This window comes from Pelecanus crispus, chromosome 3 (genome assembly GCF_030463565.1).
Source record: "Pelecanus crispus isolate bPelCri1 chromosome 3, bPelCri1.pri, whole genome shotgun sequence".
In the NCBI taxonomy this organism is placed as follows: Eukaryota; Metazoa; Chordata; class Aves; order Pelecaniformes; family Pelecanidae; genus Pelecanus; species Pelecanus crispus.
In genome coordinates this window covers 37,102,963-37,247,141 of record NC_134645.1, presented here as the reverse complement: position 1 = coordinate 37,247,141, position 144,179 = coordinate 37,102,963, and the positions used below count along the sequence as shown (strand labels likewise).

General features: G+C 40.6%; 3 protein-coding genes across 4 annotated transcripts; all 3 read right to left on the bottom strand.

Annotated features, from left to right (window-relative positions):
* Window positions 1-13,020: 13,020 nt before the first annotated feature.
* SLC30A1 (solute carrier family 30 member 1) lies at window positions 13,021-18,789 on the bottom strand. The gene is made up of 2 exons (XM_009490443.2): window positions 18,159-18,789; window positions 13,021-14,645 (listed from the first exon to the last, which is right to left on the bottom strand). Exons 1-2 carry the CDS (start codon window positions 18,787-18,789, stop codon window positions 13,735-13,737), a joined length of 1,542 nt encoding a protein of 513 aa, XP_009488718.2. The 3' UTR covers window positions 13,021-13,734.
* Window positions 18,790-39,805: 21,016 nt separating this feature from the next.
* NEK2 (NIMA related kinase 2) lies at window positions 39,806-47,862 on the bottom strand. 2 transcript variants are annotated; one of them, XM_075708138.1, is made up of 10 exons: window positions 47,767-47,862; window positions 47,337-47,554; window positions 45,964-46,201; window positions 45,174-45,256; window positions 44,814-44,940; window positions 43,791-44,010; window positions 42,743-42,797; window positions 42,591-42,661; window positions 41,627-41,677; window positions 39,806-40,032 (listed from the first exon to the last, which is right to left on the bottom strand). In XM_075708138.1, exons 1-10 carry the CDS (start codon window positions 47,860-47,862, stop codon window positions 39,806-39,808), a joined length of 1,386 nt encoding a protein of 461 aa, XP_075564253.1. The 2 variants fall into 2 exon arrangements, with proteins under 2 accessions (XP_075564253.1, XP_075564254.1); XM_075708139.1 differs by lacking the exon at window positions 41,627-41,677.
* A 30,428-nt stretch (window positions 47,863-78,290) lies between these two features.
* On the bottom strand, window positions 78,291-143,862 carry LPGAT1 (lysophosphatidylglycerol acyltransferase 1). Its single transcript, XM_009492289.2, has 7 exons — window positions 143,619-143,862; window positions 116,590-116,708; window positions 110,025-110,120; window positions 106,359-106,632; window positions 96,903-97,029; window positions 86,678-86,784; window positions 78,291-82,405 (listed from the first exon to the last, which is right to left on the bottom strand). The coding sequence occupies exons 1-7, from the start codon at window positions 143,854-143,856 to the stop codon at window positions 82,254-82,256; spliced, it is 1,113 nt and encodes a 370-aa protein (XP_009490564.2). The 5' UTR covers window positions 143,857-143,862; the 3' UTR covers window positions 78,291-82,253.
* Window positions 143,863-144,179: the final 317 nt, after the last annotated feature.

Below are 144,179 nucleotides of genomic sequence, written 5' to 3'. Positions count from 1 at the left end.
TAGAATCACAGAATCGTTTAGGTTGGAAAAGACCTTTAAGATCATCCAGTCCAACCATTAACCTAACACTACGAAGTCCACCACTAAACCAATTAAGGGTAGAGTAATAATTTCATGTTTCCTGGCTTGGTGGCGGGATTATTTTTTAATGAAAGTAAAAACTAGGAATCATTAAAGTTGGAAAGGATCTCTAAGATCATCAGTCCAACACCACCATGCCTACTAAACCATGTCCCAAAGTGTCACATCTACCCATTTTTTGAACACCTCCAGGGATGGTGACTCCACCACCTCTCTGGGCAGCCTGTTCCAATGCTTGACCACTCTTTCCGTGACGAAATTTTTCCTAATATCCAACTATGCACCACCAGAAATATAGCTTTGAAGAATAACAGCTAAAAATAGGACATTTTTGTTGTGCAGGCTTTCGGGGGGAAAAAAAGTTTAAAATCTGTTACAATTGGAGAAAGCTGGTTTCAAAGATTCGTAAGATTTTTTCTTATTCATAAGATTTTTTCCCCAAACAGAATAGTAGCATTTCCAAGGCAATCTCAATCCTGTTTAAAGCAAACGAACATGATTTAAGGAGCCTTAACACGCCAAACATGCATTAAGGAGCCTAAATTCTATGAAAAATCACTTGGGATCCAGGCTCTTGAAGTACACAGGAGCTTGGAAGCACTTGGGAGTGCAAACTGATGCCTCTGGGCTTTTCAGAAGCATCTAAGCAGCATGTGAACAAGGTGGTTTGTCCTTACGTCCTATGAGATATGTGGTCCACTGATACTTCTGTAGACTGACACCGGTCCTGGAGGCAGCTGTGAGCTGGACATGGTGCTTCCTCGCCCTGAGGGAGGACAACAAGGGAGGACAACGGAGTGCTCTGGGACAAGATGGCTATAGGTCTCTTCCAAAACCACAGCTCTTGCTTGCACCCACCGTGCTACGGACTTCTCCTGAGCACCAAGACAAGCTCTTTCCTTCAGCCCCTCTGGCCCTCCCGGCGTAAGAAACCGTGTACTGGGGGAGCGATGTTTGTTGTATCTTCGCAGCACTGGCTGTATACAGTTCATGGAGGGCTCTCATTTCACCACCTGACACATAAAAGCACAAAATAAAGAAGTCAGAAACATTATCACCATGGAACTGTTTTGGATGAACTGTGTCTGAGATTAAAACCAAACCAGGAGCATTTTCAGCATGGCAGGCATTTTCCTTAGCTTCCAGAAAAGAAAAATATGAGTCAACAGGCTAAAGAAATCACAGAAACAGGTGGTGAGAGACACTGTATGGAGTTCAGTATTTGTACAGTTGTTCTGGTCCTTACATAGGCCTGTTTTAAATGAACCAAAATACCACTGTGTGTTTGTGGTTGGTATACGTTTACTGCCTTAAAAGTAATGGACATCTACCGTAGTTTTGCTCCAGTGATGTTTATTTATTTAATAAGACAGTCTATTAAATCTCCTCTCTACAGCCTCTAAGAGAACCAAAGTATGGCCAAATCAAAATTAAAAAAAACCACCCAAACCCAACCAACCTCCCCCCCCCCCAAAAAAAAAAAAAACCACCCACATTATTTTGTTTTGGGTTTTTTTTTTTCTGGTTCTGCTGGACATCAAAGAGACAAAAATGAGGAAAATCCTTGAGCCTAACTGCTTCTGTATCCCTCCTAATTGACCTGCACAGGAGTCTGTCTCAATATCACTTTCAGGCTGCTTTAGCTAAATAGCTTCAGGATACAAGAGGTTAAAGCATCCTGCCGTGCAGAAAGCTTTTACTTGAAAGGTCTAACAGCCTTTCCCTTAATCTGCAGAGTGGAGCTGTGATCATACAACAGCTAAAGTCATGAGCTTGTTAATGCTAAAATGACAGATGTTATAACAACAGGATATTTATTAAGTTTCCCATTACCCTGCTGTGTTCTCAGACCCCAATTTCTTTCCAAGACTGCTCTTTGTTTTTTTAATAACCAAAAGTTAACAGAAGTCTGTTTCCAGCCTTCCAACAAGAAGTCACGCAAAGTGTGAAAGGAAAAAAACTAAATAGAAAACATTTATAAACTCTCCTTCTCCGTCTCAGCTTGAGTCCTATTAAAGAAGGAAACAGTACTAATTCTGTCTGTCTTTCTGCCTCCATGTTATGGTGCAGGTTTATTTTAAAGTATGGTTTTAACCTTTTACCTAAACACTCTATAGGATTGCATGAAAAGGCAGAGTCCATGTGACTCCAAAGTCCTGGAGACTTTAGTATTATTACTTATTTAGTGAAGCGCTGCAAACTTTCTCATGGTGGGTGTTTTCCCCCATTACCAGATTAGGAAGCATCCAGCAGCCCTGCCTGGAGGATGCCTACCCACGTGCTCAGTGCTACGCTGGGAGGGGACAACCCCTGCCCAAGCAGTGCCTAGAAGTCATTGTGGCCTAGAAAAGCCACCTGCACAAGGAAAGAAGAAGTAACCAGGTTTAAGCAGCCACTTCTGCATCAATTGAGTTTCGAGACTCATTCGTCAGATCTAAACTCAGCAGCAGCGTTAATCCCAGGAACAACTGGACTGGTAGCCCAGTATCAGAGTTGCTACATCACCGGCGGTGCCATTTCCACCAGCCCATTGCTCCCTTTACACCTGCGCCACACATGGCCTTGATTTGGAGGCCTTTCCTATACAAAGAATGAGCGTTTTCAACGTTGAGGGACAGCACTGTATGTTCATTTGTTGTTAGATGGGTGTTTTGTGACAGGAGTTGCTCAGAGCACAGGTTCGCTGGCCTGCACATGCCCCACCTCAGGGCAGGGATGCCCTTGCTTCTCCTGCGTGCTCTGACCCCAAAACGGGTGCAGTACAGCAGGGATTAACCAGCAGCAATCTGGGCTTCTCCCAGGAGGACTGCTGGTTTTCCATCCCTCAGGTTGGGTCTGCTTGGGGTGCAGTGGGAGGGAGGATGGCTTCTTTCTCTAGCATGGCTCTAGTCCCTCTGGATGCCCACGAGATTTCTACAAGCCGCCTCCCATCCCTGTTTCTGAGGTCATCCTTAAACTGAAATTTTAGCTTTTTGGCAAAACTGAAGTCCATATGGAGACAAATGAGACCACTCAGAGAACCACAGTTATTAACTAAGCGGTCACATTTTCTAGTCTCAGAGAGTACTTCCTATTTCTTTAAACACTATCTAGCGATGTTTGATGGATGAAAAGCATGACAGAGGTCAGAGCCCCATGTGCGCTATGAACAGAGAGTGCTTTTCACCTCTGTCAGAGTTCCCAACACTGTACCAGGGCAGGCTCTTGTATTCATAATCTACTTATCACAGATGCTAGGAGATGGAAAACGTGCTCTAAGGGGTTCTGTAACAACCATTACCATCCTACCCAATTTACTTAGTGAACAGCTTAGACCTACCAAAAAGCACCTCAGTGAAATTTCAGTGAACCTTAAGCTTTTCTTCCTCTTAAGTATGAGTGGCTCTGTTTGGGATTAATCACATTTACAGAAAAACTTTTCTTAACAAACTTTAACAACTTTTTCTTAAGAAAGACTAAAGGTGTTGAGAATTAATCTAGCCTCATCTTGAGCACATTCTCCCACATTTCCAGGTCTTTAATACTCTCCATCCAGTACCTGACTTTGTTCAGAGTCTTTCGTTCTTACTGAGCACAGGAAAATACAGTGTCACTGGCTCAGCCAGCCAGCACGTGGCACGTGCAGGCATTGTCGTGGCAAGGCACTCTGAAGCCAATTTGGTTAAGACATTCTCCTTCAAAAAGAACCTGTCACAACAAAGTTGTTTGAAAATGAGGATGATCAGATTGGGTAAAACCCTGAACACACTTTCACATTATTTAAAAGAAGGAATGCATGTACTCAAAGGAATAGCTGAGTGATGTACAGTCCAGAAACGCATCTATGAAGCTCTCCACTCTTCCGTACCATGCTTTCACTGCCTGGATAAACCATTGCCATAGGACAGGACCTAATTTGCTATTTCTGGAATAAAGTCATCATCACATAACCAGTGTCTTGAAGGGTTAGTTTTGCGGGATGCTATGTCTAATACAAGCAAAAATGCAATTTAGGAACAGATACCTTTTCTTACATATCACTGAAGCAGCTTCTTTGTGAAGCTCAAGCAAAGATTTTTCCACCCCATTTTATTGCTGTGGTCCCTGTTCTCACAACACGCTCTACAGCCACTCAGAGCTCTGCACAATGCTAAAGTACTTGTTAGTGGCAAGTGACCTGCTACCAAACTTGTGCAGTTAGCTCAGATTTTATGACTGAAACCTCCTTTCTTTCTGGCTGATATTTTAAAAATACCATGCCTGCAAAAATTGGGCAGGTTTTTGAAAATGAAGTTTATTTTTATGTTCTGTGAACTACTTGGATTAGAAACAAGGATACAGAATCAGTAAATAATTTTCTTGTTGATTATGAAACACTTTATTGGGATAACTAATTATTTAGTTTGAAAACATTTTTAGTAATATTAAAAAATACTTGCATTTGAACTTTAAAAGCGTAGAAATATTTCTGTTACCAAGAGGATCTTTCAAACCTTCATCATGATCAAAATAAATAAGACCTATTAAAATGTAGCTGGTTTCAGTAGCTGCAGATGCACTGCACTGTGTTAACCTCAGATTTGTAATTTAAGGTTAAGGTTTAGAGATAAAGGGGAAGGGAAAGATGGCAGCAGTCCACCCTTGTTTATCTTGTTTAAGCAATTTTTGTCCTAGCCCAGACCAATGACTTTTTCTCTCCAAACTGCTGTTTCAAAAGGAGAACTCCATATTGCATAAGGACTCCCTACATTTGACTTTACCTTAAGTCATTTGGAGAAACACTGCTCTATCAGGATTTTAACCATTGCCAGCAACAAAGCCTCTGTGCAAAGACATTACTTTTGCCAAGCTACAGTCTCTTAATATAGGCTACTTCTCATATGCTCAGCTGTGAAACAAAACTACTGTTACCTGATTTTCTACACCATTTTTATAGCAGTGTGCTAAGCTTGGTACTTTGCACTGTCCTTTCCTGACGTAACAGCTGAGCTACCTATGCTGGCTACCTTCTCAGTCTTGGAAAGATTAAGGTCTCAGTTTCAGCTGTGATCTGTTTAAGCATTTTTTTCCATCTCTTTCAGGAATTTTCATTTCCGCAGACATCACGTGTAGGTCTCACAGTAATAAGCTGTTAAGCGCAGCAGAGCTATAGAGGAACACCAAAGAACATCATTACCCTCACCAAAACAGCCGCAGGGGGAAAAAAAAAATATAACCAGTCCAAAAGCAAAACCCATACACACTCCATTGCTCATCTTTCTCCATTGATGCTGTAATTTCATTTGCTCTCTGCTAACCAGAGTGACCACCACAGGAGAAGCGATCTTCCTTCCTGATACTACTGGAGCTGAAAGAAGTTTTGGTAAAAATCTCGCAGTCTAATCTTCCATTCTTAAAAAAATCTGAAGAACTCCAGTGCCTGTCCCCTTCTTTTTCCGTGTCACATTAATTGTTGCAAAAGTCCCAAACATGCAGCAATAGCTAAGATAACTCTCTGGGCAGAGGCCAGCAATTAAGAGCACCACAGATGCTGGTCTTGCAATGCTTCTGTGATCAGGAGCGCTGCAAGCGAGCCAGCCAGCCTCTTCTTGACAGAAGGCTACTGCAGAAGCTGTACTCTTTAGTATCCAGCTTTCAGTAGAGAAACATTATTTTGACATCACCTCATTTTTGTAGATACTTTTAGAAAGGGCACACAAGGGCAGTGGCATTCAAACTCTGGGTTCAATGGCACATTTTCTTCCAGAGCAGCACACACTGTTGCAACGCAGGTGAGTTACGCACCACGGTCTAAAGCCTTCCAGCTCATCTTCTCAATTGGTAGTGAGATGTTTAAGTTGCGTGGCTAAACTTCTCCGGATATGTTAAGGAAAAAAAAAACCATGCAAATTTTCAGCAAATGTTACTGAGGTTTTGAATAACATACCCGGCTTAGGTGATGCTCTGAGCTTTTCACATACAGCTAGCGATGTCACGCTGCGATCGTGACGTCAGCACAGTCCTGACAAGGGAGCTCTGCCCACACAGCTTGACTCAATATTTAGTTCTGTAGTTTTCCTACTCCTTCAAAAAAAGATAACTGGGACATGATGGTGCCAAGTGTCATTCCACTTCCAAGCTGAAGCATATGTACCAAACACCTCCTTTTTAGCGATAGCTTGCTGACTAACTCATCGGTGTCTCTACTGTGCATCTACTATATGCAGGGAGATTTTCAGACAAGCTGGAAACACAGCTACCAAGGCTAGCTGATAATTCTTGTGATAATTAAACACAATTCTTCCTTTCTTTTTTTTTTTTAACAGCAATGTGAGAAAAGCAAATCCCTTCAAAATAGCATGACATAAAAGTCTAAGACCTCTGCCACTATGGGTATTTAGAAGATGAACTGCTTGAGCCTAGATTTTACCTGGTATTTTAACTCAACACCTCCTTACACTCAGCTGGAAGCATGCAGAATCAGCCCCATCCATTTGGGTCAGAACCTTCCCACATGGCCACAAAAATACAAGTGAAAATTATCACCCAAACTTTGTTAATTCACATAATCCCTATCTCAGGGAAAAATAAGCTTGTCTGCAACTGACTGGGGGAGAGTCCTAGAGCACCCCAGGACCAGAATGATGGGCTGCGTCTCCAGCCAACGCTGCCTAATGCAAAAATCTCGAGGGCATAGCAATATGCGCAGCATTTATCTGCGGGAGCGTTGCTCACTCCTAAACGGGGGTATGAGCACCGAGATCAGGTAAGCGCCAATGACCTAGTTACCTGCTGAGACTCCCCGTGCTTCACTGGCTGCACACACCTGCTCTGCCACACCCTCAGCTAGAAGGATGGCATGGTAACATCAAACCAACCAGCAAAGCTGAATCCAGGTCTGCAGCCCTCATCTGCCACTGCCTGCAGTGGGCCAGCAGCACCCGCTTACGCTCAGCAGCCGTCCTCTGAAGCAAGAAAGACTAGCAGCAAGCAGTACCTCACTCGGCTGAGGTTTTGCCTATACTGCAGAATGCAATTGCCTATACTGTAGAATGCAACTGAGACAAGCGTAAGCCAACCCACAGCAAACCTAATCTGACAATTAAACGTAACAAATTCACCGAGCGAGTCCAGCAGCGCTGGCAGGGAAGACGGAGGAGGACAGGCTTCAGCCCCGGCCAGCAACACAAACACAAACGCAGGAAACCCAGCAGGTTGCACATCCTGTTCCACAGCATCCCCACGGCTATTCTTAGCTGCACTAGCTGGTGTGAGGGAAATGCTGGGATGCCTACCAACGCTGCGACTAGAAACGGAGCTTGGGCGATAGGAGCGGGGATTACAATTTGGCCTGAGCACTACTTTAACGTTTGTGTTGATTGTCACAAAAAAAAAAGATAACACAGAATACATATATATAAAAAAATACTAACCAAAGTTATATATATATATATATTTTTATATATATATATATATAAAAATATGAATACTAACCAAAGTTTTGGTGGCAAGGGTTTCATGCCACATTGGGGATACTAGCACGGATCAGACTGAGCAGAAGGTTCCTGCTGAAAGTGCTCGCCTGCCTGGAGTCAGACACAGCTTCACTCCCATCCTGCCCTTCCCCAGTGGCAGCAGCCCCTCCGATGCAAAAGCAGCAAGGAGGAGTTGTTCTGGGGGCTGGATCTGGTCCTTGAGGTGGTCAGGCAGCCACCTGGGGAAGGAAGTCTAGGAATGGCATGCGTAAAGGTACGTGTAAAAGCAGAAGTAAGCTACAGACCTGACGCTTCCCTTCCCATCCTATTAATTAAAAATTCCTACGTTAGCATGTCTCGTACAGGATGTTCATATTAAGTTTAAATCACAGCTTTTCATGATGAGGTAGAAGTAGCTTTGGAAAACGGCAAAACTCAAGCTCATGTGCAATGCTTACACTACAACCAAACACACCCTCCTGCATATATAATTAATAATAAGGAATCACTTTTCCCTCTTGAAGGAGAAAAAAGCAGCTGCTGAAGCTGCACCGGTGAAGGGCTCCAAAATGAACTCATCCTTGCAAGCTCATGAACAGCTCAAGGCAGGTATTAATAACAATCCTGCCCTCCTCAGTGTTATTGCTGGCAGCTGTATCTTTTTCTGCAGTCAGTACTTTTCTCCCAACAAACTTTACAAACTGCAGTTTTCCTGAATTGAAACAAATGAAGCTGAAAAACACCAAAGTGTCTTCTGCTCTAAAGTAGCTGTCTTCCAAAGACATTAAATAAAATGGTACAAACTTCTATTAGGAAGCCTACCTTATTGACCCGCATGTTAGATACTTAACCACAGCCTATTAACAGGACAGGAAGATCTTTTTATTCTTTTCAAAGGCTGTTTTTCTTAGGAAAAAAAATGCAGGGAAAAAAAATGCATTTTGCATAATTAACTCCTCACATGATACTAAAACTGAGCAACTATTTTTTTAATTGCACCTGGAATCCAGACAGTTGGAGGCCATCACTTTGGAAGCCATTTATTAACCTCCTCTTCTACTTGTGCTTTTCGTACTTGTTTCTGAGTTTCAGGGAGATGGTAAAAGTGCATTTCTACTAGTCAAATTTCTTCCTAGGAACTGACCTGAGAAAGAAATCCCAACTGAAAGTATTTGAAATTCAACAGCTCCATTTACTTTCTGAGGGCTTTAATACTTAATTAAAAAAAAAAAAAACCACCCAACAAACCAACATCATTATTTATTTTAAAAGAAGACAAAACAAAATATCATCAATGAACACTAGCTACACCAATTATATTTTAACATTGCTCAGAAACAGAATCCAGGACATGGAAAAAAAAAGAAGCCAAATTAATCCCATGTGCTTTTTGGAGACATAGATAAAAGGTATTTTTCAGTATCGTGGTTTTACTCTTCAACTACTTAGATAACATGGTGAATGCAAAAAGATATAAATGTGAGCCTGCTAAAGCACGGTACGGTACTTCACAGGCAGCTAACCACACAAACCAAAGGTCATAAGGAATAATCAGACCTCCTGTTATCAGCAAAGCTACGTTTGATTTGGAAAATTGTCAAGACTGGCTTTAGCTCAGGCAAATGGAGCATCCACCTCTTTCCATCCAGCAGAGAAAGAAAAAACCAAAGTTACTACAGAGCTGAACAACTTAAATGCATACCTAAAAAGGGCGTAACTGATGCTATGCTATGAAACTAAAATAGTCAGAGCATATTTATACGCTTTTAAATATAGTTAGCAGTATTTCCCATTCCCTCCATGTGGAACTCGGAACATCTAGCTACAAAATTCACCCCCTCTGTCCCCCCTGGTCTCTCCATAGCTGAAGAGATTAGAAAGTGCAGTCAAGGCAGGAGGCAGGGGAAGGAGAATGGCAAGAATCTTTATCCCTCCTCCCCAAAATCCACTAGGCAGTGTTTAATAAATTCAGATGGCCCAATTTCAGAAGCAAACAGCAATGCCAGTTCAGCTAAACTTGTTAACAAGTCTTAGGATGCTCAGTGGGCTTTTTTCCCTTCTTTTTGGAGAATGGGGAAAAGTAATAAATCCTGGAATTATAACAAACTGATAAGATTTCTGCAGCAAATTTGGAAACACCACAGTACTCCTGATTTTAATACATCCATAAAATCTAGGTACTTTCAGTGATTCTTCAAAAGTCAGGCTGTACTGGCAGAAGTTTTGGACTCACTCCCACAAGTAATTCCTTGCATGCAAGTAACTACTCGTCAGCCTGATGAAACTCTTTGCGAATACAGAAATTTACAGGACTGAGCCCTTGCCATGACTTTTGGAGAGTCACAAGTTGGGGCGAGTTTTGTCTTTTACATAACTATGTGTATGTCCATACTGAATACCATGATGCAGCAATAACAGATATTACCAAAAGCCCAGAGCGGATGTTGAAAGTGATCGAGCTAAAATGGTAAGGGTTTCTACAGAAGCTTTGCTAAAAAGTAAAGCTTCACGGTACTGTGGCTAGCCCACTGAGTGTCTGAATTAGTTCTGCACTGCACCCTTAGGTGCAGATACAATCTAAGAAGTGATTCTAAAATAGCTTGTTTCTGGATGAGACATGTACTAAGTGTAGAGTATTTCACCCAGTGATGTTTGGTACATCTCTGACACACATAATCAGAAGCATAAACAGTCTAGACACTGAAATACAAATGTATTTTTCCTTAAAATCAGTGTTCCATTTTTTTTTTTTATTTTAAAAATTCAGGAATGTGATACACAATACAATCAGCTCCCCACCACTGCAGTGTTCACTTACATGAGATTCACTAGTTTCATGCTTTCTGGAAAAAAAAAAAAAAGAGACTGTGCAGTGTTTTTGAATGCTCCCAGTATTCTGGAACTGTGATCTTCAGAACAAACCGAGTCTGTGTAACCACAGACAGATCACGTTAAAACAAAAATCAAGCAATATCACAAGCAAGCAGGCTACAGTCGGGTCTCATACAGCCAGAACAAATACAAAAGTTGCGTTCCTGCTGCTGTACAACCGCCACCTTGACCTGACTATATGCTTTCAGGGAATTGACTATCGAGGGCTGAAGAGACTGAAGTGCCCCGTTAACACCAGCTGGTGCTGCACGTGCAACACGGCACATGAAAGAGGCCACACAACTCCCCCTTCTGCCCCCACCATCATCATCGTCACATCCGCACCCTGTCCTAGTAATAAAATAACGTGGGGGAGAGCTTTTTGTCTTTTAAGCTAGCCATTGCCTGCAATGGACACAGAAATAGAAAAATATGACTTCTGGCACACAAAAAAAAGATTAAATAGTTACAATGGAATTAGTGACTACAACTCCATCTATTCAGATGCATTTACTGAGACCGTTAACCAATGGTGGCAACTGTCAAGACTTAATAGTCGCTCTCTTTTTATAAGAGCAACAGGAGAGAAGTCAGGCTTCTCAGTGCTACTATGGTTTGTCTTGGTTTTTGTTTTGTTTTGTTTTGTTTTTTTTAAATAAACTGAAGAGCAGTAGTTCTAGGGTGCATTAGTGATATACAGCAGGACCTCAATAATTAATACTAATGACTGAGACCAATTTTAAACTAGCGAGCAAAATAATTAGTGAAAGTTTACCATAAAAAGCAAGGATACACATTTCCAAAAAAAATAGTACTTTGTTCATTTCAAAATTTACTTGGTTAATACTTTGTAGTATACTAGCAGTGATAGCATATTTTGCAAATGTAGTCTCATACAAGATCTCATTTAACAGTCAACTCTAGATCATATACAGGTAACAGGAGAAAGTTAAGATAATTCAGACAAAACAAAACCATACATAAATACTATATTAACATACTTAAGTTAGTTGATGAGACTATACAACAAGCATAAACACAGAAAAAGGTGAGCGATGCTGATGGCTGCGAAGCATCAACATCCCCAAGCTAGCGCAAAGCTGAACCTGCCCATCCGCACACCGCAGCTTCCTGCGGACACGTCTGAGCAGCCAAGAGGCAAAATAACCGCATGGTGCCGCGCTGCACCCAAGCTAACAAACCCTGTGGGAGTGGGCTCGTGCGCAGCTGGCCCGAGCTCCTTTACTTTTCCAACGCTTTGGTGCATAGCATTTGGCCAACGCATCGGCATGCGATACAGAGCTAGTCTGGCCCTGTAGACTGCACAGTTAGTATACAACACTGGTAATCCACCCATGGATAATCGAGAGTTGACTGCAGTGCTCTGCTGAGAAGTTGGGTAAGACCACTGACACGACCTGGGCCAATCCAGGTCCGATGAGCAGCAGACTATTTTGAACTACTTAAGAGCAATTATCATACGAGACACATACTAGAATGCAAACTAGCGAGGTGTTCTGGATCCAGAGGCAAAGCTACATTCCCTTCACTAACAAAACATTCTTTTTAAAAAAAAAAAAAAAAAAATCTACATTTAAATACTGTTAAAAACCTGAAAACCACAGCATCAAAGAATTTCCTAAGGCCAAAACTATCCTCAGTTCCCTCTGTTGTGCCTAGGTATTGCAACACATTTGTAGATGGAGTAAATACCATGTAATTTAGTATCTTATACTCCTTCCAGTGCCCTCCAGTAACAGATCTCGGAGCTCTCCACACAAGAGTTAAGCCTCACAACACCCCTGTGAGGTAGGTATTATCCCCATTCTAAGACAGGGAAACTGAGGCAGAGTGTTTGTCATGTCCAGAGTCATAGAGCAAACAATGGAAGATCTGAGTCGTTTTCCAGTTTTGAGCATAGGAGCAGTCAATTAAATCACCAGAAATTATTTCCCAGACATAACTTGAGGGTGGATTGAAAGGGTCAGAGTTTTAGATTAGATTTCTTGTATGTTTTATCTTCAACTCTCATCTAGTCTCTGCCAAATTCAGAGTCCATAGACCAGTTTCTCCTTTATTAAGGTGTAAGTTGGCAGCATACTGTAACAGCTTCTTTAGAGCCAGTTGTCAATTAACTGAGTTAACATTTTAAACCACAGACTCGGATACTTAGTAAGTGAAATTACGTGATACATAAACATCTCAAAGTGTGAAATACAGTGAATGAAATCCTACTCCCTGCCCCACTTCCTCAAAAGTCAGCAGAAGGTTCCTGAGGACACCACGGGGACCAGGACTGCAGTCAGCAAGTGCTTACAGACACACTCAACTACAAGCAAAATGTACCACTGAATTACTTGTTACGGAGACTACTGTCTGTGCTCAAAAGCATGAATTATACTGTCAGTGCTTGGCAGACCTTCCCCGACAGAGCACTTATTGACATAACTAATTCTTTTATCTTAGTAAACTGAGAATCAGTTAAAAATGAAGCTCCAGCTCTTCATTCATAGCACTGTGAGTCAAGGATTCTTTAAACTTCAAAGACTTTTACGACCAGACACTACTTGGAACAAGGAAAAACACCAGAAAATCCATCATAAATGAAAGTATCCGTTACTTTATCGGTCAGTATACAGTAGCTTGAACTTCTATTCTGATAGAAAAAAACCCTTTCATATCTGATATTTTCACAAGCAGTTGATTTTAATTACCTCGCTACCTTACCAGAAAAAGTGGGGACAGCTTCTAACAATCACGATGTTCTCTTTAAAATACGCTATATGATAAATTCAATAGAAAAGTCTTCACATTTATTATTATATAGATTTAAGAAAAATATGTGAAACTGCAAAGTGGTTTCCAGTTTTAAGTAGTTATATCTTTAAAAACGTTTTATGAACTTTGGTTTCCTTAGGGCTTCTAAATAAACAATATATTAAAATATCTACAACAAATCAAATATTAAATGAAAGAGTAGGTCCAAGATATATGTAACACAAATTGAGTTCCTACATGCTTATCCCTCAAATACCTTTTCACTGGAAAAAATATTTTAATGTGAAGCACAGCAATAAGTGTCTCCGCTGAAATGTTGAAACTGGTTTTCTGAAGTTGTTACAGCATTGGTGCACTTTCTGTCTCAGTACAAAGTCAACACAAACACATTGTATCATGATAGTGACATTATGTTCTTTAAAACAAGCATTCTAGATTTAGCAGTATGACAAGAACGAGGACTTCAGCAATTACACTACTTGGCAAAATTGCATCTCAAACATCTGTCTCTTCCTCTTGCAATATAGCTGTTGTCAAAGTCACCAAAACTCAGGTAGCACCATTCGGGGAGTTACAAAGATGATTCAAACTGCTCATTTTGATCGGTGTTTGCCTCTAGCTTAACTGAAGGGATGCTCTCCGACTTAGTCCTCCTAGTTTTCGGAAATTCAGTGACAACTTCTGAACAAGAAATACTAACTGACGAAGATTTTTCTGTCTTCTTTGCAGTACTATCTTCTCCTGTTCCGCAACACTGCTTCAAAGCACACTGAGTCCTGCAAGGAAACTCACATTTCCCTCTCCCCGATTCAGAGCCAACGCTGGCAAACTCAGGCTGAATGGTAGTTGCATGAATCCCTTCGTCATGAAAGATCTCTTTTATGCGCTTTGCCACCATCATGTATGTGGAAGGGTCAGGACACTTTATGTGAGCAGTGCCAATGATCCTACTGCCTGCTAGCTGCCAAATGTGTAATTCATGGACTGCTTCAACTCCTTCAAGGGTACGTAATTTTGAGTTCAAAGAATGAACATCTATTTGTTTGGGAACAGTCTGTAGAAGTATAAGGGCCGACTCCCTAAGTAACGGGTAAGTTGTGTAAAGGAGTATACAAACCATCATCAAACAAAGGATGGGATCTAAATATAGCAACCAGCATGGACCAGCCACTGTAATGCTCTCTTGCTCAGACCCGTTTGCTCTGCCAAGTGTTTGGGATAAAGTAGCATTTTCCATGCAATGATTACTGACGCATGGATTAAAGCAGGGCCCATCTTTGGGGCATGGATTCCACAACCCATAAAAGAGCAAGGCATTCACTACCACGATTACTGAACCTAAGGCATCTCCAAAAACATGCAGAAAAACTCCACGCATGTTAAGCTGTGCGCTAGAGTCTTCTTCAACCTCCTCCACATCCAGAGGATAATGACCAGCATTCCCATTCACTTGTAGGTCAGTCATGTCGTCTTTCATATCACCTGACAAGAAAACAGTAAAACTATTAGGCATATGCTATAAGACATTATATTACATTACTATAATTCCATATAAAATAATAACCAACACTAAACTTGCCACATTGCGTACGAAACTGAAAAGCAAGCAACTCTACCCATAACACTTAGCAACATTTTCTCTGGCTGAGAAATATTCAGTTGTCCCAATAATTGATCTAAATGGTCTAGAAGGCAATTGTTTCTACATGGAGCTTAAAGATGCAGAGTGGCAAAGTATGAAGATGACCGCATTTTAATTCACACCGTTTTCACGTTTTCCAGCTCTTTAACCATTTGACTACTCACTGTTCATTTCTTAAACAAAATGCAGAATTACAGAGCATATATAAAAAAGCTGGTTAAGTAGCTAAGTAACTTACATTTGTTCCCTCTTTTGAAAAGCCATGCGGCTAATCACATTGCTAAAATCTCTCTTAAACCATATGACTGTATTGCTATTTTATATTAAAATTTAGGCGGCCAGAAACTCAAAAGCTGTATGGATATTGCTTTACAGTAACTTCTTCTCAGGTTTAGTAGTACATTTCCAAAAGACTTCTGAATTCAAGGAAGAGGAAGTTTTTCTGAGATGGCGCATGGAGCCAGGAGAACTGTGAGATACAATGAGCTGACTTTTAGGTCTAAACCGCAGAATTTATCAGCAGTATTGACTACAGGACAGTGTAAGTTATCACTGAAGCTCTCAGAGGCTATGAACTAGTGTTATTTATATTTCAAAATACATTTAAAAAAAGTACTAAAAAAACATTTTTTAAGTGACATATAGCTGTTGATGCCCAAAGCCATATGGCATGGACTGTGTAATACATAAATGAACATTTTAGTGCCCTTCTTCATCAAAACTGTCTGCGATATTACCACTCCATCACACCTAACTAGCTATATAGGAATAAATGCACACATCATTACAAAGAAGAATGTTTTTTGAAAGAAAAACATCTGCCAGGGTTCAAAATTCAAAGTGTTTTACATGATTAACCTCCTACTTCTCTTCAAAAGTTCTTCTTTGGACAGAAGACTTCCAGTGTTAAAGAAATGTAACAAGCACTGGCCACTGGCCTGACAAACTGAAACAAGGAGCTCTTACTGCTTCTGTGGTTATTCAGTTCAGAGCTTTGTAAACATTAACACGTTAGTAAGACCTGCAGCTTCTGCCACTCTGCTCTCATGACTGTGATTCTGTAATCATAAAGTGTCTACAAGTTCTTTCCTCTCTGAAGAAGGGGCGGGCTCCTACAAAGGCAGCTCAGCGGGTGAGTTCCTAGCCCCAGGCTCACAAGCTCGTGCATCACACTTCTGTCCTAAAGTTCCAGCTACATTTTCCACACAACCTCTAGGAGTTACGGAATATGGGACCTGTAACTTTCAAGAGAAATCAATGAATTAGAGGAAAATATCTCAGGTTACAGAGTTCAGACCTCAGGGTCCATGACGAGAGCAAGGAAAGAGGAACACTCAGCTGCGTACCAAGTACTTGGAGCAAAGGAAATTTGAAAAGTCAGTAGACCTATCTGTAAGGGTGGATAACAGGAAACACGGTTCCAGAAAGCTCTTGAGATTTTTTTTAATGGCAAAAGGTTAAACCGTGTCCATTTGAACTACGCTCATTTAAATCCAACTATAAACTGATTACTTCACATAAAGTGTATGCATAAAGATACCTGTGCAGGACTATCTAAGCCTAAGGCTATCACTAGCTTTCCACTTCCACCTTAGGAAATTGGGGTCTACCCCTCTTTGTAATTTCCAACCAAGTTACAGTATCACTCTCAGTCATTTCCCTAGCCTTCACCTACACCTCTTACAGCTTCTCACAAGTCTCCAAGCACCTTTACCTGTAATATTTCCATGGGTAAACTATGAATAAGTCCATCCATTACATAATCATGACAGGGCATAGAAGGAAATACAAACTTATTTCAAAGTTTCACTGTGACCAAAATTATGCCCTATTACTACCTAAATACCCACAACAAATTATTTGTTATGGCCAGAAGGACATCCATGAGAAATTCCAGACAAGTTAGCTCAAAACAGCATATGTTTTAATCCATGCTATAAGTTAATCTTTTAGTCTAGAACTAGTCCAAAACTTGGCTAAAAGCACAACATAAGTTTCACCATGCAAGAACAATTCACAAGCCAAGATATCTATTAGATCAACGGTTAGGAGAATTTTACATTGTTTGAAACTAATTATTAGGATACCTTTGTTGGAACTAACCCAACATTAAGAGCTTATTATGCGGTCAAGCAAATGGTGTAATATATTCAGAGGAACTTTCCTATCCTCTTGCAAAACCTGTCTTTTCAAAACCAACATGGAGTCAAAACACTAAAGAAGAAGAAAAGAGAGAGAGAGAGAGAGAGAGAGAGACTGCTAAGTTTCTCAAATGTGTATTGGAACCTCTGACCACAGACAAACCGAAACTGTAGCAAAGTTCACTCTGCTCAACTAAAGCTCAGTTTAAGCTAAAACAGTGGTCTCCTGGTGTTGCCCTGAAAATGAAGGAGAGACATGGGTTCTGAAGACTGAAACCCCTTCCTCCTGGTAACGGGGATGCCATATGATTAGAGAAGTGGCAATTATGCACCTTTCACTCTGCTAGCACGCAGTACTTGGTTTTGACCAAGTGACTTCAAAATAAACTATCCAGGCTTCTGGATCCGTTAAAAAAAAAACCCAAGAAATTCCCTCCCACAAAACAGACACTTTGATCACAATCGGGAAGGGAAGATTTTAAATTTATCTCTTATGTGCAAGTGAGTGGGAAGGTGCATGCTTTAGAAAGGTAAAGAAAATTAATTCAAAGAACCACGCATGTACTCTGAAACCAGTGAGCTCCACATTCAGTGCCTATTGCATGACTTCCACAGTTCTGACTGGTAACTTCCAGGACTTCTTCCTATTAATACATATGTCACAAAGAAATACAACATTATGGCAACAGAATATACTTTAGTACGTTACGTTCAGATTGAGATTAGCTTCTCAGGTAGCTAATAACTGACCCAATGGAGAGATCCGGCTGTCAGGACCAAGGTGTTGAGCTGCGCTCTATTTGATGTGCAGCCAGTTCAGATGGCATTAGGGCAACGTCTTGTGACAGCTTGTGTCGCTAGGCAAAAAACACTTGTCATGTGCTTTCTCTACCAGCACCAACTTTTTCCAAGGCAAACTGCTTTACCCTAAGACTCTTTCACACTCTGACCTGTCTGCAAGACAAACACACAACCCAGGGCACTCCTTTTAGCACCTGAAGGAAAGGTGTGAGGTAGAGGTGTAACAGCTGTGTGCCCGAGAGCACCGCCAAGAAAGTTTCTTGCCTATTCCCCAGGAGGAAGGACAGGTGGTTCCCACGAAGCCCGCACCAGGTGGGACCAGGATGCCCACCACCCCGGTCAGGGAAGGGACCTCTCCCGCTCTCCTGGCACTTCCGTGCTGGGATGGGGCAGAGGCACTGCAGGGCTTACCTAGCTTCTCCTGGCTGACTCCGTTGGAGCTGCTGCAGTTCTCCACTAAGGTGCTGGTCTCCTCCCGGTGCAGCGCAGCCTCCCCGTCCCCGGGCGGCTGCTCGGCCTTGGGGCCACTGCGGGGGTGCTGCCTGCCACTGTGCGAGTGCCCGTGGCCGTGGGAATGGCCGTGGCCCCCAACACCGTGGTGGTTGAAGAGGCAGAGCCCCAGCAGGTTGATGATGAGTCCCGCCACCCCCACGCCGATGACCACCAGCGGCTGCTGGATCTCGTGGGGCTCCGTGAAGCGCTCGATGGCCTCCAGCAGGATGGTGAAGCAGAGGGCGGTGAGGAAGACGGCGTTGACGAGGGCGCCCATCACCTCGGCCCGCACCCACCCGAAGGTGTTCTTCTTGGTGGCACGGGTGCGCTGGGCGAAGCGCACAGCCACCAGCGCCACGACCAGGGCCATAACATCAGAAAGCATGTGGAAGGAGTCGGAGAGCATGGCCAGCGACGACGTGACCCGGCTCACCACCACCTCCAGCACAAAGAAGAGGAAGGTGAGCGCCAGCATGCACAGCAGCCGCGCCCGCCGGTTCTGCCACCACCGCGGCCCGCCCGGCCCCTTCGCCGCCATCCCCCCGCACATCGCGCCGGGGCAGCGGCTGCCGGCCCGGCCCGGCCCGGCTCGGCTCGGCTCGGCGGAGGCGCGAGGAGAGCGGCCAGCAGCCGGCGCAGCGAGCGGCCCGCGGGCGCGGCGGAGCCCCGAGGGCGAGCGCGGCCCCTTCCCCGCCGCCGCCGGCCCGGCACCGCCGCTCCCTCCGCAGGCGCTGGGCGAGCAAACTTTGCACCCGAGCCCCCTCACTCTTTCCACACGGAACCCGAGCCGGCAAGGCCACGCCCCCACGCCCGCGCCCCATTGGCCGCCGCTCCCCCGCCCGGCGGCGCCCGCCCGCCCCCGCCCCCCGCCTCGCTCGCCATTGGTCCGCGCGCCCTCGCGACAGGCGGCCCCGCCCCCCTTAGTACCGCCCCTTGCGGAGGCCGCCCCGCCCCGCCGGGCCCAGCCGGCGGAGAGGGGCGGGGTCGCCTGTGACGTGCCGGGAGCGCCGGCTCCGATTGGCTGAGCCCGTCGGCTTCCCCTCCGCCTCCCCCGGCCACCGCCCCCGCCCCGCGGCGAGCGGGACTCGTGCAAAAGGTGCGCTTCACACGGCCCCGGCCCGGCGCACGCTCGGGGGCGGGGCTCGCCCTGCGGGCCGGGCTGGGGCGGGAGAAGGGCGCGCTCCGCCGTCGGGGGCCGCGCGCGGGGCCCGCTGGGGGTCAGCACCGGTCGCCCCCTGGGCTAACGGCCGCGGCGCACGGGCCCGGCGGGAGCCGCGAGGGCCCAGCCGGCCGCCCCCCCCCCCGCCCCCCGCCTCCGGCCGGCGCGGCGGGAGGTGAGCCCAGCCCCGGGAGCTGGCCAGCGCCGGCGAGCTCGCCGCGGCGGTGCGCACCGCCGGCAGCCGCGGAGCCCGGGCTGGAGCGGGGGGGAAGGCCACGCCGGCACCGCGAAACCCGGGGGTCGGGGAGGTGCCTGCGGAGGGCCCGCGGCGGGGCCTGGCCGCTGGGCTCTCGCCCCCGGGCAGCCTTCCCCGGGCGCAGGCCGTCCGCCCCTCCGGCCTCTGTCCGGGCTGAAGCCCTGGCTGTGGCGGGCGGGCGTTCTGTGCCTGTTGGGTTGCGAACGCGAGCAGGAGCCGCGCCGGCCTCGCAGCTCCGGAGGCGGCAGAAATGGCCTTGCCCAGCCACGGGCCCGCCGCTCCTGCCCGCTTGCAGAGGGGGAACTCGGCAGCCATCCCCAGCTGTCAAATCGACGGGCCCGTGTTCCAGCTACCACACACGCTGCAGTACATCCCGACGGCTGTTTCCTAACGCCTTTCTAACTCCTAGTTTTGTCTGAGGTCTGGCCTTTTTGCAGGGGCATTTCTACTTAATTTTTCTCCTCTTTGTACCACTGAGGGCAGTAGGATGGGTGATGATGCAATAATAACTGATGAGCCGTTTAAAAAGTTTAGGAGGAGGAGGTAATTTTGCGTGACGAAGTTTTGAAAAGCTCTAATGTAACAAAAATGCATAAATGCTAAAAGGACACTCCCTAGATACTATTTATTTTATTAAACTTGTTGTAGTTAAAAAAGGAACGGGAAAGCAAATATTTTGAGACACCCAGAAAAAAATCACAAAAATGTAACTACAAAAAAAGTACTCACAAAAATTACAAAAAGGCAGAGCTGACCTCTTGCTTTGCCTGCTGTGTTCCAGGGAGCCAACAAACATGGCAGCAAGAGAGTGTTCAAGAATATTCCGTGAGTGGAAAATGGAAAGAGGAAACAAATAGCCATAGCTATTTGTAGCTATAGAGGTGTAGCTGCGTGTATGAATATATAGAGGCAGTAGGAAAACTGGTGCCCTGAAAAGGAAGATCTAGCAAGAATGTAAAAGCCTGTTGCTATACTTAGAGATTCCAAAGGGATCATGATTCAGGGTTCCTGACAGCTGGAGTTGGACAGCTAGTCTTGTTTCATTAGGAAAATGGCAGAAGGTGTTCACACTTCCACAAGAAAAGAGTTATCAACAAGCATAACTGAGACCAGTAGGTCAGGGCAGGCTTCCCCTAAGCTCAGCAGAATCACAGCGAGTCCACATCTGTCTACCACGTTGCTCTAATCTGTGCATGCCACCCCCTCTTCTTCACTTAGGCTGCAGTGTTACGCTCTTTACATTACAGACGTGGCTTGGGCACCACAGGCACTGCTGTACTGACCTGTGACCCTGAACCCTGTTTTCTGTGAGATTGTTTGTATGTCAAAATTGAGGTCTGCTATGTGTTTAGTGTAGCTGTAGGAACCCGTGTGGAATGCTTTAATGACCATCGTAACGAGTACTGTAAGAGAGTTGGTAATTGGATTGCTATAACATTCTTATCTACTTGGCTTCCCATATGCCATAATATCATTTAATAAGATGTTGTAAATAGTCAGGAAGCTGGCCAGCAATTATACTGAAACGGAACATGCCTATGTCCTCTCCTCCTCACCCCCACACAAGGCCATTAGTTAATAAGGAAGAATTACCCAAATTTAGGATATATAGGTCAAAGAAACTGGTTCAGCTCAAACGTTTTTTAATTCCTGCAGGTGGGGCGGGTTATCATTTCACAGGGATTGGTGTTAATCCAATGGAATTTTGCTAGGAAGGAAGGGAGGACAAGGAGTTTAATGTCTCATTGGCTGGACTTCAGGAATTACTGAAACTGAGTGTTAGTTGGTTGCCCCCATGATGTCATCATAGTTTTCTTGATTAGAACTACTCAGTCCCCTCCTGAGTGAAATAAACAGAATATCAATATCAGTACCACCCTTATGAATAAAACTTAATCAGCATTGAATATAAACTGTGTCAAGAGCTTTGACTGACTTACAGGAGGGAGTTTTGGCTTTTTTGGCTTCTTTCTTGGTATGTAAACAATGTCTAGATCAATTTGTGATCCTTTTAACATTTCTTCACCATGAGACCTCCTAATCTGCTCAAGGATACCATATAACTGGTCAGTTTGCTGCTGTCTTCCCCTTACAGGATGGCGTGTTCTTGATCCTGCCCTTGTCCAGGGATAGCTTTTCTTCCTACTATACCAGGCTGAATACTGAATTCCCCTTGGGGACAAAAGCCACAAGACCTGGACCATATGCCTCAGGAGAGTGGGAGGGCATGGTTTCTTCCCAGGCTGGAAGTAATACCGGCTCCTCAGGCTTTCTGCTGCCCGATGAATAGGGCTGGGCGTATAGTTTTGTCCTGCGGGACCCAGCAGCCACCGTTGTCTTCATTGGCTTCAAATACAGGAACTTTGACGAATAATCCCCTGTGGCAGCCCAGTCCTGCTGCGAGACATAGACTGGCAGCTGGACCACACAAGAGTTTGCGTCGCTAACTCTTCCCCAGATTCTTTCTCATGAACCAGTGTGCTCTACACTGCTCTTCCCAGACTTTCCTATTGTATTAGGATATATCAGCATCCAAGAGGAACAGAGATAGTTCCTAAATTTAGGGCTGTCCATCTGGCAGCATTATAAATTTTAAGATTAATGGGAAGGTGACTGATAAAAGTGTCTAATGAAGCCATAAATGATGTGTTAAGCAGAACATTTTGTTCCTGCTTATGCTTTTGAGGAGAATACTGTGCCTTCAAAGCAGGGAGGACTCCAGGTTTTTGTTTTTGGTTTGGTTTTTTTTTTAGGCTTCCAGGCATTGTTCGTGACTCACCGAATTCTTTCTCAGCTCAGCTTCCGGTCCGCACATGTGGAAGGACCCATCTCCAAATCTGTTTACTTACCGTAAATGCTGCGTGTTCTGAGGGGAGAAGTAACTGAATCTCCGGTATGCAGCTCTGTACCACCCCAGAACTGGGTGACAGGATAGGGAAAGGCTAAACAAAAAGCTGCTGCTTGCCACCTGTTGTGAGGTAAAATGTTTTGCACTGAAGGCTGCTGAGCTCTCTTAAGTCCCCTGAGCACTGCGGGGAGAAGAGGACTTTGGTTGGGAGATTCACTATTACTCAGCATGTTTGCCGAGTAAATAAAGTCACTGCTTTTTCCTTTGAATTTCTGTGCAAGTTTGCAAGCAGCGAGAGCTCAGCCACGGATGGCTCTTCATCACTCTGTGCCTTTCCACTTGGAAAAGGTGAAACCCTGTCTGTGAACGGCTAATGCAGTCCCATATTACAGAGCACACTGCCTCCTTTTAACACCTAACTTGTTCCCTTTCTGTGCAGTCATCAGACCTGTCTGCTTTTAATAAAGGCTTGTGGGACTCTGGCAAACATGACTCCATCTGTCTGTTCCACTTCAAGGCTGTCAGTGTTCATTTTGGGCTGTGTTTCTTGCAGGCAGTGTCTCTCTCTCTTAGCTGTCCTTACAAGGTTTCTTCAAATTAGATCCAGTCAGTAACACCAAAGCGAACAGAAGCAGTCACTGTCCAGTTACCTACATAAACAAGGTTGTTCCTTGTAACGAAAAACAATACAAATGAAAAGTGAGTATTACTGTTCACATAGCTCTACGTCAAATTCACTGTTACATCCTGATTCAGGAAAGCAGCTTTATCAAGGAAAGGACTTAAACATGTGTTTGCAGTTAATTAAAAGGCCTTCTTTGAACAGAGGCGAGTTAGGCATGTGGTTACATGCTTTTGCTTGTGACCTGTGAAGAAAGATTACAGCTGTAATTGGCATTAAGATTGGAAATGAAGAATGTCTTGCTCTAGAAAGAGAATTCTTCTTCTATCTGGTTACTGTGTCTGTGAAATCTGGACTTTTTGGAAGTCAGTGGCAGAACTCCAAACAAGTTGAGGGGATCAGTATATCATCTGCTATACTTCTTCTGAACCTTGCAAAGCAGATTAAAAAACCCAATTTTACCCTTCCAAAATCTTTTCCCTGTAATAAAGAAACAACTGTTTTAAAAGTATGCCTTTCTTCGATCTTTCCTTTCTAGGTTAGTTATTTTGCTTTCTTACTATCAAGCCATTCATTTGATCCAATGGCATTTGGCAGCCTGCAACTGCTTCATAACTTCTGGCACAATTAACTGCCCAGCCAACCTAGAACTGTTTTTAATGAACATGCATTTTTTTTTCAGTGGACTTAAGAGCATCTCCTGGCTGCTTTGGTTACCACTTTGTCTGCTTATGGTGCAACTAGTATTTTTCTTAAAATTCACAAGTAGGCAGGCAAAATAGTTGCTCTAATCAGCTGTGAAGTTACTACTATTAAGGTATTAGTTAGAGCTAATACCTTATTCAGCCAGTGCTCAAGTGGATCCTACTAGAAAAATCACCACCATATTAATCATTAAAGGAAAAAAGTCAGAAAAAAATGTGGTGTTATTCACTTTTGCACACAGTGTGGCTCTCTGCTGGAAAAATAGTAACAATGATTCAACAAGGATGGGAAAATTCTGTAAATATGGAATTCGCAGAATGAAGAAATGTCTTTGCAGCTGATTGGTTGGTAACATTTTCAACTTACTGAAATAAATTATCCCTCATACGGCATTTTTAATAAATCATATTGTTAAGCTCTGCCTTTTATTATCTTTAGAAAGAACATGAGATCGCTAGCTCTAATCTAAGCCAATCCTCTTGGACGTGTGGCAATGAGTATCAATGAATCGATGGGTTTTTGCTGAGGACAGACACTGAGAGAGATCTGTGCTATTTGCTGTGGTGCCTTCTCCACCTACCTACAATATCAGGCCCTGTCAGAGAACATGCAATATTTTCTGGTGTCAAAGTTGGTTATTTGGGGCTAGGGATGTCCGCTGTCACTGTAGGATGCTGGATTTCATTGGTGTACGATTTCTAAAGGTCTCTTGCTGGAAGAAGGTCACTCAGTTCCTTTGAGGTCAGTCCCTGGAAGTCCCTATAAAAACAGCTAATACTGTAGGGAAATCATAAACGTGCATGTTCGGGCATTTGAAAAGTCAGTTCAAAACTAGTTCAACAAGTGCAGCTGTGAATCATGCGAGGCTGCAAAACACCTCTCTGCAATGCTGCCAAAGAAGAAATGCCCTTTGGTGGCACGTTTTGCCCTGATAAATGGGGCCCCGCTGGTACACCTCCGTATCTCCTGGGAGCTCAGTGACATCAAGGGCACGCTGTGCGAAGATCTGATTTCAGTCCCGGGGACTGAACTAGGCAATGTGAGACCTCAGTAGAAGAACAGTATTGGCTCAGAAGATGAAGATCCCCAGGCAAATTGGAATGAAAGCCACCACGCTGGCTGTGCATATACAGAACTTACAGGGTGGTTCCTAGAACAGCTGTGAGCACAGGATACGGCACATGCTGTCGTTTCTGCTCTGCAAGATGGGCCTGCCTGCAGCATGGCAAACGGCTTGGTGGCACAGGACTAGCAGGGCATGCTCAGGCATGGGGGCCCCTGTGCCACACACGTCCACGGGCTCCCACTCTGACCCAGCACCAGCAGGTCTGATCTGGAGGGCAGCCTCGGGCTCATCCTCAGCAGGCAACCCAGGGACACCTGGTATTTCCAGCCAGCTCGTCTACCCACACATCTCTGCTGCTCTTGCTGCCACAACTCACACCAAGCAAGAACATCCATCTGTCTTGATGACGCAAAAGTCTTTTTCATGTAAAGTCCTTCCAGTAGCTCTAGCATGCTCATCATTTTATTTTACCATTTATATATTAGATATTAGTTGTATCAGCTTGAGATGGATGAATTTCCCTTTATTACACAAAGGGATATTTCTGTGTAAAAATGGTGTAAAAACACCATTTATTTTGCTGCTTGAAGTGTTTTTGTTAGAACCTGCTTAGGTCTGTAGGTGCTGTTAATAGCTGTTCATCAGCCATTAGCCAAGCTCATGACAAAGACTGCCCTTTCTAAGCCGCAGATACTTAGAAAGAAGCCATTCTAGCAAATGATGTCGTAAAATCAATGTCATCTACTAAAAGCAAGTTTGCACCCACTATAAACATTTTCTGCAGATAACCATTTTGAGACCTGTTTGAAAAGCATCTTTGCCCAGAGCAGAAGTAACATTTTTTCAGTCCTGATCATTTAACATCCTCTCTCCCTAGGGCTGATGCTGTGGTTTGGAACGTGCTGCGATCCCGACTCTGAGACCTGCTGGACTCTGCTCCTTTCCCCAGGCACCAAACATGGCCTTCACATAAGGATGGGAGACATGAAGGTCTGTGCTATGTCTCATCATCTCTTTTCTTTTCAAGGATCAATTGTATCTGATGTTTGTCAAATCATATCCCGCAACAGTAAGCATAAACATGTTAACTTTATGTTCTGTAACTAAATCTATTAATTTTCAGAACTGCCTTCCACAGAGACCATTTTGTGGTCAACTTAAGCTGGTCCAACTAAAAGCTGGTGCCAAAAAGGGCAGTCACATTTCCCCTTCAGAAATGACATTCCTGCCCCCAGCCAGGCCTCAGGTCTAGCAATTAGGGCAGCTGATGCCATGAGGGGCATCAGCTCTGCCTGCCAGTGCAACCAAAACCAAATTCTTTTTCTTCAGCATTAGTTTTCAGCCAGTTCAGCAAGTTAATCCTATTTATCTAGGGCTGCAGGATTGCTAGAGCTGACACATAGGACCATGTGATTAGGGCAGGGAAAAGTGTGTGACTGTATACTGGCCACAGCCCATAGTTGCTGATGCTGATCATGAAACCACAGTCTCAACTGGACAGTAAGGGAGGGATTCATGCCTGGGAATTGGTAGCCGACGCACAAAAATCTTCAGATCACGAGTCTCCCTTTAGAGTCAGTAGAGATCTAATCAGCTTTGTCAGTGGAGCCTGCAATGTGGTTTATCTCCTCTTACAGTAGTATGTACTTGATTAGATGAATCCCATCCTTGGAGTGCCCATTTCTGTCGTTGACTATAAAGAAAGACTGGTGTGGATAGCTCAGAGATTAGGTCAATGGCTAATGAGGTGACTCCTGCCGCCAAGTGTTAGTTCTGCCCATAAGACAAGGGTTTTTCTTATTTGTGCATTAAAGCATGAGTTAAGTGAGTTCTTTAGTGCCACAAACTGCATAATGTCAGAAGGAAGAGTAGAATCCAGTGGCCTGTCCTGCTAATACTAATGCTTATACCAGTGTGCTAGAAATGTGACGTTCAAAGCTGTGTCTCCAAGCTAAAATTCATAGGCATAGCGGAGGTGTTTTGATTTAATCAGTTCTGGGCAAGCCAACAGTTCCCTCAGAAGCAAATAGGAGTGGTGGCTGCTTTTGGAAAGCAGGCCATTTATGTAGGTGATTAAGCATGGAGGAGCCTCACTTCAGGCATGAGTTTGCAAAAAACCTTCATCTAAATCTTACAAGCTAATTCTACAGTTCATTATGAATGGCTATTCACATAGCGAAATAGCGACTGTGAACATTGCTTCTTGAAAGCTTTATTTGTGTTGACCTGCTTTATATCTAGCTAGATGTTTCTGTCTTAATGTTTGGGAAAACAAAAGTTCACATCAGCATGGGTGGATTAAATGATGTGCCACAGTAGCTGCAGAGCCAATGGAGGGAACCCATTTCTACCACTGCTAAGATGACAAAGCAAATATTAAATACAGCAGTTACTGTGGCTGTCCCAGGAAGGACTTGTCCATCAAGTTTCCAAGTAATCTGTTTGTGAAATAGGTGCTCCATCTCCCTTATTGACTAACAATGTGTATTATCTGGTTATTAACAGTGGGGATAAAGGTCTTTTTCCTGCTCTATGTCAAGCTCTTGTGCAAAAAGCTGCAGTCAAACTGTGTATAACCTTAGGGTCGTGAAGAGTCCTAAGTAGAGTTCTAGGAATATGCTTATTCAGTTTTTTATTAGCCACATGTAATAGATATACTTTGTGCCTTTGCTAATTAGATAAACCAGAGCCTATCTGTTTCTTGGAAATTTCCCTATAGGAAGATACTCTCCTTGTAAAAAAGGGAATATGTTAAACAAGCAAAATATGTGCTTATTTGATGAGCAGCATCACAGCACGCCGGTGGTGTTAATGCACTGGTATGTGCATTTTATATCACTGTAGTGATATAAAATCACTATAAGCACTATCAAAATACGTATATATAGACACTAACTGTTAAAAAAATCAATGTATTAGTAGATCTTTTTCAAGCTGGTCTTCAGAGCTTCTACGCTTGTTAATAATGATAGACAACACCTTTATGTCTAATCCTAAGTGGGAAAAATGTTTCCCACAAGGTATTTCGGGTTCATGGAAACTTGACTGCAGCCTGTAAGCGCACAGAAAGGCAGTCGATAGTGTTTGTGTGCTCACGTTTCCCTGAGGAGTCGTAACAGGCTGGGCTCACATAGTCCTCCGTGGGAGGCAACCATACCAGCAGATTGCCTTCCAGGACGCTCTGTGTGGGTGAACAAGGAATCGGGTGTGCACGTGTGTGGCCCCTCCTGAAATGTTCGGTATGGTGACGTGCAGGCAGTGCGTAAGCTGGGAAGTGTTGCGGGAGGGAAGGAGGAGCTGCTTGATCTCTGTCGTTATAATTCACCACGGTCCTATGCAATGCTTTCCCGGCATTGACTCTGGCCTGATCTAGCAGTCGGGGCAGCCTGGCAATGCCACATGGCCCAGCACTTCCCACGGGGGCATGTAGCAGGACTGAGTCTTCTCTTTATTCATAGAATCATAGAATCATAGAATCATAAAATCATTTAGGTTGGAAAAGACCTTTAAGATCATCCAGTCCAACCATTAACCTACACTACCAAGTCCACTCTAAACCAATCAAGGGTAGACTAGACTAAACCATGTCCCAAAGTGCCACATCTACCTGTTTTTTGAACACTTCCAGGGATGGTGACTCCACCACCTCTGTGGGCAGCCTGTTCCAATTCTTGACCACCCTTTCCGTAAAGAAATTTTTCCTAATTTCCAACCTAAACCTCCCCTGGCGCAGCTTAAGCCCAATTGATGTGATTCATCCTGGCCCCACATACCACAGTGTCCTGCTGACCTCCTTAGTGTCTCTCTCACCCCCTGTAACTGTGTCACACAGCCTGTTTGTGCTGGTCGGGATGATAACACAGGTCCCTGCACATGAACATGCCTCTCTGGCAGCCAAAACCCAATAGTTTGCATGCCACCTAATCCAGCCATGGGTAAAAAGTGAATGTTGATCCCGTATCACGTTCAGCCTCTGAAAAGCCTCCTTGGGGTTGCCCAAAAGGCAGGGCCATGGGCAGCGAAGGGGGCTGCAAGCAGTGCTGAGTCCTGGGCTGCAGGCGGGTGCTCAGCCTTCGATGCTCCCTGCCCCGGGCAGGGCGCAGCCGGTTACAGAGCTTGGAGCTCGGTGCCGTATCCTCTGACTGACGTGCCCCGGCGTAACCCCAAACTTGGAGGCAGCTCAGTTTCATGTTTCTATATTACCTGCTCCACCCAGCAAGGGAGCCCTGCATGGATCTGTCCCTCTGGGCTGCTGGGACAGCACGCGTGCTCGGGGACCCTCCCGCCCGCAGCAAGCTGACAGGAGCAGCAGTGCTGCAACCAGCTCCTCATACTCACTCCTGTACAGCTGTTTATCTGGGAGAGATGGAGCCTTTAGAGGGGAATGGTCACCTCCAGCTTTTCCTTTCAAGGAAGGCCTGTGCAGCCTTTGGGTGTGCCTGAGTGCCATGATCTGTGAAGTCTGCAAGCAGCCTGCTGAAGCCACCAAGGTGGCAAAGCAGCTAATAATTAAACCCGCTTTTTCAGTTTTACTGCTTCTGTAGCAAAGCACTAAGGAGAATACAATGCTCCTTTACATCAAAAGAACAACCAGATACCCAAGGTAAATACCAGCCTGCATTTAGCATGCTAATTTCTGTGCTGGTATCTACTTCCCCTGACAGTTTCAGTGAGATCAGTGAGTTCCTCAGCCCTCTTAAAAATTCTCAGGGCTGTTGCTTTTAAAGTGACAAAGGGAAATAGTTGCATTTCCAAGATGGTCTCAGTTTGGAAAATTTCAAATGACCGTAACTGTAGCATAAAATGTGCACAGGCATTTATTTGCGCACAGTCTTGGCAATTACAAATGTGGCATCTTCCCTCTAACCGAGTGGCTGTTAGAGGTATCAGTTTAGTGCACACATGTGCACACACACAGAATAGATGCAGTTCAGGAGGAAGGTTAAGAACAACGATCCCTGCTTTCCTAAGTCCTGGGAAGACACTGTTGGCTACCTGGTGCTGGAGGTCAAACAAACAGTGGCACAGTGGTACGGTGTACCCAGTGGTACAGTGGTCAGACAAACAGTGTAATATCCTGGGCTTTATTTGTTCCAGTAAAAAAAAAAACAAAAACAGTGTGACTGAAAAATACAAAGGAAATGGAACAGACAGACAAGATGGAGCAAAGACAGCAAGAAGGAGAAAAAAAATCAAAAGTGGAGTTAGGCAGAGTTAGTTATTTTTACTAAATCCAAAGTTCTTGATTCCTTCTGCCAGCCTCACTTGATTGTTGGACAGTGGGGGCAGTTTCTACAGGTTTCTCTTTAGCTAAAATGACTTATTAATAAGATGTATTATTTGTAATAGACATAAGGGAATCACTTTATAAAAACATTCTTCTCCAGGAAGTAATAAAACGCTTGCTCAGTTTAAAGTCTGTCCTCGAGTGTTTTTGCTGGATGGGTGTTATGTGGTTTTATTCCACTGAATCATCCCCAGGGAGAGTAGAAATGAGGGATAGTGGGGAAAGAGGTTTGGAAACAAACACACTAAATCAAAAAGACAGGACTTTGTATGCAACCCAGGCCACAATAGCATCAATGGCTCCCACAGGGCCAGGATTCCTCCGGCATTTACAATCGAAGGACAAAGCCTAATAATCTTGCCCTAGCTTTGCATACTTCAGCAACTTTCCTCAGTTGTTTGCAAACCTCTCAGTTCATCAGTGTCTGACGTATGGCAGATGTCTCCCAGAGCTGCTGAGCACCCACACTATCATCCTTCTGATGTCACCCAGGCCCGAAACATAAAAGACTTGTTAGCGGGGGAAATGCTCAACATTTGTCTGGGGCTTTTAGTAAGACAGTTCTTTTGGGGATATACTTTGCCAAAAAGGACAGGTTTCTTTGGGAATCCCCTGTCCTTCACAGATGCTCTAAGGGAGATGGAAGAAAAATTTACTGATAATCTCAAGGACAAGTTCTTGAGTTGTTGCTCGAAGGTTGATCATTAGGGGCTGTAGCACTGATATGACTTCAAACGCTGACTTGGAGATTCTCACATCAAAGACTCCTGCCTAAACTGTGTAGTGTCTTCTTGAAACCTAGTCAGCAGTGATGGAAAGGTTTCAGGTCATGGGGAAGCCATCTCATTCCCCAATATCTTAGCCCCGCAGTCTGCCTATCCCCTGGCTGCCAGTGTCTTCCAGCAAGAGCAGCTACAATCACTCAGGTCCAGGCATTGGGAATGTTTCAGAAGTAGATAAATAAAACATTAATGAGGATCAATATGGGAGAAAATCTGGAAGTAATATGCTGCAAAAAGATTACCCTAAAACAACAGCTGAAGGGGTCACTGGACTTTTTATTATGCTATTTGGCCCAAATTTTGCAAAAAGTTTCCCCATAACGCACAGAGGAACAAGTGATTGTGAAATGGGTCCTAAATGAGAATTCTCATTTATAACATGTACCTTGCAAAAGCAATTACATGGAAATCCTTTGCTTCCAACAATGCTGAGTTGGGGTTAATGTTCCTACCATCCCAGACAAATGACAATGAAACCCCAAGTAGCTGTAAATAAACTCCTGTTGTTTAAACAGCCACTCTCACTCCTGTGCCAAAGGAGGATTAGCTCAGACAAAACAGAAAAAGGGGAAAAGATCCCAAATATTATCATTTGGTGCCTCCTCAGTAATCTATATAAAATTACCTAAAATTATTCTTCCTCTTTTCTGAAGAAGTAACCACTTCCTAAAACAAGTGAGCAAGAGTGACACTAATCTGAGCAACCTCGATGAGAAAGCAGAGCGCCAAGTGCATACAGAGACAGTCTCACCCTGGATTCAGGGTGAACTTCCTCTCCTGTGAAGGGAGGAAGCCAGGCTGTCAATCAGAAGGCCGATATTAAATTAAGTAATAAAATTAGAAGGGTAGATGTTGCCACGGAGAGACCTCCAGTTTACCTAGTGGTCTGCATTGGTGTGTTGTGAAGGACCCAATAGTTATGCAAAGACAATGTATCAGCATGGGTTTGTTTCTACTAGCTACATGCTTAAAACAAACCGAAAACCTCACTGCCAGGTAATGCAAGTCCTGAGTTTCCTTAGAATAACTCCCAGGTTGAGAAATGTCTAGTATTCTTTTAATGCATTTATTCTTATTTATTATTTACCAAGGGCAGGAAGGGACCTCACTGGTAATCGGGGGTCTTAAATGTGTTGCATGTGGTTAGGGGCATACGATGCTGAGACGGGGTACATAGCCTGTTTCTCAGCACTGCTGAGGCTGAAACAGGACAGAATGATTTACAGCATGATAAGCAGTTCCCCTGACATTAAAGAAGTGAGCAGCTACCATTCTTGCAGGCCAAGTCACCAGGGAGAATGAGCCTGTAAATGGGGGAAGAGGTTAATTGTTTTGCGTTTGGTGACTGAAGAGTAGAAGACAATTCTGTGTTTGTGTATGCTGAAGGCTGTCTTTACCATTGCAAAGATTTGATTTTATTCAGTGTTTTTCTTGTTGATGCTTCTGATTTTCTGTAGGAGAACAATTGGTGATTTTGCTGTAGGATCACTAAAAGATATTTGTTCACAGCCTGGTGCTGTGGGATACTGGATTAGGACTAAAGCTGACAGCGTCTTTGGTAGTACATGTTTGTATGATAATAACAATAATAAATCCATACAAAACATACAGTTTTTCTCCAAGTTTGTACCAATGCCAATTGGTTACATACAGTATATCTTTACATGTCCACTAATAGCTCCAAAGCTATGAAGAGTTAAATAGCATTATTCAGCATGTACAGATCTCAAAGTTCTTCACGACAGCACAGTAAGTTTTTCAATCTGAATTTATAAAGGTGATTGGTGGGTTTTTTTGTTTCTGGGTTTTTTTTTTTTGAGAAAGTTGGCAGTTTGCCCAAACTGAAGTTGTGGAGAAACAGCTTGGTAGGCAGTGCAGGGGCAGGACCTGGAGCAAGCCTTTAGAAACAACTCCCATTTTTGACCGGAAGTTTTGCATGCAACTGAGGCAATGCAGATGTGGCAGGCCACTAGCAAACACTGCAAATCATTGCAATAATGCTGAGCTTAGAATCAGCTTCTGTAGCAAGTGCTATTTCACTTCCAGAAAGTGGCTGTGAAGATGAATTCTAAACTGTAAAGAAACAGGATTAAAAAAGCAAGTGACCATTAAAGCATCTGGTCAATTTGAGCCAGGCTCTAGGATTTTATGTAAGAAGTTACTGCAGAGCCAGATTTGAAAACAAAACTCATGGTTACTGCCTGGCACAAACCCATGGCTGAGTTCCCTGGCTGGACTTTGCCATTCAGTTGAGCACATTCCCTGGAGCACAAGCAGAGGACCACGCTTCCAAGACCGTGATTAACTCACTGCTTCTTGCCAACACTCTTAACTATCTGGTTTGCACCCACAGCCATGCCAGCAGCAAGTGCAAATTAGCAGCAGTTGCAAGATGAGTCTGCCATGGATTCTTTTAGCCAGAACGTGAGATGGCAAAATGAAACAGGGAAAGAGGTTAAAAACACGCGCAAGTGAATACTGTGGTTGTTCATACACAACTTCCATTCCAAGCCTCTGAAACAAGGTTTCCAGGCCTCTCTGCCCAGAGAAATTCCCTGAGCTTAAGCAATGCAGGGTCTAGCTTTCATGTAGTTTCATGCCCTTTCCCCTTTTGATAACACATGGAGCTCTACTGAATGTGGCTTTGCACAGAGGTGAGGTCCCCCTGTAGCCTCCAGTTTCATCAAGCACTGAGGCAGGAATTTGGCTTTGAAGAAGAGTGGAAAATTTAGAGCAGGGAATTTTACTCATTGCATCTTACACAGAGATTTAGTGGCACATTCGTGTTTGCTCACCTGTATTCATCCCACTGCTGATCTGTGCCCATCACATTGCTGAAGTTGACTGAATTAAAATTGGTAAAAAACCATCTTACACCTGATGAGAGTGAGGCCTCAGCCTGCCCTACAGGCAGATGGATCCCTTTGAGTGCATCACACGGCAGCAGTTCTCTGTTTACACTTGTTCTCTAGAAACTGGCACAATGGTGAGAAGATTTTCCTAGCTTTCAGTTCACCTGGGGAGAAATATTTAAAATGTGCCCTAAAGGTAAGACTGTAACAATTCTTATAAAAATATGTTACTTTTCCAATCAACTGAATACTTCCTTGATGATATCGTTTTCTTTAATGCTAATGCTTCCTCCTGCTTTTAGCTGCAACCACAAAGTACTTATAATCCAGTACAAGCTAATTACGTGGATCATTGCCATAGGAGGTATTTGCTTCACCTCCCAGGAAATCATTATCTGTCATGATCTGCCATTTGCCCTGATGGCTTTGTTTATGTTATCATCCAGGTCTCAGAAAGTCCATATTATCTTTCCCTCGTGGCATCTAAAGATTGATTAGCAGTAGTCAGAAAAGACTTTACATGGCAATTAGCTCTCAAGTTGGTCAGTGACTTTAACACTTGCATTTGTCAGGAAGGATTTTCTAAACTTCCTGGATGACCTGAATAGCTGTCTAGCTCTGGGGTCACTGGAGTATTCCCTGATGGTCTAGGAAGAGCTGAGAGGTCAGGTGGATAATATTGCTTCTATTTGCAATTGAATGATAAAATGCATTATGAGCAGGAAAAAAACGCATTCACTGTTCCCTAATACTACATACAACTCCAGAGAGGTCTCTGCGATACCCAAGCTTGCCAGAGGGCTATTGATGCGAATTCTTGTCAAGGAAAGTCCGATTTGGTAGAAGCCAAGATTGGGAGCTTTACCTAAAGTGGCTTGTCTTCACTTCTGTTGAGGAAGATGGATCGTTTGTTCCTGCTGTGCCTTTGGCAATGCTCTTTCCCCCCAAATAGCAAACAAGTGTAAGTATTTACAAATATCTAGTATGTCTAATGCTAATGAAGTTGAAGTCCAGCCAAGGGTGCACTGAATCTGAAGGAAAGCTTGTCATTGGCTTTACTGGGCTTCTGTTGTGTCCTTGGGACTTCAACTGACACAAACATGTGCAAAAATTTGTATTATGCATAAGCTTGCTTCTGCTGTCCTTACAAGAGCAGGACCTGCTAAAAGAGCTGATTAAACAGTAAAAAAGTATTTAGCATCTATCTTTGCAAATAAAAAAGTTTTTCAGATTGGTATGAATAATGGGGGAAAAAATTAGTAGCTCTAGCCAAGTATTCAGGCACCTGCTAAGTAACTGCCATATTGCTTATAAACCTGCATGTTGCGATAATTTTACCACACACAAAAAAACCATACGAAAGTTGATAGCGGAAGCTGCATTATTGGTTATTACTTGCTGCATGTCAGGTGCAAGTCAGAGTTTCAGTTGCCAAGGAGGTAGACCTAATGCGTTAAGACCAATAATATATTCGCAGTAGAGAACAATGCAGTAATAACTGGGCGCATAAATTACCTCTGCTCGAACTAGGTAGCCCAGCAACAAGCATCATCTCATCCATCAGTCAAAAATTAAACCAGTCAAAAATGAAAGCTAATTAGCTAAAAGTTTTGGTAAATATGTTATGTTTTCTTACCCAGAAAGAACATACATTGAAAAATAAGACTATCTGGAGCTAGCTCATTCTAGGTATCTTTGTAGCCTTTCTTTTCCCTTTATATCATAAAACTCGGGCATGAGTCCATTTTGTAGAATGCAAAGGATTTTTTTCCCAACAAAGCTTCATACTTTCATGGCAGCTGAGCCTCAGAAGTGCACTTTGCCTTCAAAACAATATGTCAGATAAAGGTGCTCTTGCCTCTAGTATAGTAACTTCTCAGCATTGCTGATCTGGCTGAAAGCAAGATTAAATGGAAAAGCAGTATAACAATATGTGGCGTTATGCTATCAAGTCTGTGGAGATTTTTAAAGTTGTAAAGATTAATATTTAACTTTTAGCTAACTTTTAAGGTAAATATATAAATAAAACTCACTTCCAATACCTGATGTGGATTGTACTGTATGTAGCCTTAATTAGGCCAAAGTCTTCCATGGTGCTGAAATGCCTATTAAGCAGACTTCCAGGGCAGGCATCAGCTTCTATGCCCGATATACCAGCTTTACAGATACTAGGATTCCTCTGGCTTCACGCAAGTTACACAAGGGAAGAATAAGACAAAGACACGGCCCAAAGGCTGTCACTGCACCATTACTGGGTCCAACTGTATTTTGGACTATGAATGCTAGAAGCATTACTTACGGGGAAATGGACTTCACCTTTATCAGCACAGCAAGAAATACATACAGGGGCTAGGATGACGAGCAGCGTAAGGGAGGAATAATCTCTCTTTTTTGGGTGAAGACAAGAGTAATAGCAGGGAGCTTCTGCTCTGCCCTGGTTTTTGTGCCTGTGGAAAACTGCAGGAGATTGATTCTTGCAGTGAGTGCCTATCAACCGGCTTCTGCCATTATTGGGACCAGATCGCTTCCTCCTGGGTTACCCACCGACAGTAAAGGCAAAAATGTGAAATTCCCTATGATAAATTATTTTAAAATTGTTCCAGAGGGATTTATCTCTCCACCTGTTCAATGATATAGTAGAGATTAAATGACCTATTAATATTTATGTTTAGGAAGCAGCTTGATGGGCCTCTGTATTTAAGCCTGATATCCTTTAAGCATTTTATCTGCCCAGCTAGCCAGCACTTTCACACCATTTAAGCACCACGGTCACACAGAATGGACTGGTCAGCTGGCTGCAGAGGGGACAGTTGACCAGGCTAATCATTAAATAAATTACTTCGGTAACTCACCACTATTTTCTCAGTAAATTCCATTCCCTAGTACATGCACAGCTGCCCAAAGTTGGAGACCAAAGTGGTTGCAGCACTGCCACCAAAAATCTGCCCAGTGCAGAAGACCTGTAGAGGATCCCAGTGCTGTCTCTGAGCACCCCCCTGTGACGAGCCTGTTACAGATGGGAACCTAAGGCCCAGGACAGTCTTGATCAAGGTCACACACAAAGGCTGAAAATCGGGGATCTGGTCCACATTTTTCAAAGATGATGCAACCTCCCCTCCAATCTATCCTTAAGCTAAATTATGTTCTATGCATATAAAACTTCTGTAACTTCAGAGGTAACTTCTGTATGTCATTCGTGTGCCCACAACTATACATATTATTAAAATTCCTGATAGTGATATTAAACATTAATTAATTTATCTCATAACATTCGACAGTGTACACCATTATTATCATCCTGCAAGGCTTAAGCTGTACCATATACATATGTACAATTTATCTTCACTTCTTAGAGATAAATATACCCATCAGCATGATGGCGATGTTTTGCAAGCACTCTATAGGCGGTCACTATTCCCATAAATATTCTATTTATTTTCCTGAATATATTTGAAAATTACATCCTGAATGTGATTCCAATGCTACACACATGCTCTGGGAAAAACAATTATGCCTTTGTAGGAAAATATGCATTTCAGGATTCCAAAGCAAAAATCCTGAGAGAGAATGAAGACCATCTCCAGGATGCCTTCCCCGATGCTTGACACATACTGGTGGGAAGTTCTTATTTCAAAAAACCTCAAGAGACTGCATTTATCATATTAGAGTGATAATGCTTCAAGAAGACATTGTGAGTAAAGCAGCTTAAACAGCTCAATGCTACAGCTGTAACTTAAGCTGTTCTCATTTATTACTGCCATTGTGATTGATAGAGTTTGCACTCTCTGTAGCATTTCTTATTCATAATAGTGTAATTGTTAACTAAGACTTTAATTCAACTATTTTTATAAAACATGCATAAAAGATGCAAAATGGCAAATCGGAGATAATTACAATTAATTGCACCAGCAAGTACTAAAGCATCTGCAGCCTAAGAAAATCAGCATCTTGCAGCAACACACTTATGATTTACTGAAACAAAACAGGTAAAAATATATTTAAATCAGATCTTAAATGTTGTATGAATGTATCAATAAAGGACATTCCCAACAATTACATGGCAACAGTGCCATCTTGAGGTCAGTAGAGAATTAAAGGAAGAGGAAACCTGCAGGTATTGCTCTGAAGGTATTTTACTTTTAAATGCAGAAATTATTTGTTCCAAGAAAAAAAAGAGGAGAAAAAAAAAAAACCCTCTCAAGCCATTTTCTTAGTTTGGACTTGTTAAAAGCAAGGCATTTGCAAACACCAGCCATTTCACAATACAGGCTTTCCTGAATCATTAATTACTAATTTATTTTCTTGGTTGCTTGGGTTCCTCCTTTCACTAATTAGTACCTGCATTTTGCAGATGACAAAGCATACAACAAAATTCTTGCATCCTACATATTTTTTCAGAATAGACTTACACTACTGCATATTCTACCCTTTGCTAGTTTATGGGCTATACAATAAAGATCCACATGAAAGCCAGTAGAACTGCATTGCAGATCTTGTGATTGAGGCACAGAACAGAAAAATCTCAATATACAAACATGGTGAGAAAGCAGGGGTTCACCCTCCAAATATGTGTGAGAATCTTAAACAATATGAAAGGATGCAGCAGGAAAGCTGCACTGATCCATATGGCACAGATATTTTGGCTCTACGTACCTGCCAGACACTTCCGACCACACCGAGCTCTGGGTAATGACTACCAGAATAGTGGTAGTTTTAGACTAGCAATCCAAATGGTCATATTCAAATTCTTTTAAGCAAAGACTGTGGTGAAAACAGTAACCGCTATGCAAGCAAATATGATAAGCTCTGCTGCGTGGTTAAGAATCTGCTGGAGCAGAACTATTGTTTGGTGACACAAGTACTTGTCTATCAGCAAATATGCCAAATTAAATTGATGTTTCAAATAAGGTTCTCTTTTTTTCGAGTAAAAGCCATCTAGAATACCTCCTTAGATAACATTCATGGCCCAATAAAGAAAGAAATTTTTCTAAGAATGTATGTTTTATGGCATTTCAACCCAGAGAGAGGAAACCTTTATATGATTTTTTTTAGATTAATGAGCCTGGGTTAGTTCATGAAACTTACACCACCTTAAGCAAGCAACTCCTACTCTGGCAGAGAATTGGAAGGGAAAGATGGAGATGCCTCATGAGCTCCAAGAAAGTAAGGATTTGCTATTCAAAGTAAATTGCTCCTCCCCAAACACAGGTGCCAATACCCTGGATGGTGTCCTGTCCAGGACAGCAGTCTCAGGGGACCAGTTTATAACAATTTCAAGGCAAGCCAAAGAAGGTGTTATTTCAAATGCTGTGCCCTGAAGCAGCCTTTCAGGAGCTGATGGACAAGCCACTCAGCTGCCCAGGCAGAAAGGACTATAAACACATCAATTATGCTAAGCTGACCCATCCCACTCATTAGTCAAAGACATTAAACTAAAAGTAGCCTGCCTCGATAGGTCACCTAGTTAGTAGGAAGAGACAGCATAAAATCTTTTTGCTCTTTTGATAGTTAAAAGATATTTACAAGCACAGACAAAAAGCCACTGTTTTTCCACATATGCAGAATACCAATACTTCTTTTATTAAGTGCTGTACATTACATACAGCATCATTTTAACCTACAGATTGTGAATCTCTGTACATTTTTCATCTGAAAAATTTTTCACATCAGGTCTAAAAAAATCTGGTTTACAATATTCATGCTTTGTATTTTCAGAAGAGCAATGTATGGTAAAGAGGAGGACCAAAATATTGTTTTCTTTAATAATACAATTCATAGAGCTTGTTTGATTTGGTATCAAAACTACCTGTTTTCATAATATAATCTCTTATGCCCTTATCATGAACTACCTATCATAGACTAAGAGTTTGTATAACAACTGTAAAAATATATTTTCAGTAGGTTCCAGCTTAAAAGGAGGAAGCACAGTATCTTCCTATACATTTAATCAATTCTAAAAAGTTAAATACTGTACATCTATGTTACAGTTTCAGCGCATGCCCAAGATTTGTCTACTCTTTATTTGATAGTTTTTTTCCAGTTCAGACAGTGCTTGAGCCCGTAGATTTGCAGCATATAGACGTTTTTTGAGATCAGAGCATTTCCCTTTGGAAAGGGGATAGTTTTCCAGATTAACAGGAGGCACAGCATTCTCTTCACTTCCATCAAAGTATACTTTCTTCTTGGTTGTAGAAAAGGGGAGCAGGAGTGCATTATCTTAAGAAATCAAAAAATAAGTACTGAATTAGTACATCTGTCAGAATTTATTGCTTAGCTTATGTCCTTTAACCCAGTTACCCATTTTTCTAACTACCTATGGCTTTAAGTAATCTAATTAAATGCATTTCAGTTCATAGCAACAATTCTTTTCCATTTTTGGAAGAAAATTTGAAAACAAGGCTTTTAAATAAGTATTGTAAAATGATATATGCCACTGTAGTTTCTAGGGTGTACCTCACAACACCTAAGGAAATATTAGTTGACATAAGGAATAAACCCATGGAGTTTCTTCTGAAGGATGGGACAGTAACATAATCCAGTTCCAAAGGGAAGTGGAGAAGTAGGCTCTCAGCTACCAAAAACCTTGTCTTTCCTTCATAGCAGGGGCAGACCCAACCTGTCCAGAGGTCTTTCTACATTACCCACATTGTTCCAACTCTATCCTTGTATTAAGTCAACAGGGTACAAACTAGGCTCTGATTTGATGAATAATGAGTTTAGGTGCATTAACAATTAGCCAGTTGCTTTCACTGCAGCCTCCAGGACAGGAATTTTCACAGTATAGCTATGCTTTAGCTGTATAGAACTGCCACAATCAAAAGGCAGTTTTTAATGACTTAGGGTACAAAAACTACCATAAAAAAAAAAATGTTAAACCAGCTGAGTTGCCTCTAAGAGCTAACTTCATAAGACTCAACTCAGAAAAAAAGAATTAGACCTTATCAAAGGTCTAACTATCCTAATTGTAACTCTGCTGAAGCCTTAATTTTCAGGTCATTAGGCTAGAGCAAGGATGCAGTAAATACAGAAAAGCAAGAAGGACCAAACTGAAGGGGCTAGTGAATGTTTCAGCATTTTGTAGTTTCATATCAGTAAGCTATATCTAGTTTAACATTAAATCCTTCCCTAAGAATCAGAAAATCCCTGCAAAAATAGGGTAGCATCTAGGACACAGTCCTAGAAACCAGGATTTTTGGTATTCCATTTTACTGTGAAGTGAACCACACAACTGACTTTGAGGAGAAATTAAGGATCCAAGATGTGTGAGATGCAATCCAGTTGTGAAAAAGACAGTCATATTAGAGTAACTGAAGGTAACAGAAGCAATCTTGATAACATATTGGAGAAGCACTTAGTCCATTCATATCAGTGCAGGGAGAACTTTAGAAACAGTATTACAAAAGTACCGTGTAATGAATTTGAAGAGTAGCAAACATTGTAACAAATGTTTAATCAAGTGATCTACAGACATTACAGGATTTAGTCAGTCTTGGAATAACTTTATTCACTTTTCTGCATTGTCTGTCTTGAGGTATTAAGTACTCAATGTGGTTTTGCCCCTCTTCAAAAATTAATACCCCTGTTAAGATCAAAATGTCATGTAAAGGGGTGGGAGATGCAGAACAGAACAAAACCAAATGCTGAAGCTCATTTACCTTCAGTCATCCAGTGCTAGAGGCAACATCAGAAAGCCCCAGGCAAGTTTATTCTTAATTTTATATTCTTTAATGTATCAAAGTCAGACAAGATATTGAGACACAGGTGGAATTTTCAAAATTGACAGGAATGTTAGAAATAGCTCAAGTACCACTAACTTCTGGTGGCATTTTACTTGTGTTCTTTCCTGCTGTGATAGGCACTTCTTGGAAAAAAAAAAAACAACACACAACCCACAATTTCAGTTTTATTTGTATTAGAGGCAGTGACATCCTTATCTTGCTTTATCCAAGCAAAACTAAATGAAGAGATTGTTGTTGCATGTTAAAGGGTGTTCACATTTCTTTGTTCTAGAATACTGCTTAGGACCCAGCCATTTAATAGTCCACCAATATTATGAAATGCATTGAGATACTTGAATCACTTTTACTGTTAAAGATGGGTGCAATGAACAGATTATACTACCTCTTATGATAGTGAGGACTGAACAATCAAGGCCAAAGTGAGGATCAAATAATTATGGGGTAATAGCTACTGTAATCCAGATTGGACTACAGGTAGTCAGGAAGCATTATAGCACATTTATCAAAGCTGGGTTTTTTTTTTCTAGTGAGTTAAACTGCAGTACAATAAAAGCAGTTTGTACTCTTCAGTGCTTATGATGCACCAATCACAGCTGGGTCACTTGAAACAAGTATTATTTCTCACCTTGAAGTTTTTGGAAGTTGAACTAAAGTTGAAGTGGTTAGATGTGTGCAATTTTATTAAAATTACCTAAAAAGGTCTATAAAGATACATCCATAAGTAAAATAAGTACAGCTCTGAGAAAGTTTGGGCTACAAGTCAGCACTTCTATTAGCTTACTGCAAGAACCTAATTTTCAAAACAGCACAAGACTGCAGTGCTGACAGTGGTTAGTCATACTCATGGCTGAGCATCATTCATTAAGTCTTTTTGCAAAGTAGAAAATCATGAGTCTCTTCCCAACCATGCAGAGATAATTGGGGTTTGTATTGCTACAATGGGACTACGTACAGTATGCTGAGCATCAGGGGCATTCTTCTAGTCATACCAGCCTACATTTATCAGTGCAAGTGGCTTCTTGCGTATTTTCATACCTGGAACATCTGCACAAGCTAATGTCCTCTGCTGCTTGTAGAGATTGTAGTTCCTCATCAAGTTTTCAGCTCTGTTTTGAAAAGAGAAGTTTAAGCTTTTGTTGTAAGATTGTAGAGTTTCTAATCTAGGCAATTACAGGTTAGTAAGATACCTAGCAAGTTTGTCCTCTGCCAGTCTCTCTCGAACGCAGAGTTCCCGTTCTCTCTCTGGAAGTAGAAATACGGTAGTATGCAGTGTTAAAATGTAAATGTTAAAGTGATTGTGCATGATGGATTTTTTCTTGAAAAAAAAAAGACAGCAGTAATAGCCTGTCAGGTGTACCTATATTTCTGCTTCTATGGCTCTAAACAAAGCAAGATAACTGCTGTGTAGATACACCTTTATCAATCCACTGATAAAGCACTAGACAAGTACTCTGAAATGCCAGGCATGCTTTTTTTTCCCAAAACCTCTGTCATATCTGCAACAATGAAGCTATAGCAACTTTCTATTCATTAACTCATGGCACACATGACACCAGTTCTAAATAAATATTTAGATACCAGATACTACAATCCAGCTATGGCTCAACACCCTGTTTATAGCAGCAGCAGGTGTTACTCAGGCTCAGAAAACAATATATATGGTTAAAATCTGTATTACAGAGCATACTGCATACGCAAAGAGGTATTTTATGTGAGCAGGAAATCCCAACACCTGACGACCAGCCATCTGTACAGTTTCACAGGCAAGCTACCTGTAGGGTACAGCTTCTATAAAAGCAGTTGACAGTTTACTCAGGTGCATTTTGCTCCAACAGCAGGCTCACCTTAGGTTACACATTAGTATAGCCAATGTTAACTTACACAGAGTAAGTGAAAGGCAAGCTATGCTGCACAGTGCAGAACAATATATTCAGACCCTATTTTTCCTGTATACTTTCCTAATTGCCACTCATGTTTAATAAACTTCCCAAACCAGACTTCTATATCCAAACTGCCAATTATATCTTAGTAACTTAAAACAAGCATAGTATGGATGAATAAGCCCAAGCATTTTGTTTTAGTCTTTAGACAGAATTCTAGTAGTGAGTGCAAGAGTATCATATCTAATGCATTAAAATGAGGGTTTTGAAAACTGTCTACCTTTCCTCCCTCCGCACTTAATCTTTTGAATCAGAATCCCATTGCCACCCCCCTTCCCAAAGTGGAATATCATACGCTCCAAACGCTGCTCTCTCTCTTTAATGGCTTGTTCTCGCTCCTGTAATTGTTGTTCCTTCCGTTTCAGTTCATTCACTGCAGCATCTGAATGCTGCAGCCTTTCTGGCTCCCATGATCTCCGGCCTCTTTTATCAGAATTTTGCCTTTGTTCTTCTGTCACCAAGTCTGCTACCAAGGGGTGCTGCAGAATTTCTTCAACAGAAGGTCGGCAATAATCCTAATGGAGAGACATTACCAACAGGTTCGATCTGTAACCAAGAAAGATTAAGGCCAGGGATTCCCACACAAGACCCACCTCAGGTGGAAACCAGCTGAGGTTCTAGACAGTGAAGGAGAAGTCGGAGAAAAATGGAGTTAGGAGGGGATATTGCAACCAAATGACAAAAGCTGAGGGGGTGGCTGTTACCAGCCTTCAGCTCCAGAAGCTGCAAGTCTGGCTCTCCTAGCCCTGGCACCCAGTCCTTTCAGAGCCAGGACAGGGTGGTGAGCCTACAGAGGCAATTGTCAGTAGGTTCTGGAGTTAACACTCTGCATCTCTACCTGTCACTTGGTTCCTGAAGGATCCATACCTGTTGGAGACTTGGGTTCTTGTTACAGCTTTGTTGTCCCATGCAGTATTCTTCTCAACACCCCCATGCCAGCCATGGGGGGTGAGCTATACAATAGCCATATAAAGCAAAATCCAAAATGAAGACAAAACAACCCCTTCCAACTTCCAAACACACTGAACCATTTTAACTTTGAAGTTGTAAGACCTTGTTAAGCCTGCTGGTAGGAAATCCTGTATAAGCCAAGACAGCCTTTTTGCATCCTGTGAACCTGGCATAACACTTGAGCTGCTGCCTTTATTTAATGGACTCAAAGCACAATTCCTCCCTCCTTCCCCTACAAGTGATAATGCCAGTGACAAGGTGATAGCAACCACTACTTCACATCAGTTTGTTTCATAGTTGAGAAGGGAAACTAATATTTCAGTACTAGTTCAAGTTATAGATGGAAAAATTAGTAATTGATTCTTACCTTTACATTCAGCATCTCTTTGAGAAGTTCATTCAACTGCTCTGAGTAACGATATGGTATTCGTCTAAACTTCCCTTCCCTTATCTTTTCCGCCAACTCCTTTTGGTTGTAAGCTCTAAAAGGAGGCCTGAAGAAGAATATTTTTCTTGGATTCTCTCACTAGTTTTACAGGACTTATTTTTATAAAAAGAGTATCAGACTAAGAAAAAAGCTGCAATCAAAAGTTTGTTTTGACTACCTAATGTCAAGACCAGTAGAGAAATAAAATTCTAGGACTAGTCTCTGAAACCTTTAAGCTTTCATCTATACAAAATTTAACCATAAATGCATTAACAGCATTTACCACACTTCTGTACTTACGAGAGTGCACATAATTCATACAGGAGACATCCTAGAGACCAGATGTCAGATTTTTCATTGTATGACATGTGGTTCATTTGTTCCTAAAGAAAGAGAATGATCTTAAGTTTATTAACTAAGACACTGTTCTACTATTGCAGGATAATCAGCTACTGTTAAAACATGAATTAAACCATTACTTACTGGGGTTACTTTTAAGATTCCATCTTAATTAACCTCCACAGCTACTCTTACTAGCAGGATTTTAACAACTTATGGAGTACTACCCAGTAGAAGACTGAGGTGTTGCACTAATCTTCAGTTGATACAACTCCATATTTCAGTCAACATTAATCTTTCCCACACAAAATGCACTGTATCAGGGAAATAACTCATTCTTGCTTATTTCCACTACAAATTAAAAATTCTACAATCAAGAGATAATTTAATAAGCTCTTCATCTTAACACTATGAAACATAAAAGCGCTCTAGCTTCCCTGTTCCTTTTCAGGAACAAAATACTCCAGCATAACTACCTTACATCTCTAATATTCCAAGAGCATGTCAAAACTTACACAGCAAACAACCTTAATTAGAAGGTAGTGATGGTGTGAGAAAGGAGATTAAAATAACTGCAAAATAACCTTGCCTCTCCAGAACATATACACTCTATGAAAAAAGTCACCTGCATTTAAGATTAGTAACTCTTCATTAAAACCTCCCAAACATTCATGGACTCTGAGATCAACACTGCAGAACACAGATCTTGGAGGGACAAGAGGGAAGATAAGGCACAGAAGGGAGGTCTTACTGGAGACATATAATATGGAGTTCCAACAAATGTTTTGGCAAAGCTGGTGTCATGGTGCAATATTCTAGCCAGTCCAAAATCTCCAAGTTTCACATTCTGCTTGCCATCTAGGAAGACATTTGCCGGTTTTAGGTCACGATGCACAGTGACTCCACCATCACTCCGTCTGTGACATTCCTTCAAGGCCAATGTCAATTGAGTCAATACTCTGAGAACAAAGCTTTCTTCCAAGTAATACCTGAAAAATGAACACATTGTTTAACAAAGGTATTCTCTGAGCATACATCAGTTTAAGTACCTGCTGCCAGTCTTAGTTCTGCAACTTTAATACTTCTGCTATAAAACATCACTAATCAACCCCAGCACTTCTATAGAAAACAAACAGCAACAGGCATCTACATATGCTATTCTAAAAAAATGTAAGTTTAAAAAAAAATCACTCCAAATGTGTTGGAAAACATCTAGACTTTTGTTGCAGAATCCCCATAATATTCCCTTCCTCTCCCAAAGGGTCTAACAAATACATAGCATTTCCATTACTTACAACACAAACATCAATTTGCTGCTTTTGTGATGAGATCTGGCCCTTTGATCACTTACCATAACAGTATATTGTCAGCTGTTTCCAAAACTGTTATGAGCAACATACAACAACAATAGAACCAGGACAGGACTGATTTTTAATATAACCCTCCTAAAATGAAAATACTGATGTTTGGGGGCAGTGGCAGTACCATTGTACACTATTCTCACAAAGCAACATATGTGGCATCCTGTACTCATTTAACTTAAGAATGTGAAAACCAATATTATACTTAATAAATAGGCTGCTAAGTCTAAGATTAGACTAAGGTGAAGTCTTATCAACTTGGTGTCTCCACAAGCTTTATATGCAGGCACATAAAGTAGCTTTTAACATCATGTTCAAAATCACTTTTCTCTTTCATGTATTTTGGTGTTGGTGTTCCAACAAAAAAATAGGGTACGCGTGGTTTTACTGGCAGGCAAGCCAGAAAAACCCACAGATCAAGCTACCTATCTGCAAGAACTGTTTTATGTTTTCAACACCATGCATAGCACTGCAACAAGAAGCCCTTCAACAGCTTCAGCCTGATGAGAGAGCTCTTTTTTTTTTTTACTATTTGGACATAAACATCCAATCAGCTGGTGCATTCATTAGCACAATTCCCACCAGTGTTGTCATTTCATACAACCCTTTCACATCTCAAAAGTCGTTGGGTCCAAAGGATGAGACTTGAAGTTGTTCAGAAGTTATTAAGAAGAGAAACACTTCACTTGGAGCTTTTTCTTGTGATTGCCCAAGACACTTCATGCTAGATACTCCAGAACTGCCACAAACAGATTTCACGTGCCTTTCTTTTGTGCACCTGGCAATTAAGCTAGCCAGGTCACCCCCGTCACAGTACTCCATCACGATGTACAGGGTTGTGCTGCTTCTGTCAATGATCCGATCGTAATACCGGACGATGTTCGGGTGTCTCAGCTCGCGGAGCAAATTCACTTCCGAAACAAGCATTTGTTTCTCAGCCTCTGTCATCGAGCCATAGTCAAGCTCCTTCCATACCAAGATCTAGGGAGGATAAAAAAAAACACCTTAGGGAGTGACTTAGACACTAGCCAGAGCTCTGCAGGGGGGCAGAGAGGCTTTCAACGCCACTCGCTTATCCCGGAGAGCCGGCAGCACCCAGAGAAACCCACAGCAACGGCGCGCTGCGAGGAGGCGCGACCAACGGAGCGGTGCCTCAGCGCCCACCGCAGCTGCTGCTGCCGCCGCTGCCTCACCTTTCCGTCGGCCTTGCGGCGCACCTTGCGGCACTTGCCGTAGGAACCGGCGCCGATGGTGAGCAGCACCTCGTAGTCGTCGGGGCGGCTGGGCATAGCGACGCGACCGCCACAAGCGCCCGGGGGAGCAGGCTCAGCACCCGCGTTGGTTTAAACGCACCGCCCCTCTCTCCCATTGGCCGGGCTGGGCAGCCCCGCCCACACGCTCCGCCTTCCCATTGGCTACGCCGCCGTAAACAGCAACTGCCGGGTTACGGCCGTTACAACCGCCGGGCGGCGGCGTCAGGCAGCCATCGCGAGAGCTGGGTTGCACCGCCTCCCGCCGCGCCGGCGGGGCCGCCTCCCCGGCGGGCAGGGCGCTGCGGCGGGGGCCGCCCCCTTCCCTGGGCCGCCCCCTTCCCTGGGCCGCCCCCTTCCCGGGCTGCCCCCTTCCCGGGCTACCCCTTTCCCGGGCGATTTCGCAGAGTGAGGCGGGCGGCGACTGCGCGTCCTTCCCCGCAGAGAGGGTGAGGCGCTAGGCGGCCTCTCGGCGTTCCGCCAGCTCGATGGCGTTTGGTTTCCTTTCCTTCAGGTATTCTGAGGAGAACAAGCTCTGAAATCACCAGCAAACGAGCCCTTGGGGTTCCCCTCTTAACTGCAACGCGGGGTGGTCACCGCCCGGAGCCTCCCCGCAGCAGACCTAGAGCCGCATTTGCCTTAGGGCAGTCCCTGTCCCTCCCCACCCCCGTGTCCGCGCCGTTCAAAAAGGGCGGTCGCCTCATGGCGGGCTTGGATAAACCATCGTGCGTGTAGGTGTAAGTAACGTACTCATAGCTCCTCAGGAAGAGAATTTTTCTGATTAAAAATCACAATTAATTATCCCCTTTCCTGAAATACTTAATGTCTATTGAACAGATACCGATAGTGATACAGAATGTAAGATCTATGCTTTTGCATCGGAAGTTCGGCCTGTGACTTTAACTCTCAGTGGAGAGAAACTGCAGACTTGCTTAGAGATTCTTTGAAACGGTATCTTTGTACTGTAATATTAACAAACCTTGAACAAGCTCTTTAAATCATAGCCTGAAACCGGCGGCCACCAAGGTCAGAAGAACAAGGACCATCATCACCCAAGATAAGTGCAGCGAAACTAGTTAGGACTAGGACATACAGTAGCAAAGCTGTGATAAGCTGCTCAGTGAGCCAACTCATGACTATATGGGAAAAGGATCCAGAGTTCATGGGAAGGACACTGAAAGACCCCTCTACGAAGACCACTAGGGACCCCAAGGACCACTGACCCAAATCACCAAGCACGCACACCTGGGGAGAGAATATGTAAATCAGTTCTGGGGATTCATTATCCTAAGACCACCTTTTCCAAGAAATATGACGAATATGTATATTTCTGTCCTACGTAAATTGTGTGCCTTTGGTTGTGCGGTACGCATGTTAGGTGGAAGTATCCCCTGTGCATCCGGCGCTGTAAATAAAGAACGCCTGCTTTCTAAAGCTCAAAAATGAGTCTTAGAGAGTTTTCCTAAGCCATAATTTTTGGTATTAATAGGAAATTGGAAGATCTTAAAATGAGAGTTTTTTTAATATTGAGAAGTGTTTAAAAAAACCCAGCTATTTAAGAGAATAGAATATTGTTCTGGAAAATTGTCCTTTAAGACCAATGAGGAAAATTCTTTCGATTCTTCAAGAAATTATTCATTAAAAACTCTAAAAGTCATGGCAGCTTTACTATTAGACCATAGATCAACACCTGTGTTACACCATACACAAACACCTTTTGAAAATAAACAAAATAATGTAGTGGCTTGAAATGTAAATTTGAAAATGGGAATGCATGGGTCCATATCCAAAGGTTGAACCAGTAATTATTATGGTTACATTAAATGACACTAAATAACACCACAACATACTGAATAACGTTGCAGAAATTTTAAGAAGCATGTAGTGTATTTTTTCTAGCATCATTTAGGATAATTCTGGAGTGATGCCAGAGTGCCGTTTTGGATTCAATTTAATCTCTCTCCATGTGGAAGTGGCTATGACTGAAACAAGAACCACTAGTTCTTCAGCAAAGAATTGTAACACGCTTGTATAAGGCCTGAATCAGGTACAAAAGGGCACAGTTGTATTTGTTGACCTAGAAATTCAGCAATAGGACAGAGTAGTTTCTCATACTGCATCTCCACATGGTCTCACTAATCATTTCCCCATTTTGTTTCAGGCTTTGAAAAAGGTTTGAGGGGGATAGGTGTCATGCTGTTACCAAATATTTATGAAATATTCTTATATTAGTCTTTAGAAAAATCTAAGCCTTTACTTTCATCATCAGGAGGCACAAAAGCTCCTGTTATCCATTAGAAAAATCCTATAGCTTTCTATCTGTAGATGTCTATTCATTACAGGAAAAAATTATCAAATGAATTATATAGTGTAAAGACATTTTAGTTTTGTTAATGAGTCACAGGGTGTTATAAATGGTTCATTTTTATCACTGATTTTAATTACCTTAAAAAAAAAAATCCTCACATACACTTAGCATGGTAAATAAATTATGGCATTATGCAATAAAAATGACAAAAAATACAGTAGGTATTATTCAGGCTGTAAGCTACGTTTCTGGTTTCAAATATCTCTGTTTCAAACTTAGGTACTTTCAAACTAGCAAAAGGTCATCATGCATTCCCACTGTTATCAATGGGAACCTTTCTATTTCAAAAGAAATAGAGTAGGTTTTCAAGACTCTGTTTTGTCTAGGGACTATCTTGAAAGTTTCTTTAGAAATGTTGGTTTGAATCAGAGAAATGTCAAAATGTCATGCTCCAAACACAATGGCACAGTCATTTTACTTCTGATTATACTTATTTTTAAGAGCTGGGTAATTTTGAGAAAAATGCATTTCTAAAAGTGGTCATTAAAATTTCAGTAAACACTCCATTTTCTTTCTTTCTGATTTTCACGCTGTCCATATAAGAAAACCCAGAGTCCAGTGATTCCAAAACTATATATCAAGTCTGAAATGGGGGCCCCTTTTGTCAGGTGTTGTATTTTCAGCTCTGATCTCTAGTTCAGGAGCAACTCTTAGATTTCTAGTCTTGAAAATACATGTGCTGACTTCAGGTCTTTGAAAACTACCAAATAGTTTTCAATGATCTATTTATAATACTGCTTCTAATATTTTATTCTGCTTTTTTTACATCAAATTTCACTAATTATTTCCCCAAAATTAACACACAAACGCAAAATTATTCTGTAGTTTTCCACCAAAGTTTTTCAATTTTTGTGATGTCTGTCATTTGTGCTGTAAGGAGTGCATTTTCCCTTATTCCAGGGCCTAGTTGTCTGACAAAATATTGAATGCTGAAGATAAATAATATGGTAGGTAATTTGATACTTCTCTTAGATATTTTATTTTTTTCTTACGGAATTAAGTAAAAATAAATGGCTAACACTTTGCCTTGGGAGTCCAACGCAATATAATTATACAGATTAATAGCAAAAAAGTATTGTAAAGTACGGTAGAAAAAATATTATTCTGGCAACTTTTTTTGTTAGCCAATCAGAGAAAATTGCATGGAAGTACAGGTTCAGAAACAGAAAAGAAGATCAGTAGGAAAAGTACTGAAAATAAACACAGAAAGGGGATGCATAATGAAAAATAAATGCACTTTATAAAAATAATTAGAAAAATATCTGAGAAAAACCTTGTATTTTCTCTTCAAAGATGTGAAAGACATGTAAAATCATATTCCAGGATCTCAGAAATGTGCCAAAGTCTTCCAGCAAAAAAGGAGGAATTGAGTATCTAATATTAGCAAGGTAAGAGCTCTTAAGAATGCTTTTAAATGACAACAAGAGAAATTATAAATATTGGAGTGACTGAGACATGAGTGCTTTATTTTAGTTCATTTTCACCACATAAGTACTTTGGGGTTTTTTTTAATATTCAATTGCATTTGCCCTTACATGTCTTTATCTACAATGTTGTTTTTTTTCCTTTCCTCACCTTCTCTCATTTGGTCCATGCACAGAAATTTTACATTTACGCAGGATTATTGTACACAGATGACACCTTTTTTTCCTGATTTTCTAGTCTTTATGACTATTATGACTTTAATGTCAAAATTCATATCTAGGATTAACAAAAACGTGTAAAATGTTGGGATGTTAGACAGAAGCACTGTCTAAAAAGTACTAGAGGGTCAGAATTCCTAGTATTTTTCCTCTACTGGTTTGGGAGGGAAACAAAGAACATGTTCATTGAAGAAATTCTGCACAACACAGCTGTGGACAGGACAGCAAAGGAACAAAATTTAGCAGCATTAATTATAGTGCCTAAGACCATGCTACTTTGCATTTCTTGTAATTAGGATTCAAAGCCAAGTTAGACTCCAAAAGCAATGCATGCAGCAGGCAAGCTTCAATGGGGGAGTTTGTTGCAGCAGCTGTACCTTTATGGTTTTGCATTACAAACCATTAAAATGAGGAAAACATAAACCCACATGAAGTAAATTCAGCAGCAGGTTAAGTTTTTACATGAAGCACTGTAAAAACAAAAAGCAAACAGCATGGGAATTAATGAGGAGGAGACTGAGGAGAGCCAAAAAGACAGGTTTTTACATTCAGAGAGGAGCATATGAATTCTACTAACTCCAGATTTGCTTTATCCATTCCGTATATTCTGTAAAGGAATATTTAAATACAATACATGGCTGGACATTTTGAAAGTATATAATTACTTAGCTCTGTTTTTTGAAATGCAACTAACAGCCCTATCTATTATATATGTCTTCATATATATGCTAATTTTCAAAATAGTATTCATTTACCTTAAGAACAGAAAGTGCTTGAACTGATCTTTAAGACCACTGTTTAAACTTAAGAGAGCAATTTTTTGAGGTGCATAGAACTTCAAAAGTGAAATTCCCAAGTAACCTTAAATCCTAAATATATCAAAATTTGAAGAATTGGAATTGTCTCTAAGCAAGAACTCTAGTATGACAATCTGTTACTTCTGTTCTGGGCTTGCTTACTAACTCATTCCTAGGAAAGTAGACAAATTTTGGATCTATGCCTCAATTTCTCCTCTTTTGAAAGGGAAGTAGTATCCTTACCTTCCAGATTAAAGTTTATAGATAGTACCTCTCAAAATATTTGACAAAAAATGCTTTAAGGGATACAATAAGTAAATATTTTGCTGACTTGAGCTGCCTAGTTTTTTAAAAATCAACAATTCTAGGGCTTCTTATTGCAGAACAGCCAGTCTCAAATGTTTTTCCGTCAATTTATTTGTACTTACAGTCCCTTCGGCTATATTGGGAGAAATGTTTTCAAGTACAGCCATCACCAGATCTGCATGCACCATTATCGTCACAGATATTTTCCTTACCAGGCCAGTCACTATTTCTCTATGTCTATAGACCCATGCTATCCATCAGAGTAATAGATTTTCCTCTGCCTTATTTCTCCTATAGGAGAAAAAGGTACAGAAATCCCATTAAACATTAAAGTGAAATCACTAATAATGATTGCAAAATCTCTTCCACGTTCTCTCCCAGGTCATTGCACCTGCAAAATGCGATGCAGTTCAGTCTTACTCTGAATCCAGTACCTTTCTGTACACTCAGAAGGTAGTAAGGCAGTAAGATAGCGTGCAGTTGCTGCCAAATATCTCCTACCTTACAGGCCACCATGCCTGGAAAGACAGGCAGCAGAGCTTCAAATGGAAGGCTTCAATATACTCTGGGGTACTCTTTAATGACACAACAGCTTCTGCAAAGTCTTGATAACTCAGCTTTTACACTTGGAGGACAGCCAAGCCCTCTCCAGCTTCATTCACACCACACTTCCTTTGGCTGAAGCATGCACTCACTGACCAAATTTTTAAGACTGACTGCCAGCAAAGACACAGTGCCACCCCTATTCTTATTTAGACAAAGGCAGAGTTTAGTCCTCATCAGTCCTACATTTTGCTTATTTAGTAGCAAATGGAGAAGAGAAAACTTTAGTTACCTATTCCAAGTAGAATACCTGCTTCGGGTATTTTTTTTTGTAGCAGATACCAAAGGAATCAGTTTGCATACCATACTGATCTCAAATTACAATGCCTAGTCTTATTTGGGCACTGCCCATAATATGCATTCAGATTTTGTAACGTTAAAGGTTACAAGTGCATTGGATAGATGGGTTAGAGACAGTATTTTCCATGAAGTAAGATCCATAAACAGTTGTAGCAGTGTTTTAACAGGTGGCACCTGTCACAGTTGGGACTCTTGACAGTACAAGTACATGGCATACTGTGGCCCCATGTAGAAACATGCAGAAACCTTATAACAATCCTTTGCTTTGGAGATGTTTCTGTGCCAAAAATATCAGTTATATCTGATGTAATTGACTGTTAAAGAAAAAAGGCCATGTGGATGGAGCAGAGGATGGGGAGACAGAAATTTTTGGCAGAAGACAAATATTCTGGTACCATATGGTACAGAACTCCCCGGTGTCCCTAAGCTCAAATTACAAGAAATTGGCTGCCTGATTCTGAACAGGAAGGATCTGAATTTTAGAGCAACTGTAACACCCATTGCCTTAGTGGGGATCCTAATATATGGGTTTCCCAATCACGATACCAAAAAAAAAAAGATTTTAAAACAAGACAGTTCAAATGCAACCATCTGGAGTGGCATTTCCCCTGCAAAGGTTTAAAAGCCAGTGTTTACTTTGCATAGAACTGATTTTTTTGTCTGTTTGCCTATGGAAATGGAACTTAACTGATCATATCACCTGTATATTTCTATCAGTCTCTATATCCCTTCCTCTCCTACAAGTTCCAAGAACAGCAGAGAGGGAAGAAACATCCTAAAGTGCTCGGCTATATTATTGGACCAGAGAACCCACATGGATGATGATGATGATGATGAATAGGTTCACTGCTGGGAAAACCTTTGACTAATGTGTGCTCTTGAGACACCAGAGAATCTAACTGTGAGATACAAATCCACAGGAAAACAAACTTCATTAGCTCCACAGCTTCCTGAACTACATGGGTTTTTAATCTGTCGTGTATTATTCTGAAATGAAACTGAAATCCAGTCCTACTTATATTACGGTAAGGTGATTATAGTGAATACGTGCTTTCATGTGGAGAAAACGTCTGGTACTTACAAGCTCTTTAGACTAATGGAGAAAGGCATAACATGAACTGATTTTCAGAAGATGAAGTCAGACAAATTAGAGGAAAAGGCACAGACTTTTAGCTGAGAGAGCAAGTAACCTTAGGAGCAGACAACTAAGGTGATGGAAATTCTCTGACTCTGTTATGTTTACAAATCAGGACAGTGTTTCTTTTTGAAAGATAAACTTTAACCATATACAGATTATTAAGTTCTATCTGTAATAGCAGGGTGAAATATTCTAGTCAGGAAGTTAGACCAGATGAGAGATACAGTTTAACAAATTTTGCTTTCATGCTTGAATATGTTTAAATATTTTCAGCTGTCCTCATTTGAAGCAAGCAACAAGTATAGTGGTTAGATGTAAGTCTTTAAAGAGCAAGGTGGCCACCTTACTTTTTTCCTCACAATTTTTAAGCTTTATTACTGTAGGAGGCTTCCAGGAAGAGACGTAATGACATTAACATGACCTCTTGCCTAGGGAGCACCAAGTTCCGAGTAGAACTCATTATGGAAAATACAGACATAATACATTCAGGTTAATTGGAGAAAACAGGCAGCCAGCTATTGCAGGACTGATACAGCCAATATGGTTCTGAAATATTGTCCTATTCTTCAGATTTTGTTCATATAGAAATATCTTGAGAAGGAGCACTTCAAAAGAAAAGTATACATATTTCTTGTGCAACCAAGAATTTGGTTGCCTTCAGCGGGAGTCAGTCGGGCAGTTTCTTAAAACCAGCACAGCCCTTTAATGTAGGATTTTCCAATGCTCACAGTGTAGTTGACTTTTCTGTACTTCACCCACAATCCTGAATGGCTTCCTGTAGCAACAGCCTGATTTATCCCCTCAGAGCCCACACTGATGTGTTGCCTAGACATACATTAAGCTCACTGCAGGGAAGACGTGTGAGGCGAGGGCTGGGAAATCAGACTCAGAATGCTGTCATTCTTCAGTGAGCGAGCTAAGGACACCTATGATCATAGATGGGAGAACTTTTGTAGTTTCTGTACAGCCATAGGCATCAAGCAGGCTCAGCATTGAGGTCATAGCACTGTGACTCATGCTACCCACCACAACTTGCCAAACAGTGAGACTTAGCTGCTGGTGGCAGGCATCAGAAGTTCAAGGTTAATCTTCCAAGTGGAAGAGAAGAAACAGGTCATAGTTTTCCAGGTCAATGAAGCTGTTTCTGTCACATTCAGAGGAGAGTTATCTTGGCATCCAGCAAATCCAACAATAGAAGATGTCAAAAGCTACCTGGAAATATCTGAGGCCAGAGGAAGAACCTGCTGCAACAAAGATCTCTGTTCAGGGCTGATATCACTTTCTGTGGGATTACCTGTTCAGTAGGATTATTTGCCCTCAGCCCTGTGACGGACCACAGGGAGAAAAAAAGTCACTGCAGCACAGGGTAGTTTTACAGCCAAATAAAAATATCTGTTGTCAGGCTTTCCTGGAAAGGCTGGGCTACACCATCAGAAATTGCTTAGAGTGCTTAAGTAAAACAGCTAATACTAATGAAGTATTTAATACATTTGGCAGATGGCTATGCTTCAATTGTCTGTGCATGGAGAGGGCCCTATAAAGAGCAAAGGCACCTATAAAAAGATCAGAACTGTCTAAAGAGGCTAAATGCATCAGGAATGACTGTGTGAAGTTTGGAGCTCAGACCAGCTCCTAAGACAGCATCGTAAACCAACTTCAGTCCTTGTCATTCATTGCTTAATGTTAGAAAGCGTTATCTCAGAATCTGGTTGTCATATCCCACTGCTAAGGATGACTAGGAAACATGAAAAGTGGCTTGCTAGTGCTCTGCTCCCGCTCCTGAGCCCATCACTCTGGGGAGGAACTCCTCCATCTCCTCCCAAGACAGATGCAAGTTGATGAAATGACTTGCCTACCTGAAAGACCCCAAGGCACATCATGAAAGCCTCCAAGCTGGTGAAACATCTTCTGCGTAAAAGATGCTGGCTGCCTAGATATCTTCTGGTGGGTGGCACCCCCCTAGGCTGCTGAAAGGCCCAATTATCTTAAAAACCTCTGCTGGTAGAGCAACAGTACCCCTTTCATTCTTTAAAGACGCCTTTGTGTTCAGAACCCTCTTGTCCTCCAAATCTGACAGACACCTTTTCAACCTGCTGCTGGGGTTATGGGGAAGGCCACAGTCTTGGATATGTCAAGGTCCAAGAGAATGTCTCCCCTCCTGGAGGAGGAGGAGGCCCTGGGTTCTCATGTTGAAGTTATACGAACTTAATTTTTCACACATATCCGAGACTGAAACCATGCTCATCTTTCATGGTACCTGTCTAATCATACATCCGATAATTTGGGATGGTCTGGCTGGTTAGCATGTCCAGGTGGTACATAGCCTGCCTCCTGCTGCTGTTGACATGCACTGCAGCAGTAAATGGGAGGGTAGCATGGCTGAGGTTTTATATGTGGTAGCACAGCACAGAGGTGCAATCTGCAGGCTCAGATGTGTGACACTCTTCCCAGAGGGCTCTGGGTAGCTGCAGGCTCCTGAGCCTCTGCCGTGCATGTCACAATGCCTTGGACACTGTTCTCAGCTGCGGGGCACGCTTACGTCTTGCAGTCCCAGACTGACTAGGCCTGGACCCAGGAGCACCCCCGGGTATGAGCAGAGTTACCAGCCGATGGATTTGGCCTCATGGTGCCTACCAAGGCTTTTCTTAAAGGACCCTGAAGATCGACCTGCTGTGTCAAACGGCCTCCGTAGTAAGCCTCTTCTGCACTTTGCAGTGATATATGACTGTTACTCTGTCAAAAGGGAACTTGATAGGAACTGTGGGTATTACTTGTTACAACCCGAGCTCTTTCCTACAAGACACTACATGTACCACATTACAACAGGAGGTAATTCTGCAATTGTTCACACCAGCACACAGCAAAGAGCTTGTGCAAGACGGTTAAGAGATTTCTATTTCCAGGGTCACATTTTCTGAAACCTACTGCACAGCACAGTTTTAAATTGCCTTTTAAAAAAAAAGAAAAAAAAAAAAGGAGAAAAGGATGTCCCTGTCTTTTGGGGAATTTATTCCCATTTAAGAAATCTCAGTGCTGGAAAAGTTTCTGAAGCATTTCTTTCATCAGGATTATTTTGTGGCCTGGCAGAGTCCCTTTAAATGCTGGCAGTAATTCTTCTTTGCCCAAGCTGTCTCTCACCTCCAAAATACTCATCAACAACCGCAGCTACCTATCAGCTGTTACAGAACCATCTGCGCAGCCTTTGATCATGTTTTTTTCTTCCAGATTGCTATCATCTTTCTGGAAACTGAGAATGGGACAAAATGATGCATCGATGTTACACAGTAGGGCCGTATATTGTTAGTGGCTACAGTATTAGAGTAGTGGCTGCTGACACCTCAGGCAGTCCACAGTTGCCAGGTCTGCAAAATTAAGATGATAACAATTATTGTGGTATGCAACAAACAAATACATAAGGCCATTGAGACTTTCTCTGAATGTGAAATCTGATTTCTACAATACCTCGTTCAGTTTTGGAGGGGCTGAAGCTCAGAATCTGAGACTATTTTATTTGTTTCCATTTTGGTGATTTCAGTGTCATCTCAAGCTTAGCTTGAAGCCTGGAAATCTGTAATAAAAATCCAAACTGGAGTGTTGTTTTGTGGATCACATTAATCTGTAATTGCCCCCTCTTTTTCTACTTGAAAACAGAAAGAAAACTTTACTTGTACCTGTATTGTCAGTTACAACTTGTTTCAAAGAACCTGATTACTTCTGTTTGTCTTCCTGTTAGAAGCAAGCTTATCATTAAAAAGGATGAAGAGACATAACAGGCTCTGAGGATCAAAATTCAAGAAGAGCCACACAGGTTGCTGATGATTTAAATCAGAAAAATAGGGGCATTTTGTAGAAAATAGATGTGCAGAATTCAGTGAGAAAAAGCAGCAACCCTGATGTAGGTTTGCAACGTTAACTAAAAATAACATAACATTTTTGTGGTCAAATGCATGTTTAGTTAATTAGATCATTTGACTCACAGAATATTAGTTTGAATAAATACAGGGCTCCGGAGCGCTCCAGAGCTCATTCCCTTCTTGTCCGCAGGGAAGTACCCACATGGTATAATCCCAGAGAAAACAGCAGCTTTGCCTAGGGCCCCAGGGCATGGAGCTCATCCCTTACCACACATGAGTGCGTGAAGTTGCTTACTGGCTGCCATCCTGAGAATCTGCCAAATCAATTTCTCAGCATCTTCCAACTTGTTCTCTCTGATCTTCTAAGTCCTGAGAGTTCAGGCAGTTAACGTGTTCTCTGCCAGAGGTGATTATTATATTAATTAATCATGCTCCAAAGCTTTATATGGAATAGACTGAAGCATTTTACAGCCCAAAGTTATAATAACACTGCCTAGAATTATGTCAAAGTGACCTCACAAATAACATTTTTGCTGGAGTTGCTCACCACAGAAAAAGTGATTCTTTCTCTGGCCACAGGGAGCCACACAGCCACCAGTATGAGCCCAGGGAAGAAAGCAAGGGAGAGGGCTAAATCCACAGAGTCTCTAAACTCCATGCCAGGAATTACAGAAGTTGCTCTCTCCTTGAGGTGACCCCACCAGTTGCACCTGGGCTTCCCTTAGCTGTTTTCTCACCAGCTCCTGCTGACAGTCTTGCATTGTTTTTAGCCAGGCGTATAGAATGCCTATGTAGCAAAATACTTGTACCTGCTTGCACACAGAGTAATTAGTGCAGACTGTCATCACAATTTCTAAATTCCTTTTTGACTGCAATTTTAAGGTCACTTTGCAAGATGGAGGATGACCATTAATCTATGAAGCCTTACACAACAATAGCAGTTGCTTGACCCCAGAGAATAATCCAGGTTTTGTGTAATCACCCCAACTGTATGACTCTTAAACATTTGATTCTCTCAGCACAGTACACCAGTAGCATCATAGACCAGAAGGCCTAATCATTATCTCACATTCCATACATCTAAGATAGTTCTGGTATTAATGCACAGGTCTGGTAGCACTCAGCTTCATAGTGCTTTCTAGACAAGACCACCACATTAAACTCATTCAGCACCATTAGCTTCTTTCTCAAGACATCTAACTGGATCTTAGAGACAGAACTTGTGCTGCACTTTCCCATTTTCTCCTTCAGTATGTTTCCAACAAACTTCAATTTGGTAAGCTGGAGGATCCAGTAACAGCTCATGCAGATCTTCAAGTGAGGGAAGAAAAAACTTAAACGAACCAGCAACTTGATAGAGAGGCATCTAGGGAAAATGAGGTCCACGGAGGGATCAGTTTCCCTTGTTTTTGGCATATGATCATCGTTCCCTTTCTCTAGACATAATAGGTATGCTACAAAGGCAGAAACAAACCTCTTTGGGGATTTTGATTCTAGCTAGGTGTCTAAATAGATGTTCTTTCATTTATTGAGATACTTAACACTCATTGAAATGCAGTCTCATTTATCAGAGTGCCTGAACACATGCCTAGATTTTGTCTAAGAGTTTAAATATTGAGATAATTAGTTTGGACTAGAGGGTCTGCTGCACTAAGATTCTCACTGTGCTGGATTAGAGTAGGAGTGTTGATAGTGCCTACTGAGCATGCCGAGTGTCACATGACAAGTTAATTATTGAAATTGAGCCTGCTAATACTGAATTTCAGTCTGTTGTCCCATCTACTGCTCATTTCTGCTCTCAAATTGAAGTATAGCTGCTTGAAGATGCAGATTTTGTCTGTAAAACTTCTCAGTCCAAATGTAGCCTCAAGTCTAAATGTCCCCAGCTGTGTCTGAAAGCTGATACTTCCTAAATAAAAAGCTCCTTCTGTTTCTCTGTTCTATATATGTGGTGGAGATAAAGTGTATAGAGCAAGGACTGTTCCTCAGAGGACTTTAAAAATACTCTTTGACCAAATGATATTTGACATTTCCTTTGCCACTCTGCAAGGCTCCTCAGAGGGCTGAACTACTCTTATTTCTGCCACAGAAGCAAAGCCACCATTTCACTTCCCTCAAGCTAAACAGTGTATGATGGGCAACAATTCAGAATTAATTTGACAGTAACGGAGATGACAGCTATTACTGTGAGGTATTTCTGCTATGGACATTGTCATCCTGTCCTCATTTCACCCCGCCTCCACCCACAAGTTTTGGTGTTACGAGGAGTCTCTGAACAGTAGACAACCCCATATACAACACATACTCATATACACTGCCGTTGAGGCAGAGCAGCAGCTTTGGGCCTGACAGCCTCTGTGGGTACAAGAGCCCTAAAGTCCCACAAAACTGCAACTGTAGCCTGGAGATAGAAAACAATCAGGATGGGGCTACAAAGTGCATAACACACACAGGTCCATAGGAAGTGGCAATTTCTTCTGAACAGGAGACTGGCATAGAAGCACAGACTAATTTTGGTTGGAAGGGATTTTTGGAGATCATGTGGTCCAACATCTTGCTCAAATCATAGGACATCTAAGGCTGTCTCCATCAGGAAACAGGAAAACTTTTTATTTTCTTTCCGTCTACTTTTCCACTATGAATGCCCAAAACAAACTGGAGATGAAGGGATGTGTTCTGTGTACGTAGCTAAGAAAAACAGTACAGGTTAAATTTAAAATATGCACAATTCCTTTATTTCTAACACTGGTATCAATGCAGAATTCATAGCATTGAGGCCAATATAGTTATAAAACCAGACATCACTGGCTACAATCCCTACACAGTATCAGTGGATCCTCTCCCTGTTTACAATGATTTGATTTATTAATGTATACATAGTAATTTAGGTCTTGCAACCCTGAGAATGAGGGCAAAGTCCTGAAATAATGAATGGTCTAGGGTGAAGAAAACCGATCTGCAATCCCTGTCAAAACAGCCTCACTTCTCTTTGTCTTCTCTTCCCCTTTCTCAAAAAAAAAAAAAAATTATTTCAAACTACCTTGTGTGAGCTTGGCTCCTGCCATGCCAGATACTCCCACCTAGCAGAGTGATGTATTCCACCCACTCTTCTGCAAACACCTACAGAAAGCATAGCCCAGAGCTGCTCTGGGCTCACTGCCAGTTTCTCAGACATGACCCCTCTTTGATCCCAACCTGCCGTAGGTAATGACTTTGTGACCTTCCTGTGGAGAGCGGAGCTAAAGGCTGATGCTGGAGCTGACCCCTGAAGAAACCCAAACATGGCAGGAATGCCAAGGTATGTGAGGACAGGCATCGCAAGCGAGGGAGAGGCAGGCAAGAGGGCTGGTGGAGAATAGGGCTCAGCCCAGTCTGCTCCTAAGTCATTGCCTGATAGCCTCCTGTTAGCTTTAGGGCTTTTAATATATTTACACACAGCATGGGCAAGTTCCTGTCCAGCTGATGAAAGAAATTTCCTTAACTTTTAATATCTTAACAGCTGAATTTGTAAAATCAGAACTTAATGCTGTACTAAGGTATTAACACAAAGTCTCAGCTCTATTCAAGTCAATAGGTGCCTCTTCTCTGACTTCACTCTGAATAGCTAGTGTAAGCTTATTTTAGTAACTAGCCCTGTATTACATTGACTATAATAAAAAGACATCATCTACAAAAATCAGCTTAAGTCTGATGCTTGAAAAGCTTCAGGAAACAAGATGGTTTCAGGGGGCTTTTAATAAATGTAACTCTACAAGAATAACAGAATTGCCTACTTGGTCTAACAAGCAACATATTTACTACTTCCAGGTAGCAATTATTTCAGTAGGCTACAACCAGAATAGAGGCATCTAGCTCCAGTTTTGAGTAAGTCCTTCCTTTCCTTTAAATAAGGACAACAGGACCGTCAGTTATCCGTATGCTGCTGTTAAAAAGGGCGAGGCTTGTTTTTACTGAAACCCTCCCTCTTGGTTTTCCTGTGCGGCCACGAGCAAGTCAGACACAGTGGCTGTGTGTCACTTCTGTTTCTCTAGAAGGAAATGAACACTGCTACCAGCTTCACAGGAGACAGGTAGTGATCAAGATTTTGATCGCTTGATGGGTTGCAGCATAGAAGAGCAAGATGCTTTAATTATTAATATTCTCATACATTTTTCTTGTAGTAATTTATTGCACAAGCCAAGAATTATTCCTCAAAGAAATGTAGAAGAAAAATCCTCTCAAGCCCTTCTATGAGCAACAGAGCCAACGAATGTTGGATCCCGACAGATTTGAGTTCCTTGTCTCCAAAATTCTGCTGCCCACCCCATAATAGTAGCTCTGCTGCATGTTCCCCTGAGATGCCCATGGGGCATAGGCGGCACACACTGCAGTTACTGTGCAGCCATCCACAGATTGGCCAGCTGACCAGGTTATATATAATGCCTGTATTCTGCCTACTTTTTCCTCATGGGGATCATTAAGCTGGGGAGTCTGCCCTCCATGTAGCTATCAATTTTTCAGTAGAAGACCCTCTTAGGATTGTATTTGAGACTTCTACATGATTTAAATGCAGCTGAGTATGGCCAATAGGCCTGAAAGCTATGGGGCACGGTAACAACAGATGGATCAACCACAAAAACCATCTCTCCTTAGGACACTGGGGATGTTTCTCCCATCCCTAATGTGTGGGATGGAAGTGCAACATCAAGACTCCCAGACAACCTTCTGTTTTATGGCACTAAAATGCAACACAATACTCTAAAGGCGTTTTCATGTTTTAAAGATAATTTCCCTATGTTGTCATGACAGGGCTGAATCCTTTTTCACATCCTAGATAAGCATTTAATAATCTCATATCTTAATATAATCATTCTAGATTTTAAAACCTTTTAGTTTGGGGATAATCCAACATTCTTATAGCATATTTTATTGCAAATTGCTAATAATGATGGAGTGGATGGAGAACATAATTTGATCTATAAACTTCATAATGAAAAATGTCATATATGGATAAACTACATTTCTAATGCCTTGAAAATATAAGGTATTGAGCCTAATTTCAGGGCTGTCCTTTGTTACAACTGAATCTGGCTTTTTGGTCTTAAGATCAGTTTTCCATTAAGCTACAGGCTGATGAAAAAAGTGTAGGTAAAAGTATAAGAAGCAGCCTGTTCTTTGGCCTGGCTAACTGCAGGCAACCCAAATAGTTATTTTAATACATCTTAATCTTCAGGAGAATTATAGTGTAGTACATTTGTGCTTACAATGTTAGCATTGACAGGAGTCATAGGTGAGTTCAGGGTTTTTTCTGAGTATGCCTTTACCTAAGCTAACAAGGAGACCCAGGAAGGCCTATGTACGCCAAAAGGGAGTAGTGTTACTGTGAAAGTGCCATAGTAGTAAAGATGTTAGTTATGTCAATTAATGTCAGTCAATGTACAAATGTTGTTTATGGAGGTTAAATGATAGGTTAGTGTGTCCAGTGGGATGCGACCAATGAGTCACCTCAGAAACAAAGGAGCAAGGGTACAATTTAAATGGATGTTAGACATTTGTCGTGAACTTTTTGGGGTACAAACCACTATAATTTCTTATTTCTCTTACATTAATGTGTCTATTAGAAATTGCCTTTCAATCACTTCCTTAGATGTTCAGCTTAGACATACCCTGCAGCACACTTCCTGGAAGCTTCATCCTTGCTTTGCTGCTATATATTGTGTCAAAGAATCTAAAAATGGATTCTTAACTTTCTGTAGATCGTTGCAACTATGCGGCTATGACTCAAGCAAGATTGTAGGAAGAGACAGTATCTTTTATTATTCGGTCTAGTAAAATACAGTTCTTTTCCCAACAGGCCTTTCCTAAGGTCTTTAATGGAAAAACATACCATATAGTTATTATGTAACTCCTAATTAATGAGAATTGGCTCCAAATGCTTCTGCTTAAGATGTGCTGGCCTGCACTACTCCAAACCAACAACTTTAATTCAGTAACTTCAGTAACAGCGTGACCATTTGCTCTGTGCTTCTCAGTGGTACAGATCACTGAATTCTGCACAGTCCCTATGAAATCAATCAATGCTGTCGCCTGTTGGCTCACACAGACAGCTTAGTCATCTCCATGAAAGGTTTCATTTTTTAAATGAAAAATTCAGATGAAGATTGCTGCTTTAGCTGTCTGTGATTCGACTAGCTGTAAAAAATAGCAATATCCTCTAATATTCATTGACTGAATAGTACTGGTGTACTGGAGTAATAATCAAAGTAAGATAACTTGTAATTTTGAGTGAAAATAATGTATCATTGTCTAGAAGATCTGAGGACACGGTTTGTGGTTGCATGGGATGTGCAACAAGGAAAGAAGATGCCTAGAAGACATACCACAAGGTGCAGGACCCCAGTTTAAACCTCACTTCAAATGAAGTTGTTAGTCCTGTGTTTCTGAGGTGAAAGTCTTATTGGTCACATCCAATGGGAAACACTGACCTGTAATCTAGCCTCTGAAGTTTCACTTTAGACAGAATCACAGAATGTTTGTTTAATCCCTCCACAAGCTAATTCTGCACATTGTGCCAGCAGAAAATAGCTAGTTTTGGTTTGGCTGGGCATAAGTCTTTTGTCAGTCTTATTCAGTGCTGAACACAAAAGCACAGGGAGGCAAAGTCACTTAGTAGGGGGTAATGGCTTCTAAGTCTTCTTCCAATGCCAGTCCAGCGGACTGACCACAAGGCTTCATGTGTTGTTTAAAATATTGAAATGGCCTCTGACATTTCAGTGGCAAAATCAATAGTATTCTGAGGAGTTGGGGCCTTCATTTTCTTCTCCCTTCCCCCCTTCCACATTTTTAATCTCTTTCTCTCTGCTGGTATACTAAATATGTTTTGAGGTTTCAGACAAATTTGGAACATTATCATTTTTAATTTTAATCAGTAGACATCAGAGGATCTGACCCCTTTTATAATAACTGGAAGGGTTGAATAATTGAGGTCTGAGTAGTCAAGGTCAAAATAAGTTGCTTAACGTACATCTTACAATTATCTAATACTGACTTTATAACACCACAGATGTTAAACTACAAAATCTTCAGAACCCAAAGATCTGTTTTTTCTCTATGAACAAATTAAACAATATATGGTTTTTTAAATTGAAAATTATTAATGGCATAGTGGCATAACACTGCATGCAGCAGCGGTGCATCTGCTCATGTTTAGGTCTGTTCACATTAGCAATAATACTTAGGATAAAGCTGCTTCTGTCTTTAATACAGGATCTGTTATATCATGGGAGGTTCAATGTCTGCAACACAAGCACAATTACATAATGATGCTTCACCCACGGTATCTATTAGTGTGCATTAGTCAACAAGGATGAGAGGCACATGCTTACAGGGATCAATGTTCCTATTAACACATTGCATCAGAGATATGACCAGACACCCAGATGAAAATGGGTCCAAGGAGCAGGTGACCTGGTTTTCTTAAGACGTTGTTCTCATTCTCCCTAAAAGTAAGAACGAGATCATCTCTGGTTATGCTAATCTGTTTTCAAAGCTTCATACAATTTGCCAGAGCAGGATATTTTACCATTATAACAACTCTTAACTCGGGATGTTACTTCTGCAGTAATAGATGTAGGAGAGAAAAGGGAGAAACTGGTCTACATGCAGAGCTGCACAGAACCACCAGTTCAAGGCACTGCTTACAGCAGTACAACTAGTGCATTTGGAGACTGAAGAGAAACAGTGGAAGCTATGTCTCAGAGCAAAGTAAGTGTGCTTGCACATGCTCGAGCGAGTTTAATTCAGCCTCTGTAAACTTGTACATAATTACTTCTACAAAGCTGCTTCCTATCTCTTACATTCAAATTAACTGCTTCAGTCAAGTACTTCTTTTTCTTCAGATTTTTGGAAAGAACAAGCTAAAACTAAGGCGCTTATATCAGAAAAGAGTAAAATGCAGGAAGAGACACATTGTAATACAAATACTGTGGGTCCCCTAGCAAGGAACAGTTCAAAAGAGGGCAGGGTAGAGCATTTCATTGCTATTGAGTGGGCAACCAACCCCCATAAATATGAATACTGAGTACTTGTCCCATAGCCTTGTCTTCAGTGGTGAGCTCACCAGACATTTGTCCTAAAATCTGCATTTTTTTCTTCCTTGAACTTTTCTTCTCCTCCTCTAGCTCTGTGTTTGGTAACCTCTCAGACCAGTCCGGTGAGATCTGACAAGCATTATTAGTCAGCTCTCTGCTGCCTCAGTTCTCGGCCTGGTGTGTTAATACAAACTGAAATTAGGGCCCATTCAAATCAATATGCCACACTCTGAATGTAACATCTGAAGGCATACCACCCACTTGTTAATGCAGCAGTCACCACTAGCAGAGAAACGGAAAGGTGCAGTAGTAAGCTCTTCATCTGCCACAGATAAATCGGATGAGGACCATGAATTAAGACCTCAGTGCTCCCATCCATTGGGGCAGTATTGCAGACAGGAGAGGCAGTGCTATGAACAGGCAGCTTCAGAGGCTGCTTTTCACTGACGGCACACATCACTGGGATCTGATTGCAGACTGTTTTAAACACTACCCAGTGATGTAGACTTGACTTGGTTTGTGAGATTGTGTTCGAGCAGTACTCTTCCTCAGGGCATCTCACCCAAGTTAGGCAATCAGGTATCCCAACTTCAGCCTCAGGCATCTACTTGGAAATTTATTCCCTCCCTGACACAATCTTTTGTTGAGAAAAAGCCATTACACAATATAAAACAGGAATTAAACCTCAACACATTTGCTAGCCCTAACATTTGCTCTGTGCATAACTAATGCTGGTCCTAGATTCCTAATGACTTAAAATAAAAACATAAAAATTAATGTTTTATAAAGCTGGAAGAAAAGACTTTCCAGTACAGTGCAAAAATGTAACACAACCCTCACATCATGTGGACTCATCACTTTAAACTAAGCAGCTGTAAATGCCACTTTTCTTTTTAATTTTGCTACACATACTCATGCCACCCATACTGCCTTTTCTTTCCACTTTTATGCAAATGTTAAAGCAAATTACAATCTCTAGCCTTCTAAGTCTTTCTTGTAGGCATGTGACATGGCTGAATAGAAGTACCTTCCCACCTCTTTACTTTCTGTGTTTTATGGTGCAGTCCCAAGATAAGTAGGTGAGCTTTCTCTTCATGTGAGCTTAAGTATGAGCCATTACTTAGCTAAAAATCCAGAGAGAACATCGTCAGCAGAGTTCTTCCCCAGCTCTGGAATGGCACGGGGGCAGTGAGAAAGTAAGGTTAATTAGAGAGCAGCTTCTCGTTGGCTATTTAGCTGAAACCTTTATTGTAAAATCTCTCAGTCACTGCTTGAGCACAAGCTGAAGATCCCACAGCTATTGGTCTGAGAAATTCCTATTTGGGGCAGCACAGCAAGTGGTCCAGATGCTAAGCCAATGCCACAGAAGCCCGGGCCTTCCTAGTAAATCTGGTTGATAGTCAGTTTAGCAAATACCTGGTCTGTACCACGTATCAGGTGAATGTAACATAATTAGTAACCTGCTACATCACCAAAGAAAAACTAATGACAGCAACCAGTGTGAAAGATCTTTTAAAATAACAAACATGTCCAGTCCAAAAATCTCAGCACCGATGTAATCTCTTATTTACACATCTCCTTTCTGAGGGGATGAAGGACTCTAATGTTTCAGTACTGGAAACTTCCACTGGTGATCCAAATTGGGAGAAAAATACTCAGTGTCCTGAAGGATTGAGGTAGCAGACCCTCTGCAGAACCACAGGAGGCGAGGTAATGCTGTCATTCTGCACTATTCAGATAGTAAGGTGTTGAGCAGTCCAGGTGCAGCTGGTGGCTACAAGCTGTTCTTTTAGAGATGTTCTCCAAACTTTGAATCAAAATTAGGTAGAAATAGCAGGTTTCTCTCTAGCTGAGGCAGATAATTGCTGGAAGGATTTTACACTTGGGAAGTGTTTAGCAGAGACAGTCATCATCTTAAAGAAACTGTGTACTTTGCCAAAAGTCAAGACTCTCCTACAGGCTGGCCTGTGCAATGATGTTTGTGGCAACTCTTTGTTTGGAGTACAAAGAACAAACAATAGCCAGCAAGCAGCCCAAACCTTGTGCACAGCTGAAACCATCATTTTACCCTTCATGCTAAACTTTAGTTTCTCCATGTGCTCTTAAGCTTCTTGTTTTCAACCTAAACCAGGATCCTGGGCATGAAATAGCAATCCAAATGTTAAATCATGCAGTTTTTAGTACCGTGGGGATTTGCTTGACTGAGGAAAGAGCAGCACAATTCAAATGAGACCCAGTTTAACTTTTGCTGACATTAATGCCAGATTCTGATATACGAAAAATCCTGGTCTGTGCCTTATGTGAAAAGGTAGTATCTAAAAAAGACTAAATTATCAACGGTTATTATAAATCCCTACAGGATAGCGGGATTCACCCTACTTTCCCAACTAAGATTAATCACCAGAAAATATTTTGTCCCCACCAATGCTGTATTGCAAATGATTCCATCAGTTCATGTAGCACAGTAGGGGTGCACTTTTCAACCCCCTGGAAAAATGTGCTGGAATACAGGGTGCTCCTGTTTTTAGAATCGCATATCCAAGGAGATGGTGCCCTCAAGAGATCCAGTCATCTTAAAAACACACGTAACTTTGGAACCCAATCCTGAACTCAATTCAAGGGCAGGTAGTAAGCTGACAAACTGTAGATGCTGGGCCTACCCACTTAACCTAGTGTGTATTTTCCAGTCTAGGTTGCATTTGTAGAGACACCCCAGGTGGAAGAAGCAAGCTAGCTTTCTATCCCCATCCTTTTCTGAATGAGATTTAATGAACCTTTAAAAGCTACGAGTCCCCTTCCCTGTCTCTCAAGATGTAGGAAGTTGTTTTGACTTTCCCACTGATTTGATTTTTTCTGCCTCCAGCTTTTCAGAAATGCAAATGTCTTCCTAGCAAAAAGGAGATACCATCTTCGATGTTTGATTTAATTACTACCAGTGAGTGCACGAGGCAGGAAAGCGAGTAAGCAAATCTCAGTGTGCAGCCTTTCCATACAGAGAACATGTATTTTGCGTGAACATGTAAGTCAACTCCTACTCCTTATGGAAACAGACCCAAGACTCCTGCATGCACCTTATTGTTTGCTCATTAATTTAGTCTTAAGTAACAGTTGAACAGGTCTAGAGTAACTGACAACCAAGTTTGTATTTGAGGCATATATTGACAGCAGTGATCTAAGACATAGGCTCCCATTCCAAAGAAATGTGGGTTGGTTTTTTTTTTTTTCTTTTTTTTCCCTTTTTTTTTAATTGAAATACCAATGGTGTCTCTAGGAAGAAAGTCTGTGTACTATCTTGCATCCTGATTCTGGAAGATATGGGTGTTAAATAAAGCATTTTGGATTAACAACATTTAGTCCCTTCACAAAAGCACAATGCTTTAAAATTATTTAATAATTAATTTTTAATTATTTTTATAAGAATCATAATTAAAAATCGACACAACTCCAAGCATGATAGGACAGATTACAAAGAGCCAGAAATGGATTCTCTGTTGTAGCTTATTCAGCTGCCAGGTTTAGGCATAGCAGCCTTATTGTTTGAGTTTGTTCTGGTTTACTTCCAGCCTGTAGCCCGTGAAACTTCTCTGTGGTGCCTCCACAGGGCGTTCTTTAATCGAGTGCCATATACAGTCATGACACCATAATTGCCCAACTTACAAATTGGGCATCTCTTATTCTTTGCAACCATCAACTGTCTTTAAAGAATCCCTGATGAAGTAAAAACATTACGCTTATACCCCTTTTGCCAGATTATGACATAGAGGAAGACTGACCAGTTGAAAAGCTGCAGTTTTCTACAGTTCCTTTTTTGTTTTTGCTTTTTTTTCTTTTCTTTTAACTGTTTTAGCCTTCTTAACCTTCAATAGCAGATGATGCATCAATTAGAAGAAATAACTATAATTAACTTAGAAAAATGTATTTTCTTTCCCTCCTGACTTGCAAACACCAAAGTATTAAAAAAAAAAAAAATCTTGTCATGCTAAATTTGCTAGGTGGGTGCCACACTTGTACATTACCTCGTCATTGTAACACATACTTTCAATATCAAGGTAGGGTTATTGCCATAACCTGGAGACTGCCATGCAGTGCTGCAAAGCAAGGAACTTTTTGTTCCTGCAGTTTTGTTCATTTAGCCGTGGCTCTGGCCTTTCTTACTATGCAGCTTATTCCCGACTCATTTTCTGAGCTTACAAAATACAAGATAAAAATAGATTATTGTTCTATCTAAATTCCCATAATCCTTGTGCTCATTAAAAATAAAGTCATGTAACTGTTCTTAGTCAGGATTGCACTAATTAGTGCAATTGGCACTTCTGACCTTGTGATATCTACCTTTAATACACTCAGGTTTGCTGTGCTGCTTGCATTACCATTCACAGCATATATAACACCTCCTTCCACAACAAAGTGCTGGAGAGATATATGCAAACCAGAAAATAAAGGTCGGAGCTTTTTGCATAGTAATATGTAGTTTTTCCTCATACTCACCTTTGGCTTAACTGAATATTTTGGATTTATTTTCATATAATAAATTGAAGGGCCACAAATAAAAATCAGAGGCCAACTTTTCATAGATCCTTTAGGGAGACAGAGCTGTTCCCCAGAGAGCTCTTGACTAGTGGCTCTGGTTCAGGATAGCAGCACGTAGGTTGCTATAAACAACTGCTTGGGTCTCAAAGATTTCAGGGAGATACCAGCAGAAGCTTATTGAACTTAACCTCATTTGAGTGCTTTTTGTTTTGTTTTTTAAAGATAGACAGACTAGGAAGAAGGAAGTAAATTCCCTGTTTGCTCACTCTACCTTATGGAACAGCTTTATCTTTTTAGTCTTCTTCACTATACGATAAAATTGAATGTGTGTATTTTTGTGCAGGAAATGAAAAACCATTGGCAGTAGGTTTTTTTTGCTGTAGCTGCTAACATATTTACCATTTGATTTATATATATTTCACTGGAGTCAGGAAATCACTAATGGTAAATCCATTAATAAATCTAATCCTCTCACCATCAAGCTGTACTTAAATAAGAATTTAAATAAATTCTACTGATAGGACAATCAATTCTCTCAATGTTGTAATAAAAAGCAGAAGGAACTTAACTATGCAGGTGATGGATCTACCGGAATGAGAACAGAAATTTAAATAGTTCAGAGAAATCCTCACTCATGGTAGACTGACAGAGGTATATAGAACTAGGAAAGGTAGAGGAAAAAAGCTACGTCAGGGATTTTTTTTGTTTAAACCTCTCATAACACAAGAGGGAAGGAACAACCAATGTAAAGACAGAACATTTCTAACAAATGAAGCTTTTTCTGAAACAAAGGGGACTTTTGAAAGTGTCCTGTAGGGCTCATTAACCTCCCCAAGCTCAAAAATGTAGAAGGACAACAGAACAAAACCGATACTGAGGAGGCAAACTAAAAGGAAAACAAAACAGGGATATAAATTTCAGTGGGCCAGGACATTAAGTCAGCTTCTAATGGAAGGGTTAGGGAGAAAATCCCTATATATAGCAAGGTTATTCGATGCTTGTCCACTCCAGGGATCCTTACAATTTTCCCTGCGGCACTTGTCCTGGCTATTCTGGGTGTGAGGATAATGGCTCAGATGTATCTGGGACCTGATTCTCTATGCAGCTCCTATCATCTGTGTTTACATAATGAAGGAATGCATTTTAATAGTTAGCTCCAAACATGAAAATTACTGAGCAGTCTGAAAAATCAGTATTTTATTTGTTGCTATTTCTTGCAGAATCAGGGTCTTTGTAAGCCTGGAGCAGAAAATGGAAACATTGTGTTGAGAAGTTAAAAGCCTAAAAAAAGAATTGGCCATCTAGCTACTAATAAAATTACAAGTTTCACAGACTTTCGGGCCAAAAACCATCATGACAATTATCTCATCTAGTTGCCTGCATAATGTAGGTCACAACCTCCTGCTGCAATTAGGCTAAACAGTACCTACTTCTATTTCAGCTCTGCAATAAAATATTTAAGACAACAGTTTTGATTTCAAGACTTGAGGGATGGAGAACCAAACACATACCCAAGTTGGGGCTTCCCCCGTCCCCCTCATTCTGAACTCGGCTAAATTCTGCACCGCACTGCTGCAGCTTAAATCTTTTCCTCCATACTGGAGTCTGTGACTGGCAGTACCTGCTGAGTACTTGTACGTAAGAGAATTGTGTTTTACTTACGCTTGGATAAACTAAGCAGACTAGACTTTATTCTTCCACTAAAATAAGTTTTTACCTTTGTGTCTTTAATTGGCTCTGTCTGGGGTCTTTTAGGGGCTGGGTTGGTATAGCTTCATTTTGTGTGTGTGTGTGGGGGGGAAGGTTTATTCAATGACTAATGCTGAAAATCGATCTTGATCTAGATCCTTCTCTCAGCATATCCAAGAGACTTGTGTAAGGGGCACACAGTAGTAGGTGTTAGAGGCAACCTTCGGAGACTGTCCTCCTGCACATGTTCTTCTGTCCGCTTAGCAAATACTTAGCTGTCTGCAAAACATACTGCTGTTCTAAACAGTACGGTGCAAACATAACACACACACCACACCTTATTAGTATTACCGTAGGGCAAGGGCTGGAGTAACAGAACCCATCAGCTACAACTTTAAGTGACAAAGGAATCAATACTCAATACTGGAACAAACGGAAGTGGGAGAAAATTTATTTGCCAGAAATTAATCCAGCACTGGTTAATCGACATTGTTTCAGCAAATATTGCTGCAGGCTTATGGGCAATTAATGGAGCTTAGTTTCATGACTCTACTGGTCTATTAGAATAGTATTTATACTTATTTTTGTCATCAATTTTGGCTAAGAAACTTCCTGGAAAAACAACCCCACCATAATTATAACATAGGAGGTTCAGCTCTGAAGCTCTTAAAATTGTGCTTGTTGAGCATAGGCCCCATAAGTCATTGGCTGTGGTGTAACAGCAGAGTACTGCACACAAAATGTTCCACTGCTTTTACGAGCTGCAAGGGAGTACTTAGTCAAAGCAGGGACAAAAAAAAAAAAAAACAAACAAACCAAAACCCCCAAAAACCACCAACCCCCAAAACAAGCCAACAATTCTGTTTTACAGATTTTAAGTTCAGCATTTGCAATGCAGGAAAATGACTGTCTCATCCAGTGAAGGGAGTTTTCTTTCTTTTTCAGGAAGATGCATAACCCCTCGTGCACTTCAAGATGCAGAAGGACAGCCCCTGTCTACTAGGTCTGGGTTTCCCCCCTTCAAATACTTGCCGATGAGGAAGACCCAGCGTGTCAGCCTAAGAGAAACACAGATATAAGGGAACACGGCAAGAACAACAATGAAAGCATCTGCAGCGTTTTCAAAAGTGTGGAGGGAAAAGAAAACCCAGCAGTTTCGCCTTGGAGGAAAGCACTGGCAGGCTGGGTTTCACAGCACTGCTGTACCCATCATCTCCTCCTCAGGGAAGGAGACAAGCACAAGAAAAAGGAAACAGGCTTGCTGACTGGACTTGCTGGAGGGAGGCGAGGGTGTGACAGATGTTAATCAGCAGCAGTGCTTCACACCATCACATCTGGATCTGAAGTTTCAGCTTCTAACCTCTTGTGACATGGAGTCTGCTGCTTCTGAGGGGAGAGCCAGTGGATGAAGGGGAATGATTCTTCCCTAAAAAGCAACCAAGACTGTGAGACAAGGGAGGGGAGAAAAGAAAAAAAAAAAAAAAAAAAAAGAGGGGCCAGGTTGTAACAAGCAGAAAAGTTAGAGAGCCAGAGCTCAGAGCAGGTGCAGTTTCACCAAAGGAAGGAGCAGTGAGCAGCCAGCCACCCCTCAGAGGTGAAGAAAACCTTATGAAGGGAAAAACCTTACTAAGGGACTGGGCAGCATTTATTTCAACTCCAAGTCAGTGAGCCAGCCATGCCTAACCTGGAAGCAAGGTCACTGTGGGGAGGGAAAGACTGGTTTAGAATTTTTTTTCTTCCATCTTGTCCAGCCATTTTGTGTCAATATTCAATACATGGTCTCCCTAATGCTGCAGACAAATCCTCCTGCCCACGGCTCAAAGGGTCAAATCTGCCCTTTTATTTATATAGATGTATTTATTTACAGTGGAAACTCATGCAGCCATCAGGTGCCAGAGTCTCAAATCCTTCCACTGTCACTGTCTTCTGGGACAATTTTTCTTCCTGATACACTCTTCATCTAATCCTTGTGGCTAGATGACCTTCCTTTTGCCTCTGTTATGATGCTTACTGTCAAACACACTCTACTAAGTGATCTGGACTACTCAGTGACTTGTCCTCAGAAATAACATATTGGTAGAATAAAAAAAAAAATGTATTTTATTTCATATCATTTATGAAAATATTGTATATAGTTGACTAGATCAGCACAGAATCATACTAGTTAACTGCAAATGGAAAATTTTCTCTTCAAAAGCAATTTAGTATAAATTGACCTTTTATAGGTTTTCTCCTTCAGAGTCTCAAGTGAGATTACAAAGCCTCAACTAGATTCTGCCACACAATAATCAGCCACATTTGCCATCTCATCAAGTTTGGTATTGTAGTTTTGTTTAGTAGAGCCATTGTTGGCTTTTCCCAAAGCCACACTGACTGGCCTTACAGAGGTTAGCTTATTATTTACTCATTGGATGGACCTGGAGTTTGGTCTTATTTATCACTGTCACAACATCCATTTTCCCAGTTTTCCAGAAAATCTGTACATCACAATCCAGTGAGCTCCTTGCTGTCTTTAATACGCACGGATCAACCTATCCATTCTTGCCAGCCTTTAGTACTTGTGCAATAGTATCATTTACAATAAATTCTATGACTTTTTTTTTTTAAAGTAAAAATATAAGCACCCTTATTCAGCTGTGCTAGATGCTAGCACTAGCTGCTCTGAAGATTCTGATGTATCCTTTCTCCAACCTCATAGAGAAGTCTTAATCAAACCAAATAGCTAACTCAGGACAAAACCAGATGACATCAGAAAGGCCAACTGACTGAAAAGAGCTCTTCCTTATTCCACAGAGAACTTAAGGACATATGGGAAATTTAAATCTTAATGGGTCCTACCTATATAAAGACACCACCAAGAAAGACTTTTTTGCAGGAGATACTGTGATCTCAAAGGTAGCTATGGCACGTAACACGTCTGACCATCTCAGGTGCCCGTTTTTGCGACACTTCAGACTGCCGGCCCATCGCAAGCCCCGTTCTTACAGCTCTGCCCATTACTCTGCAACTTCTTTTGAGAGAAGCCACCTAGAATTGGCTAGAAAGTTATGTACTCACTCTGCGCGCCCCATGGGCTAAGCGCGCTATTTTATAGTATATTCGAAGCTCCCAGCAGCTCTCAGAGAGGCAGGGAGGGACAGAGGGACAGGAATGCCTGGAACCGGAACCTAACTGCAGCAGTTCCCCTGTGCCCTCAGCTAACCTGCGGCAAGCCTTGCAGTACATTTCACCAGGTGTGTCTTTTTTTTTTTTTTTTTTTAAATCAACAAGTTTCTTTGTAAACCGGAGTGTGCACACATGACATTCACATACCTTTTTTATTTGTTGCCTCAGCTGAAATCAGTGATATTTAAAAATGCAGAGAGCATCCTTTCAGAAAACCTGTGACAGTTACCAAAAAGAGTAAAAATACAAGATGGAGTCCTGAGAGATAAAAATTTATTTATATCTGATCAGCATGTCATGATATGGTCACAACTCATACAGCTGACATTCCCATAGCCAAAAGAGGGAATTTTTTTTTCTTTTTAAAAATACAATTTTCTTTCCAGCAGGAAGGATTTTTTAAACCAAACATTTCATACTAGGCAGGAATTAAAAACAATGGCTTTTTCAGTATGACAACAAGGCTGGTAAGGACTGGATCCCCCACCAGTGCCTAATATTCAGATTTCAAGTTTTCCCTCCCACTGTCTCCCCCCGCCCTGATTCCCCCCCCCCCCCCAAACACCACACAGGAAAACAAGACAAAACCCAGAAGGGAAACAAAGAGGTAGACGTAACTACAACCATGGCACTGTTCTGGAAATTGTGCAAGATGTCTTACTATGCTCCAAGGAGTTCCTTTTTGCTTCGTTGTATGTTGCAGTATTACGCACCAGCAGTTAACACGGAAGGCGACACAGAGCTACGAGCTATCGTTAGCGAGAGATGCCAGGGCCACAGAATGAAGGGCGCTGTTCCACTCGGTATTGCTTTGCCTAGCTGAAGTTGTTTAGACTTCTCCGTTAAAAAAAAAAAACACGTATCTACAAATGATTACAGCCTTGCTCATGAAAAGGTTGGATTCACATCTTTCTAGGACAGTGGCAACCCAGGGTCGACAGGGGCCCAGGTTCTGCTCTCAGTGCACCCTCAACTCTCAGAAACTTCCAGGGGAATCATTGCTACGCAGCGACCCGCGGAGAAACTCTGCAGCTTGAGCGCCAGCAAAGTTTCCAGCGGGTGCTGGAGCGAGCGAGGGCCACAGAAGCTGCTTTCCCCCCTCCTCCCTACTGCTCCACTCCTCCTCCCCTTACCACTTCTGGCATAGAAGCATTTGTCTCTGTGTCCTTCCTGATGAGAGCTCTAAAAAGCCACGTTATCCACCACAAATTAACACCGCAGCTGTATAGCGAACCAAAGTGTTATTTTGCTGTTTGTTGTGTTTATGGAAAGCACAACAGAGGCTGTGTAACTACCGGATGTAAGCACAATAAATGCAACCAAAGAGAATCATCTCATCTATTAAAAATTAGAAGCACATGAAATAATCTTGGAAAAGAAATCAACTTTATTTTTGCCACACAAAAAGAATAATGGGAAAAGACACCTATAATAATCTCTGTAGAGAAATGCTGCTTCTGGTACCTGTCTACATTTCTGAAAGACATCTTGGCTGCTGGAAAGATTTGATAAAAAATCCAATGAAATAAACTCAATAAAATAATTCCAAACACAACCAGCCCTTTGCAAAATCATTGAGAGTCACTACAGGCTTCTGCATCCATTTTATCATACAGAACAGAAATGCAGGTAACACAGGAGGGAAGGAGAAAATTGGAGGTGAAAATAACTGGTATCAAGAAAACTAATTTTATCATGCAAAATGAAGACCATTGTAGAGTAATTTTAAGGAACTAACTCACTTTAATAGGACAGTTGTTCAGTGTATAATTACTTCATTATCCAATGATAAAATAGAAGGTTTAAGTTTTAAAATGCATAGAATCCTTTTAAAGACTTCTTTTGTATCACAGCCAGGTAGTCTACAGTTTTTACAGAAGAAATAAAGCTGCTCAGAAATGTTCATAATGTATGCAGACATTTTAAACCAGAGTATGGTTTCAATTTTGCTCTTCCAATTGTTCTTTTTTTAAAAAAAAAAGTGTAAAAATTATCAAATATGCAATTTTGCAAAATAACCCTTTATTTCATATGGCTCCATTATTTCCAAACAATACAGTACCCCAGATGTATAATTATTTTGTGTGATTGTATCAGATCACCACAAAATCTCCAGCTGACTATCAAGACACACCCAACCCTGGTCTCATGATTTGGAAATCCCAGTTTTAAGTACCTTTGGTCCCAAAATTTTATGTCAAGGCAAAATGGAGCAGTTGAATCCTGTCACACACAGTGATCGGTATCCGTATTATCTTGTAGAAACAGGTGAAAAAAGTTAACAGCACTTTATGGCAGTGTCAGACAGAAAAAAACCAGTTACATCATCATTTGCAAAACAAGTGAATAATGAACAGTACCACAGTGTTCGTTGTATTTTTACTGCAATAAGATGCATCTTATTTTTGATGCTGGAGGCGGAGGAGGGAGAAGGAAGCTTTTAATTTTCCAGTGAGCACGGTAAACTGACATCTTGCTTTTCGAAATCTGATGAGCGCAACTTAAAAAAAAAAAAAAAGATTCCCTCCCGCAAGCGACATCATTGTTGAAAAGCTTGATAGAACCATACATAAAATACTAGAGAACCCGTAAGGAAGGCGCACTCACCAAAGGGCACTGAAGAAAAACCACTGCTCGTTGTGAACGGGCAGATACTCTTCACGTAATGGGATTTGAAGAGCAGCAACGCTAAACCATTGGGACTTATATCATTTCAACTGTAACAACTTATGAACAACTAAACGGAGAAACGAACAGATGTTTTGTGTGCAACCCTGGGAGAGAACCATCTTTATTTGCAATACACTTAAATTGCTACGTTCTCACTTCTGTGTGCAACAGCTTTCAGTTAGCGTTTTTTCTGTCATTTTTTCATTCTGTATCACTTTATACATTCTTCCATTATATTTCTCCTAATATAAATGCAAAGTTATATTAATTAACCATTTTGGGATCAACTGTATGGTTCATTAACATCATTTTCTTTCAATGGCATTTTGAGGAAGCCCATGGATGGCGCGGCACCGCCAACTGCCACACGGTAGAACCGAGCTGCAACCCACAGGAACTGACGCTTTACAAACCAGCCTGCTAAGCTCCAAACAGTCTTGACCAGCACGGTGTTTTTAGCACAGAATTTCCTGTATGTTGTATACTTTTTACGTTTTCCCCTTAATAGAAAAACTTCTTTTATCCAGTTTATTCTCTTTCATGAAGCAGCATCCAAGTTCACGCTGGGAGGGTACTTCCGAGTTTCTTAACAACGGTTTCATTCCACCGTCACCTACAGCAACTCAGCCGTAAGGAGACACAACATCAGGTGCTCTTCCCATTTTCCAGTGCAGGCAGGCAAGAAGCCCAAGACCTAATACTATTTACTCACCCTACCAAAACAACCATCAGTGCTTGAAAATAAATGTCTCGAAATAGTAAGAACTACAGAGGAACAAACTGAAAATGAACAGGACCAGATAAATCAAATGATTACCTGAAACATTACTGCACACTACTAATTTCTTTAGGCAGCATGTGAACACTCACTATTGACTGCAATCCACTGGAAAAAAACAAAATACTGCAATTGAAAAAACAGTATGCTCTGACACAGAGTTCACGGGGTCTATAAAGAACAACCTCCTGATGCGAGTTACCGCTGTGCAATCTGCTTATATAAACTTCCCTTTTTATGTCACTCCAGTCTGCCCTAGCTCAAAATAACCCCAGCTGTACTGTGGGCACCTCTGTGGTTCTCATCAAACCACCTGGTGGAGGACAGAAATGAGTAGCGTGCCATCTGCATTTTGCAGTTTTGAGAGCCTGCTTACGCCCACGTGCAGACGACATAACCACTTACCCGGTAACGGCACGGGGCTGCCCCAACACCCTCCTGTAAAATGGCAGATTAAATACATTCATTCCATCAGCTGTACTTCAGCAAGAACAACAGGAAAAAAACCCAAATACTCCCAAGACCACCTCCCTTTCAGGGCACACCTCTTTTTAAATGGATTTCACGTCACACCAGAACTCAGGTGTGTGACTGCATGTAAAGAGATGGGAGCTAGAAACAGGACCTTACCTAAAACATTAAGCTGTAGGCAACCACCGTCCTTTGCCTCCCAGCTGCAGTGGTTCTTTTAAGTCAATGAGGGGACTCATAGTGCAGGGGAACTTACTATAGTGTATCATTGGGCAACCATCCCACTGAGCTACCTCAGGATAAAACTACTGCTTTTGGGGGGATAGGGCTGGCGTATTTGACTAGGTATTTTTCCATTAAGTCAGGGAAGCTGGCATTGCCTGGTATTTTGGTATGCTCTCAGCTCCCCCCGTAAAGGAAACACTGGCTAGGTTTTGTATTCCGCACGCCACCCACTGTGATCCATGTAGCAGGAGCGGGCGAGAGAAGGGGGATCAATATTGCTAACTCGGAGCCAAAACTACTGAGGGCTTACTTTGCTCTCAGTAAAATTACTCTGTAAAAAGGCAGTATGCCAACATCTGAAGTTCTGGCTATCCTGCTTGTATTTAGAGAGATTAGTTTTATTTTAGGAACAGCTCTCTCAAATCTGCGTATAATCACATAAACACGATGCCAACTAGACCTGCCAGAAGTAAGACCGTACATCATAGACATCCTTTCAAAAGTATCCTCTGTTTCACATCTGAAAGTGTCTTCTGTTCCGGTTTGCCTTTTAATTCAACTCATCCTTCTTCCAGTAAGATTTTAGCACAGTGGTGACCTAATTAATACTGCCCTCCATGTAGTTATTCAGAGTACACCATACTTTTTTTTTTTTTTTTGCAGTAGTACCTTCCTGTAGATTTATGACAGCAATTATACCTATTTTTTCTTTTTAAGAAACTAGTTTTTCTTCTATTACTCCTTAGCAAAACATTAAGATGGTTGGCATTGAATTATTTAAACTCTCCCACAAGTATATTTAGCGCTGTTGCAACTAGCAGGGAGAAAAAGGCCTCTATAAACCACTCAAAGGTCACCTTGGTTGCACTGCAGTATACAAAATACAAAGGTGGCTAAAAATCACCAGCAGCACCAGCAGACCTTCAGAAACAGCTAGAATTGCTCTGGCTTCCAGTGCGTGACAAATAAAGCTTTTCCCTATTCCCTAAGTTTTATGTCTTTCCTTCACTGTATTTTCACCTTTAAAAGTGCATTTTGAAAACCAATAATGACCGTTGAGGTGCATTCTGAACAAAAAGGGAAAATAAACCAAGTGACTTTATGTTTTCCAAGTTTCCTCATAATACAAGATACTGGCAGCACATGGAATTTGGAGAGCCGATGGTAAGACCACAGCAGGGGTGGGCTGATTCATCAAATGTGGACAGCTTTTTCATCACACTGTGATGCTGCAATGCTTTTTTGAGGACCGAGTCCTCACAAAACACACCTGACGCTGGATCTTATTTGGGTTTTGGTTTTAGATCAATGTGTCTAATACAACAGCTGCTGACTGCGTAGCTGCAAAGATACAGCCACCAGCTCTGTTGGGTATCTTTGACTCCAGCACAATGAGTTGCCATGAAGTACACATTTGTGCAAATGAGGAATCTCTACCACACCAATGCTGTACAGACTACTGAAGAGACAAGTTGCTGAATTTTCTGAGCTCTAACTACAATGCCGAGAAATACTTGCGGTGACAGAGCTTTCTTGTCACAGACATTCTTCTACAGTGGTTGTACGATTGCACCTTTTGTCCAAATGCTGAATTTGCGTAAGTGTGGGTGAGAGTATACATTTTTAAAAATACAGACAATTCTTAAAGTAATACATCATCAGGTCACTAGGTTACCGATCTTCACTTTGGAGTTTAAAATTTCCCCAAAGAAAGGTAAGAGTCCGTCCAGTATTTTCCTTTACTCTTGAATATTCACATTTGCACATACAACATCATATTCATTTGCAAGAGCCTGGATTCCCACTGTGTCCTCAGGTCCACTTCTAAAATAGGCAATGATAAAAATACTGAAAGATGCAGTACCACATACCGCCTGACAAAAACGCAAGTGATTGTATGCCGACTAGCCACAGGTTACTGAGGGTCATCTCCCGAGAAATAGCTTTTGTTTGACCCTGCAGTGGAGGAAAAGCTCCTAAAAGGGAAAAGAAAACATATTTAATGCTTCTGCAGCAGGAACGATAGCCTTAATGCACAATTCTTTACCATTGCAGTTTGTCCCAGCAACAGTACCCACAAACAATTAATTGGTTACTTCTGTATTATGCTGTTAAACTTCCAAACGATTCTCCGGCATTATCAGTTATCTTCAAGAAAATTTAAAAAAAAACCAAAACCAAACCCTTATCATAATTATTAAGAACCATTTTCATTTCATTCAGATACAAACTTTAAGCATAAACCTTAAAGCATTCCTTAAAAGCAGCCATGCTCATTGTATTCAACCCTCGCAGGGAGATCTGACTGTCAGCTAAGTTTTCTGTGTTATTTTTTAAGTTTTTTTAACATCTGTATGATCAAACTGCATGGATTCCACACTGAACTTTACAGTGGCTTGGTAATGAATTTGTATACTGCGAAGAAACCACACACATACACATTCTCAAGGTTCCTCTAGAAAATACATATGCACACACACTTTTTTTTTTTTAAATTTAAAACAACAGTTTCCACATGTTGTTTGCACATTCACTGGCCAGTCAGTCACACAGTCTAAGGAAGCACTGTAATTTACCACGCAGTTTTCCGGAAAGATTTTACTGAAACGCCTGTTTAGATGAGAAAGACTGGCAGGAGATACAGCTGACAGAGTTAAAAAATTCATTTTTCCCTATTTTGACTTTTTCTGACTTACAATACTAAATTAAATGTATCTGAATATGATCATAAGCAAATTGTTTGCATATATTTACACCAGCATATTAAATAACTTGCATTGCATTTTACCGAGATGCACAAAGGCTAGATGATATGAACCCCTTTTGTTGTTAATCCTGAAGCGTGGATATAAAAACTCTAAATATACCAGAGAAGATGATGTACTTCCTGCAGATTATGGAGTCACAGCTACTCATAGAAGAACAAGAGATGAATGATTCAAAGAGTAAAGGTATAGCAGTGTCTATTTTTAATCTTAGAAACCATACAATTTGGGCAATTAGATACCATCAGCAACTTATCGCTATGCTTCACATTTGCAGTCACTGGAGGAATTGCAATCAAGCATTTAAGACAAAGCTCTTCTTCCTGTAGGAACACTCTTAAGTTTAAAAAAACCTAAAAAACCAAACCAAACGAAACAAAAAAACCCTCAAACCACTAAAAATACCCCTTGGTGAATCCCATCCTCCTCTCACCGATACGTATTTTCACACACAGGCAGATTTGCCGCACCATTTATTCCCCAGTAAGTCTCACTCCTAAGGATGTACTTCTCCACTCTACACTACATTTGTTCTTCCACAGCCCATTTGTTTTCCTGTGCCAACACTGAACTTTGGTTTAAATAACTTTCCTTGTCCCTTGGCACTGGCAGCAGCTGTCTCTTCCCCTTCCTCCTCTCCCAAGCCAACTTGTATCTTGCAGAGAAATGATCCTTCACTTCCCTAGCTGAGCCAAGCCAAGCCCTTTCAGTTGTCCTTCACAGAAATGGCTCCTCCTTCCCCTAAATCATCTTGGCACCTATTATCTGTCCCTCCTCCCGGTTCAATTCATATTTCTTGAACGGGGATGACGGACCTGTACACAGAATTTCCAGAAGAGGTTTCAGATTTGGTACAATGAAGACCATTTCCATAGCACTGGTGAAAACCCTCTCCTGTTGCCCTGTAGGATGACATTGCTTACTGGTTTAGTTACATCACACCAGTTGGCTTATGATCAGAGTGAATGAGGAGCATGATGACTTCAGTATACAATTACTCATTTCCAACTGATAAGCTCCTAGCCTATAGGGCTTTTTTTTTAATTAGTCTCCAAGTGCTTTTGTCCCGCTAAATGTAATCTCATTTGTGTTACTGCGGTGTTCAAGGTTATCCTGCTGAAGACTTCAGAGAAATCATGAACTTGCCAATACAAGCTTTCCACTAGCTACTAAAATAGGAGTCTTTGTGTGGCTTAAACCTGCAGATATTAACTGTCAATGGTTTTAATTTTATAAATGAAATCTGTAAAATGCACCTGGAAGAAAGGACAGGACAGTTTCATATTAAAATTTTAGGCAGATACTTTTTTTTTTTTTAAATCTTAAGAGGTCTGGTTTTCCCCAGATCCATTAAAGTTCTTGACGCTTAGGAATACAGCAAAAAGAAAAAAAGTGTTTTAGGCTTTGTTTCCTTCTCTTCCCAAATAAAAATATGCCAAAAGAATGTATTCCTACCGATGACACTGTCAATACAAACCTGAAGTTTCATGTAGCATTAAATGTTACTCTGGCTTTATGAACTCAGACAAGTTCCTAAGCAGTGTGTATTTAAAAAAAAAAAAAAAAAAAAGCTGATGCAGCCCTAAGTCTTGAGACACCAACTTGAGACAACGTAACACGTCAATACATAGCTAGCTCTTGAGCAGCTTCAGGGATTTCCACCTCAGGACTTTTCCAGAGGGGTTCCAAAAACCATAACAGCACTTTTGCAGTAAGCCAACAAAAGCAACACGAGCAACTTCTCAACTGGCATAAACAGTAGTAACTTTAAATTATGCTAATTTATGCCTAATAAGGTCCTATGTCATAGCATTTACATTTAAAACACGTCTTATTAATTCATACTGATTACATTGGCAAATTATAACCAATTATCCTATTTTGGAAGCACATTGCAATGAATAAATCTGATTATATTCATTATACTCTCTGAAATTCTGGTCTAGTTAGATTTTTTGGGTATGACTTATTTTAATGGTATTTGCGGCACAATGTCTCAGTAACAAGAATTCCTTACCTCCTATTGACTACCCTTGTAGTTTTAAATAGATCCACAAACTTATTTGCCTAATAAAGTTCAATATATGGATTTGGATGCAGTTTACATAGCAGGGTCTGACTTTTGCCATCAATGATGGATGAACGACAGCAGTATCTCATAAAGCAAAATAGAACCCTGGGTTATTAAAGAATTCTATTAATCTTTTTAAGCACTACCACTGATAAATTTATTAAACACGCAAAACCAAATTAAAGCAGTCTTTGCCACAAATTATCTAATAGAAGTAGTGTCTTCGTTTAATATAGTCACTCTGGAATATTCAACTCAGTTGATTTAAGAGACTGAATATTTTTCCCCCCCTCAACAACTGTGCTACTTGCTAATGAAGAGATTATTTTTCTTCAGAGACAAGCTGCATTATTTAATCTGGAGTCTTCCTACTCAGTCTACATTTGATAAAATTCTCTTCCTGTATGTCTAAATAAAACTCTATTTTTTCCTCTCTGGATTTTCCTTTTTTTATTTTGATGAATTCCTCTGTTTTGTATTCTGAACACCCACACCCACCCCCCTACTGGAGGGTAGGTGATGTACTTCAGTATCAACTGGATGGGAAAAAAAAAGAGCCTTGAAGAAACAATTCTCCAGCTATCGTTTCAAAGTATTTACCTGATATTTTAAATCACGTGTTTGCCAGGATCCCTTCAGTAATGTTATTAATGCCCTAAGTTCATTTAGATTCCTCTGATCTATTAAAATTGAAAGCATATTATGATAGAAGTGATCCTCAGTACCTTGCAGCAAGAAGGCCAGTACTCGCAGCACAGGGCTGCAGATCAAGGTTCGCAGACTTTACGCTATGTAATTCTTATGGATCTCCCAATCACAGCATCTTTCTGTTTAGCTTAACAGGAAACAGAAGAGGACTATGGTTTTGGATTAGACCTGCAGACTACTTAGATCAGTCTTCTCTAACAGAACAAGTGCCAGAGGAACACGCTAAATAGCCGCACTACGCAGATAAAATAACCTGCTTCACGTAAGTCTTATTTAATCCCTTTAGTCAAGAACTTGCTCATTTTTAAACCCTGAAGGTTTTATATCCCCTCCAAACTTAACATATGCTCTGAATACTTTTACTATGCATGTAAATGTTCACTACCTCTTTGTATCTTGCTAAATTATTCCAACTCAATGAAATCCAGTGGCAGCAAGTTTCACAGCTGAACTATATGTTATTGCAGAAAAAAGAGGATTTCCTTAGATCCGTTTTGAATGTGCCAGCTTCCAAACACTACCCTATTCTAATATTACCCAGGTAATGTACCTTTCCTAGATCACTTCTTATCATACTTTTTTTGCCACATAACAAGTATTGATAATTACATCTATTGTATTCACATGAAGAACATATACGCATTCTTAAACCATTTTGAGAAGACATTAACAAAGCACATTCTCTTTGCTAGATACCATCCTACCTGTTTCGTAGAAATGTGTCAAGAGATCCTCCTTTTCAATGAATCGTTGATATAGCCAGTGTGTAAGAGCTTCAGGCTCTACAGGTACATCTTTAACTGGAAAAATCCTACCAAAGAAACAAACATAATTGAACCTAGGAAATGCATTCTGTATGTAAAGAACAAAACTCTTCCCTTCTGCCCCAGCCCACCCCAAAAACATAGAGAACAAGAGTTTGGTATAAATCTAACTGCATGGTTCATTCTCTCTCCAATTCACAGATCACATAGGTATTAGGGATACAAAACTGGAACATTCCAGGTTACCAGCCAGATGCACACAGAAGACATTGGCATTATTAGCTTTCATCAAATGCTGTGCTACAGCATTTGATAAAAGCTACTAAGCTGCTGGGTTTTTTTAAAAATAGAATACCACCACACTATATTGCTATCCTTAACAAAAATACAAACCAAGAAGCTATGAAGTTCATGCACTGAAACAGAAAGAAATAAAAGACTGAGAAGGTTCATCCAGTTTTGAAGAAACAGTTCTTCAGCAGGCAGAAGCTACATAGTGACATCACTAAGTACCAGTAGCTCTTCTGTATCCCAGAAAATGAGTCCTCTGTGCTTTTCAAAGGATGCCAGCATCTTTGTCTGCAATCTCTAAGGCAGATTTTACACTGAAAACTGAGCATGTAAGTAAGTGCACTCAAATAGTGCTGCTCTATGTTAAAAACCCCAATGGAAGAATTACCAATGTTTTGGTACTTCTACACCGAATACTAGGTCTACCTAGAAAGTCAGATATCCAGGGGCAGAATTCACTGAGATACATACAGAAACCCCCAAATAACCCACCATACCTCACTGGATTTTTTTTTTTTCAAAATAGAATTTCAAGTCTTACGGTAATTGTGAAATCTCCTCAGGAGGCCCCAAGTGCCTTTTGATACACACAAGAACTTACATATCTGCTGTGTTTCACTGGGAGGCCAACACAGAAGAGATTGTGTATCAGGCTAGCCTGAAAAATTCATACTGTGGCGTGTATGACCTTTACTGTAGGTTTCTCTTTTCAGGTGAGCCCTCATTTACCTTGTCATCTATGCCATGCTTCTATTTTCATTAGTGGATTTTTTTGTTTCTTTTTAAACACAGTCTTGATTGATTATACTGAAAAGAATTTGAAGTAACACCACAATCATGTAGGAAGTGTCTGAACAGATATGGGAATGCCAGACTACAGAAATAAGACACTTCTGAAGAATGCTTTTGTTGCTGTTACCGTTTTTAACATCTTTGCTTGCTTTGTTGCCAAGTCATTTGTACCTCCTCCTTTCAGTTTGATGCATAGAAAAAATAAGCTGTAAGTGGAGGAGAAAAGCAGCAATTGCTCTAATGAGCAAATTAAAAATAATGGGGCTTCGGTATACAGAGGTAACCTCAATCTAAGGAGATGAACAATTTTATTTTCCAACTATGGCATCAACATGAACTCAGATATTTCTGTAGCCTTTCTAGCCAGTCTCAGTAACCATAAATTAGCAACTGTGATCTCAGGTAAAACAGTTTGAAGAAAAGTCTTTGGCCAAAGACAAATATTATGAAATAGCTGGTGGTCCAGTAAATAGCTCAAGTCCTCAGTGCGCATATTAAGAACAGTGACAAAGACAGATAATAAAGAACTACTTTATCTTGAAGCCCAGGCATTGTACAGCAGATCAAAATTAAGCCATGTAGAGGCAAGTAAAAAACACACCCACAGAGAAAGGACCATTTTTGTTGAGGGTATAACACTAAGAAAGACTTACTCTCTGTGCCCAAACACAACTGAGTTGCCAAGCACTATTTTTACTCTCTTCTGCCTATCTGCTGTGAAGAGATAAAAGGACTCAGCAACAGAATATTGTGTTTCACAGCATATTTCTGAAGGACAGATGCTTGCTTACGCAAGTCTGAAGATGGTTCAGAACTAACAGAACACGTGTGGGGGCTCAGGACAGAAGTCTAGGATTACCTGGCTTCATATACAGTTTCCATTGTAAGCTGCAGATACTCCTCACCTCCACCTTCACTTCTCAGCTACCAAACAGGTAACAACTCTACAGCTCAATAGCCTAGTTAAGCCTGGTGTTTTTCCAAGAATGTACCTACTAGTCTGAAAACATTATCACAAGAGCTTAGAAGATAATCATTAGAAACAATTTATGAGCTGGCACTTCAACGGAGTAGCAAAGTAGCGTAAGTGATACCAATATTGGGAGAGACTAATGGAACGCAGCACACCACTTTCCTGCTTGAATCCATCCAGGCCCTTGTATGAATCGATACAGTACCAGAATACTTGAATGTCTGGATATAAACTCTGCTTCTTAGAAGTTTAAGAAGCAATCACCGTTACACCCATTTTGAATGAATATTAATGCAGAGTGGAAAACAACTGGTCTTCCAGTAACACTACACTGGCTGTCACAATTTAGCAATGATAAGTGCTAGTGTATTTATACATTTTCAAACGTATTTTTAGATTATCCAAAGTTATTTTTACAAGCAGAACATTCTTACTAATGACTGAGCTAAATTAGAGGTGCAGTGTTTAAAGAAATCCTTAACCCTCTGGAACAAGCCCTTCCTGTACTAGATATAAGGTGAAGCTAACCCCCGCCCTCCCCGTATTTATACTAAACATACTGCCACTATCATAATTCTGTGCTTATCAGAGGGCTCCTTTAGCATCTGTGTTTTAAAAGAACACTCTCTTTAAGGAGACTGGGGTCACGAAAGACAACTGAGAAAGTCTGATGTTACAAAACTCTTTACACAGATGATCCAAAACAATGGCTCTAACTGGAGCAGGATCAACTGCGAGGTCTGCCAGGTCTACTGCTAAAAGATGCAGGAAATAGTTTCTTCTTTTCAATGAGGTATTTAAAGAGTTGTCAATGCGGTCACAGCATGAGCATCATCTTGGCTCTACCCCAACCTCTGGGTACCCAGCATCAGGAATGCCACTAAAAGCAAACAGTTTGCTGACCTCATCAGGAAAATAAAACATTATCACCACATAGAACTGTTCTGACAAGGAACAAGGTCAACATGTAATAGCTGAAGCTTCTAGATTCTCTTGGGCACTTGAATCTTCCTAGCTTTTGGACAAAACTAACCTCACACTGCATGACAATAAGGGTCTCTTTCTTCCCGGTGTAACAAACAAGGAATTTAATAGCACTGGATAAGATAATTTGACCAGAAAATTCAGGCAGAATGGAAATACCTCCTTCTTTCATTTCTCATCAAGGGAACAGCTACTTTGCTATCATCACAGGGAGGTGGGGAGGGAGCTAAACTTAGAATCATAGAATCGTTTAGGTTGGAAAAGACCTTTAAGATCATGCAGTCCAACCATTAACCTAACATTACCACGCCCACACTAAACCAATTAAGGGTAGACTAGACTAAACCATGTCCCGAAGTGCCACGTCTACCCGTTTTTTAAATGCTTCCAGGGATGGTGACTCCACCACCTCTCTGGGCAGCCTGTTCCAATGCTTGACCACCCTTTCCGTAAAGACATTTTTCCTAATATCCAATCTAAACCTCCCCTGGTGCAGCTTGAGCCCATTTCCTCTTGTCCTATCGCTAACTACTCGATTAAAAGCAGTGCCACCACAGGCTACACCCTGAGAAGTTAAAAGTGGTGGCGGAAGTAAAGACACACTCTGATAGGAGTCTGCAAAAGCTGTCTCAGTAATGAAGCAGTATCTTCTAGCTGGAGGTTACCTATCTGCAGCTGCGAGGTGACAACAGCCGTGGGACACTCCACATAGCTGACTGAGGGATGGCAACTTTCTGAAAGCACTACACAAATGTGTTTCTATGTCCCAAACCAGAATATATTAGCATAAATGGCAGTCCAGGAAAGAAGAAAGGATTTTTAAAAAAGGAGATGTAACTGCCAAAGACATGTTGGCATACATAAGAAATTGTGAAGACTTACCTACTGATAGGCCATTTCTCAGACGATCCCAATTAATTTTCAGAAATATGGCAATTTCAGAAATATTAAATCTCTTTTAAATGGTCCTTATTGGAGAAACAACCTCTAATTCTGAACTAAAATTCTGAAGTTCATAGATACCACCTTTAAGTACTAATTGCCATTCAGCATCTGTCCTACCCTGAATTAAAAGTTCTTTATTTTCCCTACACCTTCTAAATCAATGACTCTTTAAATAAACTCAGCATGATGGACGTTGTTGGCAGATCTCAGGCATGACCCAAAATAAGTTACTCGTGTAAAAAAAGCATATTAAAATATATTGCCAAACTATGTTTATGCCCTTCATAGACATCTCTGCAAAACTCATTCAGCAACCACAACGTATCCCGTCTTATTTATAGCTAGGAGTCTAGTCTAATTCAATAAATCTGTATCAATGTAGACACAAAAAAAGAACTTCCTCAGTAGCTGAAAGCTTGTTTCAACAGCAGCACAGTACAAAAACTGGTATGAGAAAGGAAGGTGAGGCAGTACTCATCCGCATTATGGCACAGAGACAGCTGAGTTAGCTGGAAAAAGCGTGGTACTTTCACGCAGCATAACGCAGCTATCCTCTGCGGTGAAGGCAACTACGACGGGCTCCAACTTCGGGACCTCTACACCGCAATCACTATCACGCAGTGCAAACACGGGAGTTGGTCATACAAGGGCATGACCCAGTGGAAAGCTACCACAAAAACCCCAACCCCACGCCATTCTTGATTGATGGGAAGCCAAGCATCAAACAAAGTTCACACCCAGGTTTTTTTTTTCAGTTTCGAACTCTAGGGTTTTGACAACAGAACTGCAGCACATGGGAAATCTTACTACTAGAGAAACTTGGAGACCAGCTGAAAAACACCAAGTCAGTTAGACTAAAGAAGTGACCAGTGTAAGAAGAAAAGAAATAACCCCAAAACTCAACTCACTGTGGGGAAATGGTGGAAGCTGAGAATAGTAGCTAGTATGCAGTCTTGCTACACAGACACCAAACCATTCAGCTTGATTCTGCTGAGTGTAACTGCAGTGAATTTGGATTTATGGTCAATGCACATCACAGAATGACCCCCCAAGTGTAAAGCTAAACCTTTCTGAGAAGAGAAAACAAACCTTCCAACAGACTCATTAAAAGGCACATCTCATAGTGACACCTCTAGTTAGAGATGCCTTGCACCTTCCAGCCCTCCTCTTTTTTTTTTTGTTTAATGCTTTAACAGATGGGTTGAAATTTCCCCCAAAAATCCCAGCACCATTTGACTGGGAAGAAGTTAATTAGATATTTTCCTTGACTATTATGTTTCAGAGAGCAAACCCAGTTTCTCAGTACTTTCCAATGAGTTTTGAGACAGGCCTGTCAGGGTCAAAAAATTATTCAATAGTTAAAAGGATAAGTTCTCACACCTTTGTGTTTTGAAGAATCCAAAATTTGGTAATTGTCCTTTTTTCCAGGGAAGTGTCTTTTAACATCCTGAGGAAAATCAGGCCACAGTCAATTATGAACTTTTGAAAAACATGTCATTTGTACAGAAAATTGAGGTTTAAAAAGCAAGTTTCAACTCATTAACAAAATTGAGCTTTCAAACAAACAAAAATAAGATTACTGGATTAAACTGAACCTTCTCTGCCATTTCCATCAGCTTGAAAAGCATCTAAAAATGAAAACATAGGACTGCTTGCTGTGTCCTCTACACTCCTCTGCTGCTCCCTAAGTAGGATGAAAAAGAAATAATCTTGCAGTAAAAGGACAGGCTATGAGAAAAGGAAAACACTAGATTTGAAAGACTGTAAGGCAGAGAGAAACAGGTGGTGACCAAGGGGAACAGCAGAAAGGACTGACTGAGTGACCAGAACAAAATAGGCTCTGCAGTCTCCTCTGCTCCAGTTCGAGTAGCATACAAAATGTTGCTTTCCCCTACTGCTGCCATACATCAATTCCTCGCTCTGGACTACTCTAAAAGGAGAAAAGCATGTTTAAATCCTGATTTTCCTTTAATCCAGTAGAGATGGCATCTGGTCAAAACTATGCTTTACTTTTCCCAAAGGGGTGCTTTTTTTTTTTTTTTTTAATTATTTTTTTTGCTATAACTCAGAAGAAATGATAGATGAGAAACTAGTACGCTAGAGCACACAGACTCATGCAGAACTTTCCTTCTCCCAGTTATTTAAAAATGACCCTTAAAATTTATTTCAAATGTAATCTCCCAAGACATTCCAAATTACAAACAATGGGCAAAATTTTATTGCACTAAATGAAGGAAAAGGGGGGAATAGCAACAATCCAGACATACTCTACGTACGTTTAATGAGAATTTCAGAGGACATCTGTGTCAAACACAGAAAAATAGAAACACCTCTGACATTTTCCATCTTTGGAAGACATTTTTGACATTTCCATCTTTTTAAAGATGAAGTCCATTTTACCTTGGATTTTCCTTTGCTAACTCAGCTTGTTTCGAAGAGTTAAAGAAATCCACCCACTTTACAAGGGACATCTCAGGGCTCAACTCAGCACAGGCCTTTTCAAACCTCAGTCACTGATTTAATCCTTGCCTACACTGTTAAGGACAAAGAGTAGTTAATACCCAACTGTTACCAAAATTAAGAATTACTGAGGAACCACCTCAGATTTGTGACCTGCAGAATAAGTGCTGGCGTTCCTAGCTGACAACCCCAGACACTCTAACGGCTCTGTTACAGCGATGTTTTGGTCTCTACATGGAAGATGAACTTAAAGAAGTAGTTTAGGTTTCCTGGTCAAGCCATACAGCTACACAGGTCTGGTGTACAATCCTCCACGCTGTGGCTTGACCAGCTCTCAGGGAGCAACACCGCACAGAAACCTCCCAGGACACTTTTCAGCACATTAAAAGGCAGCTCTGCATTTCCAAATGGAAGTGCCAGTGATGACAGGAAGGAGGTTGACACAGCAAGGACCAGTGAGCTGGTCACAAAGTACAGCTGTTCGTAGCATGCACTGTTTAATCAGCATAAAGGGTTTTGGTGTTTTTCCAGAACTGCTCCTGATTAAGGTCTGACACAGAAACAGGCTCAACACGTCACTGTATTTTCAGACAAACGAGGATGCTATCTAGGAGGCACACATGCAAAGCTCCTGAGAGACAGTTTTCCACTCACCCATAATTTCAAAAATAAGCTCTAAGAAATTGATGTCAGCCCACTGGGCTTCAATTATCCAGCTTCCCAATCCTGGAGAAGGTTCAACAAAGTGACAGCAGAGCTGTAAGGTTTTCTTTAACACCAGAAACCCTCCAGGAGAGAACGGTTGTTCCCTACTCTTCCCTGTCTGCCACCCCCAGTTTCCCAGGCACATACTTTATCTTCACAGGTTCTCAGTGGTACCAACCCAACGACTCTGTTCAAATCATCAATACTTGATTTAAAGTTGTCAAAACCCTGAAGGTGCCCATCACATTACAGCATTCTGCTAAAAAAATAACCCCTAATGGGTAAAGTCAGGTGATCTGGGGCGGGGAGGGAATCAGTTGCTGTAATACCCTGAAGGGAATCCAACAACAAAATTTCTGTACAAGCAATAGAAAAGGATGATGCAACATGAGTAAATTCATGTACACACACAGTCGCTCTCTGCTAATCCTGCCATGGATAAATATATCCTTTACGTAAAACAGAAAAATATTTTTAAAGCCACACAAAAATATCTAAAAAATAAATTTTATTGTCAAAACCACTGAAGGTGAAAATTTACTGTATTAATTCCAAACTACAGCTCTAATTCCAGATACATTAAGAGGTCTAAGCATATCATAGCTAGATAATACACTAAATCTGCAAAGAAGGATACAGAAGTGGTATATGAGTTTTTTGGTATAGAACTATTCCGGGTAGTCGAAGAGAAGAGTTGCAGAAGGACTTGGCAACAGTTGCAGATGAAATTAAATACCAGTAAATGCAAGGCAATGAACACTGGGGCAGGAAAAAGCACGAGGAGCTAAGCATACACTGCCACAGTCTCTCAGATCAGCTATTATTACTCTAGCAAGTGATCCTGAAATCACTGTGGGGAATTCAGGATGTCAGTCAACTCACAAACTAGTTATAGCAGAGCCAGAAACAGCGGCAGACAAAAGTAACATGATAATCAGGGAAAGGCTTTTGTGTAAGGAGACACCAAAGAGATGAAGACTCATCAGGCTGGGAGGGGGACAGGGACAGCTAAGGCAAGATATGAGAAAGCTCTGTAAAATCATGGGCCATGGAGAGCATCACTGAGGAATGCTTCATCCACTGCTGGCAGGACACGGGAAACAGGGTGCACCCACTAAAGGCATCAGGTGGAGAACTCAACACAAGCAAAAAGGCAGCAGTCCTGGCTGCCACCCTCAAGAACAGTTACACGTCGTGTCATGGGAAATTGTAGAAGTCTACATATAAGCAGGCTAAAAATGGTATTAGACAAGTTCATGAAGGCCAGGTCCATCAGCACCTACCAAAAGAGCAATCCAGATGCGACGCCTGCTCAGAACATGTTACAGCCACCGCGTGTCTACGTGCAGAGGGATGGCGTGCGGGCTGCCTTCCCCCGCCTTCGCTGCTACCGCCCGCTGTCAGAGCCAGAGCATGCTACCCTGCATCCAACTAAAGCCCTTACAGTCCAAAGGACATGTGCCTAAACTTGACGCACCAATTTAAGAATTACCAGGACTGGAAAGTTAGCCAAAGCTCCAGTTAAAACCAAGACACTCAGTTTTCATTTCAGAGGTATTGCATCCAGCTCTCAGCCTTCAAAGACATGCCGCTGCATTAGTTTCCATTTGGGGCATACTTCAAATGTTTTTACAGGGTCAGCCATAACAACTAGAGGTTATTTAAAAAAAAAAAAAAAATAATCAAATAGAGAGGCTTGCCCCTGTCTAAACCACTGATTTAGACTCTCTGGAAGAAAACAACAAACCTATGCCCAGCAATAAACAATTCCTAACATTTTTTCTTAGAATTTTAGTACTACAAGAACTGTAACATTCAAGTTCAATGCAAGGAAGGTTACATCATCTTTATGCTCGCAATCAAAAATAGGTTTTGAATATACATATTTAGAAGCAGGAAGTTAATTCAACTTAAGATAACTTTCTTTTTTAAAGGAAATATTTTTGGAAATACTCTTCAGTAAAATTCTAAATACATTCAACTTGCAATTATCCCAGAGATCTGACAGAGTACTAAGGTGACCTGAATACGGCACAACAGATATTATGATATCTTACATAAATTAGGGTGTAAGTATGTTCACCTTCAGAAAAACTTGAAGGCAGATTTCTATAAAAAGCAGGGACAGATTTAAACATGGCTGTGGAAAGGAGCTCCAGTGAGCAGCCTGTACTCTGCATCACACAACACTGACACAGCAGTGATGCTGGAGAAGGTCATTCCCAGTTAAACTGCCACCCAGGGTATCCATACAAGGATATCTGAAAGCTTACTGTAAAAGTCTAAAAGCTCCCCAAATCAGCAAAAGGGAATTAGGAAAAAATAATGCAATTTTCGGATAAAATGTGATCAACGTATTTGGTAGAGGAAGAGTGTTAAAATATTTCTGGAGATTTCAGACTTGCAATTAACTGCAAACCAAAAGCAAAACGCAACTTCTCTCTCTGTTAGTTTAGGTCTTGAGACAAAGAACAGCTGAGGAGAAAAGTTTTAATAGTATCCCATCCTAGGTGCCAATGAGATTTGCTACTATTTCCAGAGTGTTGCTCTGCTCAACTGTTAAAAGTATGCTTTGAGTGAAAAATCTGACATTTCTTTGTCAGAAAGTTAAATAAAATATATAATAATCTCTCAGGAAACCTATTATTTAATAACACAGTGATTTTTAAGTTGTCGTGATTTAAAGGAAAAAAAAAAATCAGGTCGGGTTTACCAGCACCTTAACATTAAAGTGGAAAAGATGACTTAGCCATCAAATATATTCCCCATAACTATATTCAGCCACAGGACATTAGTCAAAAACTTAAATGTGCTAAGGTATGGAATGATCACTGAACTTTTCAAAAGAAAACTGTGTTGTGTTTAGGTAATATGAGTTGCCCCCCTGTGTGAGACGCACATAAAAAAAGACATTGCTACAGATTTCCCATATACTGAAATATGACATTACTAATTTGTGAATACTTGTTTTTTAATATTTTAATTCAATGTAAGAGTAGGTGGTTTATTTCCTACCTGTAGTGTACATGCGTAACTGTTGGCTGTCGGTAGCCAAGAATCCAAGTTTGGATGTCTATAGGTTCACCTTTGGGATACGCAATGGTTGTATCTATCACCCACTGGAGGCCTTTCGATTTGCTCTCTAGGAACAAAAAGAAACGTGATATTAAAAGCAATCAGAAAGTGCATGTCACTCATTTGATAGTTATTCCATTTTTACATTACTTCATGAGTTATGAGGCACAAATAAAGTAAGACAGCCAAAAATCAAATCCAGATTTCATTACAGAGCACAGAAATACTTCTACAAACTTCAGCTAGACTAAGATTTCACTTCCACAGTTATTTCTGTTGTTCTTACATATTGTAGTACACAGAATAGAACAAGTTTACTCACTAGGTATGAGTATAGTCACATAACGTGTTGGCCCAAATGTTAGGTGCTTCACCCCATTCACCAGAAGGAAAACTTCAAAAATAAAAATCCCACTTTCTCAGTCTGCACTTGAAGCACATTTAGAACTGGGCCTTCGTAAGAGCTCACAGTTGCAGATCACTGATGAAGCAACAGCGACGCAGATCCCTTTGGGCAACTAGCCTCACTACTGGGGTAGGGCAAGTGGATAAAGGTGATTTATGTCAGACAACGTAGTCAGATTTTCAAAGATGTTTTTTAAAAAAATCCCTCAAAGGTTCTTAAAAATCTGAGTTACGGGATAAAGAGGAAATACACCACTTTGTGTATTAAAGGCAAGAAAGCAATGACTAGAAGATGGTCAGTTTTCACAACGGAGAAGAGATTGCAACCATAAGGTCCCAGAAAGACTGATACCAGCACATGTTTGTATGTTCCTCAGCATATTCAGAAACTGAAAGAAGGATCAAAGGAGGTGAAAATATTTGCTGTGAAGATTATTCAGGAGAATCAAATTTAAAACTGAACATAGGTTACTACCAGCAATAGTCAAAGTCAGATATCAGCCTAGCCACGACCTCTCTCTGGCATGTCTTCAATTCACAGGTTTGCAAAGAGGGAGAGCAGCGGATCTGGAAAGCAAACCAGGAAGGAGGGGCACATTGCCAAGATGGCACTTTGAGTTTAGCTTGTCAATTTTATATCTGTGGGAACTGGAGCTGCCTTGTATCTGAGGTCATGTTATGTTCAGGCTAGTCTAGTAATATGCTTACTTAATGCTTAATACGCTAGTATAGTAATATGCTTACATCATGCCCAGCAATATCTTAAAGCATTTAAACAGTTGACTATTAAAAACAGCCACCTGTTGGCAGATGCATGTAAGAGGTGTTAGGTCTTAGTACAAAGTACAAGACTCTTCAAGCCTGCAGTTGAGACTGCTATGAAAGAAATACGATACAGGTTGACAAAAACACTGTTGGCATGAAGAACATACACAGGGATAGACTGTTCACCATCTTTCTCAATACAAGAATAGATGTATTCAAAATGAAGCTTAAAGTACTTTGAGTACTCTCTTAAGAGTACTTTAAGAGAGCACTTTAAAAAAAAGTACTTAAAAGTACTTAAAGGGGGCCTATAGGAAAGATGGGGACAATCTTTTTAACAAGGCCTGTTGTGACAGGACAAGGAATAATGGTTTTAAACTAAAGGAGGGTAGATTTAGACTGGCTATAAGGAAGACATTTTTTACAATGAGGGTGGTGAAGCACTGGAACAGGTTGCCCAGAGAAGTAGTGGAGGTCCCATCCCTAGAAACATTCAAGGTGAGGTTGGATGGGGCTCTGAGCAACCTGATCTGGTTAAAGCTGTCCCTGCTCACTGCAGGGGGGTTGGGCTGGATGACCTCTAAAGGTCCCTTCCAACCCAAAGCATTCTATGATTCTATGAAGCCAAGAGGAAAAGTTTTCAAAGCAATAGAAAGAAATGATTCTTCATGCAGAGGGGAATAAAACTGTGGGGAACCCCTTGCAAACGGATGTCAAGGATGCCGTGAGTTGGGTTCAAGAGGAAATTGGACAAGTATATGGAAGAAATCCATTGGAGGGTTAACTAAACAGGCAGAAACTTCCATCTGTCTTGGGAAACCTATCACACTGGAAACAGTCAGAAGCTAGGAGAGTATACAGGACAAGTATGACACATATTTGCTGTGTTCACACTCTTCCTCTGATACCCACTTGGAATCATGGACAAGATGTTGGGCCAGACAGATGTTTGGTCTTGCCCATAATCACCACTCAATTTTTACAGAAGAGCTACCACACACATGAAGAAATCTGCAACACAGTCTGAGGCCCACTCTAAAAGCCAGAGTTATTAACACCAACTAGCATGTATGTGCAAGGACTGACTCATGAGTTTCTACCTGCATTTAATTTAATTTGCATTTAATTTAAGTGTGAGAAGACAGTTACAGCAATGTTATCACATATATCTATCAATTATTTTAACAAGCAGCTAATGTTTTCATGGCGTCTACTCAACAACAAAGTTGTACTGCTTTGTTACAAACGCAAATACACTACCTGAATAAGGGTAGAGAGTATTTCCTAATATTTAGGTTATGAGTTATTAGTAGCATGCAATGTGCTATTCCAAGATTTGACTGAGTGCAAGGTACACAGGTCAAGCCGAAATATAACCTTCTGGAAATACAGTATTTTAAAACCCTGACAGACACGTGAAATGAGAACACGAGGTCCCATTAGAGGCTCCAGGCTTGCCAGCATCATGACAGAGTGCTTGTCAAATCTCTCTTAAGAAAAGTACTAACTACAGAGTCCTTCATTTTAAAAGTAGCAACGTATTAGAGAAAAGCCAATATGAAATTAATAGTAAATCCACAGAAGTATTCATTTAGAAATGCATTTCAGAACAAAGCCATTCAATTTATTATTTTCCCAGATGTAAAGTAAGAGTGGATACAGACAAGTAAATTGTCTGAGTAAGCAACAAAGATCATTAATTGCAATTAAAAAGTGCCAGATGAATACAAGCACATTATCTTATTATTTAAAGTGTTTTAAAATCATTTATTAAATATTTAGCTAGTATTTCAAACTGTTCTTTCAGTGGATAATGGCTCAAACTTCATTACGGGAAGACTCCTGCAGTCCTCTTCTGTGCTGATTTCCTACATTCGGCTTTTGTTAAGTAGAGCTGCTGCATGGATTCCTCAGGCCAGCTTCAAGCTCACCTCCAGCCCCTTCCAGGGCAAGGTGGGGAGAAAAACCTGCCTCTGACAGCCCACCAGGTGAAGGTAATGTCAGTCTCCATAGACCCTCCTTTAGAACAACCAGGTCTTAGCGCAGCTACCTCCACGTGCAATTACCAAGATGTGCTATCAAATCACAGTCACAGGCATGTTTCTGCATGCTCTGGTTTAAAATAAGCCTTACATAATCATCCAAGATCTCATACTGCCCAAAATCCCTAAGTCATCAAGGATTTCAGGAAATTAATTTTGAAACAAATCTTGTTGTCCTTTTTTGGGGGGTTATACTGTGTTGTGCCCTGCTCATGAGCATATTTATTTTAAAGCCACAAAGCTCTAACAGATCCTGAAACTGAAAAAGAAACAGACAACTGAACACAACAGAAAGAGGTAGGACCTCAGTATGCCCAAGGATGCTGCTTTCAAGCCTAAGCAGAGCTTTGAACAATAATAAACCTTATTATTTTTCAAATGGAGAATGCTAACAGGAACTCAGAACAGAAAGACTGCTGCATTAGTTATAATATGGCGTGAATCTCAGGTTTGGCATTTGTAGCTGAAAAAGAGGGAGTTGCGTATATCCCTCTTGCCAAGTTTGGCTTGGCCAACCCAGCCACAGATGTTTCTGACAGCCAAACCCTCTTGACCTTTTTACCTACCATTAAAAGACACCCTCACCCTTCATTCCTAGTACCTGGTTGCCAGAGACTTCAGCAGAAGAAACTGCTGCAGAGGCCAAATTTAAGCTGATCTCTCCGAGGACTAGTTTTTCTTCTGTGGTGTCAGTCTGCTTACCACTTTCAGCACAGGTGAAGGATTCTGATTTCTCAAATTGCCTCAAAATGTTAGCAGTCTGATTTTTTTTTTTTTAGAGTAGACCAATGTCTAGTCTGCATTATTGAGTAGACACCATGAAAACATGTACTACTTTTTAAGTAGTACATAAATGTTCAAAACAGGCCTGCAAGCATTGGCCCTACACAGTTGCATCCAAACCACGCAGTAATAATGTACCTTAGTATGAATGCTACATACCTGCCTTATGAGTGCTAAGACAAGACTGAACAATCACATGTAACAGTAGTTTTCTGGACTAGGCAAAAAAAAAAAAAAAAAAAATTAAACAGCATCCTAACTTGCTGGTTTTGTTGGGGTTGGTTTGGTTTTTAAATCACCAGCAGAGGCAAATCTTCATAGCTTTTTTTTCCCCCGTATTTTTGTTCTAGCTGTGGATTCAGTGATAGTAAGTTGCTCCATATTTAGTTATGAAGCAACTTACCATCGGCGTCTTTAAGACATTTTACCATCGGAGTCTTTAAGACATTCAGTGCTCCGTCATCCTCTACGGTCCTCTCACAGCAGATACTTGACTGTCTACAATCACAAATTTAGTGGGGTTCAGAGCTTCTCTTTGTGCCCTCTATGTCCTCCCTGGGGTTACTCTCAACCAATGCTAAAAGCTGGATTTGAATATGCCCAGGACTCTTCAAACACACCAGCAGACCGTCAGTCTTTACCACTAAGAAAGAGCAAATTGTAAAGACAGGTTTCAGCAGGAAACCTCACCCCCAGCCACGCTCAGGATGGTGTGATACTGCCGGATTGCATCCCGAGTGGAAAAGAATGCACCAGCCAGGCGTGAACCGAGGACTGCAGCTTCCACTTGAAAAAGAAGATATTTACTAGCATTCACTAGTATTCAGGTGTGGTTTCCTGAACACTTACATCACTCTAAATGCAGCCAAAAGAGCCTGTTGCCTCCCCTGCATAGCAATGCGTTCTTGTAACTCACCACTTGTCCTCTACTTGTCCTCATGTGATCAACTGGACCACTGAACTTAAAATTAACTTTTCCCAAAGATTAGCTCTCAGACTGAACATCTTACTCATTATCCCAAGATCTCTCTGTAACCAATCACCTGGAACAAAACAAGAAGCCCCTTTTCCAGGATAAAAAAAAAGCCTTCCCACATGTTATTCAAGTCACATTCCTCATATAACAGTGAATCAAAAAGTTTGATTAAAAGAGTATCAATTACGAGGTCCAGTGTCCAGCAGAAGGCAAAATTGAATTTCTCTGAGAAAAAGCATCAGAACTGAATGTACTGTGCTGCATTTGAAAACAGCAAGATAAGATTTCAATATGGCTCTAACCAAGCTCATAGCAACCTCTTAGGAGACAAAAAATTGCTGCATGGTGAAATAAAGCAGAATTAAAAAAACATACTACAGCAAGGTTGATCAAAAATAAGCTCTGGAACATGTATCTTCAGTGAACAATTGCTCCAAACTCCTTTGAATTGCTAGCTGTTCAGCACTTAGAACATTTTGCTAGTTCTAAAACTCACAAGAACACACATCAATTTTTATTAACTGAAGAAACATTGTACTTGCAACTGTGTCAGAGACTAAGCGTTCTGTTAAAAAAATTAAACAAACCAACCAAAACCATAAAATACCACTCCCCCCAGCCCCCTCCAGTCTCTACAGGGTTAAGGTGATGATGGCTATGAATCAAGTATTTTTATGCTGCACTAATACCTTCAAGTATTTTTACTCTGCACTAAAACCTTCTCCTGGAACACAGGCACTGGCAGCAGCGCTCCGTTTGGGGGGCACAGCACATCTGCCCAGAGAGATGCTTTCATCAGACACCAGAATTAACTTATACCATCTCTTCAGGGACAGACACCACGTAACTACATTGTCTGTACTTACTAGCTTCGAAAGCCCTCAAGCCATCAGGTGATAGTACTACCTTTCCTATATGTTTTTTCCATCCTTCTATTTATTTAGGAATAAAATTGTACAACTTAGTTAAAACTAAACAAGTGTTTCAAAAAGCAGCACAAGCAACAACCATTTTAGTAATTTAATTTAGTATTTACCAGCAATAAATTAAATTTCACTCCAATGAAGGCTAGTACCTGGGACTTTGAATATGAAAGAAGGCTTGGAAAACTGTTAGGAGGAGGAAATTAAGAAAACAGAGGCTGCTTGCCTTGGAAAAGCAACCGATAAAGAACTGATCAGTTTAAGTACAAGAATTATCAAATAGTATTGATTGCCTAGCTTGCAACATTTGTTCTTCCTGTCACTTTACAGAGGAAGAATCAGGTAATAAACTGTGGGAAATTCATAACTAGTACAAAAATAAACTGAAAAGGGGATTGAATATTAAGAACGCTAATATCATAATTAAAGCTAATGAAATTTTGGGGAGGCTACTGAACCTCACACTTCACAACATAAACCCACCTCTACCAAAGGGATGACAGAAATCAGATTAGAGACCTTGTAGAAGGAGGACAGATGATGCAGCATTTAGCTGTTGCGCAATTCTTGAACTACTATTTGAAGACTGTAACTCCAGTGACATTTGATGTACAAAAGCAAGCTAGTGGGCTGGGGAGTGGCGGGGGGTGACATGATGAAACAACTGTATGCAACTTGGTTTGTACCAAATTAGGGTTCAGCCTAGCAGTGTATCAAGAATGAACCATCTTCTATTATAGTTGCTTTTCTTGTTTTTTCTTCTTTCACCCAGTATTATACACCATTCCAGTTGAGAAAGTAGAATGCTGTAAAATCTACAATGGTATAAAAGCTACAAGGATAATTCTTAAATGAATTAAGTACTAATAAAATGACAGCACTCAAGAACACCGCAGCTGTGTATCATGACATAACATAGCTACCAAGGAAACTCAACGGAAGGGGACATAATTTTTGATGAGGACGAGTTACTCAACCTATAAACTAATTTAACTAAAATCAGGTGGGGGAGGGAGGTGAACCCCATCTTTATCAATAAAGCTTGGTGGTAACAACAAGATTGAGAGAATGATAAATAACAGAGAAGAAAGCTTATTATAGTAAGTTGAATAATTTGGTAACCCAGGACACCAGGAACATTGTTAAATAAGACAGTATAGAGCATAAGAACAAGTGGTGCAGAGGAAAAATGTTTTCAGCGAACCGTGAAGTTCAAGTGCGATGCTACTGACACACAAGCCACTTCCCAAGCAAAGGAATACAGTAATAATGTACAAGAAGTTTATACGCAATCTCTATGCAAGACACTGGCCAAACCTTTACTGCGTATACTACATCTAGTTCTAGCACCCACAACTCAACGATGGTGACCCAAGGAGGATACAGGCAAGTTTGATTTCACTGAGCCAGGTTATTTCATGTGGTTAAAAAAAGGGAAAGATAAAAGAGATAAAAAGAAAAGATGATCACTAATTTGTTAGGCTTCTAACTTCATAATATAACCTTATCAATTTATACAATTGTATTTCATTTAACTGAACAAACATTCTTCAGAAATTTTCTGAAGTGGCAAGAGTACAGTTAAAGCATTTGGAAGGTAGAAGATTTGAGGAAGGGTCTTTTATACAAGATACAGATCATGAATTAACCTTTTGTACATCTCTGAAAGGGAGGTTTTACCAAGCTAGAAACATTTTCATGAGCTTAAGAGAAGAGTTAAAATGCCTCAGCTTCTTAGGTATCAAATATTACTCTTTCCTAGCCCATAAAATTTACTTTCACTTCTCTTTTTCATCCCTTTTATTATGTTTTCATGTCCATTGCTCTGAAAGAATAATAGCTAAACCCACACATTTCTTTCCTATTTTTGCCCACTTGTCTTTCCTTCTGTCTTTTGAGTAGGATGGACAGACGTTGTTCCATTGTATTTCTGAGACAATTCCTTTATTTTAGTACCCAGTTAGGCCAACTACTATCAAATATTCATTTCTCCAGAGTCTGAATTATGCTGCTCAAAAAAAAAAAAAAAAGCCCCCAGGTTTGATGTTCAGCTAAGCTGATATCAATCTAAGAGTATGAAAATATAAAATTGCTATTTGATGGCTAAGGCTTTTGTCCCCTTCCAGAACTAGAAGGCCTATAATTCACATTTGGGGAACTTCTTATTTTTCATACCTTTTTGCCTTTGAGACAGGAATAAATAGAACAGGAACAGGCCAAACTTTTCTCCGTAAAAAAAATAATTTTTAACAAGGACTAGGTTATTCTGTTCCTCTTTTAACCCTAAAATCTTCGAAGACAACAAGGGCTTTCTTCAGCCTTTCTTTTCTGAATGTAGCCTGAAAGGAAATATTCTGATGCACTACACAGCTTGATTTTCAATTAATTTAAAATCTTCCCTCCACTCCTGCAAGATCATCATCTCCATTCATTTCCTATGTTGACAAGAGTAACTTCAAAACTAAAAATCTGGAAGCAATTTCTGTATGAGGCTTCCTACTAACCCTGAAATTTGAACTTCAGCACAGAAAAAACCCAAAGTCATCTGCATATGTGGCTTCATTAGGATGGATCTTTGGTTCAAACTGCTAAATGATTATAGTAATTTGGCTGTGGAAATACCAGCACCACCCATCAATAAGAAACCACCACAACACCCCCAAACCATTGTTTCTATAGTAAGTAACAGAAATCCACAACTAGGTTAAGTAAGATCTAACCCCGCTCTCTGAACATGCCAAGAAGTTAATTTTAAAAATTGAGAGACTGAAAGCACCAAGTCCCATAACTACAAGCATTATTTATATCCCAGCTATACTCTCCCCTACAGCCCAGGAATCCCAGAACAATAATGCTGCAGGAATATTCTTATTCTCTCATAACTCTTCCAACATAAGACAGCCAAAACAATCCTTCAAATCTAGTCATCAGTCAACTCCAGCAACAAAGGGGACGGTAATCACAAAAATCTGTAGAAAATAGAAAAACTTGAACTCAACAGAAAACAGTTCAAGAGGAGGAATGAAGTATACACTACCAGATGCAAAGAAGCTTTTAAAGCCATGAATAAAAATTTGAGCACAGTTTGCACATTCCAGAAATACTTTTACTATAGTTCCATACTACCATAAACCAGTGCAAACCATCAATCATGCTGAAAGGAGCAGCCCACCTTCTTGCCCACTCTGGGTGCTCATTCCAGTATCTGCTCTACCCATCACGTGCACCAAGACCATTCATGCAGCCACACTGTAGACTAAATCAAATTAAAACAAAGGTTTTCTTTTTTGGTGTGTCTCAACATAAAAAAACCAATCAAACAAACAAACCAACCAACCTTACTGGAACTAAAAGCAAATACAAAAACATTTATACAAATATGATGGTGCATTATGGATGTCTCTGACATTTAAAGAGACCGATTCAACACAAAATGTTTTGCTTAACTCAAATCTTGGACATTCAATTTGCTTTTTATCCACAAGAGTGAAGTGGTCTTTACCTTTTATCACAGTGTCTCTACCTGCTGGAGTTCCATTTTCTTGTGGCGCTACAAGCGTTTTCAGAATTACTTGTGTTGCCCCAAGTCTCGGCAGGGTGACATGTTTAAGAAATGGCAAATTGTTTTTCTTGGCAAATGCCTGGCTTGTTTCTCTCCTTTTCCTAAGAAAGCCACCCTCTGGAAATAAAACAATCCATTTCCGATTACGGCTCCTGTAATATTTTTCTAGATGCTCCTTGAGTAACACAAGCTGCTGGTCACGGTGTGCTCTTCCCTGTAAGGATAAAACATTACCTAAATAAAACTATTGCTTAAAAGAGATAACATTAAGACAGACAATTATTACATTTCTATGATTTCTCTCTCTTTTCAGAGATACAACTAAGCCTCTATGACAATAGAAAACAATGTTCCTAGAGTACCCACCGGTGGCTGAGTTTATCCACTTTACAGAAAGGCTGAAAAAGGCCCTTGAAATTGAGGATGAAGCTCCCAATTTGATGACTTCTCTGCAAGAGCGACATCCAGACTGTAAACAGGAACTCCACATAACAGGAGAACGTATTTACAGAATTCCCTAGTTGTTACTGGGTCCCAAGTTGAATTTGCTAAACTAAACTCTGCAAAGACAATCTAGGGGTCAAGCTGTGATTTGGAGGGCCACGTATCAGTAATTTCTGCAAGCCAAACAGTATCTTTGCTTACATACCTTCTATGCACCTCTCCCTGCAACCTGTGTTAGATTAGCAGAGGTACCAGAAGACACAGCCAGACCCCCAGACCAGGCTTAGGCTCAGTTACCACAGCAGAACCGCAGTTTTTTCCTAAACTGCGCTGCTTGAATGCTTATCCTCAGCTGAAATCAGCACACTGATGGAAACACTTATTGTTTGCGGCGGGGGTTGGGGGGGAAGTACTGGGCTGTGATGTTTGCAGGTTTTCTTCCTCTAGGAGAAACTGTTGAGTAGGAAGTGATTTTATTTGTGTGAACTTAAAGAAAGCCTACAATAAAAACAAGATGCCCTAGCCAACACGATATTCTATGACACCAACTTCTAGTTTGATAATTAGCTGTATATAGGATATAGCCAGGTGATAATTAAACCTGAATGGCCAAGGGGAGGAGGAAAAAAAAAACAAAACCCCACACCACAACTTTGTCACTTAAAACAGTAAGATCTGTCCTTAATTACTGCAGAAGTATCTGCAATATCTTCAGCAGCAATCTTTTTTCTTCCCACTTCCACATGCAGCAAGACCAAGCTACCCAAATTTTCACAGGAATTAATTTACATCAGTTATCATTTTTGAGTGCTCCAAAGTGACTTTGCCAAATCAATCAAAAGACACAGGAGTCCAAAATTCAAGCTTCCCTCAGCAGAGGTGATTTTAATTCTCTGAAATGTCACAAAACTGCCACAAACCTTCCTCTCCTTGGTAGTTGGTTGTTTTTGGCAGGGAAGAGGGAGAGAGTGAGGTTGAGAGGAAGACAACAAGAAACAATATATTAATGAAGATTAGTTTTGTGAAAGTGTTTCTCCTAGATTTTGCGATCTCAATTGCAATTATTTCCAACTTACCTCATAAAATGGAAGGAAAAAGCTCTGCCTGCTCATATTAATGCAATTAAAGAGCAGTATAAAAGTTCCTCAGTTAAAACAGTCCTTTCCCACGAGACCACAGGACTCCAGGATAGCACAGTAGTTAAAAAACAGCCAGCAGTGAACAACAAACTTTTCACACATTAGATATCAGAACTCTCCAAATCCTGAACAAACCTAATGAATACGACTGGTGGATAAATTGCTGTTTAGCAAATACCGTGAGGTTTAAGAAGCTGCTGTGATACAGAAAAATCTATTGGACTGATGGGAAAGAGAGAAGTGTTTAAAAAGCAACCGTGACTAGTGGAATACTAAAGAGTCCTTGAAGATAAAAGGCAATTAACATACTGTCCAGAAAGAAGAGAAAGTAAGTCATACAGAAGCAGCTCCTTAATACAACCAATTGTTGGAGACCATGGCTAGTTGATCACCATCACAGGGAACGAGCTCAGCCTTCTTTCCTTTAGAGGAAAGAAAACAGGTAGCAGCAGACTGCTGACAAAATTCTTGAGGATGCCATGCACTTTGCATCACCAATATGGCAAGTTACTGACAGTATCGGTTTCCAGTAACCTTTTCAATGGGAGAAGAGAAGACACTAATGAACTTCTAGTAGACCTCAGAAGCATTTGTAAAACTGCCATTGGTGCTGCTCATAAAAATGAGGCTAATGTACATTTTTAACAAATAGGATGTATTGTACCATGATCAAATTGCATTCTTTTACAGGGAAAAAAATGAAGTGTTTGCTCATCCAAGTACTACTAGGGCCTTTCTATAGTTGGGCAAAGGATCATTACTCACCTTAAGTGTTTTTGCTACACCCAAAGGCTAATTAACAGCCAAGAAACATTTTCCTTTCAATTGGTTTACATTTAGACTCATGATGACACGTTTTATTTGTGATGTTGCATACCTCAGCCACTTTACAAAAATGAGGAAAAGCCTTAAGTTTTTGCAGCGCAGCAATGGTTTGGTTTTGTAGCTAGAATTGCAACACCACATTCAGAAATTACAATTAACAAGCTGACAGCCATGTGTACCTTAAAATGTGTATCTTGTGATTTTTAACTATCAAAATAGATTTACAAAGTGTCAAACCCTGTTCCTTTCCATACTCTCACAGTAAACAGTTCTGTATCTCTAGAGACCTTTATTTTATTACCTAATTTTGCCTGAGGTTTTCTAACCATGCCTCTAGTCTTAGTGAGAAATCTCACTTTAGCTGTGTATAGCTGTGATTAAGTATTTCTTTATTTCATTCTGAGGAAATTAGCTTTTCCTTCTCTGTAAAGTGAAAATTCATTAAATCTCTCTGGCTGCCCATACATTTTAAGTCCAGACAAATAAAAATAAGAAGAGGAAAGAAATGTGTATGCTGGATGTCACAGTTTACCTAACTGGCAGGCAGGTCCATGCTTGTCATTGTACTTCTAAGTTTCTACTTTTAGAGTGCAGTTTGATCAACAGCTACCAAACAACAAAAAAACCCCCGCAAATCCTAAGAAATAATCTGAGGTTTTCAGACCTTAACATTTGAGATGCTGGGCTCAACACATATGCTTTCCTGACACTCAAATAATAATTAACCTTCAAGAATCAATTAATTACTATTTATGCAGCTCCATCACCACCTTAAACTGGTCGACTATGATATCACCATCAAAAGGGATGGTCCTGCCTTTCCTTATCTGAAACTGACAGTCAGAACAGTGACCTAACCAGACTCATTGCACAGCTTCAAGGTCACTAAGGAAAGAAGAGAGGCACCAACAACAGTAGCAGAGAGACAAAAAGGACTGTCCACATACTTTGCCTGTACACCTCTCTCATAAAAGGCCCCCATCATAATTGGGTTCCGTACACATTCATGTCTAGGCAAATAATAAAATAAGCTTGGGGAAAAAAAGCAGTTTCAGAACAAAGCTCTACCCAAATACACACATTACAACATAGTTATTTCATCCTGTAAACCATCTGGTAGGTAACAACTAAGTCCCGTAACACCACAATGTTCCAAATATAAGGATAAATCAAAGCACTATTATGTGTTTCCATTTACCTGTCTTATAAAGAAGTCTCCATGGATTAGAGACACAATGCCAAAGTTTGTATACTTAAAAATATGATCCATCAGCCACATCATCTGACGGACAACCTGCAAAGTTCAAAAAAAAAAAGTTTAGTAAATATCAACTGCAGAGAATTATGTATATACTGGTCACATTATTATCACCCTTGCAACAGCAATAAAACTAGCAAATGTATGGAACAAAGTCCTTTATGCTGCAAAGTATAAAGCAGCACAGGTGCTACACTTCTCCCTCAAGAGCAGGATTAAACAGCTCCCTTTTTGCAATATAATATACAGCTCTACACTATTAGTCATACACTAGAGTAATTTCAACTCCAACTTTTCACACAGGTAGTGTAATGCTTCTTATTGACATACCACCACAATTTCAAGCCAGCTGCAAACTAAAACCATTTTCAGTATTTGTTAAAGTACACAAACCAATACAGATATGTATTTGAAATCTCCAACTGTTTTATGTCTACCACAAAAACATGTTTCCGTGTATTTTTCTGTACTTAGCGATTTTGGGGATGAGATCATGTTGTTCTCATGCTTCTGATGTGCACGTGCTCTATACATGCTCACTCTATCTTTGAACAGCAGCATTCACTGAGACCTCTGTACAACCCACATGCCATTACCGATTTCTCTCATGGCACAGCAGTCACATACATCCCTGAGAATTTCATTAAGTCATGCTCCTTGTCCTGGCCAAGAAGCACATTGAGAAGGCAAAACCAGAGGCTGAGCTATTAGATTCACTTTAACCATCACTTCTTACAGGACAGGGAAGGCACACACTATATCTGTTCAGTCCTTTGAGATTTAAAATAGAAGAATTATTCCAGAAAAGGTACATAACAGAATGGAAAAGCTTCTTCTCTCACAAGGTCTTTCCTCTTTATAGCTCCCACATGTAGATTTTGAGAGGGGTAGGAACTGGCTCCCCAAAACTGGAAAATCCAGTGTCTCTTACATGCTCTCAATCATACATGAGGCTAACTGCCTTTACTCTTCCCTATGTTATAAGGCCACACCAAGACTGATTCAAGTTCAGTGAAACTTGAAGTCATATAACATAGTACTCTTCCATTTATCACTATCAAAAAAGCATATGGAGAACCATGACATTTCTTTGCTAGTCAGAAGATCATTTTTTGAATTTTAAACAGGCACCTTTCTGCTTGGCATCTTCCAGTTGTCCAAGATACATAACTTGAGGCAAAGACAGTCTAAGAAATAAAGACTTCCTCTAGAAAATACAATGCATTGTTCATGTATTCATTGATTACCTGTACTGCTGAAGTGTACTCTACACTTCTCTCTAAAACCAGAGGCTTGCACATTAACTGAAATAGAATCCACATCCATGCCTACAACAATGCTTCTAACAAAATAGTTCGATACAGTGAAAGGTGGTGGCTTTTACCTGTTTTCACATCTTCACATGTCTATGTGGAGTTTGTAGAAAGAAGATCATATTTCATGCAGGAATTCCATTTTGTAAAAGCAGGTCAATAATTTGCAATTTGTATCTAAGAGTTGCATGTATCAGTAAGCCTTTCTTCCAAAGAAATCTAATTATCTCTTGGAGTGCTCTGAGTACCTATTCTCCCTTTCAACCACAGAAGCTATAAATGAATCCTGGGTTATATATTTGGAGAAAGGTAACTGTCACATATCCTGTTTCTTTTACCTATCCTTAGACAACTGCGGCTGGATGCTCAGCAAAGTGAAGTTTTTACACACTTGCAAGAACACACCTGCCAAAGAACATTCAAGATACTTTACTACCTTAGACATATAGCTGATCTCCCAGCAAAATCTGAATGTCACATTTAGAAGTTAGCTATCCTTGCCTAAGAGCACATTAAGAACACCTCAACTTTTGTGGTTTTTTTAATACTAGCAAACTTTCTATTTGAAGATCTTGGATAACACAAGAGCACCCATTTCTGGACCCTCTAGCAACACTGGAAGTGGAAAACGAAACCACGTCTGAGAGAAAAGGACAGCTCTCAAAGATATGAAAGGTTCTGCTTTGGAAACAAGCATCCATTTCTTCTCTGTGACATGCTAGTATCCTTCCCTGTCTGCCAGTGGTATATCTTACTAAGTGCTACACATCCAAGGGAACAAAGACACACTATGTATTTGTGAGTGAGAAAAGAAAAATTAATTCCTAGGTATAACTCCCCACTTGAGACTAATATTGGTGAAATGGTTTCTCATACAGCCATCCCCAGGCCTGTGTTAAATAAAACAGAGGATCTTAAAGCAAAAATTCTTCTCTGCAGAGATTCACATTCTTTTCGTTTCGGTAAATTAGAAAGCCTTAGGGAGGGGAGGAAAAAAAGGAAAGAAAAGGTGTGCCCTAAGGACAAGAGTTAAAAAACGCATCACTGAGAGGTGTTACTGCTCTTCAAGGCACTACAATATCTTAAGTTCATGCCCATGCACCAGCCCAAAGATGACAGGCCGGTGTAGGGAAACATATCCTTCAATCAAAACACCACCAAAATTCCACTGATGATGATTTAGCCTGCAGCAGTACTGCAGCAGTACCCATATGACTATCAGTGTTAATCTACTACTTTGGCATTTTGACAATTATTGTTCTATTATATCAAGCAGAAGTTAAACCAACATAATCTATTTTACTGGAGGAGATATGCACGTTTAATAATCTGCCTCCCTGAAAAGAAAAGGTTTGTGTCTTAAGGAGTCAACATTGGTCCCTAGATGTTCTATGGCAACCCTGGAGGAGGAACTCTTGCCCAGCAGTGCTACTGCTCCTCTCCTCCCATGCCATTTTTTATTGTCTTTTTATTTAGATGACGGTAGGTTTATCCTAAAAGTTGATCATTGCTCTTCAGAGTCTGAAGTCCACCCCACCATGTTTTAGGTGACACAGGGCTTCTAACTAGCATTCCTGGACTTCTTCAGTCTTTTTGAGGAGTGATGTGACTGTGTGAAAGATCAGTGTGATGTACAAGTTATAACTAAGACAAAACACACAGACAGTTTGCTGGAAGTGGGCTACTAAGAGGCAAACTCCAGAGCTCAGTGATTACAAATCTGCCTATAAGCCTAGGCAGTGGTTAGAATTACAAAGAGGAAATATTTTTCTGTATGAATTAATGAATATATACATACATTCTAACGCATAAAATCAAAAAGGAGGAGTTCAAAGAATAGGACACAATTACCTTGTTTGCAATCAAAAGGCAAACTAGATTAATGGATATTCATCCTGTTCTGCTACCAAGGGCAGAACAGAGGATGCTGCAAGATATTGGTGGTGGCTCTTCCATTTAGTATCCTCAGGAACAAAACAATGCTTATCAGATGAGTCTCTTATCACTTGCACTTCAAGGACATTTAAGCAAAAACATTCAGCAGTCTTTTGAGCACAGATTCATAGTTGTTTATGGATTGAAAGAATTTTTGGATGCCATTTCAGGTCCTTTTTCCTTCATCCTTCCTGCTTAAATAAGTTCAGAATGTAAAAAAAGCTTTTACCAATTTTATAAAAAAAATCTAGGTGCCTCCTATTCACAGGCCCACTTTCATTTCACTCCACATAGATTTCATAACAAAGCATCCTGAATAGACTGACTTTCATCTTTCAAGCACCTCTAACTTAGCAATGAAACTTGGGAACGCGTGTCTTGAAACTTGCACTCAAACAACTGCAAGCCTTATTTTTTTCTATCCACTGCACTCCTCCTGACACTGCTTCTCTGCTCTAAATCAGAAAAAATATCCACATTTATCAGTCCTAATCCAGTCAGAAAGCAGCAATGGCAGCATTTTAAGCTCCTTCTCTTTGTTAAACACATAACTTTTAATGTTTATGAGACCTCAACTAACTTAGTAAGTTTGTTTTAACACTTACTTTCACAAACAATTTAAAACAATTTCTTTAACTATGTAAGAAGTGTAATTAGATCACTTCTGATCCAGATGAAACCTTGCTCTGTGTGGCTTGTCTTATGGTAACATGTATTAGTCAAACAATACCAGTCCAGTCCTTCCATTAAAAGTCTAACTTTTAGCCAAGTTCCACTTCCCTAATAAGAGATCATGTTTTCCTTATTCACATAAGTGACTCTGAAAGACAAGAAACATCTTAACACATGTATTTTAGCTTACTGCTTAGTGAGATTAAATTTGTTTAAAACAGATAGACTACACTGCCATTTGTATGAAAAAATTTATAAAATACTAGAAAAAAATACCATCACGGTTTCTGACATGGCCCTTAGGAAACATTGTCAAGCTGCAAGATCATTTCAGTATTCTTCCTCACTACACAGAAAAACATAGAACTTTAAATCAAACACTTCTGACGTCTTAAATTAACATTTTTTAAAAAGCAGCATTCAACACTAAATGCTTGCAGATTACATCTGGTTGCAATCTGTACTGGCTGGCAAAAGCAAGCAAAAGACATTTTGGACTGCCACAGGAGGAAGGTCTTCCTAGTTCTGCCACTGCACCATCATCACCTAGAGGCTGCCTTTGGTAAGCTGTTTTACTTCTTGTATGCCCTTCTGTGTGAAATGGTATTGAGCCTTTCACTTTCACAAAATACTTTGAGAGCTAAAAAGTATTGTCCGATTGGTAAAGTGTTTAGGAATTACTGCAGCTTAACCATCCTAAAAAAATAAACCCAATTCTTGGAAATTACTATCTTGTTGCTAACAGGTGAATATGAAGGCTGTGAAGGACTCCATGTTAAGTTTAAACTGTATTTAAAGAAAACTGCCTAATTTAAATAGTTGCCTAATGTATAATGATTTCTTTTGGACAGGTAGGTTTGGGTTTTTTTTTTTCCTCCAGTGGTTTCACAGTTACTCAAAGTAAAGACAATTCTCTTCTGTTTAGAAATATGAAGCATGCTACTTAAAAACACCTGAATCAGCAAGTTCTATCAAGGATAAACTATACCAATCTTTTCATTATTTTTAGCCACTTGTACTACTCTTGCTATATTTGAAGCATGTGTTGAATGAAGCTCGTACTTTTTTTATTTCTTTACTAGCTAAAAACATTAAGGCCATACTAGGCTCTGGACATGTATATTCCAAGAACAATGACTACAATTATTTAAGGGGAAAAAAAATAGGGATTTTAAGGATGTTTTGCTTTTCTGAAAACCTGCAAACCTAACAATTTCCATGGTGAGGATTATTTGCTATCTCAATGCCTTCCTCCATTTTTAACATCTTCTACACCCACTGAAACTTACTTTGTCTTGACTGAAACTTTTTAGCTATGGAGTCAAACAGGATAAATATGGCTTAGATTTATATATACACTAGTATACATACATGAGTCAAAGAAGTTCTATGACATTTAAAACACCTGGGACATCAATAGTCAAGATTATATGCAATATATATCCATATGACTATACTCTCACAGGCATAGCTTTATCATAGATTGTCCTATGCATAATTTTGATGAAGGGAATTAAAGAGTGTTTATTCTGTCATTCTACTCACTGGGATACAGTACAGAACACCATAAATACCTAACTTCCTCAATTCCAAAAGAAATTGAAGCAATTAAAAGTACTTTTAAAACACAGTCTTCTCTAGGCTACAGTAGAAATTAGTCTCTGCTCAATCTTGAGTGGCATTTTCATACTTTCTTTTTTGAGTTTGGTTTGAGGTTTTTTTGAGTGCCAGTTACAAGTTGTGCAGATGCAACAAAAAGCCATTGTTGTTTTCCTTGTTTCTTCACCACATGGTCACAAGAAAGAAGACAACACTAAGACAGACAGCGCTGATGCATTTTTTTGGCTTGGCAGGTATGTCTCCCACCCTTTGTAGCCTAATCATACATACCCCCTTCCTCCTGATTTGCACATAAATTCCATTTCCTGTTTGTTTAGATCACATACTCTAGTTTCCAGCACTACACTTCCTAGATGTGAATTTTCTGAATAGCAATGTGTGAAACAATTGACATTAGTTGCACTTCTCACCAAGAAATGCTTAAGAGTTTGTGAACTAAGAGCTCAAGCAATTTTGACCTTAGCTAGCTAGCTTAGCTTGGACATGCCCTCATAGGGAAGTCACTTTCAGTTTCTGAACTCCTACCAAAATCACATACACAACTTGCTTCTAACTTTGAGAAAAATTCCATACTGGAATAAAGTCATAAACAAGAAGCTAGACCTGTGTCGGTTTGAGCAAAGTTGGCATGAGTTACACAAGGGCACGAGGTGAGATGAAAAAGTCAAGTACATGATGACCTGCAAGGAGATCTGCTTCTCTCTTTGTTAACCTAGACTGGATGCATACTGACTCAGCTCGTATTTGACCTTCTTCAAAGGCAATGCTTATGGTCTAAAACCAGCTCCAACCTACTGGCTGTCACATTAAACCAAATCTAAACAAAAAGCTTCCTGTTCAGGGCCTTGAGATTATTTGGTGGATTAACACACAAAAGCCAGTCATCAGTACCACACAGATACAAACACACCCAAGGTAACAGATTGCATACACAGAAGCTATCCCACTCCCCGTTTGTAGCCTACCGTGCCTTTATCCTGAAGGCACATCATCAGAGTGCAGACATCACCCGTTGCTTGATGGTTCACCAGCACCATGGCTTCATCTTCTGACACTGCTTTAACATCATCACCCCATTCCACTACTATTAAAAAAAAAAAAAAAGGTAAATTTTACAGTGACTGCATGGAAATTTTACTATCAACAGAACAAAAAACCCCAAAGACCCCATACCCAGACAATTAAAATAAATAAACCTACACGCTATATGTCAATTTAAATTGGCACATAGCATAAGATAGGAATATTAGCAAGACCATTTTTCCAAGCAGAGGGTATCCAGCTTAGTTTTAAATTGCATGCACAGAATAAAAACAAAACAAAAATACTCCACCAGAACAAATGCACAGAGATTGATCTTTTTGTGTCATTACACCATTCTATATTTAGGGTCTCAAAATTACATAAGCTTTTGATCCAGCTTTCAAACTCAACTGTCTCACCTCATTAGATTAAAAAAAAAAAATCATGTTGTCAAAAATGTTTTTTTGTTGTTTTTTTAAACTTAGCAAGTTTGTTTCATTTCTACACTTACTATTATTAAACGACTCCAGTAAAAGCAAACCAAAAAAATGTGTAGTTGGATCATTAGGTTTAAAATGCTACATTAAACAAACTCAGTAATTCAAATCTAAACAAGTTAGCTATAGGCAAGAAAGTGGGTTCAGAAAATGCTGCTCAGATGTCTATTAGTTCTAAGAGACAGTTCTAGTTAGATAGTTCTAATTAGAACCATTAGTCACTATTTTGTAGACCAGAGACCAGATACTCCACTGGCAAGAATGATGTCAGGAGGAAGCTACAGCTGTTGATCATCCAACTATGACTAGCAAAAATATGCTGAGGTAAGGAAAAGGAGTTAAAATTGCTAGTTCCATCATCACAAAGTAACTAAACAGAGAAAGAGAAGAGTGCCTCCCAAAGAAGAACATAGGGTAGAAAACTAGAAAAAGTCTGTCGTAAACTAAAGACTAGAATACGTCTAATGCTGTTATTGGGGCAAAGAGACAAGCGAGCAGAGTGTGTCTGGCCCTCTTCAATAAAAGGGATGGTTACTGCAATGCAGGGTAAAGGGAAAGGATGGGCAGGCAGAGTAGCTCTATGAAGTTCAAAAGGAAAAGTAAGATGCATTGCCCATGCATGTAGGATATGATTATGCTTCTGTCTTTGTTCAGTATCTTAAGTGGTTCTTACTGGCTATTATTTTGATTTCTGACATCAAAGGAAATATTTCACCTCCACTACCGAATCTTTAGTACTGTTATTAACAGGTCTCCAGGCAGCGAACAACTCCCATCACAGGACAATTAATTACTTTACTACTACCTGTCTTTTAAGCAGTGGTTTAACTGATGCAAAAGCAGTAGGCTACACACTGAAGACAAGAAGCAGTAATCCATGCATAGCTTCCCTGTCCTTGCAGTAATCCAACAAGCATCACACCTTTGAAAATTGCCACTTCTGTTACTTTCTAACAGCTCCCAAATTAGTACTGAATTGAGACTTGAACACAAAGTAAAAAAAATAAAATGCTGGTCACAAGTAGATTGCATCTCTAGTCTGATTCTAAGGTGGGGAGGACTATTCATTCCACAGTGTTCAACCTCGTTTCCTTTCCCCAGGCAAGCTAAGCACAGAACCTTTCTTATTTTTCCTAACATGAACTTGGAAGATCCCCTTTATCCCTCCTCCTCGATTACATGCAAATTCCCTCCGATGCCCTCTCTAACTCCACAGAAGTTGGAAAATGCCTGCGCATGGTAGTCATAGTTGACCATCTGCCTTCCTTATGAAGTATTTCACATATCTACCTATGGCAGTACCCCACAAGGCAAGAAACTAAGATGAAACAAGAATTGTTTTAAAGGGAAATGAGTCAACCATGTACTGACTTTGAAATTATTACTTCAGTGTCTTTATTAAGCAGCCAATATACAACAGTCTTACTGAACTGTGGGTTTCCAAAAGTAATAAAAACTAAGTACTAAATACATTAAGCATCTGCAAAATAAGGTTTCTCACAAGTAGCTAATTATTTCCAAATAGAATTATTTTATTTCTAGAGCACTCAGAGAAAAAATGGATTACTTTACTATAGATACTTCCCTGGAACATATCAATTTCTACTAATAATCATTTCTACTGTAGAGCACTTTTTAAAAAGAAATTATTTTTTTATCTTCAAAAATCTGTCACAGATCTAACTTTCTCAAGGATTATTAAAGTTCATGACCGAAAAATGTAAGCCATGAGAAGTAGCACACAATTGAAAACAACTAAAGAGGAGAACTTATGAAGCTTTGCTAGAAAAAAGCACATTTTTAGCATATTAGATGAAGACTAATGTCTGACTTTGAAACTTTCAGATTAGGCCCCAGTCAAAGAAAAACAGGGAAAAAAGCTTCTACTGTTACCTAGAGTACTTTAGCCACTCTTGTTAAATACAATAGAGGGTAAAAACACACAACCAGTTTACAATGCACTGGCAAGTTTCAGCTGAGAAGTAGTAAAAAGGTTGGCTCTGTTATCCCACTCCAAATGCAAGGTACAAAAAAAAATTTGATTTAATTCTTTAATTGATTTACTGAATTCGTTTTACCTATCAACTGGCCAGGCTAATAGCTCAACTTCTGTGGCTCAGCTGACAGGTATTAAGTTATTAAATCACAGTGATTCAGCTGGACATCACCTAGTTTCTTTTCCCTCTGTCATTTCTCCTCAGGCAATCAGGCTGTCTCTTGTGCTTAATACTGCTTTATGGTCAATTGATTGACCTGATTATCAAGGAGAAATGAATCAGTTTGTGCAAGTCCTTCATAGAGCATTTCTGGATTGGAAACAGAACAGCAAGCCACAAAAGTGTGCAGGAAAACCACTGCCATTACCACAATTTTTAAAGAAGAAAAAAAACCCTCAAATATCTAGAATTTTAAGTTCACAGTGTCCCTTTAAAGTTGGGGGGGGGGTGTGTGTGAGGGGGGGGGGATAAATGCTTGTCTTCAATTTTCCTACCACACTGAAATTTTCAAAAGGAGCACCTATTGCTTTAAGAAATACTTGTGCTATGACATTCCTCCACTGCAGTTGGAAACATTCAAATGAAAACCTCAGCTGCATGGCAGCAGAACCAGGAACACTGCTTTGCTCCACTGTAACGAGACAAAACAGTTCAAAGATAAATATTTGTCACTCAGGGGCCTGAAAACCAGCAAACATTCCTCCACGGCTTCCTTCTATTGCCAGGGCACATTTTATGAGGATACCGGTTCCGTGTCTACATGCTCACAATAGTTAGATTTCTGCAAACGCAGTTTAACATAGTGAAATAATGTAAAGGAAGGAAAGAGCAGGAAATCAGTTTAACATGGTAATTTGAAATCATGGTAAACTCGGTACCAAGAAAATCTGGCAACCCTGATTAGTAATGGCATCTTTTACCAAAAGATTGAGACAGAAGTGCCTTAGCTGTAAGAGATACTTCATTTGTGACTTAGTGTTGTAAGCAAAAGGCTTCTCCAGGAAAGGATGAAGACAAGTTTACTTGCAATTGCATGCGCCATAAGACAGGAAGATTTATCCTTCTGTTATAACAAGCCCAAGATGTACACAGGTCTCTAAAACATCAAGAAAATATTTCATATAACCAGCTGCAAACCGAGCTTTTATGAGCTAATCCTTGCAGAGCTTAAAGAAGAAAATAAAAGCAATAAAGGAGTTTTTCCCCACGTTTTTACTGAACTACTACACATCTAAATGTAGCTATTGAGAGTTCTCAGAACACTTGGCTGCTTTGTAATCATGTCCTTAACATAACTGTGTGCATGTAAGCAATGCTATGAATAAATATTTAAGCACTTTAATTGCAGTATGTCATTAGGCTGGGCAAATGACTACTCAGCTAACAGTTCAGTAGATTTATTTTATACTCTTGAATATACCTGGCAAGAATGGCAGTCTAGTATTCTGCACAATTGCTGAGCAATTAATATGAACCACTTCATTTTGCATAGCGTATTTTAAAACTTAAAAAATGTTCTGAAATTTTTGACCATCTCTTCTTCGTTACAGTTAATAGCTTCACTACAGTGTGTGCCATAAAAATTGGCATAAATTTTATTGGCATCTTAACAAGTTAAGTTCTAATGAATACCTAGGGTTATTATTTCAAAATGTACTGAGTTTTAACTTCTTATTTCTCCACTGAATCAGAAAGCAAAAAAGCCTCCTGCCAGAAATTTCAACAGCCATTAGGAAATGGGCAGTGAAGGAACTAGATGCAATTCTCATACTAGTGTCATCCAAATCTAAAAGCTATCATATCAATCCCATAAATAAAAAACATGAAAAGACTGATGCTTTACAGCAAGATCAGGGAAACTCTTTTAAGTGTTCTAGTCACAAATATTAAAAAACCCAAACCCATAAAACAGCTAGATAAATTACCTGGAAGTTATGATATATATAAATGTATAATTGATTTGGATACCCACTTTATTTGCCCTTTAGATTTGAGTCTACACACAATATTCACAACTTTCTCTAGAAATCGGAGAAGTTAAGAACTTTTACTCCATAACTTCCCACTGCTTAGTTTATTTTTCTTCTGATCACTTGTAATCACTTGCATCCCTGTGGCAAGACTTGAAGTAAACCTGTTCCAAGAAGTTGCAGGTTGGCAACACTTGGAACAGAACAGTACCACCTTTTGTCAATCGCTTGGAAACTTTCAGTAACAAATAAACGGCATTATTAATGGACAGTCTCCTCTGCTTCCTCAAAAGCCACCTTGCTTTCTAAAAGCAGGAACATTATTATTACGTATTCAATAGTGACTGTAACTCATGAAACCAGGTTTCTGTTTTAAATGTTCCTCCTCATACTCAAGCATTTGTGTCTGGCAAGTTGCAACCCTACTTTACTGTTATTCACAAATGGCTCATCAAAGCGTGTTTCAGCTAGAGTAGCTATGCACAGCTGTTAAACTCATTTGTCTCTCCTTTATAGATGGGATTCTTTAATAGCTGGCATTAAGAAAACCCAGAAGTGGTGCCAGACGTTAACTATTACTTAGCATGCCTAGACTGCATTAAAAAAAAAAAAAATGGATAAAGATGTGCTAAAGGTGTTTTTTTCCCCTTAACAAAAAGGTTAAAGGCATTTGTCTCTGAATTGGTTGCCTACAGTGAAAAAAAGGAAAACAAATAGCGGACTAAGCAAATCAGCATACAGTTAGGTTTTTACATTTATTAGGCACGTATTTTAGGGTTAGAAGGTTATTTAGATATCTTATCAGATAGATACTACTGGAAAGAGAAAAATATCTCTTCCTATCCCACCCATACCTTCCAAAATTCATACTGCCAAGGAAACCTTCACATACTGTCTCTAAGTACACACAAGACACACAGGTAATCAATAAAAGTGCAGTCCAGAAAAGGAGGTAAAGAACATGCATACAACATCATATCTCATTAAACACAGCTTCACTTAATGTGTTATCTTTCTTTTCCTATTAAAGAACATACCCTTACTAACAAAAGTACCGTCAATTTCCATGCTATTACAATGTACACATCTTAAGGTTGTAAAAATACAGTTTCAAAAGGATTTTGATACCAAAAAAAGCACCTTTTACAGCTAACTTGATTCAGACTTTTATGATAATAATAAACTGACCTGCACCAACAAATTTTTCCTTTTAGTTCCATCAAGAAAAATGCTTATCATAGAGAAGTCAGAGAAGCAGCAGCAGCTAGGGAAGAGAAGCCTGCAAATAAAGGGAGATTGTTCCTACAGTACATGTTAATAAACCAAGGCTGGGTTTAAGATGTCCCAGTCACCATCTTCATTTTTCTGTGACAAACCAATTTGCACATGTCTATACTTCATTGTAGGAAACAACGGACATTTCCTTTTGCTTTCAGTTCCATTCTTCTTAGCTTCCACCATCCCTTTCTGCAGTTTACAGACAGATCTGCTTTGTGGAGAAGAGGACTTTAGCAGTCAAAATATTTACGCCCTGAGTCAACTCAAACTCTTACTTCAATTAACTGACAGTAAGAGGTGTTAAAAACAGGAGACAATTAAAACAGAGATGCCCTGGCTCTTTCTTCTTTCTAACCAACCCAAGAACACATTTTTCCTAAAGCACAGCAGTTCCTTTTGGAAATAGGCCCCAGCAATGACAACTTTTGAAGACTGATATAATTTCCCTGGAGTGCATGTTCAAGACCTCATGGGTACAGTTTGCTTGAGTTCTATAATTCACTGGCACAAGAGATGATGCTTGTGGCTGAAGAGAGTGCTGCTTTTAGCCATATGTGACTGGGAATCAATAAACACGAAACCTTAGCTCAACCTTCAGTGAAGTGAACTTCTTCCACTGACTTCAATACAGGCAACATAATTCCAAGAGCTTCACCTCTTCACAATTATGCTAGGCAAGCAGTTTATATAAGAAGAAAACTTTTAAAGTTAACAAATTCTGTCAGGATACGCAAGCTATGCTCACTACAGATATTTAAGGATTAGTTTAAATATATTTTAAGTCTTATAAGAACGTAACTTTCACTGGACAGACCCTCCATGTTTTGCTGGAGGTCTCCAACAGCTATTTTATGCTGCTCCCACAATACTGCTTGAATTGTAGAGGCACCAAAGTCCCACAGCTCACAGTTCTGACCAGCCAAACTGGAACCCCAGTTGGATATGGGGGTTACTGCTTCCAAGGAGCGGTACAAGAGACGCAGTGTTCGTAGCCACACAGGCAAACGTGGACTGCAAAATGTAAGATTGTGATTGATGTCAGCTGTCGTGACTATACTGGTAATAAACTGTAGCTGCTGAAAAGCAACTCCACTGTCTGTTTTGCTGCTTCTATTATTAGAAAAGCAACTGCAAGACTGAAGAATGGGATGGAGTGCTGAAATCCTTTTGAAGTACCTCAAGCTCATGAGTCAGACCACTTGCAGAAGGAGCAAGCTGTACAGCACATTCCTCCCCGGTGACAGATAAAATACATTAAGTATTAACTACCCAGAGGAACATCAACGCATTCATGAACTAATATCCTAATGCTCTACTACCTTACGTACTGCAGATGTTATAATGGCCAGGAAAAAAAAAAAATCAGTTTGTTTGAAGCCTAGAAGAAGCAGCAGCAAAACAATGGGGCAGTCTCGCCATTTTTTCTCGCCATGAAAGAATACTTTTTTACATTTTTAACACACTTAGGAAACAAAACATCAGAACAACAAGAAAATGTTATTAAGGAATACTGAAAATCAAACAGTCAGGCTTGGAAGTTAAAAACAATCCTTAGAAGTTTCAAAGTATGCACTAAAAATTACCTAGTTAGAAGCACGTTGTCACCAAGGTCCTAAAAAGACAGAAAAATCTGAACCAACGGTAAATATACTTCAGATTAACTGTTGTCACTTTAGTTCATATTTGAAGCTGACACTCAGTACCATTTTGGTCATTCCTAGTTACATTGTGGAAAGAAACACTGTCAATTCTGGGGGCGACCAAAAAGCTGTAACACTGTGACAGAAGCAAAGAAACACATTTCCGTAAAGCAAGCATCAAAGAGACTCGGAATAGAAGGATCTCAGATAAGTTGTTACACAGAGCAAAGGCAAAATTTGCAGCTTACTAAGACTGCGCAATTTTATGTGGTGAGAAACCTCCTTGACAACCACAGGGCCAACTGTGATTGGGAAAAAATGTCCCAAGAAATTTTGGTCCACAGATGTCTTATTGCTCCCTAGACAGATACTATGGATTTGAAAATTTTAAGTAGAAGAACCAAGACATACAAGTTTTTTTTACCAGTTTGCGCTTTCTGTCATTCAACCCCTAGGTCAGAAACAATGATGGAAACACCCCACAGAGTCAATCCCTCAACGCAGAGAGGTCCAACACTTGCCTAAATAGATCCTTTTTGTCAGACAAGGCAGTGGGTCCTACATTTCAGTCTCTTAATCTACAAGGATGATTTTTACAAGTGAGAATGGATTCTCGCCACTTGAGCAAATTACTTTATATACTAAATCAACAGAACACTTTTCCATTTTTTTTAAAATGCAAGAGTCAAACTCTTGTGGCTTCACCTGTAACACTGATGTTTACTCTTAACAAGAAAGTAGTCCAAAATCAAATTTGTGTACGTTGATGCCACATTCTTAAAAGTCCTATTCAGTGTGCTGTATATTGAAACTACAGTATTTTAAGTATGGCTACAATGCAAAATACATCTTAAGCTCAAAGCAAGTTCTATCTGTAAGACAGTTTTATTAAAACCAGACTGGCTTTTCTAGAATTAAAAAGCAAAGTTCCTTTGAAAACAGGGGAATTTCAGAATACAACACCATTACAACAATTCAAGCATGTTTTTCTTTGTAAAAGGTTAAGTACCATAGAAGAGCAGTGAGAAGAGGAAAGAGTGTTTCTTTGATTAAAAAACATACCAGTGCAGCTGGGTAACTAAAAAATGCTACAAATACAGAGCTTGCTGTTATTGTTACCCTTACCACCCTTTCAAGCAAAGAACAGTTGGCTGCAGCTCTGTATTCTTAATAACTTGAACTCAGCAGGTTACTACAGTACTTCACCCATACTCATCTGCCCCATCACTACTGCTGAGCAACTAACCGAGCGGGAACAGAGCTGACAAACAGGGTCTGACGCATCAAACACAGACAGACAGGAACTCAATAAAACCGCCACAGCTTCCCACTCCTTAAAAATTACAGGTATGTTCATGAAAATTCCCATCTGGAGCTGGAGAAGTGGTTCCTTCTAGATTCAAGTCAGAAGGAGTTAGAGGCAGGCCTCCTCTCTCTATATATATATATCTGAAAAGAATAAGAAATAAAATGGCAGGAAAGGGGAAAAGTCATTTAGAGCACAAAAAAGGGATAAAGTAGTCTGAAATTCAGTATGCCAACACTGGGACTCGAGCTTTAAGAAGGAAAGCTGTAGGAGAGAAAATCATCACCTCCAGCAGCACAAAGTCCAGCTGGAGGCCAGTTACTAGGGGTGTACCCCAGCCTTGATGCTGGGACCAGTACTGTTTAACATCCTCATTAGCAGCCTGAACAATAGGACAGAGTGCACCCTCTGCAAGTTCACAGCAAGTCTGCAGACAATGCACAAGCAGGAGGAGTGGCTGATATGCCATCTGGTCGTGCTGCCATTCAGAGGGATGTGGACAGGCTGGAGAAACGAGCCAACAGGAACCTCAGGGATTTCAACAAGGGGAAGTGCCAAGTCCCACACCTAGGGAGTGGCTTTGCAGAAAATGCCCTGGGGTCCTGGTGGACAAGCTGACTACGAGCCAGAAATGCATACTCATGGCAGGGCAAACAGTATCCTGGGCTGCATTAGGAAAAGCATTGCCAGCAGGTTGGAGGGAGGTGGTCCTTCCCCTCTGCTCAGCACTGGGGAGGCCACATCTGGAGCACTGGGACCAGTTCTGGGCTCTGCAGCACAATATAAGATGCAGACTTACTGGAGTGAGTCCAACAAAAGGCCACTAAGATGATTAAGGGACCAGAGCATCCTTTCATACGAGGAAAGGCTGAGGGAACTGGGACTGTTCAGCCTGGAGAAGAAAAGACTCTGGGGGGGCTTGCAGGGGTGTGGTGTGGAATCTTACCCATGTGTAAGTGCCTGATGGGGGTGCAGGGAGAGCAGTAAAGACGACTTAGCCAGACTCTTTCCTGCAGTATCCAGTGACAGGCTGAGAGGCAACGGGCAGAAACTGAAATACGGGATATCCCACTTCAACATAAGGGGGAAAAGAAAAAAAGAAAAATAAGTTTTTACTGTAAGAGCAGTCAAACACTGGCACAGGATGCACAGTGAGGTTGTGGAGTGTCCATCCTTGGTGGTATTCAAAACCTGACTGGACACGGACCTGGGCAACCTGCTCTAACTGACCTTTGCTTTGAGTAGGGGGTTCAACTGTGTGATCCTCAGAGGTCCCCTCCAACCTAAACAATTCTGTGATTCTGTGATCTGCAGCCTGACACCAGGAGGTAAAACAGTGTTAACAGAATTCTTTCTTAGTGGATACCCTCAGCTACAACAAAACCTACAATTTCACCCTGCGGCATGAAAAAGAGCAGCATTTACAGTCACAAAGCACATGTTGTAAATACAAAGTGGCAAGGTTTTTCTGTCTTACTGCTGCAGAACTGCAGCAAAGACATAAATTTGAAGGATAGTTCAAACCTTACTATGGAAGAAGCAGAATATGATTCACCTGGGATCGGACTCAGGCAAAAAAGTGGGACCAGTAACCAATACCACAAACTTGAGGTGATGATACATATTAGCCAGAGTAAGCCATTATGTTTACTGCTATGAAGTCTTGAGATCTTCATCTGAAGACAGAGGTCTTCAGATCTTCATTTGTATCTTTATCTGTATCTTTAGCTATATTATGAAATATTATGGCAAATTAAACTATTCTATTGAGACTGTTTTGTCTGCGTGTCAAACATGAAGCATGCAAGCAGCTACATTGAAATTGAGCTACTTTTAGTTACTCTAACACCAAGACATTCAAATTACTACTTAACAGTCAGATATGGCTACTGACACCTACTTAAACACAAAACTTACAGTAGTAACAAGTAAACAAAAAAATCCCAACATGTAAAGTGGGAAGGCCTCAATTATTTCCCCTACTATCTTTATCTAAGATATTTCTTATTTTTCCTATTTTGGGCAAGTTGCTCTAATACTTCAGAAGCAAAAGATAGCCACTGCAACATCATGTGAGCATCTGTGCTGGTGGAGGGGAAGAAAGAAAAAAAAAAAAAAAAAAAAAAAAAAAAGAGGCAAGCCAGCACAATCAGAGCTATTGGAAGAAGATGGGATGATGTGGCAGGAAGCACCAGTTGGACCAGAATGAATCCTTATGGAACTGTGGTCTGCTACACTGGAAGACCTGCCGGGCAAGTCCAGTTGACCCAACGTGCAAAGCATAACCAGCATGAGTCACCTAAGTTACCTTCGAAATTGCTATGAATTTCTTTTTAAAACAAAGTTGTTAGGCATGTTGTAGCTTTTAGAGCATAGCAAGCATAGTTTTGTTCCTTTAAAGAACGTCAGAACATGTTAAAAATGTGCAACCCCCCACTCTTCTCCTTTTCCCTGTAAGCTTAAGGACAAAAGAGAAAGATAAACATCCTTGTTGTAAAACCTTTGTAGCCATGTGCCACAGACACTACAGAACCACTATTCAGGCAGAGACAGCGTGACAGCTGTTTGATTTTTTGTTTGCGGAAAGCAAATTAAAGAAAATACTTTTTTTCCCTATGAGAGCACTCTGAAAGCACACCGTCTGTCACAGTTAAAAGTACTGCATTGTAACAATAACCTGAGCTGCCTTTGCAGAGTCAACTGTCTAGGCAGCAGAATCCACTCAGGGGCAGTATCACAAACTACAATACTATCACTACAGCTTCCTTTTGAGTCACTGGCAATGGTATGCATTACTAATTTGATCCTGTTGCTTGTCTTTCCAGATGTGAAATTCCCAAAGAGTCATTCATAAGGTCCTTCACTTCTCTCAACTGTTACAGTGGCTCAAAAAGTACAGCTACCATATCATAGCCTTAAAAAGCTAACAGATACAGGATGAAAGCAGATCTTCCCAGTCAGGTTCCAGGGGACACAATGGCCAGAGCATACACCCAGGTTCACAGCCCTAAGTAAAGGGGGATACTTTTCAGATTGTGTAATCAACACCAAAAACCAGTATATCCAAACCAACTGTGTGAAAAATCCCATTAGGGTAATGGTCTATGCAAAGCAAATTACTCATGAAATAGCAGTCCTGTTTCCTCCAGGGAGAGGACTACCTCTTTCAAAGCAGGGGGAATGGTTGAAACTGCTTTGCAGCCTCAGCTGTTAACTCTGAGAATCTTGGTGCAAACTAGTTGGCCTGGTGCAAGCTGGCTAAAACAAACTAATAATCAACAATACAGGACCACAGCACTCCAACAGTTTCCATTCAGTTGTTTGGCCGCTTATGCAGAGCTGCACACTGCAACACCACAGGGCTTTCTATTAGGAATCAGACTTTCTTCTTCATATGACAGAAATAGAGGCTGCACTCTGTAGTCCGGAATAATATGAATACTGGGGAAACTGGACAAAGATTCCACTGAGAAAAAATGCACCCACAAGACAGAAGCAAGACTTCAAATAAATAATTGGCGAGAATCTGTAATTGTGTTTCAAGAAGAAAATAAGACATGAGCAGAGTCTGATGGCTATAAAGAAATAAAGATAAGAATAATCTATTATCATAAATAGGTGGATGTAACCCACACTAGATTTTTTGCTTTTGCTTTCAAAGTGGACAGATTCAAGTCCTTACTGCTTCTGGACAGCACTACATAAGACTTGAAGGAACTTATTACAAGAAGTTTAAGTATATTCTGTGATAACTGTTGAACTGTCCAAAATGAACTCCTGACAAAGACTGCACAACGTTTTCACTGTTATTTAAGAGGGAGTAGGCTCTATCACCACAACGTTGTGCAAAAATTGCTGTTCGGTTCTTCTGAAAAAGAGAAAAGAAAAAAGAAAGGGGGGGGGGGGGGGGGGAAGAGTGAGGTATTTGGAAACCCACAGTTCTAGCCATATGGAAGATTCTGCTCCTACTTAATCTAGATTTCCAAGTCAGGCCAGTTGAAAGTATGGCTTTAAAGAGGAAGTAACTGGTGGCATATAGCAATGAACCTGCCCAGGAACACATGGCCATCTTCTCTCCTTTTACGATTCGTAGATTGCAAGCTTCCTATATAATTTCAAGGAAACCAGAGCATCTAGAAGCTTTTCAGATGTTTTTCCCAAAAAACACACGACATATCCAGCAATCTTAGAACAAATATCCCAAGGCCATGGAATATCAAGTCTTTCTGGGGACAGTGGAAGAACTCAATAGAATTTAGTTATTACCTACTGCATAAGGGACTGGAGAGGCTAGCTAGCAATGAAATGACATGAGTTGGAAGTCCCATTTCCATTTTTAACTGCCGGTTTTAAGTTACTGTATATTTTGGGACCATAAACTTTTCAGAGCACTATGCAAAAGGCTCTTTCAGGTAAAACACATGCAGAATGCAGAAAATTGTTGCTGGATTGCATGAAGGGGAAGAGCAATTTCTCATTAGAAGCTGATAAAGCACATTATTCTAGTGCACTTATATCATAGCTAGAGAGGTAACTAATCAGGGTTTTCTGATACCCATGAAATTCTCTGAAGTACCTTGAGGTTTATCAAGTACAGGAACCAGAAAAATGGAATATGGCTGGAAGTGAGCAAATATTACTTTTTATTTAAACAAGATGTGGAACTTGCCTAGAACTCCAAGTGAGAGTTTGCATTCATCTCTCATAACATACTAAGCCTAATTAAACAGCATGGTGAAAAGGCTTGATCAGCCCACAAGCATTCAACTATTTAGCTCTAGAACTGTACCACCAGGACTGGGCGTAGGCAAGGGTTACAGCCAAAAGGGTATCAAGAAAAGCTGCCAGAGTGACTACAGGTAAGAACTTAGACCATGCTTTTCAGAAGATGCGCTAGATTAAAAAAATCCCATAATTACACTACTAAGCAAGGAAACAGTTTTCCCAGTATTCAAATCCAACTGGGCTCAGAAAAACATGATTTTGCATATATCCTTTACTGATAAAGTATAAAGTCATATTGATTCAAAAAAATACCAGATCTTCATCAATTTTTCCTCCTAATGAAAGCAAACTGCATGACTTTAATCACTGGCCGAAGGTTCAAGTCAAGAAAACCAACAATACTAACTGGAAATCAAGATTCTGGATGTGGTAAGACCACTCCTATATCCCAGCTCTGGTCACTACCTTCTGCTTATCTGAATCGAGCTCAGTTACCTTGCAGTTACCTCTTCATATTCTTCATGTCTTGCCTAAGTTACCACAAAATGCTATTGATGTTGTCTCATTATACAGCTGACCTTTTTCAGCCTAGCTTGTGATACAGTACGAATAGTCACCACATAAAAGTAGTACCGGATGTATTTGGAAAACCCTTTACTTTTAGATTATCTTTGTTAAATGGCTACATGGGAAAGGCAAAAGGCCATTCTGCGCATTTATTTACCATCTCCGTACAGTGACCTCAGAACTGAGGAGCTTGTCTCCACTTGAAGGACATTGACCATTTAACCCTCTTCAACTCAGTCAACTCTAGACAGAAAAAACAGAGCTACTGAGTGCCTGAACAATCATAACAACAGAAATACATATTCAAACAGTGTATTTTGAGATTGCAGAAGTAGCATAATCTAAAAATCCATAGCCTCAAGCAATAAAACTGGCTACTGCTAATCAAACAGCTGCAGCATTATTCTCTCCTCCCCCCATACACCTCAGCACCATCCTCCAGTTCCAGTGGGTTAGCGCTGCCATATATCACAAAACAGAACCCAGTCATTGGACATTTTCAAGTTGCAGTGTGGAGGGGAAAACTTAATAATGAAAGGCATGCAAAGAATCAAAAAATAACTGGATACAGACGCAAGGAAGCAGAAAGACAAACCCTTTAAAAGAAGCCTTAAATGTTTGCACTGTTATGTTTCAAGGACTTTATTAAACTTCTCACCCACACTACAAACAAGTGTCTTTACGACAAAGAAGTTGTAAGATGAACAAGAACTGTAAAAATGTTTCCCCTTAGACTTTTTAGATGCTATGTTCATTTTTTTTCAAATAATGGATTTTATAAAGGCCGGGGGAAAATTATGTTCTGTTACCACAAATTTAAGCAAAATAATTTAATCATAAAACAATCAGAAGCTAATGATGCAGATTATAACATGACAGCAAATACCTATATTCAGTTTTACGTTTCTGTTTATGCAAGTCCCATTATTAAAACAAGAGGCCACAGTAAGTTTGAAAAGCATCTGGAAAGTGTATGACAATAATTCTAGCTGGAAACTTAAGCTAGTACTTTTGCTGGTATGACGCAGCAAGTGATTCAAGCCAACAAAACATCTTACCATATTTAAATTTACCCCAGGTTATCCTATACCAGTTCAGCAACTCTTAAGAATTAAGTGGCCACATTTCAGGTTGCCAGTAAGCTGAAGTCCATCACCATAAAATCAGAAGTGATGCCTTTAACGGTACTCTCAGGCTATCACAAGTGAAGTAACTAGCAGGAAAAAACAGCCTCTCTCATTAGATTATTCTAGCTGATGTACCTCAAAGCAGCAGCAAAAAGTTTACTGTTCCTAATTTTAAAAAAAAGTTTAGCTCTCTGGCATCTGGTACTATTACAAAACAAATAATCCTCTTATACCTGCTGACAAGTACAAAAAATACCTTGGATTTGTGTCTGACAGTCTTACTGGGAGTTTCAGTAGTACTTTTTACTGACAGAAAATGGTCGGACTTAATACAAACAAATTTATTCAAACATCCTGAATGGCTGACTCCAATACCTACCCTTCATCCTCAGCGCACAGACTAATATTCAATGCACCCTTCAATGAAATACCCAGGTCCCAGTTTTGAAATATGCTGCTGCAGTAACAGTAACTGAGGCTTCTCTTCCTCTCTCTCTCTTCTCCCTCCTCAAATTAAAAGAAATTCCAGACCTCAGATCAGAAAGTTTTTCTATACATTGGGAACAAATGGTAGAAGTGACAGCAGACAAATGCTGTGGGAACAAAAAAAGAAAAAGAACAGACTTCAGAGTACTTCAGTTAAAAACAGTACTTCACTGCAGAGCAGTTTCTCTGGAGAGCACCCGTAAAGGGGTTGAATAACAGAGTTGTGAAAAAGACTATGGAAATGGACTCCTCCATTTCAAATACAGCAAGCGTGCCACAAATGCAAGAAGATATTACAAATCTCAAAATTCCACTTTACAGTTAAATGATTAATGTGAATACTCTTAAGTCGGTGGGTAGCAATAGGCACTATAAGCACTTCACATGCAACTTGTCACAATCTGTGGCTACAAGTGCCTTGGCTTACTCATAAAGCACTTGCCAAAAGTGTTACAAATTACTCTTTCCTCAGACAAGAAGAAAACTAGGCAAAAATAAATTTATTCAAGCTAGAAAAGTCTAGCACTCCCACAGAGTAAGAGCTTTGGTCAATACACTTCAAATACCGAATTCTACCTACCCAACTAAATCCTCCATACTTTGCTCAAACTCAAACTTTGCTCAGACTCCCTGCCTCAAAGGAAACACAGTGAGTGACCAGACACTTGGATTTACCACATTGTTTTTGCAAAGCACCAGGAAAGGGTGGTAACAGAACTGGAATAGGAAGGAGCAGGCCACCTGCTATGGTTCTTTCTTCACCACAGCAGCCACCCAAATAACCCTTAGCCTTCCTACAGTGACGCACGGCAGTGCTACTCGTGGTTATATGAGCTCAGCTCTGCATTTTAGCTTTTAAAGTTTAGTAGGCTGTTAAAAAATTCGCAAAGAATGTAAGCAATAAAGGGGCGGGGGGGAAGGCACGTTTCAGTATTTTCTCCCTCTGAAATAGATGAGGGACAAAAGTGCTTCTCCAGCCTGTAAAAATCTTGTCAAACTCCAGAAGCCCAAGGTAGGCATCAAATGATCTTTAAACACATCCAAGACAATAGAACTACCTGGGCAAAGGCCTTGGTGTTGTCACATTCCCTTCCTACATTACTAGGTTAGAAGACTGAAGTATTAGGTTTGATGATACAAACAGAAGAGTTTCAAACACAAAAAAATATTCATCTGTTTGTTTTCATGTAATACACTACCATGCAAAAGGCTTAACAGACATTTATATTAACCGTACCTGCCTCTGAAAGCATTTTTACAAATGTAAACTGAACTTCATAGGTCCTTTGTGTTATGTTAGTGTATACACAGGCTACGGTTATATTTATTTCCCAGTAAAGCTGTTGCTAGGAGGAACAACAACTGAATTTTATGCTCGAGACAAGCACAGGAAATAAAAATGGATATGAAAGAAGAATGCATTTGGAAAGGAAACTGGCAGTTACCAGAGTTGGAGTTTTGCCAGGCCATCTATACATATTTATGCATAGCAAAATAGAACAGGCTCAGGTACAAAACTCAAGAGACCACATTTCTAATGAAATGCCTTGACGCATGCTACACGGTGGTACAGAACCCTTCTTGACAGACTCTCATGCTGCTTACCACCCACACCATTGCTCTCTCCCAGCTCTCCTCAAATACACTCAAACATACCTTGAGCCTTGTATTTCTACACGTCCCTGGGTCAGATTCATTGCTGACTTTTTCTTTGGCTCTGCCCTGCCTACAGTAATCTGAGCATCACTGCTCTTTCTTGAGAGCTTCAGGCAGGTTGATGCCCTCCCATTCCTCCTTTTACAAGGCTACACGAACTGCTGTTTTATAGATGGAGTAGAAAGTCTTAAAACCACAATACTTGAAGCTCTTTTACCACCTTCCCCTTTTTTCTAATATTAAGACTAAAGAGTTATCTGCATATGCCTTTTGGATCTAAAAGGCTACGATAAGCAAGGTGGACTAAACATCATCTAAAGGAAAGGATGATGCTTCATATACCATCTGCCACTGCCAGATTAACATGCTGCTCCAGAAGCAGCAGAAGTAACTAAGCCTGGTTTCCCAAAAACTCGTCTAACCTCCTTCTCCTCAATGGGCTGGACAAGATGTGCTGGCACTGTGGCAAACCCAAAACCACTGATGCACTGGTTGGACGTGCAGCAGATGTCAAGCAAGGCATACGATGGCCAAATCTGCCTGCACTACCCTCAGCTGAGGCACTAACTTGGGTCTCTCTCTCCTCTGCTCAGCTGCCAATTTTCACAAAACTCATGAGAACACCATTATGTCTCAAATCTGAACCATCTGGTCAATTGCAGACAGATTTGCAAGGAGGCAAATCAGAAGTGTGGGAGGGGTGAGAGAAAGAATGGCTGTCAAACAAGTAGCTTAATCCCATCAGGAAACTATGCTTAAAACACTGTCACATTTATCTACGTGGATAATAAAATACCCAAGTCACCAAATTACATTAAAATAGTGTTCAATGGCCCACCCTAAACACCACACTCAAACATAACTGATGCTTAAATTAACAAAACACACATGTTCTTAATATTATGGGTTTTTTTCCCCCAGTTCTGGCAAGCAAACACAGACACTATAGGTTTTCACAGAAACTGCACATGCTTGTAACTTCAGGATGCTAGAAAACGAATGAAAATAAATTAAAAAACCTCAGACAAAATCCTCTTTTTTGCCAAAAAACCACACCCGCAAGCAGTTATGCCATTGTCCTAAAGAACCAACTTTCCAGAACCCGTGTCCTCCCAAACAGCAGCAGTGCTGGCCCTTGCTCTTAGAATACCATTTCTATTTTTAGTTCTACTTAAGTGAGAAGCATTAATAAGGCTATTAATCTTTCCTCTCCCCCTTTCCTTGAATTACAAAACTTAACTTAAATAGGGACAATCCCTTACCTTTTAGAACTCTAACATTTAAACAAGAAGTTTTCAGGTTATGCTGTATGACTCAAAGGAAGTAACACCATTGACACTACCCTGCAAAGTCAGTATTTGTGAAAAGACATAATGAAAGTATTTATGAAAAAAGAAACAAACAAAAGCCCCAGGCACTGCTGTCTTATTAAATCTTAAAGACTTTAATTTTCTACCTTCCAATGACACTAAAAGTCCCCTTCTTTACACAGGAAGATTGCATCTCTTCTACTCGTATTCTGCCCAGGAAACAGAATCACTGAGTTGTCCAATTCAGTTCCAATTCAAGTTCAGCTGTGAATGAAATTGTTCTGATTTGATTTCAGCTTGCACTAATGAAGCTGTTGACCCTCTTAGAGTCCCTTAACTCTTCAATAGCTTTAAAACAACTGAGACAAAAACATCAAAGTGTGAAGTTGAACCACTGATATTTTTAATATTATTCTCCATCTTGTTCTTTACATATTTTATACAGTATAGTCATGCACTGAGCCAAAACTCTCCTTAAGCTCTCCACCATGATACTAATCTCTTTCCTGAACTGCTACTTTACTTAAGCGTTTATTACTTTGGACTGTTCAACTCTGAATAACTTCTGCACTTTGTCGGCTATTCATACAGCTTAAGTACTTTTGAAGTTCTTTACAATTGTCTCTGTAGCTGACAAAGAGCGCATATACAAAACTTCAGAGGAACCCCACTGCTAAGCTTTCATCAAAATGAACACTGGTCTTTTTATTCCTTTATCAACCCGTTTTCAGTTTATGATAACCCATTGTTCTCACCCTACACCTAGTGTTCTTCTCTAAAGGAACTTTGCAGAAGGCACTTTTCCAGTCTAAACAACACTAACCAGTTAATAAAATAGTAAGAAAAGGGGAAGAAGTCTACTTCAGTGACATTTTATTCACATACTAGAGGCCCTGTCCTGCACAGGACTGCTCTCTTCACTTGGGGCCATAAGCAGCAGTTCAACAAATAGATTAAAGCTGGTACTGTCACCAGAAGATGCAGTTCCTTCCTCTTTCCCTTTGCTATTTGAACCCACCTTCTTCTTTCACCACACCCACAAAATGAACTGGGTTAGGGACTGCGTTTTGTAAGTCACCCAGCAAAATAGGGGGTGGGTAGTTTTCGTGTGGATCAGGGCCGTGATCCAGATCACTACACAATCATTAAAATATTTTGCCAATAAAACTGAAGCAGCAGTGGTAGGATGAGTCTGAAAGGCTGGGACTGGCTTTCTTCAGTGGCACTCCCTGCTTGAAATGCTTGTGGGGGGAGAGGGGAAAAAAAAAAAAACCAAACAAAAAACCAAAACCAACCAGCCTCATATGCAAAATCCCTCGCTGCTGCCACAGAACATTTTTAGAAATGCAAACATACATATATATATATTTATTTCAGTAAATGCATATACAAATGGCTTGACTATTATCTCAACTGTGGTGACTGCAACAGCAGTGCAATTACATGCCTACACAATCCCACATTTGACATGTCATCTTAAGCATTAGAGTTTATATTCCACTGTAATAAACACCAGCGGATTACATATCTTGGAGCTGTATTTTGGCTCAGTTTGCACTGGAAAGTTACACTACTAAGCTTATATTCCATAAAGGATTTACTAACTACCCTTTCTAATTAAGGTTGCACAACTCCTCCATTTTTAAGATCCTGTTTTCAGCGGCTTAAAACCTTGCCAAACTAACCTTTGGCAGGACTTCTCTGTCCCTCACACACACCCAACAGAGAAAGCAAAAGTGATACAGTCTGTTCATCTGTTTGAGTTTCATTCTAAAAAAGTAATTTCCCAGAACAAAATGACAGAGAAAATAGGTTTTATCCACATTAAACATAAATTTTTTTCCCCAGTTTTCTTGAAAACCTTTAAAATTTCTATGCTTTAGAACAGTTACATTAAATGAGAATGAGAAATTGCATCTCTGACATAAAGGCATCATCTCTGACATGTTCCAATACAGATGTGATCACAGTGTTGAAGTGGAAAAAACTTCCTCCTTCATACACTCTGCAAAGAATTTGTGGATAAAGAATTTAGTTCCCAAGATTTTGCTTCTCCAAATCAGAGCTGGACAAAAGCTTTCCTGTAATTATTTCACATGGTTCCTAAAAGCCTACCATCAAGAAAAAGAACAAGAAAACGTACAGAGAACAGGCACATGCCTCAGGTATTCTTAGTCATATCCTTTCAGGCACTCAACCAGCAACAAAGGGAGAAGTAAGATGACTACCATGGATAGATATGCTAAAAACAAAGGCCCAGAAGAACTAGGAGGGATGAAAACACACCCTAAAAATAGCAAACAGCCATAAATAGGAATAGAACCCAGAATTCCCCAAACTTTGTCTTCCTTTGGCTGTTGGCACATAAGCTAATTCAGAAGCATCCCGCAGCCATTCCTGGACTTAAAAGTAAATAATCACACCTTTCTGTATAGGTATTTCTTAGTAATTTCATCTTTACTATCCTTAGGCAGATGTGACAGATGCTTGCAATTGTTTTCGTATCATCCAGAGTGGGTGAAACAGGAGCAGAGACTAACCCACTCTTAAAAAAAAAGGATGTAAATAGCAACAAACAACAAAAATATCACTAGCAAAAAACCAACAGCATGTGCGCTTTTACTCTAAGTTTTGTGCCAGAAGGCAGGAGCTTTCTAAAAATAAAATTCAGAGAGCATTTCAATACCTAATCTTTTGGAATGATCCTTTATAGTTAAATGATACAACAGGAAAATGAAAGATAAGCTTTACTGCTTTTGACACATTGCTGACACTACAACTACAAAGAAGTATGGTAAAGCCTGTAACTCATGTTTCAAAAAGGAGAGATGGGAATTTCCTGGTGTGATTTTACATTTTATTAAAATAGGACAAGGGTCACTGTATAGCACTCTTTACAAACAGACACATCACTTGCACAAAGAAGTTGACAGTAAGTTCACTGCACTCCTTACCTCCTCTTACGCAAAGGCAGAATGAGCCTTTGCTCTAAGGCCACAGCAGAAACAGCTCCAATGTCCCCAACTCATTCAACTCTGACCTTTTCTTATCAAGACAGCTCACAAATTACACACAAACTTCCTCTTACAAACAGCAAAATAAATTCAAAAGACCCCTGCTTGATCTCAGCATAACCTACACATAACATACACATCAGAGAAAGATGCATCTAAGACAGGGATTACCTAGAAGCTCAACACATAGCCATAACATACAGTTTCTGTGTGGTATGTTGCTATCCAAATCTACTGAGACACATCAGGTATTTTTGCACATTCAAAGAAAACATAAAACAAGAACAATTTTGCTTCTCCTTTCACACACAGCTTGACCTCAAAAACACAAGTTGTTTACCCCACACCCCTCCTTGCCCAACCCTCAGAGTAGTGGCAAGTCCACAAACCAAAATATTGCCAGTTAAAAACAAACAAACAAAAAAACTCCCACACTGCAGGAACAGAGGAGGATAGAAAACAACGGCAGGGTTAAAGGCACAGATAGGCCTCCTGAAATAACACCTCCTGCCTTATTTGGGGCAAAAAAATTACTTTATCTGCTGTTCTCCAACTTCTGCTGTGCTTCCTGCCTGAGGAGAGGGGCCGACTTGCAACAAGCAGCAGCGCAGACAGCACATGCTGTCTGCACTGAAGAAATGTTGCCCAAGCAACTCCACCTGTATCTTTTACAGTTCTGGAAGTCAAAAATATTCGCATTCTTAGAAGATTACAGGAGTTCAGGCTGTTGACTGATGAAATGGAAACACAGAAGATTTTGAATTAGAGGTAAAAAAAGTATGACTGCTGAAAAAATTATATTGTGGTCACTACTTAATCATACATACAAATCAGCCAATAAATTTTAAATCATTTGAAGGGAGGGGGACACAACTAAAAATCCAAATCTCAGTTTTACTCTATTTGGCTGAATAACAAAGGAGGAAAGGGAAATTCCCCTCACTTGAGAAACCTTGACAGTTCTTACAGACACTCTTTAAATGTCACCTTCCTGACTGACACAGAACAGTAACAGGCAATACCATAGGATTAGTTCACTTTTTATTAACCACTGCATCATTATACCAGTAAGCATTCTCACACCACTAAGACTTTTTTGTGCGTGGTAACAGAGGTGTATTACTCTTCATCAGCCCACCAACGTGTCCAACATTACTGCAAGACTGCGTGTGTTGGCAAGAGGCTGAAACAGAGGGTTTTGTCAAGTTGTCCTCTTCGCTGCCGGAATATGAAATACTCCAAGCACAGGTCTCATGGAAACCCCCTCCCAAGATGCGCACAACCCTGCTGACCACATGCAACGCTTCTCTCCCCTGGTGCTGCAACAGGCAGAAGAGCGCTGAGGGTTGCTGCAGACAGAGGACACTCACCCGCCGCCAGCTCCTCCCCGTCCCCAGCCAGAGGTACAGGCTGGGCACACACCACCGCTCCCTACAGTGGGACCGAGCTGTGTGGAGCAGAGTGAAGCACAAGATTAGCATCACGGGTATCAGGACTGCATTGCTAACCGATTACTCTGCTGTCCTAGAAACTTCTAATTGCAATACCGCAACAATACTATCACAGGCTAATGCTAACTTACGCATTCAGACAGCAGAAGACAACAAAACAGTTTGTCTAAGAGTATTTAAGCAAAGCAAGCTTTTCTCTAGCAGTCCTATTTTTAGCGATTTGATTAGATACAGGCATATTAAACTTCAGTCTGCAATAGTTACTTGCCCAAAGAAGTTCAAATCTAGAAGATGGACGCTTCAAAACTAGTTTTGTAGGTGAGCAGGAGGTCATCAAAAATGCACAACCACAGACATGCTCCACCTCCCTCCCATTACATCTACTGCACTATTTAGTGGTTTCTGGTTTACTGGTATATTAAATGACAAATTATAGTATAGGGAAAAAAAAGGTACTTGCCAGCAAAGGATCAAGCACTCTTGAGTTTGCTTTTTTTAGAATGCATCTCCCAACAAATGCAGGGAAACATTCAGAAGCATTATTCAAAGGTGCCTTTCAAATCACACTAATATGCAGATTCCAAGCGTCCTAACTGAACAGCTCCTATGATGAGAGCAATATTTATACAAAAAGCCTTAAAAAAAGAAAAAAGCTTAGAAGATTTATAAGAAGGTCTTTCTGAGAGCATGTAAAAATAACATTGCTAGACTATCTGAACGTTCTTTATAAAAAGACACTCGGTTTTCCTTTTTATAAGAAACGCTATAGAGTTCAAGAGAACAACATAGATATTTATCATACTCTGCCCTTTAAAAATCAAAGGCAACCAATTATACCCAAGTTCTCTCTCATACTTGCATCTTAAGAAGAAAAAGATTAGGGAAAGGAGAGTGACCTTTACAATTTCTCTTTCCGTTCCTTTCTTTATTTTGCTTGTCCAGTTATACACTATCTCTTTACATAACATCAAGTGCACCTGCAAACAGAAACACCTACATTTATCAAAAAGCACAGATTAGAGCTGCTGATATAGACACAGATCATGTAATTTCTGTAACACATCGTCTAGAATCTTAGCACAAAAACACAGGTTTATGCAGGGGTGGGGAGGAGAAGGGCAGACCTAGTTTATGAGTTTTCCTCAGCTCTTCCAGCTTTATTCAATAAAATATACCAACAATTACACAACAGCAGCAAAGTCGAGAAGGAAAACCTAGCACTCACCGTATTTCCTTCATTTGGTGTTGAGCTCTTTTCTACACGTTACATACAAACTTACACGGGGAAAAAAAGTCCACCCTGAATCTACTTTGCAGGCTGCATTTAAGTCCCTAATTACAAATGGTTTCTGTTACTTCACACCCAACAGATGACCCAACCTCAGAGGGGGAAAAAGTAAATAAATTAAAAAACCTGAAACATGCCTTCAACACAACCAAAGCAGAACACTACCTCAAATTAAAAGACAAGTAAACTTATTTAGCTAGTTCCCTCTCAATCAAGAAGAAAACAAAAAAAACCTCCAACTGACCAACCGTTCTGCTACTCAAAAGAAAAGAAAATTCCTTAATCTTCTCAATGAACCCATACACACCTACTATCTTGTATTTACTTTTGCAAAGATGGAACATATTGAAGCCTATCTTTGACTTAGTTTTTGGAACTGAAAACAGAAGAATTCTGGAGCAATGTCTCTTTCAGAGGCACCACTGCAAGTCTTAGACACCAGCTCTAATATTAGAGTAGTATTTCAGTTCTGAATTAGTTATGTTGTACTCTATAAGAAGAGGGGACCTAGCGACAGTCTTTTATAAATGTATCTGTCTGGAAACAGACACGTAAGTTACTCTGTCTAGATATGTTGAAGCCAGAAAGATACACTTTCCAGGTTTGTTCTGCATGTGGTGGTGAGCACTGATGAAGGTAAAGAAAGAATAGACAAAGAAATAAACTATTCTTGCTACTTTGTAGCTTTCAGTATAAGACGTGTTAATGTCTTCATATCAAATAAAATACATTTAAACTGAGACTTTGTGCAAGCATTTGTTTAAAATCCCCCCCAAAACAAAAGCCATGCTTTATTGTGAAAAGTGAAAAGAAGGGCCTCCTTACCCATACACCATCCCAGAAAACACTTCTGTGTAGCCGTTTGTAAATGATAGTTCAAACAAACATACTAAAACATTTCAAGACTGTAAAACAAATGATTTCAAATCGTCAAGATACATCAGCAACACCAATCAACAGATGCTTCAGGAAGACTCTAGGATATGCAGATCATGCTAAGACCACTTTCCAAGCAAGAGGCAAAAGAAACCACACAGTTCTGCAGTCAGCAGTAAAACTATCCCAAGGAAACCACTTTCAAAAATTGGCAATCATATTGTCATGGGACAATGGCTTGAATTTTAACTAGCATGTTCAATATACACAGTGAATCCCCGGAGTCATATGCTGTACAATTTTAACATTACCATTATGCCCATAAACTTTCCCATTTCCAATTAATAATACACACGACACCTTGAAAGTCAATCCTTCCTTCTGGAAGGCCTTTGTGCTTTCAAGCATAAAGCAAACTTTTAAAAATATACCTGCCACTGCAAATACTATGTGGGCTTCTTTTAATGAGCAAATACAAACATACAGAAAGATTTTTAAAACAGCATATCTGGAAAAGCTTGAGCTGTATCAGGCAAGGCAATTTTGAAGCAGTGCAACGTTGCGACAGTTCTAGCCCGATAGACCAGAATCTAGCTTGCTGCTGCCACTATCTCCTTAAGAAGAACTGGAAGCTCACCTAGAGTATCCACAGAAACTGTGCATCTCGGAAAGGCACACGACAGGGTACCAAAAGGCACATTATCAACAGAAGCTTCAGCTCTTGTAGCCTAACAAAAAGAGTGCTCCATCTGGGTCAACACTGACTTTCTGACTAATCAGGAGTCTGACCAGACTCCAGAGCTGTGTGCTGCCATTCCTTTTTTTCCTTGTTTACATGGACAAGACCCGCGGATGCAGCCTGGGCAGAAGAGAGGGAAAGAATTTTAGGAGGGCTGTTCATATTTTGTACTCAGTAGATTAATTTCCTTCCCTTTCCAAGGTCTAAGCACATACAAAGAATCAATCAATGGCTGTTTTCTTGCACAAAGTGCAGTAGCCAGGATGTAAAGCAGTGCATTCAAGGACAAGACTAGAGCCTTCCTTAATATTTCAGTTCAGTCCATCACCCTGATGAGCCTATGAATACTAAGAAGCAAAAGTAAGTTCAGTAATAACTGCAGAGCAAGCATGCAGAGGGGAAAAAACCTACAGATTCTGTAATTAGCTCTGCTAACAGTAAATGAAGAGACATACAGCTGAGAAACACTGCGTATCACTATTGGTATGAAAGAGCTTCCCTCTGTTTCCCTCCATTCTGAAGCAGCAAAGACAGTCACTGTTGCAAGGAATAGAAGACCTACTCTTCTGACACGAGCTTCGTGTCAAACTTCTTAGACTCGTGTCCTGATAGTTTTAAGTGGAGATGATTTAGAGATGCACAGACTCAATAAAGAAAAGTTTGGCTCTATCCATACTAGCTACATGCACCACACATACATCTCTTTTGAGGAGATGTACCTTTTTCATGTAACACTAAAACAAAGTGATCAAGATACTTTGGAAAAATCATATTTCAGATTACACTAAGACAAAATACTGATTGAGAAACTCTTACTTAACACATAAGAAGTTTGTACCTACGATTTCAAAAACACGTTTCAGTACACTCAGCATCTCAATCCAGAAATACAAAGCATCTGTGTAAGAAGCCTGAAAGAAAAACATCCTGCATATCCACTGTATTTACATATTCCCCTACACATCCCCATACTACAACATCTGTGTTTGCACACTTATTTATATCTTCATATTTGTACATTTTAAGTTAACAAGACATTCTTACCTGTATATCCTGCCCACCAGCCCCAGGAAGCCACCATCGCTAAGAGCCACTTAAATAATACTCCTTCGATATACCAGAAGCTTTTACTATCCAACATTCGGAGAGGCTGCAGCATAATTAAATACAAGATGTAGGACGGAATAGCAACCAGGTTATTGGCGACCATAAAAGCGAACCTGAGGAGTGCTTTCAGACAGGTATAGCCCACCCGCCGGGCCTGCTCTAGAGTCACGGCCATTCTCTTCGCAGCGGAGGGCGCGGGACCGTCCTGCGGGGAGAGGGAGAACAAGGCACAGGTAGCGCTTTCCGAGCGGGGCGAGGCGAGGGTGCCTGCCCGCCGGCCCCAGACCCAGCCCGCTCCCACCTCCGCCCCTAGCCACCGGGCAAGCAGGCTGCCACGGGCGAGGAAGGCAAGCTGCCCCCGCGGGCAGCGGGGCACGAAGGAAGCGGCGCGACCCTCCCGCCGGCGCCGCCTGCCCTCAGCGCACTCCGGGGCACCCCACAGCCCGCAGCTCCCCTGAGGGGGACACGCGGGCGGTCCCAGCCGGCCTCCATCTTCTC

What these genes read in the sequence shown, in the direction of transcription:
- SLC30A1 (XM_009490443.2), bottom strand. Translation starts at nt 18,789, where the DNA reads ATGTGCGGGGGGATGGCGGCGAAGGGGCCGGGCGGGCCGCGGTGGTGG. An exon ending in AGTCAGCCAGGAGAAGCTAG is followed by an intron (nt 14,646 to 18,158) that starts GTAAGCCCTGCA and finishes TTTTCTTGTCAG; the next exon opens with GTGATATGAAAGACGACATG.
- NEK2 (XM_075708138.1), bottom strand. Translation starts at nt 47,862, where the DNA reads ATGCCCAGCCGCCCCGACGACTACGAGGTGCTGCTCACCATCGGCGCC. An exon ending in AAGAGATGCTGAATGTAAAG is followed by an intron (nt 44,011 to 44,813) that starts GTAAGAATCAAT and finishes TCTCTCCATTAG; the next exon opens with GATTATTGCCGACCTTCTGT. An exon ending in AGCTTGTGCAGATGTTCCAG is followed by an intron (nt 41,678 to 42,590) that starts GTATGAAAATAC and finishes TTTTTTTCCAAG; the next exon opens with AAGTGCCTATCACAGCAGGA.
- LPGAT1 (XM_009492289.2), bottom strand. Translation starts at nt 143,856, where the DNA reads ATGGCCGTGACTCTAGAGCAGGCCCGGCGGGTGGGCTATACCTGTCTG. An exon ending in TAGAGACACTGTGATAAAAG is followed by an intron (nt 97,030 to 106,358) that starts GTAAAGACCACT and finishes TTTTGTTCCTAG; the next exon opens with AGAGCAAATCGAAAGGCCTC. An exon ending in GTTACGCATGTACACTACAG is followed by an intron (nt 86,785 to 96,902) that starts GTAGGAAATAAA and finishes TTTCTTTGGTAG; the next exon opens with GATTTTTCCAGTTAAAGATG.